Consider the following 144179-nt stretch of genomic DNA (forward strand, 5'->3'; position numbering starts at 1 on the left):
TTGAGAAACCTGTATGCAGGTCAGGAAGCAACAATTAGAACTGGATATGGAACAACAGACTGGTTCCAAATAGGAAAAGGAGTACGTCAAGGCTGTATATTGTCACCCTGCTTATTTAACTTATATGCAGAGTACATCATGAGGAATGCTGGGCTGGAAGAAGCACAAGCTGGAATCAAGATTGCCGGGAGAAATATCAATAACCTCAGATACGCAGATGACACCACCCTGATGGCAGAAAGTGAAGAGGAACTCAAAAGCCTCTTGATGAAAGTGAAAGAGGAGAGTGAAAAGGTTGGCTTGAAGCTCAACATTCAGAAAACAAAGATCATGGCATCTGGTCCCATCACTTCATGGGAAATAGATGGGGGAACAGTGGAAACAGTGTCAGACTTTATTTTTTGGGGCTCCAAAATCACTGCGGATGCCGATTGCAGCCATGAAATTAAAAGACACTTGCTCCTTGGAAGGAAAGTTATGACCAACCTAGAGAGCATATTAAAAAGCAGAGACATTACTTTGCCAACCAAGGTCCGTCTAGGCAAGGCTATGTCTTTTCCAGTGGTCATGTATGGATGTGAGAGTTGGACTGTGAAGAAAGCTGATCGCCAAAGAATCGATGCCTTTGAACTGTGGTGTTGGAGAAGACTCTTGAGAGTCCCTTGTACCGCAAGGAGATCCAACCAGTCCATTCTAAGGGAGATCGATCCTGGGTGTTCATTGGAAGGACTGATGCTAAAGCTGAAACTGCAATACTTTGGCCACCTCATGTGAAGAGTTGACTCACTGAAAAAGACTCTGATGCTGGGAGGGATTGGGGCAGGAGAAGGGGACGAGAGAGGATGAGATGGCTGGATGGCATCACCAGCTCAATGGACATGAGTTTGAGTGAACTCCGGGAGTTGGTGATGGACAGGGAGGCCTGGCGTGCTGTGATTCATGGAGTCGCAAAGAATCGGACACGACTGAGCGACTGAACTGAACTGAACTAGCTAAAAGTTTGAACAGCCCCCTTTCCTTTCCAGGTTGCACTGTCAACACAAATACTCTTTCTAGTTTAGTTCTTAAACTTCCACTTCTCTGTTATGGATGGAATGCTTGTATCCACTCAAAGTTTATAGGTAGGAATCCTCATTTCCAACGTGATGGGGCATGTGGAAGGGACCATTAGTTGTTTTGGCTGCCCAGGTTGGGCCTCATATAGGAGCAGGAGGAGAAGGGCAGCAGTCAGGGGAGAGCATGGTTTCCCAGGAGGATAGATCTGATTCATGGGGGCCACCGGGAAGGCTTGTGCAGTTTTCAGAGCACAAAGGAAATTTTTATTGCACTCGACACACTCCATTTTAGAGGAATAGGTACTGTTCAGGGATGAACAATTTCCCCTTAATTTAAAAACTGATGTGTTATTATCACTTCCTTGAATCACTTAAGTTTATATTAAGGCACTTCCTACCTCCTGTTGTAGATTAATGAGCCCTAATGTAAATCCTGCAATACCAATATAGCCCTGATATTATATTACCATAGAAAGACTCTTCTTGTGGGCTGAATAAAGCACAGAGCCAATGGATTCCTCAATCACAGACACCATAAATGTCTTCAATAATGGCTGCTCTGTCAGCCCTTTCTGCTCTGGCCTCGGGAGTAACTCACGTCTTCTGCTTCCCAAGCCCACAGAGAGTGCTCAGCCAGGACAGGCAAGACTCAGTAGGAGAACATTTTAATATCACTGCCATTTTACATTCTTGCCTGGCGGCTCAGATGGTACAGAGCCCGCCTGCAATGTGGGAGACCTGGGTTCGATCTCTGGGTCAGGAAGATCTCCTGGAGAAAGGAATGGCAACCCGCTCCAGTATTCTTGCCCAGAGGAGCCTGGCAGGCTACAGTCCTTGGGGTCACAAAGAGTCAGACATGATTGAGCAACTAACACTCTCTGGTGGCTCAGACTGTAAAAAATTCTGCCTGCAATGTGGGAGACCAATCCCTGGGTCAGGAAGTTTCCTCAGAGAAGGGAATGGCAACCCACTCCAATATTCTTGCCAGGAGAACTCTATGGATAGATGAGCCAGGTAAGCTACAGTCCATGGGATCACTACTGAGTTGGATACTAAACAGTTGGACACTACTGAGTAACTCTGAGAGAATATTTGTGTTTGTAATTATGTACATGTATATTGTCACCTGCTTATTTAACTTATATGCAGAGTACATCATAAGAAATGCTGGGCTGGAAGAAACACAGGCTGGAATAAAGATTGTTGGGAGAAATATCAATAACCTCAGATATGCAGATGACACCACCCTGATGGCAGAAAGTGAAGAGGAACTAAAAAGCCTCTTGATGAAAGTGAAAGAGGAGAGTGAAAAAGTTGGCTTAAAGCTCAACACTGAGAAAACTAAGATCATGGCATCTGGTCCCATCACTTCATAGGAAATAGATGGGGAAACAGTGGAAACAGTGGCTGACTTTATTTTGGGGGCTCCAAAATCACTGCAGATGGTGATTGCAGCCATGAAATTAAAAGATGCTTACTCCTTGGAAGGAAATTTATGACCAACCTAGAAAGCATATTAAAAAGCAGAGACATTACTTTGCCAACCAAGGTCCGTCTAGTCAAGGCTATGGTTTTTCCCGTGGTCATGTATGGATGTGAGAGTTGGACTGTGAAGAAAGCTGAGCGCCGAAGAATTGATGCTTTTGAACTGTGGTGTTGGAGAAGACTCTTGAGAGTCCCTTGGACTGCAAGGAGATCCAACCAGTCCATTCTAAAGGAGATCAATCCTGGGTGTTCATTGGAAGGACTGATGCTAAAGCTGAAGCTGCAATACTTTGGCCACCTCATGTGAAGAGTTGACACACTGAAAAAGACTCTGATGCTGGTAGGGATTGGGTCAGGAGGAGAAGGGGACGACAGAGGATGAGATGGCTGGATGGCATCACCGACTCGAAGCAAATGAGTTTGAGTGAACTCCGGGAGTTGGTGATGGACAGGGAGGCCCGGCGTGCTGTGATTCATGGGGTCTCAAAGAGTCGGACACGACTGAGCGACTGAACGGAACTGAACTCACCTAGTCAGAAATACACATTTTTAGTGTACTGCTTCTCAATAAACAGCGTTGTTACTCAGTTCATCAAGATTTATAAAATGTCCCTTTGTACAATTATGCAAGAATCCTAGTGGTTTTCCCTTTAAATACCTTAAGTGAAATTTAAACCTGTATCCTACAGAGAATTAACTTTCATGACCATTGTATTCTGCCACGAAGATTTATGACTTTTCCTTCTCTTTATTGAAACCCTTTTTGCAAATGAGACAGATATGAGAGACATGGCACACAAAAAGTCAGTTGTCGCTTTCCTAATGAATTTGGCTGGAACACCCCAGGCATTAACTTCACCCTCAAAACAGCATCCTTCAAAGGCAGGAGCTGAATTCTCAATAATCAACTTGTTTGGTGACTATCTGCTTGGTCTGTCTTGAGGCAGACTCATGGGTCAAGACAGCTGTCTCTTGCCATCTGTACCAGACTCCCAGGTGTTGAGCTCAGTGACATCAAGGGACCAGGAAAGAGCAGAAAAGACAGGGAATCCCAGGCTCCCCATGGGGACCATGGAGTTATTGAGTGCAGATTCTGGGAGACAGTTCCTGCTGCACCAGTGTCCCCATGGGAGAGACAGCAGGCCAGGGAGATGGGCAGGACAAGCAGGAAGGGCACTTCAGAAGGGGCTCCTTTTCTTCAGTTTCCTTGATTGACACCAGGCCTAGAGTCAGGTGTGTCATGACAAACACAGAACACTGCACTGGCAAATGTAGTCTGGTAGTTAAGCAATGAAAGGCCTGCTTTTGTTGTACGGAAAGGGCATACAATAGGCGATGCATTTGATCCCCATGCTGCTGCTGCTGCTAAGTCACTTCAGTTGTGTCCGACTCTGTGTGACCCCATAGACGGAAGCCCACCAGGCTCCCCCATCCCTGGGATTCTCCAGGCAAGAACGCTGGAGTGGGTTGCCATTTCCTTCTCCAATGTGTGAAAGTGGAAAGTGAAAAGTGAAAGTGAAGTGGCTCAGTCGTGTCCAACTCTTAGCGACCCCACAGACTGCAGCCTACCAGGCTCCTCCATCCATGGGATTTTCTAGGCAATAGTACTGGAGTGGCTTGCCATTGCCTTCTCCGTAGATGTTAAAATTCTGTACGTCCCCAAATTCACCAAATAAAGGGCAAATTATTAGGGAAATATTTGCAAATGATTACACCTCATTACTGAGTGGAAAAGAGAGTAAAATTAGTTCTTAGACGATGATCTCAATTTTATTTTTAAAAAATGCGTTTTTTAAAGGAAGAAATATTTAGTCACTTAAAAGAAGCCAATATTACCAGTAATCATATAATAATATTTTTTGTATTTATGCTCTTCTGGAACTCCCATATTTTCCACAGTAAGCACTTATTTATTTTGTAATTTAGAAAAATTTTAATACTAAAATAGAAGACAATTATACTCACTCCTGTTGATTATTTTAGGGAAATAATTTAGCTTATATGCAAATAAAATTCTAGGTTTTAGAATTAAAATCAACTCTAAGCATGAAGATCTTTACTGTAGTTTTGTCTTTTTTATTAAAATGGAAATAATTTAAATATCAGCAGATAGTGAAATAGCTAAACAAATCACTGTTTATTCTATGAAATACTGTGAATTAATTTGAATGATAATTATGATGACTATACAAGTATTATAAGTATACTTATGATGTGAAATTGTTAGTCGCTTAGTCATGTCCGACTCTTTGTGACCCCACGGGCTGTAGTGCAACAGGCTCCTCTGTCCATTGAATTCTCCAGGCAAGTATATTGGAGCGGGTTGCCATTTCCTTCTCTGGGGATATTTGTGATTCAGGGATCAACCCGAGTCTTCCACATTGCAGGCACATTCTTTACAGTCTAAGTCCGACTTAGACTAGGGAATCCCATACTTACGATAGAAGGGTCAAAAAAGATTAATAAAACATATATGTGGAGAAGGCAATGGCACCCCACTCCAGTACTCTTGCCTGGAAAATCCCAAGGATGGAGGAGCCTGGAAGGCTGCAGTCCAATCCATGGGGTCGCAAAGAATCGGACACAACTGAGCGACTTCACTTTCACTTTTCATTTTCATGCATTGGAGAAGGAAATGGCAACCCACTCCAGTGTTCTTGCCTGGAGAATCCCAGGGATGGGGGAGCCTGGTGGGCTGCCGTCTATGGGGTCAGACACGACTGAAGCAACTTAGCAGCTGCAGCAGCAGCAGCATGTGCATTATGAAAGTATGAAATATATCTTTATTTGAACAGGATTGTGAGGAAAATGTAAAATAAATGCAAAAAGGCAAAATGGTTGTCTGGAGTCCTTACAAATAGATGAGAAAAGGAGAGAAGCTAAGGGCAAAGGAGAAAAGGAAAGATACACCCATCTGAATGCAGAGTTCCAAAGAACAGCAAGGAGAGAGAAGAAAGCCTTCCTCAGTGATCAATGCAAAAAATAGAGGAAAACAACAGAAAGGGAAAGACTAGAGATCTCTTCAAGAAAATTAGAGATACCAAGGGAACGTCTCATGCAAAGATGGGCTCGATAAAGGACAGAAATGGTATGGACCTATAAGAAGTAGAAGATATTAAGAAGAGGTGGCAAGAATACACAGAAGAACTGTACAAAAAAGATCTTCACGACCCAGATAACCACGATGGTGTGATCACTCACCTAGAGCCACACATCCTGGAATGCGAAGTCAAGTGGGCCTTAGAAAGCATCACTATGAACAAAGCTAGAGGAGGTGATGGAATTCCAGCTGAGCTATTTCAAGTCCTAAAAGATGATGCTGTGAAAGTGCTGCACCCAATATGCCAGCAAATTTGGAAAACTCAGCAGTGGCCACAGGACTGGAAAACGTCAGTTTTCATTCCAATCCCAAAGAAAGGCAATGCCAAAGAATGCTCAAACTACCACACACTTGCACTCATCTCACACACCAGCAAAGTAAAGCTCGAAATTCACCAAGCCAGGCTTCAACAGTATGTGAACCGAGAACTTCCAGATGTTCAAGCTGGATTTAGAAAAGGCAGAGGAACTAGAGATCAAATTGCCCACATCCACTGGATCATAGAAAAAGCAAGAGAATACCAGAAAAACATCTACTTCTGCTTCATTGACTATTCCAACGTCTTTGACTGTGTGGATCACAACAACTGTGGAAGATTCTGAAAGAGATAGGAATACCAGACCACCTGACCTGCCTCCTGAGGAATCTGTATGCAGGCCAAGAAGAAACAATTAGAACCAGACATGGAACAACAGACTGGTTCCAAATCGGGAAAGGAGTATGTCAAGGCTGTATATTGTCATCCTGCTTATTTAACTTATATGCAGAGTACATCATGAGAAACACTGGACTGGAGAAAGCACAAGCTGGAATCAAGATTGCAGGGAGAAATATAAATAACCTCAGATATGCAGATGACACCACCCTTATGGCAGAAAGTGAGAAGGAACTGAAGAGCATCTTGATGAAAGTGAAAGAGGAGAGTGAAAAAGTTGGCTTAAAGCTCAACATTCAGAAAACTAAGATCATGGCATCTGGTCCCATTACTTCATGGCAAATAGATGGGGAAACAATGGAAACAGTAACAGACTTAATTTTCTTGGACTCCAAAATCACTGCAAACGGTGACTGAAGCCGTGAAATTAAAAGTTGGTTGCTCCTTGGAAGAAAAGCTATGATCAACCTAGACAGCATATTAAAAAGCAGAGATAATACTTTGCCGACAAAGGTCTGTCTTGTCAAAGCTATGGTTTTTCCAGTAGTTATTTATGGATGTGAGAGTTGGACCATAAAGAAAGCTGAGCACTGAATAATTGATGTTTTTGAACTGTGGTGTTGGATAAGACTCTTGAGAGTCCCTTGGACTGCAAGGAGATCCAACCAGTCCATCCTAAAGGAGATCAGTCCTGAATATTCAGTGGAAGGACTGATGCTGAAGCTGAAACTTCAGTATTTTGGTCACCTGAGGTGAAGAACTGACTCATTGGAAAAGACCCTGATGTTGGGAAAGGTTGAAGGCAATAGGAGAAGGGGATGACAGAGGATGAGATGGTTGGATGGTATCACCGACTCAATAGACTTTAGTTTGAGTAAACTCCGGAAGTTGGTGATGGACAGGGAGGCCTGGTGTGCTGCAGTCCATGGGGTCACAAAGACTTGGACACAACTGAGGGACTGAACTGAACTGAACTGAATATAAAATTCACATTAGCAAGTAAATATTACGGACACATTTTTCTTTTTTTAAAAACTGTGATATTGTTCTTAATATTTCAAGAGAGTAAAACTAGATGCTCTTAGATAAACACTTTCAGGATACGTCAGGGGGCTTGCAAGTTCACTTTTTTATCTTATGCTGGCTTCTAGGACTCTGGATTTAGTCTATCGACACTCAAGACTTATTCTAGGGCAGACTTTAAATTACAAGCCAGCCATATACCCTGAGTAGGAACACAAATATGACAAAAATATGACACCTAGAAGTGTCAAATTGGCGTTTGTTTTTAACTGCAACAACTGGAAGATTCTGTGAAAGACCAGACAATGTTGTGAAACCCTTAAGCCTGTTAGAGCGTCTCACAGTCTATTTCTACCAAGATCCAAGCTCGTTAAGAATGTGTAATCAATAGAATTACTTCTTCTCAAGAAAGCATGCTTGTGCACAAGCTATGGCATCACCGACTCTGTGGATATGAGTTGAGTGTACTCCCGGAGTTGGTGATGGACAGGGAGGCCTGGCGTGCTGTGATTCATGGGGTCGCGGAGAGTCGGACACGACTGAGCGACTAAACTGAACTGAACTGAACAAGTTTGTAAAGTTAATCTAATTTATGAAATGCTATTCCATGAGCTCAAGATTAAGACATTGTTTACTTGGACTAATAAAATTCTGATGAATGAATCAAATAAGGATGTCCTCTAGCTTATTCTTCCATTAAAAACAGCCAATAGCTGGATAAACACACACTGACAGAGCCCCAGTGACCCCAGGAATTAATTTTGCCTGCAGGTCAGTTATGTGGGCCAGCTGGAAAGAGAGAAGGGGCCCAAATGGGTGCCCACCTGGCTCCTTGTCCTTAATGCCCAGGACACCCATCACACTGGAGAATCTTACATACAATATTTCAAACCCTAAATTTGCCCAAAGCCACAGAGCTAGGAGGTGGCCGGACCAGAGCAGCACTCCCACCTGTGTCTATCTGTCTCACCACAAAGCTCTTGCCATTTCCAACAACACCTGACTGCCTCTCCTTGTGCTCAGGATGTAAGAAAAACACATCCCTCACACAGCTTCCTCAGGAGAAATCCATTTCACCATGACGGCTTTTGTCAGAAACCTCCTTTACTCTAATAAACCTCAATTACCAAGTCATAAAGTGTAGTGACTGAGCCATTGTACTGTAATAATTACCCATAATATATGCAGACACAAAAGGAGATCAATAACAAGAGTAGTCAGATAATAAATCGGACTGATGATCATCCACAAGGAAGTAAGGGGTGGGTGGAAGGTATTTAAGGGAAAACCCCAAGGAAAGATAAATAGATGCCAAGTTTAGGCTGTCATTCTAGTACTCCCTCCTGTTCATCCAGTCCCCCACTCAGCTGCCGACTGTGCCTCCCATGTTACTGGGTGCCATTCCTTTAAAATATATTGACTGCACAAAGTGTGCACACATGGTCCCAATTTCATCCCCGGCGACAATGCACAACCATACCTAAACCTCACATGAGAGCAGTTCTGTATCCTGGACTGAGCCCTGAGTGGGTGGAAGCTCACCTCTTTTACTGGCCAGAAATGTGATCTTGGGTAAGTCACTTCCCCTTTCTGAGGCTGAGTTTCTTTATCTAGAACTTGGAGTTGGTAATACCTATCACTGATGAAACAGGGTTGGTTTGCAGTTCAAATGCTTTCATTTAAAATAAGACAGGATTGACCAATTTAAAAATAACAGTGTTATAAGAAAAATAATCTAACTAATGTAGTAAATGTCATGGCCCATATTGATGCGAGAGGTAGTGGGAGGCTAAGTGACCAAGTGTAAGGAGAAGGGTTTGAGTAAATACAGCCTGAGAAGGGAAGCTCAGGAGACCCAAGTCTGGAAAAGAAGGGGACATCGTTATTCTGAAGGATACACAAGTTGCAGTCTTTTAAAGCTAACTCCTGAGGCTACAGACTTGAGCTCCAGATTGCATCGTAAGCATGATATGACTGCAGGGTGGTCAGAGGAGCACCGAACAGCAGTTTGAACAGCCTATGTCTTTGGCTATGTGTATGGACAGGCTGGCTTTTTAGAAAGACCTGAGTTAGCCCCCTTCAGGGCCAAGGTCATCATGGTCCAACTGCGATTCCCCAAACCCTATCTGATATGTTCACTGTTGGGATCACTTAAAGCCCTGGTCTTAAAGCAGATCACTGTGGTTTTGGTATTCCCATGAGTGACTCAGCAAATCCAACTCCACTTTTAGTCAAATTCTCATTATTTCTCTTGCAGGATATACCTAAGAGAGGGAAGATCTTTCTTCAAATTGAAGGTAGCTTAGAGGGATTTGGGCCTATGAGTGGTGCCAAGAAATGGGTCTCTAAGACTCCAAGAGTCTTGGAGAGGACTCTTGAGGGTCCCTGGGACTTCAAGGAGATCAAACCAGTCTATCCTAAAGGAAATCAGTCCTGAATATTCATTGGAAGGAATGATGCTGAAACTAAAACTCCACTACTTTGGTCACCTGATGTGAAAGAGAAAACTCATTGGAAAAGACCATGATGTTGGGAAAGATTGAAGGCAGGAGGAGAAGGGGACAACAGAGGATGAGATGGTTGGATAGCATCATGGACTCAATGGACATGAGTTTGAGGAGGCTTCAGGAGTTGGTGATGGACAGGGAAGCCTGGCGTGCTGCATTCCATGGGGTCACAAAGGGTTGGACACGACTGAGTGACTGAACAGACTGAGCTTAGTTGGGGGTGGGGGGCTTCCCTGGTAGCTTAGCTGGTAAAGAATCCACCTGCAATGCAGGAGACTCCTGTTCGATTCCTGGGTTCGGAAGATCCCCTGGAGGAGGGCATGCAACCCCCTCCAGTATTCTTGCCTGGAGAATCCCCATGGACAGAGGAGCCAGGAGCCCAGCGGGCTACAGTCCACGGGGTGGAAAAGCATTGGACACGACTGAGTGACTAAGCACAGCACAGCTTAGAGGGCCAGTGCTTTCCCACCCCCACCCCCCAAAAAGGACCTGTATTTATATTCCAGCTCTGTCACAAAATTATAAGGCACTTAGGAATCTGAGTGCCATGTAGGTTCTTTAATAGATTATCTAACGTAATGCTTTTAATGATCTAAGGATAATTAACCCCTCCCTCTATATAATAGAAGAGAAGGAGACTTAATGAACTCAAGTGATCTGCTCAAAGTCACAATAAATACCCTTCTATTACTGATACTAACTTTTCAAGACACCTAGGACCAAAAGAAGGAAATCCAGTGTGAGGAAGAAAGAAAAGGCTTCGTTCACATGGAAAGTCCTTAGTTTACTGCCTGAAAGAAAGAAAGTGAAGTCAGTCAGTCGCGTCTGACTCTTTGCGACCCCATGGACAGCAGTCCCCCAGGCTCCTCTGTCCATGGGATTCTCCAGGCAAGAATACTGGATGGGTTGCCATTTCCTTCTCCAGGGGATCTTCCCGACCCAAGAATCGAACCCACGTCTTCTGCATTGCAGGCAGACACAGGCAGACGCTTTAACCTCTGAGCCACCAGGAAGCCCAGTTCAGTTCAGTTCAGTTCAGTCGCTCCGTCATGTCCGACTCTTTGCAACCCCATGAATCATAGCACGCCAGGCCTCCCTGTCCATCACCAACTCCCGGAGTTCACTCAAACTCAGGTCCACAGAGTCGGTGATGCCATCCAGCCATCTCATTCTCTGTCGTCCCCTTCTCCTCCCCCCCCCCCGCCCCAGCCTTTCCAAGCATCAGAGTCTTTTCCAGTGAGTCAACCTGTCGCATGAGGTGGCCAAAGTATTGAAGTTTCAGCTTTAGCATCAGTCCTTCCAATGAACATCCAGGATTGATCTCCTTTAGAATGGACTGGTTGGATCTCCTTGCAGTCCAAGGGACTCTCACGAGTCTTCTCCAACACCACAGTTCAAAAGCATCAATTCTTCGGTGATCAGCTTTCTTCACAGTCCAACTCTCACGTCCGTACATGACCACGGGAAAAACCAAAGCCTTGACTAGACAGACCTTTGCTGGCAAAGTAATGTCTCTGCTTTTTAATATACTGTCAAGGTTGGTCATAACTTTCCTTCCAAGGAGTAAGCGTCTTTTAATTTCCTGGCTGCAATCAGCATCTACAGTGATTTTGGAGCCCAAAAAAATTAAGTCTGACACTGTTTCAGTAGCATGTAGTAATTCCCAACAAATGATATCTGGTATTAGTAATAGCAGTTCATTTCAGGAACCATTGACGGATCACATACAGTGCATGGTTGCCACTGAAAAATTTTATAATTCCCGCTCTTCATCTCATTCACTCTCTGCATTCATCCAGTGAATCCTATACATTCACTTACTGTCTCTCTTTTTTTTTTTTCCAGATCATGGAAACTTATTCTTAAGTCCACAATCTCATTTATTCTATAAACTCCATAAGGGCGGAGACTTTGTGTCCTCTTCCTCACTATATCCCCAACACCTACAACAGTGCCTGGCATTGGTTCAGTTTAGTCGTGTCCGACATTTTGCGATCCCATGGACTGCAGCACGCCAGGCCTCCCTGTCCAACTTCCAGAGCTTACTCAAACTCATGTCCATTGCGTCCATGATATCATCCAACCATCTCATCCTCTGTCGACCCTTTTTCCTCCTGCCTTCAATCTTTCCCAGCATCAGGGTCTTTTCTGATGAGTCAGCTCTTCTCATCAGGCGGGCAAAGTATTGGAGTTTCAACTTGAACATCAGTCCTTCCAATGACCATTCAGGACTGATCTCCTTTAGGATGGACTGGTTGGATCTCCTTGCAGTCCCAGGGACTCTCAAGAGTTTTCTCCAACACCACAGTTCAAAAGCATCAATTCTTCCACGCTCAGCTTTCTTTACAGTCCAACTCTCACATCTGTACATGACTACTGGAAAAACCACAGCTTTGACTAGACATTGGTAGTTTTCCTAAGTTAACTGATCGAAGACAGAAGGCTAATTGGGACTTTTAGCTCTTGTTTTTCACCATTTTCATCAGGGCACATAGGCTTACGCAGTCCCAGTCTTAAGAAAACAGATGAGATCCCAGGCAACACCTTTTCCTTCAAGGCACAACCACATCCTATACAGAGCCTCGGAACCCTCACGGTGGCGGAACCCTGAAGCGGGCGGAACACAGGAGTGACGGAACCTGAAGGCAACGGAATCCGGGAGCGGAGGAACCTCGGATTAGGCGGAACCAATCTGCGGCGCCCAAGGAGCCACCCGGACTCTGTTTGGAACGGAAGCCCAGAGGCCGCCGGCTTCCTGGTTGCGCGGCGGCGCTGAGGGCCCACTTTAGCCCTGGCGATGTTGCCCTACACCGTGAATTTTAAGGTGTCGGCGCGCACCCTCACCGGGGCCCTCAATGCCCACAACAAGGCGGCGGTGGACTGGTGAGGGCTCCGGGCTTCGAGGCCGCCAGGCTTGGCCAGGAGCCTGTGAGGGGAAGGGGAAAGAACAAGAGGTTTCATCCCCCTGCTTAGTTTGTTCTCTTCAAGACTGGACGCTGCCTTCACGCTTATAGAGATGTTCACTTTTAAATGCTGGCTTTCTGTTGTTACTATAAAAGCTGTGAATACCCAACTGTGGGAACCCGCCCTGGGTGGAATTATTGGCCCTCGTTCTCCCTTCTCTTGTTTCTCCGCTCTTAACCCTCATCTTCCTCGCCGTCCCCGTTCCCCACTCTTACCCTCTCCTCCCATGTCTCCGGGCTTCTCGCCCCCATGTCAGTTCCGTTCTTCCCCAGTTCTGTCTTTTTCTCTCATCCCCGTTTCTTAACCTGTATCCGTTCAACAATGTGCTGGACGCTGTGCCAGGACCCTGGGCTCTCGCCAACTCTTCATTTCACCTTCATCATTTTACTGTAAAATGACACCGATAATTAATAACCAGGCAAATACAAAGCAGAGTGCTTGTAGCTGTGACTCCGGGGAAGGTTGGCAAGAGTACAGAAACCTCCTGTTCAGTGTTCATCTTTTTATCTGGTTGGAGGGACCAGGGCTTATCACAGAGTGTGGAGTGTGATCCCACGCACTCTGTGGATGCTCGGGATTCAGAGTTGAGTAAGACGAGGGACAAGCTCTCGAAGACAAATAGACGACCAGAGTCGCTTTATATGTCTTTACACCTCTACAGGCATATTTCTCAGAACTTAATTTCTTTTATCCGGAAAAAAGAAAAGAATTTCAACAAGTTTTGTGTTTTAAAGCTTAGCTAGACTGATGCTGGGAAGGACTGGGGGCGGGAGGAGAAGGGGACGGCAGAGAATGAGATGGCTGGATGGCATCACCGACTCAATGTGGGTGAGTGTGAGTGAACTCCGGGAGTTGGTGATGGACAGGGAGGCCTGGCGTGCTGTAATTCATGGGGTCGCAAAGAGTCAGACACGACTGAGCGACTGAACTGAACTGAGACCTTTTCTATTTAAATGGTACAATGTAAAGTGCTAGCCTTTGGGCTTACATAATAATTTTATTAATGGTGGTGCCTATAGGTTAGATTTATCTGTTATTTAGGATGCCTTTTGGCAAGAGAGAAGTTGTTTTGCTTTGCTCTTCACTTAAATGTTAACACTTTTTGTTAGGGGCTGGCAAGGTTTAATTGCTTATGGATGTCATTCGCTTGTGGTAGTGATTGATTCCAATACTGCTCAAACGCTTCAAGTTTTAGAAAAGCATAAAGCCGATGTTGTCAAGGTAAGTCAGATCCTACTTCCACTCTGTCATGAATTGTCTGTTCTAAAGTTTTAAATATCGCTGGAATCTCATTAAAGTCATAAGTAGAAATGTTGGGTAGGTTTTACACGTGATACTCTTATTTGGGGTAGCCTAATATTTCCATATCGGGTTTTCCAAGTGGCTCAGTGGTAAAGAACCCACCTGCCAATGCAGGAGTCTCAGGTTCGATCTCTGGGTCAGAAAGATCCCCTGGGAGAGGAAATGGAACCCACTCCAGTACTGTTGCCTGAAGAAACGCGTGGACAGAGGAGCCTGGCCCGCCACAGTCCATGGGGTCACAAAGAGGCGGACAAGACTGAGCACACACGCACATGCGGTATTTCCGTATATACACTTAATGTTGCGTCACTGTTGAACTACTAAATGCTGCTTCTTAGGTCACTTTAATGCTAGTGGAAGACACTCATTTTGCCCTCTACTGCACCACTCATTTCACTCGTTAGTTTTGAGCATCTAATATGTGCTAAGAGTATAGAGATGAAAGCCCTCCAGCAATTCATTGTCTAGTGAGGAAGAGTGAGAAGAAAACTCACAATATAGTGTGGTAAGTGAGACCTGTTTCATATGCTCTGGGAAGACAAAGGAACTACAGGTCACCTGGTTGTAGGGATCAGAGGAGGGCTCAGGATTCCTTTCATTTTAGGGACTGGTAAACAGTAGCTGGCTGAGTGGAAAATTAGGAAGCAAGCGCACTGCAGGAGAAAAGGAGAATAGACTCAAAAGGAAGCAGTGTGTGTAAAGGATGGCTAACAGATGGAATGACATGTAATCAGTAGGAGTGACGCGAGAAGGCAGCCGGAGAAAGTCACATGCCCTGAAAGGTTTGTAAGAGTATGATGGACTTTGGATTTTTAAGTAGGAGATTGATTTGATCATATCTGCATTTTAGAAAAACTCACTCGCAGTAGTGGAGGATCTGTTGGAAAAAGGCAAGACAACGCAATGGGATCGTTTAGGAGAGTTGTAGTAATTTTGGCAGGAAATCCTTAGGGCCTAAAATAAAGAGGAGACATAAAGGAGTCAGATTTAGGAGCTCTGGGTGAACTTGATAGCGTTTACAGTAAACAGTCTTAATCGACAGAATGACTCCAATGCAGGAGACCCCGGTTTGATTCCTGGGTTGAAAGATCCACTGGAGAAGGGGTAGGCTACCCACTCCAGTATTTTTGGACTTCCCTGGTGGCTCAGAAGGTAAAGAATCCTCCAGTAGTGTGGGAGACCTGGATTCATCCCTGGGTTGGGAAGATCCCCTGGAGAAGGGAACAGCTACCCATTCCAGTATTCTGGTCTGGTGAATTCCATGGACAGAGAAGCCTGGCAGACAACAGTTCATAGGTTCGCAGAGTCGGACGTGACTGAGCAACTTTCACTTTAGAGGTGAACTTTATAGTGAACAGTCTTAAGGGGGAATCAGAATGACTCAAGGTTTCTGTATGAGTAACTGAATGGTAGTATTGTTTTGATGACCTCACTGTGTGAAGTCAGTGTTTAAGGTGCAAAGTCTGAGACTCTTGGGGCAATTGAATTACACTGATCTGAAATTTTAGGAAAGACGTTACTATTGGAGATGGAGATCTGGGGTCTTTTATTAGTTGTTTACTTTTATTGAGATACTCATAACATAAAATTCACCCATTTAAAGCATGTAGTTCCATGGCTTTCAGAATATCCAGAGTTGTGTAGCCATCGCCACTATCAGTTTCATAACCCCCAAAAGAAACCTTGTATGCCTTAGCAGTTGCCACCTACCCCCTTTCCCTTCATCCCTAGGCAGCCACTAATCTGCTTTCTGTTCTGTAGATTTGTCTGTTCTAGACATTTGAAATAAATGAGATGATATAGTATGTGCCTGGCTTCTTTCACCTAGCATAATGTTTTTCAAGATTCTTCCATGTTACATAGCTTGTGTCAGTACTCTGTTCCTTTTTATTGCTGAATAATATTCCACTGATAAAACATTCATTTATTGATGAATATTTGGCATATCTCACTTTTTAGGTATTATGAACAATACTGCCATGAACATTTGTGTACAGTTTGTTTGAGTGAACCTATGTTTTCATTTCTCTTGAGTATATGCCTCAAAGTAGAATTGCTGACTCACATGGTAACTTTATATTTAACTTTTGAGGAACTGCCAAACTGTTTCTCAAAGCGGCTTCAATATTTTACATGCCCATAGCAGTGTATGCGGAGAAGGCAATGGCAAGCCACTCCAGTCCTCTTGCCTAGAAAATCCCATGGATGGAGGAGCCTGGTGGGCTGCAGTCCATGGGGTCGCTAGGGGGCGGACGCGACTGAGCGACTTCACTTTCACTTTCCACTTTCACACATTGGAGAAGGAAATGGCAACCCACTCCAGTGTTCTTGCCTGGAGAATCCCAGGGACGGGGGAGCCTGGTGGGCTTCCATCTATGGGGTCACACAGAGTCGGACACGACTGAAGTGACTTAGCAGCCGCAGCAGCAGTGTATGAGGGCTCTGATTTCTCCTCAAACTCAGCATCTGTTGTTACTTGTCCTTTTGATTATAGCCCTCCGAGTGGGTACGAAGTGGTCTCATTGTGGTTTTGGTTTGCGTTTCTTTAATGGCTAATAGTGTTCAGCATCTTTTCATGTGCTTATTGGCCATTTGTAGATATTCTTTGAAAAATGTGTATTCATTCCTTTGCCCATTTTAAAACTGTATTTTTTGAAATTTTGGAGTTGAAAGAATTCTTTGTGGCTCAGATGCAAGTCCCTTATCAGATGCGCTTGGCAGATACTTTCATTCTGTGTTAGTGCCCTCTGAAGCACAAAAGTTCTAAATTTTGATGTAGGTACGATTTTTTTTTTCTTTTTTTGCTGTATCCAAGAACCATTGCTTTTCCCAGTGTCAAACCATTGCTTTTCCCTTTGTTTTTGTCTAAGGATATTATGATTTTAGCTCTTATATTTAGGTTTCAGATCCATTTTGAGTTAATTTTTGTATGTAATGTGCAATAGGGAAAAATACAGGGAATTTTTTTTATATCTACGTGTATCCTATGATCTTGCTAAACTCATTAGATTTAGTAATTTGAGTGTTATTGTTTTGTTTTTCTTACGTAGACAGTCATGTTGTCTGCAGACAATGACAGCTTGGGTTTTTCACTAGTAATCTGGTGTCTTGTCTCTTTTCCTTGTCCTGTTGTGTTGACCGGGACCTCTACTACAGTGCTTAGGACTGAGGGAGAATGCCCTTGTCTTACCCTGAGCCTAGGAAAAAAACATTCAGTCTTTCACCATCAAGTCTAATGTTAGGTATAGGTTTTGTTTTTTAATTTTTTTGTCTTTGAGGAAGAAATATTATCTCTGCCCCATTTCTGTCTTTTTTGCATTTCTGGAGTTTTCATTTTTTAGTATAGATCTGTGTTTCAGTCTGGTGTCATATTCCTTTTGGCTAAAGAATTTCCTTCAGGTCCTTGAGGCATGTATCTGATATTGGTTGATCCTTTCTGATTTTATTTGTCTGAGAAACTGTTTTACCAGTACTTTTTTTTTCCTTGTAGTACTTTAAGGATCACTCCATTATCTCCCAGAGTAATTTTTGTTGGGAAATTTTTGTATTTGTTTCTCTGTATGCAGTGTATCTTTTCTCATCTCCTTATCTTGATTTTCAGCAGTTTGAGCAGTTTGATTATGATGTGTTTAGGTGATTTTTTAAAAAAATATATACAGAGATGGAATTCAAGTACTTCACACTCACACACACACACACACACACACAGATGGAATTCAAGTACTATACACACACACACACACACACACACAGATGGAATTCAAGTACTACACGCACACACACACAGATGGAATTCAAGTACTACACACACACACACACACACACACACACCTACAATAATTCTTATCTGTGGTAGTTTTATTCTGTAAAGTTGTTGGAAACACTGAATTAGCAAATACTGAAACACTGATTGCTCCTAGGGGAAATAATGCAATTTGGTTCCTAGTGAGCCTCTAGTTAGTTGCAATATTTTCATCAACTGATTGATATATAACCTTGTTTTATATGTGTTTCTGTTAAAAGACATTTATTATATACTGTTGATTTATTGCCACTGAACTCATGGCCAATGGCACCATAGCTCATGCCTGGACAAAGCTTATTTCATGTGTTTTTTCTGTAATGCATAACACAGCTTCTTGTGCTTAGGAGTGCTAGACAGCACTTGAGCACTGTGCCGGGACCATTTTAAACAGTGAAGTCACAACTGGAAGCCCAGAAATTCAAAAACACGGTAGTAAGCAAGCCTCAGAAAAGACATTTGTTTACATTATGAGAACTGACACAACAGCACCTTGTTCAACCGCAGCTGGGATGCTCGCATATGTTGAGTGACTCAGATTTTTCACCACTCTGCAAGTGTCCGTTAATGACTGTAAACACACTGCAAATACTGATTTTACAAATAAAATTACAAATACGTTTTAGCGAGTAGGCAAATTCACAAATACAGGTTCTGTAAACAATGAGGAGGGAGAGTATACATACCTTCACACATGTAAAAAGTAAATATATACATACGTACACACTCAAACATATCCACATGCCTATGTGCAGATGCACATTTTACTTTTAAAAAAACTCTTGCCTGAGGAAAAGATGTGTCTCATTAACACTGAGTTCGGAAAACTTTTTGCCATCTTTTTCATGAATGCTATTGGAATTGATTAGCATGCTTCCCTACCTTAGCATGTTCTCTGAGTGTGTTTACTTTTATGTGTACATACATGTGTGTGTCTGTGTACATAGGTATATGCCTATATATTCAAATATAGGTATATGTTTGAAGAGTCTGTGGTGTTAAATTTGTTTACTAAACACATACTTGAATGTCAGCTGCAGGCACTGTGTTAGGGTCTGGGAATAGAAATGTGTGCAAGGCCTCCATGATCCTGCCATATGGAGCAGGACTGGTGATAGGTCAAAGCAAAGTAAATAAAATAATTACAGAGTATTATGTGGGAAATGATCCAAAGTAAGCAAGTAGGATGCTGAGCTAGAAAAGGGAGATGGTGGCCAGGGAAGACCTTGGCTCAGAGTAAGGACTCTGTTTTATTCCTTATTCTTTCAGTGCTCAGGAGTTAACCTGATTTGTGCTGGGATTCTTGTATTTTTTATTTGAAAAACTATTAATGTTATAAAAAGTATGATGCATAAATTTATTTTTTTAGAGAAAAAACTTACCATTTTTTTCTGATTTTATGAGAGGGATACTCAGATTTTTTGTTTGCTTTTTGTGTTTTCCTTTTGCAGGATTTTGGTAGCTCAAAGTTGTCTCCTTTTAATTAGAAAAATAGAATGCAAGAGAAGATTCTTCTTAACAATTTGGAATTTTACGTGTTCTGTCAGAATTAGATTTTATGGTCTTTACTGTGATTAGATGATATACCAGTGATCATACCATTTTAAGAGATGGTATTCTGGAGTTTTTACCTGAATTCTCCAGATTATTAAGGCTGTGTTTCATTTCCGATATTTTAAAGGCAAGAAAGTTATGATGTTTTCAAAACTATTTTAATTGCGACTTTTAAAAAAATGATAATAAAAATGTCTGACTTTTGAGGAAGCTAATTTCCTATTTTTGTAATATAACTATAGAATGTAGCTTGAGCTCTGGTCAGTGTTTTATGAAAATTATGTATGGTTTACATTCTGTGCAAGTATTTACTTGATTTGGTTTCTTCTTGATACTAGGTTAAATGGGCCAGGGAAAATTACCATCATAACATTGGCTCACCATATTCCTTGCGCTTAGCTTCTGCTGATGTCAATGGAAAGATCATCGTTTGGGATGTAGCAGCAGGAGTAGCGCAGTGTGAGATCCAAGAGCACGCCAAGCCTATTCAGGGTGAGGAAAGCCCGCGCTCTGCCGAGCGTCTATCACTTCCTGTTAGAGCAGTTGGGTTTTGTCCCTCATTTACTTTCATCATTTCTCAGTTAACTCTTGATTGTGTGTAGCCAGTTCTGTGGATCCGAATCTAGCTTTCTTTTCCTTATCAATACGCTCCTGGGCTTATTTTCTCAGATCTCAATTGATTCGTGCTTTGGTAAAATGCATTAATTTCAACCTTGCCTTCAGTTGAGCATGAAGAGAAAAATTAAGCTCCTTATAAATGGTCTTATAATCTAAGCTATAAATAAACTCCCCTGAACTGCTCCTTTGAATTAGCCCTCAATGCTTACTTTCTGTTAATAGAGATAAAATGTTATTCTCATTTTCATATATCAATAGATCATTTGTTTGCTTGCTTACGTTACTGACCTAATCAATACAGTATTCCTGGCTTTGACTGAGTGGCTCTCTTGACTGGGTGAATCTTTTAAATGACTGTTAAAAAAATACTTATTGAGTACTTACTGTACGTATTGAACTAGATCTTTATCTTCTTTATTGTCATGAAAAAACGTGCAATTCTGTAAAGTCCCATTAAGTAACTCCACAAAAACATTAGGAGAGTCTGACATTGATCATGGCTAGGACAAGTCTTTGACATAAAGTTTTAACTAATGATTAGTGTAAATTGCCTTGTATTTTCTTTGAAGTAATATTTCAGATTACTTGGAAATGCTGACCTCTAGATTCTAATGTTCAGGCAGCTCATTTTTATGTAAAATTAGTTTTCCCTGTCAATCTTCACACATAAACTTAGATGCAACATTGAAGAGGAGGGGAAAAGTCAAGACTTTAAGGATTATGAAAGCACATACACACAACTAGATATAAAGGATACATTAACCAAGTGTTTTAAAGTGGGTGATTTCTGAATTTTGCCTTTATTTATCTGGTCTTTGTAGATGTTCAGTGGTTATGGAATCAAGATGCTTCCCGGGATTTATTGCTTGCTATCCATCCGCCAAATTACATTGTGCTCTGGAATGCAGATACTGGCACCAAACTCTGGAAGAAGAGCTATGCAGATAACATTCTTTCTTTTTCTTTTGATCCTTTTGATCCCTCACATTTAACTTGTGAGTACTAGTTTCTTGTGGAAAATGAATTGAGGTATTTGTAATATATATGGTTAATGCTATATACATAAGGTACACATACACAAACACCCATCATACATCATACAGCTTAAAATGAGAAGCACATCTAGTTCATGTCTTTTCAGCTCCTAGTACAGATACTAAATCATAACCCATATTTTTTGCAAGTATTCTGATGATTAGAAATTTAAATCAGCAAGCTGGACCTTCAGTGTGTGGAACTTGTGATCAGAATTAGATTAGTCAGAGAACGACAGAGTTGCTGTGTTATTCTAATTCAGACTTAATTAAATTTTTTTTCTAGGAACATCAAAAGAACCTGAGTCAAGGGTTTCATTTCGTCTGTGGCCAAATTCATTTCTTCCTTTTCAAAATATTGTTCTAATTCATTCCAAGCCTTTTGAGTGCCATAAACAGATGTATGTCAGGAACAGACTAAGCCCAAGGGAGTTTTTTCTTTCAGAGACTATTTTTGCCAATATACTTTAATGTTTTACTGAGCCACTGATCTAAAAATTAGATTCTAGACAGATATTTTTGTGACTAAATTATTTAGAAAATATTTTTTATTCAGTTATCCAACAAATATTTCTTGAACTTTTACTTACTATATGCCAGGAGTGTTCTGGAAGCCTAGAATATATCAGTGAACCAAGACAAGGATTCTTGCCTTTATAAAGTTTGCATTCTAGTGAGCAAGAATTAGGTGGTAATAACCTATGAGCGTAATGAATTAGTACACTGCAATATATTGTTATGAGTGGTATAAAAATAAAACAAGATAAAGGGAGTGGGAATGGGCTTGTTGTATTAGATAAAGTGGCCAAGGTAGGCTTCATTTTGATATTTGATGAACAACTTGAAAGAGGTGAGGGAATCTACTATGGTAAAGAATGTTTTCCCTGGATTTGAATGACTCAGAATTCCAACTTGTATCCTCCAGTATTTATTGAGGGGTGTGTGAGTTGATGGAGGGACAGAAGATCAGACAAGTAGAAATTAAAATGGGAAACACAGCTGTATAACTAACTGCGGTACGGTGTGTTTAGGCTTTGTCTGTGTAAATGTGTGTCCGTGAACATATGTGTGCACTCACTGGGTTGCTGTGGAAGGCAGTGCTGTGGGAGCCTTGAGGAGAGCAGGCTTAGCTGACAGCGTCAGGGAGCGCGGACATCGCAAAAGGAGGGGACAGACTGCGACCTTGAAGGAAGCCTTCTATAATCTGAAACGAGACAAAGCTCGGCTTAATTTACTGCATCTCTGTAATTTAGGTGATGAAAGCACGAGATTTCAAAGCATCAGTTGACCTAACATCTTTGATTTGCTCATTGAATGTGCTGGGGTTGTCATAATTCTTGAATGCTTTGTTCCCTGTCTTTAAAGCATCCTCACTCATTGCCAGGAGCCAGGGTAGATAAGATTTTTATGATCAGTTAAGTGTTAGTTGGCCCCAGTTGTGAGGGGGATTATTTTTTCAGTCATAAAAAGGCATAAAATATTTCTGTTTCCTGTACACTTAGTAAGCCACTGTTATCACTTTTGCTCTAGATATTAAGTGAAAACACTCTTTGCACATCCCAAGCTTCAGTTTGACACTCAAGAAGAAAAAGGAAGTAAATTTAGAGCAACTCACGATAAAAAATTAGTTTCAACAAGTTAAATACTTGAATTTGCCAAGTGTGGTACGCAGAACCTCACATGTGGGTTTTTTTTTCCTCTTCTGGGAATTTTATATTCTGAAATATGTCTTTGGATTTTGAAGTTATGAGATATAATGAGGAAAGGTTTCTAATGAAAGTCCATACACTGAATTTATTTGGAAGAGCAAACATTTGCTCTTTCTACCAGTAACCTTCTGGTATCTTTTTAATATAAAACATTAATTTAGAGTGCTGAGCTTGGAGGCCTCTGATGAATTGTAATGGACCACCTGTTCCCTTTAACTTGGAGAACATTCCCGTTATGTCTGCATAACACTGCCAATTCTTTATTATTAAAATTATCATTACCTTGCTCTCAAAAATGTATTGGAATAAAACTCTATGCTAAACTTGATTAAACTTTAATCAGAGTTTCACTTCTCTCAGTACAGTACTCACCAGCGAGGGCATTGTATTCATCTCAGATTTCTCTCCATCCAAGCCTCCCTCAGGCCCTGGGAAAAAAGTTTACATATCCAGTCCACATTCCAGCCCAGCTCACAACAAGCTGGCTGCAGCCACAGGGGCCAAGAAGGCTCTTAATAAAGTGAAAATCTTAATCACTCAAGAGAAACCTAGGTAAGTTGCAAGTATAAAACTAGCAGCAACATTCTTGTAATTCAATGTTTATCATTTTATTGAAAATACCATTTTTGGAGGTGTATTAAGATTGATTTTCTTCTTCATGTTACCCTTTCTTGTTTCTAATTTTGAATTTATGAGAGGAAAAATATTTTTTGTTTCCTCCTCTAAGAAGAGATTTAGCACTTAGCATGGTTCCTTTGTTTCCAGTAATGCAGTTAACAACCCCCACTAATTTTCAGTGAACATCTTTGACTTCTGAAAATGAGAGAGAAAGATTCTAACATGGGGGCCACTGAACACATTAAAAATTGGGGGGCAAAAGCTGGATTGTGATTTTAAATACATTTTCCTGATTTAAATGCTGTGTAATGTCATTAGCTCAGCTGGTAAAGAATCTGCCCGCAATGCGGGAGACCTGGGTTCGATCCCTGGGTTGGGAAGATCCCCTGGAGAAGGGAAAGGCTACCCACTCCAGTATTCTGGCCTGGAGAATTCCATGGCCTATCCATGGAGTTGCAAAGAGTCGGAAACGACTGAGTCACTTTCATTTCATTTCAATGTCATTAGCAGTAAAATATGGATGTTTTTCTAATGCAGGTAAAGGTGGTTTCCCACAGTGGTTAAGGGCCAAGATTCTAGGGGAACTGTAGCTCTGTGACTTGGAGTATGCTTTAATCTTTTTCAGATTTCACTCTACCAGTAGCCAAGATAGTGTTTTAAAGGGTTTCATAGGGCTATTGTAAAGACTAATAGATACAGAAACTTAAGTCCTTATCATAGTATCTGATACTTAATAAGTATTCTTTTGGTACATGCTATGTTTTTGTTTATTTCAGAAATTTCAACTGAATAAAAGTTTATTTTGAAGAACTAATTTTATGCATTAAAAGTAGATTTCTGTTTTTTTTTCTAGTGCTGTGGTTCTTATATTTTTATTGCTTTGGTAGTTTTTTGGCATTCATTTTAAAAATGCTTTTATTTTTAATATGCTAAGATTATTCTATCTAGACTTTGTGGGTAATTACCTGAAAAAGTGGTAAAATACAAATTGCTCTACAAATTCTGAATTGCTATGTAAATATCAGTTTTATGTATTAAACCATTGGCTGGTTAAATTTATCCCTAATTTATCCCCCACCCTATGCTGAAATGATTGACAATTGCTCTTTAAGTATCTTGAGAACTTATTTCTTTTGCAGTAATTCTGTATCATAAATAATTATTTTTAACCTGCATAGTTTTATAACTTATGACCTACATACTGTATTTTCTCTCATGTGAATCATATGTTCATCTGTGTGAGGAAATTGAGTCTTACATTGTTTTACATTTGTTACTGAAACTTGCCCAACTGGGAAGTGCAGAGCCAGAATTTTAATGCAGTCCACATCCCTCTCCATGGTCCTCTGATTTAACTTTACTTTAAATTTCAAAACCTTAATAAAATTATTATGTAAAACGAAGATGGTACATAATTATGTGCCCATTCCTATTGAAATAAATATGTAAATTTATTATAAATACAAAGTTGTGATTAAGTATATACAACAATTACAAATTACTGAAATGATTTTTGAGACTCTTCAACAATCTTTACAATTCTCATATTGTTTCATCTCTTATTTACACAGAAGAAAATTCTGTGGTAAGTGAATAAAATACCCAAGTTTGTTCCAAAGAATCTTTAAGACAGCTGAAAAGTGAAGGAAGGCAGAGTAGAGGGAGTGACTTGCTCAGGGCCAAACAGATAGTCCATTGACTCCTGATCCAGTTCTCTAGCTCTGATTACTCTAAATGCTTTTGTTTTAATCCCAAGGCTTCTTTTCAGCAGTCCATCTCGTACTTCTGATTACAAAATAAGAATGACAGTACTCCCTTATGAGTGCTATATGGTATTGTCACTTACCATCTCATATCATAGACTTACTAGTTTACTTTAAACTTTCAATAATTTGGAAACATCTCTCTCCAGCCTATCTAGTGTTATTGTCATAATTTGGATTTTGGCACAAAGGAGAGATCTAATATTTAGATGCTAGTTCATGTTGGTTATTTCAGGAGACAGTTGTACATTCTCATTGATGGTTATTATGTGGAAAGTACAAAATTCAATCCTTTTTTAGTTTTTTCTGATATGAATAAAGTCTGATTCATCTTTTTAAAATTGAAGTGTAGTTGATTTACAATGCTGTGTTAGTTCCTGATATATAGCAAAGTGATTCAGTTATACATATTATATTACATGGAGCCTCCCTAGTGGCTCAGACAGGAAAGAATCTGCCTGCAATGCAAGAGATGTGGGTTCTATCCCTAGGTTGGGAAGATCCCCTGAGAAGGGAATGGCAACCCACTCTAGTATTCTTGCCTGGAGAACCCCATGGACTGTAGCCTGCTAGGCTCCTCTGTCTGTGGGATTGTAAAGAGTCAGACACGACTGAGTGACACAGTGTGTGTGTGCACACATGCACATACACACACACAGCAAAGTGATACAGTTACACATATTACTGTTCTTTTTCATATTATTTCCCATTGTGGTTTATTATAGGATATTGAATCTAGTTCCTTGTGCCATATAGTAGGACCTTGTTTATTTTATATAGAGTAGTTTGTACCTGCTAATCCCAAACTCTTATTTTATCCCTCCCTCATAGCCACCCCACCTTTGGTAACCACAAGTTTGTTTTTGTGTCTGTGGATCTGTATCTGTTTTGTACATACGTTCGTGTGTGAGTCTGACTCATTTCTTGATGTCTGAAGTAAATGTTTACTTTTTCCAGTGCAGAATTCATAACTCTCAATGATTGCCTTCAGTTGGCATACCTGCCTTCCAAAAGGAATCACATGTTGCTGCTCTATCCTCGTGAGATTTTAATCCTTGATCTTGAGGTGAATCAGACAGTGGGTGTGATTGCAATAGAGCGAACGGGAGTTCCTTTTCTGCAGGTATCTACAACTTACAAATTATATCACCAAAAGCTGATTATGAATTATATAGAGGAAAATAATCTCTACTTTTGCATAGTCTTGCAAAAGTCCTTAATTTCATTTTTTTTCTATTTATTTAAAGATTGACAATGTTATTTTACATTCCTTATTTTTCTGGACTTCTGATTGGTTTGATTTAACCCTAGAAATTCTTCTTGACAGATCTGGAGATAGATACTGAAGTATTTAAGTTACACAAATAAAGACAAATTTTTTAGGATTGATGGATTAGGGGATTATATATGTGCTTTTGTGTTTTTGTTTTGCTTTTTGCCCGTATTCTGTAAATATGAGTTTATGAGTCTCACTGTATATATAATTTTAAAATCTGTTGTTTTAAAAAATAAAGACATCATCTATTTAAAGGTAATTCCCTGCTTTCAACGTGATGGTTTATTTTGCCTACATGAAAATGGTTGTATAACCTTACGTGTTCGAAGATCTTACAGTAGTATTTTCACCACTTCAAATGAGGAACCAGGTAAGTTTATATCTCACAATAATGTTCACTTATTTTTCCTTAGAATTATTTTTTAAAGCTTTATGTGGCAAATCATAGCCAAAGCATGGAGTTAATTATAATCCTTGTCTTAATAAAATATGATTATAGCATGAAACATAAGAAGGCACAAACCCAAGATAATCTCTGGGTATTGTAACAGTGCCCCTCCTGTACGCGGCAGAAATAGTAGTGTTTTGTAAGCCCTTTTTGACTGTATCCGTGAGCCAAGTGCATGTTCTTTTGTGACTTTCTTTTGCACAAGTCCAACCTTGTATATACCTTTATTATTACACCCCTTTGACTTTTCTTCTGCTATAGCAAGGAATGTCTTAAAACCTGTGTCACTTCCATGGTAAAGTGACATAGGTTAATAAGTCTTCAGGGCATTCAGTTGTCTTTTCCAATCTTATCCTGGAGAATAAAACGGATGTCTTTATGGAATGATGTGCTATATGAAGGTGAAAGTGACTTTCACATCTTTCGTAAAATACAATTATTTTCAGGCTTACTCTTCAGTTTGGTCACTCAGTCATGTCCGACTCTTTGCAGCCCCATGGGCCTGCAGCATGCCAGGCTTCCCTGTCCATCAGCAACTCCTGGAGCTTGCTCAGAGTCATGTCCATAGAGTTGGTGATGCCATCTAGCCATCTCATCGTCTGTCATCCCCTTCTCCTCCCGCTTTCAATCTTTCACAGCATCAGGGTCTTTTCCAGTGAGTCAGTTCTTTGCATCAGGTGGCCAAACTATTGGAGATTCAGTGTCAGCATCAGTCCTTCCAATGAATATTCAGTACTGATTTCCCTTAGCAGTGACTGGTTTGATCTTCCTGCTGTCCAAGGGACTTTCAGGTGTCTTCTCCAACACTACAGTTCAAAAGCATCAATTCTTTAGCGCTAAGACTTCTCTATCGTCCAACTCTCACATCCATACGTGACTACTGGAAAAACCGTAGCTTTGACTAGATGGACCTTTTCGGTAAAGTAATGTCTCTGCTTTTTAATATGTTGTCTAGGTTGGTCATAGGTTTTCTTCGAAGGAGGAAGCGTCTTTTAATTTCATGGTTGCAGTAACCATCTGCAGTGATTTTGGAGCCCCCAAAAATAAAGTCTGTCACTGTTTACTTTGTTTCCCCATCTATTTGCCATGAAGCAATGGGACTGGGTGCCATGATCTTCATTTTTTGAATGCTGAGTTTTAAGCCGTCTTTTTTATTCTCCTCTTTCACTTTCATCAAGAGGTGCTTTAGTTCCTCTTCACTTTCTGCCGTAAGAATGGTATCATATGCATATCTGAGGTTATTGATATTTCTCCCGCCAGTCTTGATTCCAGCTTATGCTTCATCCAGCTCAACATTTCACATGATGTACTCTGCATGTAAGTTAAATAAACAGGGTGACAATATACAGCCTTGATGTTCTCCTTTCCCAATTTGGGACCAGTTTCTTGTTTCATGCCTGATTCTAACTGTTGCTTCTTGGCCTGCATCAGATTTCTCAGGAGGCAGGTAAGGTGGTCTGGTATTCCCATCTCTAAGAATTTTCCACAATTTGTTGTGATCCACTCAGTCAAAGGCTTTGGCATAATCAATGAAGCAGAAGTAGATGCTTTTCTGGAATTCTCTTGCTTTTTCTATGATCCAATGGATGTTGACAATTTGATCTCTGGTTCCTCTGCCTTTTCTAAATCCAGCTTGAACATCTGTAAGTTCTTGGTTCATGTACTATTGAAGCCTGGCCTGGGGAATTTTGAGCATTACTTTGCTAGGGTGTGAGATGAGTACAATTGTGTGGTAGTTTGAGCATTCTTTGGCATTGTCTTTGGGATTGGAATGAAAACTGATCTTTTCCAGTCCTGTGGCCACTGCTGAGTTTTCCAAATTTGCTGGCATATTGAGTGCAGCACTTTCACAGCATGATCTTTTAGAATTTGAAATAGCTCAGCTGGAATTTCATCACCTCCACTAAATTTGTTCATAGTGATCCTTCCTAAGGCCCACTTGACTTCGCATTCTAGGATGTCTGGCTCTAGGTGAGTGATCACACCATCGTGATGCAGAGCATAGTAAATTATGATGGGCTACAGGTGCACTGTTCATTATTTAATCATATATTTGTTGATCTTTTTTTGAAAGATTATCTTCATTTAAAAAATATTAAATAAGCTATTTTGATAATTGCTATTTTGGACATTAAACTTGGTGTGAACAGTCACTAAGTTAATTCTCTTACATCCTGAAGAAATTAGTAATTGTAAACACAGGGAAGCCATTTTTGACAAAATTTGCTTCAGTTGAAGGGATGATGTTCTTTTTAGTTGAGGTATTATTTACATTGAAACAAGTAGCAGTGACATGGTTGATTTCTAATATTTAAAGAAAACAATACTCTTGTTAAGATCCAGATCCTGTCCAGGAGCTTACCTATGACCTACGAAGCCAGTGTGATGCAATCAGGGTGACAAAAACTGTCCGTCCCTTCAGTATGGTGTGTTGTCCTGTCAATGAGAACGCAGCTGCCCTCATAGTGAGTGATGGCAGGGTCATGATATGGGAACTGAAGTCTGCTATTTGTAATCGGAATTCACGGAGCAGGTAAATGAACCAGTAGGATCTCTTTTTTTGTTTTGCTTTGCTTCTCCCCCTTTTTAAGATTGCCAGAATCATATAAAAATAGCAGGACCTTTTTCTGTACAAAATATTTAGACATTAATTATAAGGGGATTATGTAAACCTGCTAGAGATATTTCACCTGTGGTTTAGATTAATTAGTGTGAAAAATGGATAGAGTACTGTGATCTAAAGTTAGTAATTTGAGTTACTAACATATGATACAGACTTTAAATATGTAAGAACTGTCTAATTGTTATATTTTTGCAGTAGTTCTGGCGTGTCACCTTTATATTCACCAGTGTCTTTCTGTGGAATTCCTGTAGGAGTCCTACAGAATAAACTCCCAGACCTCTCCTTAGATAACATGATTGGTAAGCCCCTTTTTTTCCCTTCTGACTTTCATGTCAGGTACACTTTTTGCAGGGCAAAATTAATAATCAGCGATTGTAGTTACTATTAAATAAAAGTTAGTACTTCAGAAAACTAAAATGTGGATTCATTCTTTTCTGATACATCGGACGGGTATAAAACAGATAAAATTTATGTGGTCCCTAATAGTTATCTGCTGATTGTCATTGTGATTTTACTTGTCTGTTTCTTCCCGTAGGTTATACGCAGCACAAGGGTGGGACAGAGCTTAATTCAGCCTTGCATCCCCAGCACTCAGCACAGGGTGTTCCCCATTCTAGATGTACAATAGTTATTGAAGAAATAATTAACTGAGCAGTATTAGAAAAAAATCATCTTCTTGACTTACATTTTCTTATGTTTATATTGGGAATTCTTACTGTCACCAAATATTTATTTGCAAATAAAATATTATTTCAAAGTTATCTGGTTATTATAGAGCCAGAATATAGTCAAGGAAGAATGAGGGTTGGTGATTTCAAGTATTACACAACTAGGAATTATAAATATCCCAAGCAGAGTTGACATGTAAGTCACTTAAAATTGTGGCCAGTGGTTTATAAAGGATTTTCTTTACCATTATTTGTTATTCCATAATGTAATTAAACATGGACATTATTTACTAGGTTTCTTTTTGTTTGTTTAAATGCTATAAAGATAAATGACATACTAGAAAGGAGAGCATTAGCTTATTGATCTTCTTAATCAGAGATGACATTATTGGGGGCTTAATACTATATTAAATGCTGTGCCAAATTCTCTGCGTAATACCTCGACAACCCTGCGGAATAGCTACTGTTATTATTATTCCCATTTTATATATGTGGGAACTAGGACCTGGAGAGATTAAAACACTTGCCCCAAAGTACACAGCCAGTAAGTGGAAATGTGGTCATAATCTTCCCAGTCTGGAGTCTGCTTCTTGGCCATGGCCTCCAGTCCTGGCTGCTTCACTGTGACCGAAGCGAGGCTTGACCTCTCCATACCCTGGTATTCTCATAATTCCTGCCAGTTTTGGACTCTTTGTGCTCACTGATGCTAACGTACATACTTCAATTTTTTTTTTCACCTTTCAGACATAAATCCCTATGAAGAAATTCAGACACATAATTGTTTTGCAAAATTTATTTTATCAGTAACATAATTTTCTGAGTTAATTGACCCTGTCTGCACTTAATATAAACTATTAAAGTGAAAAGAATTATGAACACACATGTACAGAACTAATCAGTAATATGAAGCCCATAGGAGTTTGAAATTTTATGCTGTTTAGGTGTCTAAGTGATATAAATTACATTTTTTAGGGGACAAAATGATACAGATTGTATAGCAGTTCTTGACAACGTTGTTGATTTGAAAGTTTTAAATAATTAAATCTTTGTTACTTGAAAACATTTTAATTAAAACTTTTTAATTAAACTTTTAATTTGAAATTCACTATGTACTTAGTGATAATTGAAAGCAATTCAGTTAAGTACAGAGGTCTGATTTATATTCATTGAGTAAAGGCTGTTGCTTATTAAGGCCCTAATCTGCCCTACTTTGTGAATTACTTCACATGGAAAATGCTGGAAGAGAAATATGCAGTTTCCTAGAATCAGCTCCAAGCTGCCACAAGTTGGTAAACATGGCATCTAATTGTTGCCATTGCTTTAGACCCCATCATTGTTACTAAAAATGAGTATCAGTTATATGGCTTATCCTCAGGGATCGTTTATTCAGATTCAGTTGATCCTGTTTTTTGTATATATCTTACCGATTTTGTAATAACCTTTTACTAAAACAACTTGACGGGTTTAAGAGGTTTATTTAGAATCCCATCACCCACTCTGAATAATTATTTACATTTTCCCTTTCACAATATGTGTATATGTGTGTGTATGTATATGTACATATATACATACACACACATGGGTGCGCACTGATATGTGCTTGTGCTCAGTTGTGTCGAACTCTTTGTGACCCTATGGACTGTAGCCAGCCAGGCTCTTCTGCCCATGGAATTTTCCAGGCGAGAATACTGGAGTGGGATGCCATTTGGTACTCCAGGGAATCTTTCCGACCCAGGGGATTGAACCTGCGTCTCTTGTGTCTTCTGCATGGACAGGTGGATTGTTTTCCAGTAGCACCACCTGTGATAAATACACACACACATACACTCACACATGTTCTTGTGTGATAACTTTATCCCAGTCTTTTGGTGGTGCTAGTGGTAAAGAACCTGCCTGCCAGTGCAGGAGACATAAGGGACACAGGTTCGATCCCTAGATGGGAAGATTCCCCTGGAGGACATGGAAACCCACTCCAGTGTTCTTGACTGGAGAATCCCATGGACAGAGGGGCCTGGTGGGCTATAGTTCATAGTGTCAGAAAGAGTTCGACACGACTGAAGCAACTTAACACACACAAAGGAAGAAAAATTTTAAACCCTATTGGTGAATTAAAGTTTCAACTTTGCTGCATTCTTTTGTACTCACATTTTGTTGTTGTCGTTCAGTTGCAAAGTTGTGTCTGACTGTTTGTGACCCCATGGACTGCAGAAAGCCAGGCTTCCCTGTCCTTCACTATCTCCCTGAGTTTACTCAAACTCATGTCCATTGAGTTGGTGTTCCCATCCAGGTTTCTCATCCTCTGTCGTCCCCTTCTCCTCCTGCCCTCAATCTTTCCCAGCATCCGGGTCTTTTCCAATGAGTCAGCTCTTTGCATCGGGTAGCCAGAGTACTGGAGCTTCAGCTTCAGCATCAGTCTTTGCAGTGAATATTCAGAGTTGATTTCCTTTAGATCTGACTGATTTGAACTCTTTGAACCTATTTGTGGTTACTAATTTTATGTGCACTTTAAAGAGCATCAGATCAAAACATAACCCTTTAGGAAGGCAGTGAGGCAGGAATATGCTATAATATTTCATGTACAGAAACTGTTCTCTAACCCTAGTCCTTCTCGATTTGCCTCTGATGCCCTGAAGCTAGCAACTTTGGCTAAAACAGTGTTTCTTAGAAGACAAAGGCCCCTGAATTATGGATAGCAATACTCCAGAGTAATCTAACCTTTGAGATATTAGATGGTACAAATTAAGTCCCATAGCTAAATAAGACCCAGTGTATAGCTAAGCCCCTAGAGTGCTACGTGACACCTTCTAGATCTGAAGAGTGCTTCCACTGTAAAGTTTCTTTAGATTTTTAAGATCAGCATATGTTGCAATTAATGTATTTTTTGTTTGTTTGTTTTATTACAAACCAGGGCAAAGTGCAATTGCTGGTGAAGAACATCCCAAAGGCTCCATTCTGCAGGAAGTACAGCTCAAGTTCCTGCTAACAGGTCTGCTTTCAGGACTGCCCTCCCCACAGTTCGCTATCCGTATGTGCCCCCCGTTGACCACAAAAAACATCAAGATGTATCAGCCGTTGCTTGCTGTTGGTGAGTTCCTGTTTTAACTCTTAATGTTTATTTTAATATTTTTAAGACATTAAAGTTTCCTGGTTATTAGAATATCCTTTATTCTCCTTTAGAATGCATTAAGTGGAGGAAGGGGCTCCATGAAATTGTGTAAATACTCATCTTGAAGTGCTTTTTTTCCCTGTCCTGTTAATCTTTTTAAATCACAACAATAAATCATTCACTGATGGCAGATGACAGAGATTCCGACACCATGGGTGTGTTTCTGAAAGGTCAGGAGGGTAGTTCCTGTGTGATGCTGAAACCAGACTGCTGATCTTTTCTTGGACCATCTCAAGCTCTTCCTGTACATGTCATTTTGTTTTGAGTTTTTGTTAACTAATAATGTGGTCAAACTTAATATTTAGTAACAGCAAGGATCTATATTTACTAAGAATTGTATGTTAAACCTGGTTTTATTTTGTTCAAAGTGACTCTTGTATTTGTAAACTAAAGATTTGCCTTCTGGGTTGAAATTGCAATTTTTATGTTTTAGATTTTTAAAAAGTTGGTCTGGATTTCAGCTTGCTGTCACAGTAATTTCATGCTAATGTGATTAACCTGGTTTCTTTTACAGAGAAAACCATATTTTAATTTATTTTTAAGTATATAAGGTTAAAAATTCATTTCTCTAAAATTTTGAAAAATAGAATATTCATTTGAAATGTCTTAAGATGCTATTGGTTTGACTTCTGGTTTTTTCCCAGTTCTCTAAACATGTGATTTGTGATTCTTTTTTTTTTCCTAAAAGGAAAATCTGATCACATGTATCTTGCAGCCCTTGTGTCTTAGCTCAGTGGCTGGCTTGTGAGACCTAATGGCTCATTTGAGTATTACTGTTTGGTGAAACTGTTATTTTCCCATTTTTTTCCGTTATCATCTTTTGAAAGTGATTTGAATTTTAAGATTCAGTGATCTGTGCTTATAGGTATCCAGATTTATATAAATGTAGATAGATGTTTAATTTTTGCTCTAGAAACTGTTGATTCATATTAAACATCTTATTGAAATTTAAGTTGGAATTTGTCAGTATACATAGAATGTTATGTCTCTGAATGTCAGTATACCTAATTTTTCAATTAGGATTTTATTAATTTCTTGGTGAAAATTATGTCTTGAGATAGATTATAAGAGTTGATCAGAATCTGAGATTTCCATTGTAGAATAAGCTATATTATAGTGGTATATAGTGAATAGCAAGTCATTTACTGAATTTAGTATAATAGCAAAATAAAATAAAAAAATATATGTGCCTGAAGTCTTGCAGAGTCATTAGGAAACACAAACAGAGCTCAGCTGGATTTACTTCTCCTTCTAGGGCCTGTAGATCATAGTTTCAACATCAAAATATGAAGAATATAGAAATCATATAATTATTTTGAACATTTGCTAATTGAAAAGTTTGAGTAATTTAGATATTTTCTCAGTACTAGAACTAGAAGATATTGTGGAATAGGTAATAAATATAAAGTTGTAATACCATATTTCTCTAGAATAGTTTTGCAAGAAATTTCTGAAGCTTTAATTCAGCAAGTTAGCCAAGATTGGAATTTGCGTAGCATTTTTACTTTTATTATATGATCCCTGGTTTGGGAAGATCCCCTGGAGAAGGGAAAGGCTGCCCACTCCAGTATTCTGGCCTGGAGAATTCCATGGACTGTATAGTCCACGGGGTTGCAAAGAGTCGGACTCGACTGAGCGACTTTCTCTTTTACTGCCACATTATTATTATTTATACAATCTGTTGCTTTGTATGAATCCATTAATTTTTTCAGTCATGTGTAATGAGAAAGTGATTGTGCAACCACTAACATTGTTCACTTTTCTTGCTTCACTTATAAAAACATATTAAGGGCTGAAACATTAATTTCTGAAGAAAGTATTTCTCAAGTGGCCATGTCCCTTCTAATTAATTTTAGACTGATTACCTGAGACTGTGAAAAGCTTTAGGCTAATAATCACTACAAATCATAATACAGTGATAACAGTAATAGTAATAATCACATCCTTACATTGTGCTGAGTGTTATACTAAGTACTTTACACATACGTTTCTCATTTAATCTCCAATGAATAAATAGATTTTCAGTGCAGGCAAGAAAATTGCAAGAGTATAGGGCAGAGCCAGGGCTTAAACTTAGGCTTTTTTAACTGTAAAATCCACAGTTAGCCACTGTCCTTTACCATCTCTTTATGATGTATTTAGTGTTAAAGACAGAGAAAAAAATCTTTGTAATGAAAACTAGAAAAATCTGGTTAAAGTTCTGCTTGGTTGTGTTTTTGAGGACCAGTTATAATAATAAACACTCAAAAAGCTTAAGAAATTGCATCATCAAATTTTGTGTGTATTGAATTAGATTTTGAAGTCTTTCTTTGAAAATCTGTTTCTGGGTTTAGGTAAGATTACAGAGTTCATGGGACTTCCCTGGTAGCTCAGCTGGTAAAGAAGCTGCCTGCAATGCAGGAGGCTCTGGTTCGATTCCTGGGCTGGGAACATACCCTGGAGAAAAGATAGGCTACCTACTTCAGTATTCTTGGGCTTCCCTGGTGGCTCAGATTGTAAAGAATCCTCCTGCAATGTGGGAGACCTGGGTTTGATCCGTTGGACAAGAAGACTCTCTGGAGGAGGGCATGGCAACTCACTCCAGTATTCTTGCCTGGAAAATCCCACAGACAGAAGAGCCTGGAGAGCTCCAGTCCATGGGGTCGCAAAGAGCTGGACACAACTGAGTGACTAAGCAAAACACAGCACAGAGTCCATGAGATTAGACCCATTTTTGAAAAGAGGGAAGACAGAGAAATATACTCTTCCTTCACACCTAGCTTAGGTTCCTTTTATAAAAGATAGATGTTTTAAAATGATTGAAATCTTGAGAGAAGACTTTTGTTAGATATGGAACTTCCACTGGATTAATTCTCCTCTGTCATGTCATTTTGATAGGTACAAGCAATGGTTCCGTCCTGGTGTACCATCTCACTAGTGGGCTGCTGCACAAGGAGTTAAGCATCCATTCCTGTGAAGTCAAGTGAGTCTGTCATTGGGATATTGAGCTCATAAACATATGTAATATCAAAAAAGTTCTTACTGACTTTTCTACATCGAATACTCTGCAGTGATTATTTGACTGAGAGCTTTGAATAATAGGTATTCTTGTCCAGCTAATGGCTGCGTTCATCAAGGATGAGTACTAATTGTTTACTTCATCAGTTCAGTTCAGTCGCTCAGTCGTGTCCGACTCTTTGCGACCCCATGAATCACAGCATGCCAGGCCTCCCTGTCCATCACCAACTCCCAGAGTTCACTCAAACTCACGTCCATCGAGTCGGTGATGCCATCCAGTCATCTCATTCTCTGTCGTCCCCGATCTCCTCCCACCCCCAATCCCTCCTAGCATCAGAGTCTTTTCCAGTGAGTCAAGTCGTCGCATGAGGTGGCCAAAGTATTGGAGTTTCAGCTTTAGCATCAGTCCTTCCAATGAACACCCAGGATTGATCTCCTCTAGAATGGACTGGTTGGATCTCCTTGCAGTCCAAGGGACTCTCAAGAGTCTTTTCCAGCACCACAGTTCAAAAGCATCAATTCTTCGGTGATCAGCTTTCTTTACAGTCCAACTCTCACATCCATACATGACCACGGGAAAAACCATAGCCTTGACTAGACGTCTGGACCTTGGTTGGCAAAGTAATGTCTCTGCTTTTTAATATGCTCTCTAGGTTAGTCATAACTTTCCTTCCAAGGAGTAAGCGTCTTTTAATTTCATGGCTGCAATCACAATCTGCAGTGATTTTGGAGCCCCCCAAAATAAAGTCTGACACTGTTTCCAGTGTTCCCCCATCTATTTCCCATGAAGTGATGGGACCAGATGCCATGATCTTTGTTTTCTGAATGTTGATCTTCAAGCCAACCTTTTCACTCTCCTCTTTCACTTTCATCAAGAGGCTTTTGAGTTCCTCTTCACTTTCTGCCATAAGGGTGGTGTCATATCTGAGGTTATTGATATTTCTCCCAGCAATCTTGATTCCAGCTTGTGCTTCTTCCAGCCCAGCGTTCCTCATGATGTATTCTGCATAGAAGTTAAATAAGCAGGGTGACAATATACAACCCTGACGTAATCCTTTTCCTATTTGGAACCAGTCTGTTGTTCCATGTCTAGTTTACTTCATAGAGGACCTTAATTCAGTGGAGAATTTTTTCTCACTTTATTTCTGCATCTTATTTATTCCTCCTAAGGTCTAAGCTATTTTCTTACTGGATATAACTCTCTTCGTTTGTTCCAGTTTATATAGTTTTTTTCCATTTCTGTAAAGATCTTATAGTAGGACTTCTGATGAAAAATTTGAGTAAAGTTATTTTAACTTTTAATTAATCTCATTTATACTTTCATTTGACATATGACCTGTTTTATGAATTCTCTGAATGCAGAGGTATCCGAAGGAAGGCTAACAGGACAGAAGGAAGCCTCTTGCTTTATGTTTTAAAGTATTATATACCACTCCAATAAAAATTAAAAGTGTATACCTACCTGCTCCATAGCATTATTTTGCTGATCACATGCCTATATTATTTTCTTTGCCCTGGTAATGACGGATTGTAAAGTTACACATGTAAAATATAAATTTATTAATCTTCGGTTATTTTTGGATGATTTTGGAACAAACGTATCAGGCTATTTTCTTACTTCTGTACATTATATAAATTACAGGTCTCATGTGTATGTTAAAATTCTTAGTGAACCCTTAGCGTATACATTATTCTGAATAAATGTATTTTCTAAATGGGGAAGGGTCAGGGCTTGAAGTATCACAACTTCTGATTGTGATGGAAGTTTCTGAGAGTTAATGTTGCCTTAATCTTTCAAATGCATGATTTTTAGTGACTGTTTATCACCACTTTATGCTGTTTCCCCCCACTGCCCCCAGTATCTTCCTAAATACACCTACATGGAGGAATAATGTCTTCAAAAGCATTAGGTGTCTATTTGGAATCCTTTCAGACTGTTGGTCATCTTCTTCTCTCCTTCCAGGAGTCCCTGCTGCCACTGATATCTTCTCTCTCCCTTTCTTTCCCACCTGTATTGACATTTCCTCTCACCCTTGGATTTTGTGTGTAGTGTTCCCTTTTATGGCAAACAGCAGTGAATCAAAACTCATCATTTAATCTATACTTGTTCTCAGGATTATGTTAAATATTAATACTTTGCCTTCATTATTTCACTGACTCCTCACTACAGCTCTGTGCAGTAGGCACTATCATTATTCTCAGTTTACAGAAGAAGAAACAGTATTGTAGAGTCATCTGTGAAAAGGTATATGGAATTCAGTCTAGGCCTTTTAGGCTTCAGAACTGAGCTCGTATCATACGTGTGCTGGGTCTTAGATAAAAAAATTCACATAGATTAATTGGAAATAGTTTGACAGTAAGATAAAAATGTTGACAAAGCCAAGATTAATACCAAGAATTTGGTACATGCTTCCGGGAAATCAAGCACATTTTCATCTTTTTCTGAACACTGAAATCTTATTTGTTTATTTATATTGAGGTGCAATAAGATATATTAGTTTCAGATGTACAGTGTAATAATACTTGTATGTGTGGTGAAATGATCACCACCATATGAAGTCTTTATTAAAGACACAATAGCTAGTTAATCAGCTGTTTGCTGTAAATAAGATGGTTATTCTGGATTGCTCAGGTCGTAGATGTCACTAAGAACATGATTTACACATTATGATAGTATTTGTTATTGACACAAAAATTATTTATAAAGTGTTGCTTGGGGTACCAAATAACTCTCAAGCGTATGCTACTCAGTCTGGCTAGTGTTGTGAATGATCTCATAAATATGCTCATTTTTTAATATAGATTTTCCCTCTTAATTGCTATTTTAAAGATAATTCACATTTTACATCCAGAGATGGTGCTCAAGAGGATGCTAAAATACTGCTGTCTTTGTGTTTCAATTAATGCAATTATAGTATTATAATTAAAAACCATTATGAAAATTTCACAGATGTGTTATAAAAATTGCTGAACTTATTAGCAATAAACCCAGTACATTCTAGATACTCATATGTAAATTAAACGCCAACTTTTAAAAAGTGGCTTTTCTACCTTGTACTAAATGTGTTTTTTAAAACCACTTAATCTTAAGTACTTCAGTCTTATGCGTGGCGTAGGACTGCCTAACTATAGATAGTTTATATCTGTGTGTTTTTCAAAACCATGATGTTTTAAGCAGTTACACTTCATAAATAATGAAATATATATCGAATCTCTTCTCTATGCCTGTAAACAGACAAAATCTTGGAGGCTTATAATCTCGTGGAAGATACCTAGAAGTAAACAATGTGGAGTGGTGTATGCAGGTTTTCTTCGATTATTAGAGTTCTTATATTATTAGCTGGTATCTTTGTCCTGTAGACTAAAATTACAATAATATAGCCCAATATTATGCTCATTGTCAAAAATTGTTAAAATGTGTATGGGTATCAGAACACTGATGGACTCAGTATCGCTTTGAGTACATTGAGTTATTTGTGCAAAGTAAAATGATCTCCATTTTGTTCGTCTGTAAATTTGCAGAAGTTAGTTTCATATCATTGTAGAACTTCAGGGCTTTTCAGAAAGTGGGTGCTTCCCTCGGACCACCCGGTGTTGAGAGGTAGCCAGTGTAGCATCCCCAGTGCAGGTGAATAGGGAACTTGGGGATCTGTAAGAGTCAGAACCTGAACACCTGTTGGTAGATTTTAAGGTTATAGTTGTTCAATAGTGAGGAATGCTGCAAAACCAACTTAGATTATCTGAGTCAGAACACTAGCTACAGTTCTTACAGATTGTTTTAAATAGAGCTCAGTGTATGGTTAAACCTAGATGGACAGTGGTTTTCTAATCCTGGGAGCAGTGTTGTGCTCAGATGTTTAACAAGAGTTTTCATTCTTTTCTGTTGAGACATAATCTCCTTATCTCGTACACTTTGAAGTCCAATGTGATTTTAATTTTTTTTAGTAGATCAGTAGGAGTCAGATATACAAGCTGCTGCTGAACTCTGTGCACGAGCAATATAATTGTGGTGCTCAGTTATATATAAGCAGCCACCCGTGTTCTGTTATATCCTCAACCCTGGGGCAGCATGCAGACAGCGGGAAAAGCCCTTCTCTGGAGATGAACGGCACTTAGAAACATAAGGAGGCATGACAGGCTTTTTTTGGACATCATTCTTTTAATCTAAGAGCATTTGCTGAGTAACTGTCACGTGCTTGGACTGCCAGGGCAGGTGCCTCCCTCCTGAGAGAGTACAGTCTAGAGCAGTGCTTCTCCATCAGTTGCACCGTTTCCTCAGCTTTTCAGGCTCTCAGGCAAAACCCTATTTGTCCTTTGAGTCTCAGCTTTAATGTTTCTCTGGAAGCCCTACGTGGCCTGTGAGACCAGATTTCTGTGTGACTCATGCAAGCTCCTGTTGAACTTGGTGCTGCTCTGTTTTTTTGTGATAGATAACTCCAGATGCACTTGTACAGTGTCTCTTTCCTGCTGGGTCATAGGGCTCTTGAAGCACAGCAGTTAAGTGTGCCTCATTTGTAGCTGTGTTCCCTAGCCTGTCAGGTTGCTCACATGTCCTGGGTACTTAATAGCACAGGCAACAGCATTTATGGGATACTTAACAGATGTATCTTTAAAATAATAATTGAAAAGTGAGAGGCCTGAGAATTTTCTTGTCTAGAGATAGCAGCATTCAGTTCAGTTCAGTCGCTCAGTCGTGTCCGACTCTTTGCGACCCCATGAATCACAGCATGCCAGGCCTCCCTGTCCATCACCAACTCCCAGAGTTCACTCAAACTCATGTCCATTGAGCTGGTGATGCCACCCAGCCATCTCATTCTGTCTCGTCCCCGTCTTCTCCTGCCCCCAATCCCTCCCAGCATCAGACTCTTCCAGTGAGTCAAGTCGTCGCATGAGGTGGCCAAAGTATTGGAGTTTCAGCTTTAGCATCAGTCCTTCCAATGAACACCCAGGATTGATCTCCTCTAGAATGGACTGGTTGGATCTCCTTGCAGTCCAAGGGACTCTCAAGAGTCTTCTCCAGCACCACAGTTCAAAAGCATCAATTCTTTGGCAGTAAGCTTTCTTCACAGTCCAACTCTCACATCCATACATGACCACGGGAAAAACCATTGCCTTGACTAGACGGACCTTGGTTGGCAAAGTAATGTCTCTGCTTTTTAATATGCTCTCTAGGTTGGTCATAACTTTCCTTCCAAGGAGTAAGCGTCTTTTAATTTCATGGCTGCAGTCAGCATCTGCAGTGATTTTGGAGCCCCAAAAAATAAAGTCTGACACTGTTTCCACTGTTTCCCCATCTATTTCCCATGAAGTGATGGGACCAGATGCCATGATCTTTGTTTTCTGAATGTTGAGCTTCAAGCCAACCTTTTCACTCTCCTCTTTCACTTTCATCAAGAGGCTTTTGAGTTCCTCTTCACTTTCTGCCATAAGGGTGGTGTCATCTGTGTATCTGAGGTTATTGATATTTCTCCCAGCAATCTTGATTCCAGCTTGTGCTTCTTCCAGCCCAGCGTTCCTCATGATGTACTCTGCATATAAGTTAAATAAGCAGGGTGACAATATACAACCTTGACGCACTCCTTTTCCTATTTGGAACCAGTCTGTTGTTCCATGTCCAGTTCTAACTTTGCTTCACCTGCATACAGGTTTCTCAAGAGGCAGGTCAGGTGGTCTGGTATTCCCATCTCTTTCAGAATTTTGCACAGTTTATTGTGATCCACATAGTCAAAGGCTTTGGCATAGTCAATGAAGCAGAAATAGATGTTTTTCTGGAACTCTCTTGCTTTCTCCATGATCCAGCGGATGTTGGCAATTTGATCTCTGGTGCCTCTGCCTTTTCTAAAACCTGCTTGAACATCTGGGAGTTCACGGTTCACATATTGCTGAAGCCTGGCTTGGAGAATTTTGAGCATGACTTTACTAACGTGTGAGATGAGTGCAATTGTGTGGTAGTTTGAGCATTCTTTGGCATTGCCTTTCTTTGGGATTGGAATGAAGACTGACCTTTTCCAGTCCTGTGGCCATTGCTGAGTTTTCCAAATTTGCTGGCATATTGAGTGCAGCACTTTCACAGCATCATCTTTCAGGATTTGAAATAGCTCAGTTGGAATTCCATCACCTTCACTAGCTTTGTTCATAGTGATGTTCTCTAAGGCCCACTTGACTTCACATTCCAAGATGTCTGGCTCCAGGTGAGTGATCACGCCATCATGATTATCTTGGTCGTGAAGATCTTTTTTGTACAGTTCTTCTGTGTAGACCAGAAAAATCAGATTTCCATCAGCAAGACTTGAAAAGTATATCTTAAGGTTTCAGGGGGGAAACAGATCTGATTGAAGCTACCAAACTTATCTAGAGAGCAGAAGTTCAAAATGCTTCTTTTCTCATTGTGCTCTGCTGCTGCTAAATCACTTCAGTCGTGTCCAACTCTGTGCGACCCCACAGACGGCAGCTCACCAGGCTCCCTCGTCCCTGGGATTCTCCAGGCAAGAACACTGGAGTGGGTTGCCATTTCCTTCTCCACATTGTGCTCTAAACAGAAAAATTAATGTGTACTTCACGTTAGGGGAAAGAAAGAGAAACAAGAGACAAAGGGACTCTTCCAGTGAATAATTAACCAACTTACATTGTAGTCACTATGGCTGTGGTTTGAGTGTAGTTCATGGAGAGGCTTAATGAAAAAAACACGGCTTGAGTTAGAGGTCTTGAAATAAAGAGTAATTGATGATGGTGATGAGTCCGAACAGCACTGACTCTGTGCCAGGCCTTCTTTATGTGCTCAGTGTTGTGACCCCTGCACAGCAGAGGAGGAAGCTGAGGTGTAGAGGAGCACAGAGGCAGTAAGTGCTGGAGCCGGGACTTGAACTAGGTAGTAGTCGAAGAGAGAGGGAGAAGGGGCCACTCCAGGCATGAAAATTCTGAAGAGTACTCAGTTTTCAGCAATCTAATCGGATTGTTTCAATACAAAATTACATTTAAAGAGGTATAAATTGATAACGACAGGCATGCCCATCTCTTGCAAATGTTATTTCCAGTTCTCTCGGGATTATCTTTGCTCCTCTGAGAAAAGACAAGTAGACAGGTACACAAGGGGTCAGTGAGGAAAAGTGACTCTTATTGAAATAGCACACAGGTTCAGATGATTGAGAGGAGCCTGTGTTGCTGGGTAGCTTTGAAAATCACAGAGAGCAGCTTGGATGTGATGCAGGAGCCATCACACCTTTTCTTGGGCAGGTGAGAGAGGTGGTCAGAGCAATCATGCTCACTGGAGCAATGGCATTCAAATTAGAGTAGACATGGAAAAATTAGATCAGTCAGCAGGCATTTCCCGTAAAGGACAGAAAGCAAATATTTTAAGCTTTGTAGGCCGTAAAATTTCTGGCACAGTTACTCAGCCCTGCCATTGTATTGTGATATTATATTATTGTCTTATAAGTGCTGATAAGCAATTGCATATAGAACAGATGTTTAGATTTGTCTCCCAGCCAGCTCTGTTACCTTGTGTAGTAGAGACTCTTTGTGACCCCATGAACTGTAGCCTGCCATGCCCCTCTGTCCATGGAATTTCCCTGGTAAGAGTATTAGAATGAGTTGTCATTTTCTTCTCTGGGGGGTCTTCGCAAGGCAGGGATCAAACCTGCGTCCCCTGTATTAGCAGGCGGGTTCTTTGCCGCTGAGCCACCAGGGAAACCCCATTACCTTGTAAGCAGTGCAGGGTAATAATAGTGTTTTTCACTTCTTTTTGTGACTACTGTGATGAATTCACATGTCCCGAGTCCCCTCATTTTCCATTGATGGTTAAGCCAGTTATGTCAGTGGAAAAAAAACATGGACTCACCCACTGCCAGTCCCAAGGAAATGGGACTTGAAGGGCATTAGGTTGATAGGTTAGTGTCTTGTCATACGTGTTTATTTTTTTCTTTTGTGCTGTTCTTTCTGAAGAAAGAACATTCTTTGGCCACCTCATGCGACGAGTTGACTGACTGGAAAAGACTCTGATACGGGGTTGGGGGCGGGAGGAGAAGGGGATGACCGAGAATGAGATGGCTGAATGGCATCACCGACTCTGTGGACATGAGTTTGAGTGAACTCTGGGAGTTGGTGATGGACAGGGAGGCCTGGCGTGCTGTGGTTCATGGGGTCGCGGAGAGTCAGACACGACTGAGCGACTGAACTGAACTGAACTGAAAGGAGATCGATCCTGGGTATTCATTGGAAGGACTGATGCGAAAGCTGAAACTCCAGTACTTTGGCTACCTCATGCGATGAGTTGACTCACTGGAAAAGACTCTGATGCTGGGAAGGATTGGGGGCGGGAGGAGAAGGGGACGACAGAGAATGAGATGGCTGGATGGCATCACCAACTCGATGGACATGAGTTTGAGTGAACTCCAGGAGTTGGTGATGGACAGGGAGGCCTGGCATGCTGTGATTCATGGGGTTGCAAAGAGTCGGTCAGGACTGAGCAACTGAACTGAACTATGCTATTCTTTAATTGATACACTGTTTGGAGCTTTCATCCACTTCCGATCTAACTGTTCAGTCTGTATTTCTTCAGGAAGTTTGGTTTCCTAACCAGCTAGGAATTTTGATAAAATTTGATAAAGTTCCTTCATGTACTTAACTTTAAGCAGTCTGCTCAGAATATTTCTGTACCACTTGTTTTAAACAGTGGAGTTCTTGGCAATGGTCTGGTGCTCTTCTTTGCCAGATTTTAATAGTCATTTTAATGCCATGACTTTTGATAACTGAGTTATCTTTGGAGATAAAATTTTAATTAGAAATAATTTTTTATATGTTGGAAATATATAATTTATTCTCAACTGTTGTATTAATATTATTCTTTAACTTGTATAATAAAATTTAGGACATAGAAAAAACTTGATTTTCAAATAAATTTTTCAAACAAAGAATTTTAATCTTTGTTTAATTTCTTTATATAGGGGTATTGAATGGACAAGTTTAACTGGTTTTCTTTCTTTTGCTACCTCAACACCAAACAACATGGGATTAGTGAGAAATGAACTTCAACTGGTTGATCTTCCAACAGGTTTGTGTATTTAGACTATTAAAATATTTAAAACGGTACATCATGTTGATCAAAGATGCTGCTATTTAGAAGATGTGTTCAAAGTTCTTTCTTTAACCTTGGAATTTTCTTCTTATTTATGTATTCATTTTTATATATTTTATGTTTGTGTATTCATTTTTTGGTTGCTCTGTAATAATTGCCTTAGAAAAGACTCATCATTGTTTGTATGCAAATTGTGTTAGCACAAGTTCATGGAGTACCATTAGCCCAAATGGACAGATTCACAAATGGGATATCAGTTCTACTTCCAAGTACATTGTTCCGGGTAACCAGAAGTACAATTTTAAAATAAATCTTTGTAGTTACACTTTTTTAGAATCTTTTAAAAATTTTTTGACCTCTTCAGGAAACCCTTAAAAATCTTTCAAGAATTGTTGTAAAATGCTCAGCTTTGAAACCTGATATTCTCTGGCTGACTAGTATGAAAACTTAATTTAGAAGTTTAAAGGCATTACAATAGGAAATATTCCCAATAAAGTAACTTGTTCACAATTGTTAAAAACCTACAACCCAGTGAGTTTCAAAATAAGAACTTAAAAGCAGAGTAAGGTGACGCTTTTATATTATTTTTTATATAGCACATGGAATGATTTCAAGTATTTTTTTTAACAAAATTATGGGGAGGTTTTTTTAATGGCTTTGCAATATAAATGTATGTAGTTTCAACCAATAAGTTATATGTGTGTGTAGTAAATCATGTTTATGGTTGCTTCCTTGTGTTGTCAATACATATTTCCAATTTATAGTTCTTACTTATCAGATTATGTTACTAAGCCTCAAAGAATTAGCTCCTGTTAGTCCAGTGTTGCTCTAGTCTAGTTGGAAATGACCTGCCTGGTGACCCATATCCCTGCATTCCTGATTTGTTGATAAACTGACACTGGTCACTGCAGTCACATGGTAGCCCAGGGATGAAATGCTGTCCTGTAGTATCATTCACTAAAAACATGCCTGTGCATTTTTCCCATCAGCTCAGGTGCAGAACTCTTAGATCACTCAAAATCTGTCTTTCACAGATTTCTTCATGAAGTACAGATTTCTAAGTAAAAGATACTGACTCTTTTTAGGTAGGACATTTAAGTTCATAAATTATAGATTTTTACAGCCTTGTCTTCTAAGGAGACCAGCAGACTAGCAGAGCCAGGAAAGGGTGTAGGGTGTTTGGCGAATAGTAACAGTGAGATTCGATGTGATGACCTTGAAGAGCAGGGAGACATGTAGGTATTCATTTGTCTTTGAATTGAGTCTCTTCTCTCTTTTGTTTAATGTAGATGGAAATCTAGGAGATGCTATTAAAATATTTTTTCAAACATAAGGTAGAACTTTTTTTTCTTTTAGTTGTAGAAAACTGTTTAACTTCTTTGGGTGTTAACTCATTCTTAATATTCCCCAATTCAGTTTATAGAGACCTTTGGAGGAACATGTCAAAATATTGTAGTTGAGTATTTTGCACATGGGACAAGAAATCTTCAATACCTATTCAAAGAGTGTTTTCCCCATTAGTTAATATTTGTAAACATGGAAATGTTTATAATACTTTGAATGCACCAGTAGTTTTTATAGTAGATAACTGCTTTACTGTAGATGCATTAAAACTTTAGAAATTGATGTTTCTAAATTTCTAAAATTAAATTATTTGAAAGGTACCACAGAAGGGCATTAAGAAATTCTATAAAAAGTAGATATTTGAATGTAAGTAATACATTGTTGGTCTTATACTACTTTTGATTTAGTTTTGAATTTAGATGATTAGAAACAGCTTAAAGCAAACGGAAGAGTGAGGAGGAGACTAGAAGTTACCACTGATCAAATTACATTGGTACAGCTTTTAGTCTCTTATGCGTTTCATGTGCTGTTTTTACATTTTGTTTAATATTTACAATTAAAGGCAGGAGCATTGCTTTCCGTGGTGAACGAGGTAATGATGAGTCGCCCATCGAAATGATTAAAGTATCTCATTTGAAGTAAGTGTCAACCATAAAAAAAAAAATCTGGTGTTATCACAAGGGAATCTCAAGCATTTTTTTTTCATTTTTAAGGAAATGAGAACATGCATGCATGTGCATAGCATTTCTTAGTGGTAGCAAATTGTGATGTGCAGCTGTATCACAGAAAATATTTTAATTGCAAAATTAAGTTGCTATTGCTTTTAATTCTCCGTTTCTGTAAAGACAAGGTGACTTATCTGAATCTTAACATTTCATCAGATTGGTAAAATGAGTAACCCCATTTTGTTCAACTATAGCTGTATTGATAGAAGTACCTGTTACTCACTAAGAAATGTTATTTGTTATTTGGTGAAGTTCTTTGTTGAGCTTCTACCTCAGTATGTGCTTATTGAGTGAAATAATTAATTTTCCTTGTTTATAACCTGGATCTAATTCTAGTAAGTTTTTTGTTCCAAGGAAAGATATATGTAAAGCAGAATCATTGACAACAGAGATTGACTGAAAACTAATCAAAAGAACAAAGAAAGAAGGAGTAAGCACAATGAAATTGTTTTCAACATTGCTTTAGCTTTTTGAGGATCTCTGCATTTCCATATAAATTTTAGAATCAACGTAACCAGTTTTATCATAAAAGCTTACTGGGATTTTGATTGTGATTCCATTGAATCCGTGAATCAACATGGGGAAGAACTGACATCTTACAAAGTTTTGTGATTCATGAGCATGGTATATCTCTCCATTTATTTAGTTCTTTAATTTCGTTCAGTAATATTGTATAGTTTCCAGTATACAGGTCCTGTGCATCATTTGTGAATTATTTTTTGCTTTTTCTTTGATGATATTATAAATTATATTTTTTCTTCTGTTAATTTCCATTTTCAATTATTCATATACTGAAATAGTTTGACACAATAATATTATTTATAACAGTATATAAGCTTTATGTGTACAACACTATATTTCCACTTCTATTATATATACTCCACAACATGCTCACCACCCAAATTTTATTTTGTCTGTCACCATACATTTGATCTCCTTTACCCATTTTACCCTCTCCCCCACGTCCTTCCCTATGGTAATCACTACTTTGTTCTCTGTATATCAGTAAATTATATCAATCAGTTTTATTAATTGTTTCAAAGAAAATCCTTTGGGCTTCTTTCATTTTTCTTAGTGGTTTTCTGTTTTCTGTTCCGCTGACTGCCCATGCTTATATCTTGAGTTACTGACTTCTTTATCACTGAAATAACCTGTTTGTCTTTTCTCAGAAGTTTAATCTGATTAGTATAGGCACTCTCGCTTTCTTTCGATTAGTATTTGCATGGTATCTCTTTTTCCTTCCTCCTATTTGTAACTTATCTCTGTCTTTGTATTTAAAGTTGATTTCTGAAAGAGAACATATAATTGGGCTTATTTTACTATTTGATAATCTCTGCTTCTAATTACAGTGTCTATATTATTCATATTTAATGCAATTACAACATGGCTTATGTTTTCATCTGCCATTTTGGTAGTTATTTTCTCTTTTCTCATTTTAAGTAAATTAATATAGTTTATAATTATGTTAGGTTCAATTTCTCATAGGCAAAATATCAGTAAAATCCACATAAACAAAAGTTCTTTGGGGAAGATTCTCAGTAATTTTTTCAAATGTAAGGGAGTCCTGCCACAAAAAGGTCTGATAATTGCTCAAACTATTTGGACACCAGATTTTTCTATTTCTCCTCAGTCTTGACTCTACACAAGCCTACTAAATTAATACATCCTAAACGTCTGGTCACATCATCACCACTGCCTCAAAACTCAAGGATCCCTGTTCTCTACAGAATGAATCTCTGTTCATGATAGTATTGCATTTTAGGGTGTCTTGGGCTTTTGTTGTGAATCTAGAATTCACATGTTAATCTTCTTTCTCACGATGATTGTTCTCATCTCACATGCTCTGCATTTCAGGTAGCATATTCCCCCCGCACACTCTGTCTCCTTTTCTGTCTTTTGCCGTTTATCACACTTGTAACTCTGCCTAGAATGCTGTTTCCCTATTGTCACAGCTAATGTCAGCTTTCACAGTGAATCTTTATAGCGTTTACCAGATTCTCTGTTATTTGTCTTAGTTATCTACATACGTGTCTCTGCTTGTTTTTATATTGGATATAATAAAAGTGTGACATATTTCATTTACATAATCCATTGTGATTTATAAGATCCTTTCGTGTGTGCCATCCCTTTTTCTTTATCCTTGTAGTATTTAGTGAGGTCGATGAGGCAGGCATTATTAACACCATTTAAAGGTAAGTAGACTAAAACTCAAAAGGTCACATGGTTTATCTGAGGTCATATAATTATCGAGTGGGAGAATCTTAAGTCTTGTGATGCACTGAGCTACAAGTCACATTTCCTATCTGTCACAGTTCCCCACAGTCAGCATGATAGAAACTTCACTCACTTTTTCATTTAGTTTTTCCCATAACCTGCATACTGATCAGCCCATTGATGCAAATAGTGGTATTTTCATGTCTCGATGAGAAAACTGAGCCTCAGGAGGGTTATTTTAAGATTTGAATGTGAACTCATGCCTTTTCTCATTCTTCATTCTGAGGTAGGCTCCTTGCCCTGATGGTGTGTGTGACTCTCACAGGTCATCTTAGAGCTTTACCTTCTTAGGACTACTAATCAAGAGGGCTAAAAGTTAGTTTAAATTCTCTTCGTTTAGAATGTGTCATCTGAGCTTCATGAACTTTTTATTTGTACTACTTATGGTGAAAATACTGCAAAAAGAGCTTCATTTAGTAATTTTGTTTATTTTAGGCAGTATTTGGCAGTTGTATTTAAAGATAAACCCCTGGAGTTATGGGATGTTAGGACTTGTACCATTCTTAGAGAAATGTCAAAAAACTTCCCTGCAATAACTGCTTTGGTAAGTTACAGTTTTAAAGAAGTAAACAGTTTATTTGGGTATGTATATACATGGTGAATATTTTTCTTTAACTCAGATTAAAATCATTACTGTTATATGTTTTATTACCAAAAAAAAAGTATATTCAGAGAAGATCTAAACAAATGGAGATGATTCTTATTTTCTTGGATGGGTTAAACTAATATTATGTTAAAGTCCAATTAAAATTTAATTTAGATATTTTGAGGAGCATGGTAAACACATTCTAAAATGTTTATGGAAAAATAAAAGTCCTCGTAGCTAAGTTAACCTTGGAAAAAACAGAGTAATATAGGCGGTATGGGTGGAGGTAGGTCCCATCCCGCTCCATACAGTACATATAAAACCATAGAAATAAAGTAATGTCATATATTGACCCAAGTAAGAGAAATGTATCAGTATAATAAAGAGCTCATTAATAGCCCATAAATATTTGTTAACTTAATGTACAGCAAAGTAACTTACAAACCCAAGGGGAGGGACAGTCTGTTTAGTAGAAAATGTTGGGGAACCTCTTACTTCATAGAGGGAAATACTGGATTTATGCATGATACCATATTCAGAGGTAGGCTCTGCAAGATTAATGACCTAAATGTGAAAGTAAGTACAGCTATAAAATTAATATAATCAAATACAGAAGAATATTTTTCTGTTCTGGGGACAAAAGAGGATATCGGAAGCACAAACCAAAAGGCAGAAAAGTAATTATGAATTTGATGACATCAAGATTGGTGCTTTCTATTTCAATGAATCATACCACTGTCAAAGTTAAATATGGAAGACAATTTTTAAAAAAGAAATTGTCCAGTGTCTTAAGATGGACAGAGGACTAACTAATCCCTCTAAGGAATTAGTATTGTGGGAACTCCTGCAGTGAAGCAGTAGTAGCCCCAGTGGAAAGATGGACAAGATGAAAGATGTGACTGGTTAATGAATGTCAGAGATACCTTAAAGGCCAACAAGCATGTGAAAAATATTCAGAATCCTGGGTTTTGAGATGTGCAAAGTAAAATGGCCATGATAAACCTTTTAGACAAAAATTGGAATGCCAGTAGCATCCCGTGTAGGTGAGGTATGGGCTGTAAGAATTCTTAAGCACTGCTGGTAGGGATGTAGACAAGTGAAGCCATTCTGCAGAGCAAACTGGCAGCACTTAGTCAAACACAGACATCCTCTTTGCCCCCGCTGGTCAGCTTCTGGTCATACAGGAACTTCTGTGTGGACATCGAAATTTCAGTGCAGTGTAATTTCCCATGATGAGAATATAGAGACAGTCTAGGTGTCCTTTCCTGGGAAAACTAAAAACTAGACTAAAAATTGGCAGGTGTACCCATGAAGTGCTATGTAACATACAGAAACAACAGAGGTGGGACTTGAATACATTGTGCCGAGTAAAAAGAGCAATGGGATGAGACACATAACCCACTACTATTCATGCAGACCACAAATACGGGCATGTAAAAAGCTACATGTTTAAGCATTTATACATGTGAGAGGACACTAGATTAAATGCTTTAGAATAAACAGGAGGAAATAAAAGGAGAGGTTTGGGGTGGGCCTACAGGTGATAATGGGCAATGATGGAGGAGTGTGTGATCAGGTCACCTAAGGGGGAGGTGGGTGGGTGAGGAGTGGGAAGTACCATAGCTAAATGTATTATTTTGATTTTGAAAAATGAAAGCATCAAAAGTTTAAGCCTTTTGGAGTTTGCCATTAAGCTCTTTTCCCTTAAGCTCTAATTGAAGATTAGAGGTGGAAGGAAATAGAGATAGCTTATAAGCCTCTGTCATAAGCTCTAATAAAAATACATGCCTTCAGCCTTTCTAAAAATAAAGAAAATAGTAAAACTTAACAAATTGTGAGTTCTGGGGTAGTAACAAGAAGTGATGCTGGGCAGTGGTGAGTATGGCCCGCTTTTCTGGAAGAAAGAGGGACTGAGCACTTGTGGGTGTGTCTGTCTTTGATTCACAGGAATGGTCACCTTCTCACAACTTGAAGAGCTTGAGGAAGAAACAGCTGGCCACCCGAGAGGCCATGGCCCGCCAGACCGTGGTCTCAGATACAGAGCTGAGTGTTGTTGAGTCATCTGTGATCAGGTGCCCTGCTTCCGCCACTGTCATTTGTAATAACCTGGTTATTACAGATAACCAGGAATTTATTATTTCCTAGTTGGGAAATTTGTTAAGTCCTGGTTGGGAATTTGATGGGTGGCATCCTAAGGCATCTCTAGTCTGCTTTGGAACAGACTTTGATGGTTCAGTACACGCTCATATGACTGAAGAGCGTGTCAGCACCTGTTAGTGAGCATGACTGATTCTCGGTGCTTTTTGGCTCCATAGACTTCAGCTTCTGAAGTTCAAATGAACGTAGCCTGAACACCCAGGTGAATCCTGTTGTCATTTATGTTCACCACAGAAAATGTATTAGGAATTCTAACTTTTGTACTGCCCCGTCCCCACCAGATTTACAAATAAAAAACTTCAGAGAATGATGGGCCAAGGTAAGGCCTCTGTTTTGCAGCAGAAACAGCGAAGAGGCTTCTTTCCCATGTGAAGTCTAGATCACTACATTCTTCTGTACAGGGTAAACAGTCAGTCGTGGTATGAAGAATAATTTGTGTTTTCCTATTACTGCTGGGCAAAGATTAGTTTCAGGCTTTTTTTTTTTTTTTTTAGTGATTTGACCTCCTGTTAATCCATCTGTATTTTGGGTGAGTTAATTCATTATGTCACTCTAGGGAAAAAAAAAAAATCTTCATCTTCTTTTCCTCTATGCCAAAGCTTGTTGCAGGAGGCTGAAAGTAAATCTGAACTCAGTCAGAACATCTCTGCCCGGGAGCATTTTGTGTTCACCGATAATGACGGCCAAGTTTATCATCTCACTGTTGAAGGAAACTCAGTGAAAGACAGTGCTCGGATCCCACCAGACGTGAGTCCAAACTGTGGTTAAATCTACATGAAAATTTCTTACCATAGACCTCATTAGTTCTATATCCAGTGAAGCCACAGTTAAGGTGGAAAACTATTTCAGAAAAGTTTAAATAAACTTTACTAAGGAGATATTACCATTGATTAAATCTGTCCCATAACTATTTTGATGACATACCATGTGCTGCTCATTTTTGTCATTATAATAATTCATGAGGAACTATTTCCATTTTATCTGTGATAGGATTGAGGGAAAATGAGTAACTTTCTCCAGGTTGCCCAGCCTTGTGATGTGCCAGAGCAGCGATTAAACCCAGGTCTATGTGTCTGACTCTAGTCTCTCCTCTTTCCATTTCAGGTGTTACCCTGAAGGATTTTATTTAAAATCTAGTATTATTTTTAGGTAACAGTAATTAGGCTGTAGGTGTAAAGGTATTTATTAATCTTTACTAACATATATGACCCCCATGGCCTTGTGGAATTCTCTAAGGATTTATAGTTAATAATTTGTGTCAGTATATATCTCAGGGTTTTTTTTACTGAGTGGATGAAGAAAATGTTTTTGCTAATATTACTATAACTGTTACGTAGAGGATGAGATTTTATATATATATATGTATATATAACTTACTATATATAACAAGCATGTGAAAGTGCTTTTCAAGCTATAATTCCAGTTTTACTGTTACATAGAATGAGTCATATCTGAGATTTAGTAATGTCTATTTTAAACTCTTAATAGTGCCAAAAGTTTTCACTAGTTTGAAAGGATAAAAATAATGCAAATGTGAAAGATTGATATTTGGCATTATAATAGGAGCAGTAACCTAATTTTAAGGGCATAGAAAGAAAAACTGCAGTTCAAGAGCATGGCCTTAAGAGTTGCAGTGTAAAGAGCTCTACTCTGGAAAATCAGTTTGCTTTCAGAGCTCCTCCTTTAGATCTCAGAGAAGGCCCCACCTTACCTCCTCTAGTGCCACTTGCAAATAGCTCATTCTCTTTGTTTTCTAATTACATCACCTTTGAGATTAGAATAGAAATAATCCAATAATTTCTAAGATTCTAGCTTCCCCCACTCTAAAAAAGTTTAAAACTTTTGAACACTAGACACATGAATTTTCCTTTTTGTAAGGAAGAAAGGGAGAAAGAAAAGTCCTGCTGCTTTCAGGATTATTGCACAACACAGCTTTTAAAATTCTGCTGCTGCTTATGGAGGTCTGGTCAGGATATAGCAAGTCTTAATTCTGCCTGCCAGATCCTTTTATTCCACAGCTGGAAGCAGTTTCTTCAAAGAATGATCCAGCCTCCAGTGAAATTAGTGCATATTTTAGAGCAGATTATTTTAGGAAAAGAGAGTTATGTATCTACTGTATAAAACATGAATGATTGATTTGGGTTCATTATTTTTATTTTCAGTAATCAAAATATTTTTCAATGACCAGTGTGTAGAATTCAGGCAGAGGTTTTGTTTATTTTAATCTTTTTCTTTACCTTCCTTCCAAATATAAAGTACTAAGCCACTAAGCCATTTATTTTGAGTTGGAACTTTACCTTTAAATTTTGGCCCCAGAACTATAGAGCATATAAAAATGGTAAAAAGAAGAAGCTTGATATATTTTAAATTACATTCCCATGGAGAGTTTATTCAGAAAACTGTGGGAGAGAATGATTATCTGTTTGCTACCAGCTTTACTTTGATCCTTTGAACATCATGTTTTACATGTAGGCAACATATCAGTGCCAACTAATAATACTCCACTGAGTTTTAAATCTTTCATTGGTTCTCTTGGGATTATTTGGAGTCAGAAAGCGAGTTTGTCCCACATTTCTCCGAAAGCACCTTAGAATCTTCATATGGCTTGTATCCCATCAACAGACTCTTAGGTAGAAAGTTCTAATACATCACTTGTAATTCTAAGCTGGTAACAGATTTCTGGACTGAATTTTTAATATTCTAATTTTTAGAAGTTAGAAAGTAATGTAAAAATGTTAAAAAAAATTCTCAGGACTAAAAAAGTTGAATTTAAAGGCAAACTCTTAAACATTCTGTTAATATGGTCAGAAGAACAGAAATAAGATCTTGGATTATTGCTTTACACTGTACTGAATTCTATTTATTTAACATAGCTTTCTAAGTTTTTTACTAATCGAATCATTAAAATAATAATTTTTAATCCAATTTTATCTTTTGTTTCTTGACTACCACTAGGATTTATGCAGTATTTGGTGTATGTGCAAGTCTTTTAACAGCCAATTTAGCAAAACTCTGGAGCATTCCTACTTCTTACTAGCAATACCATGAGAACCAAACGTGAATTTTTAATATTGTTCTATAAATGATGAAACAAGATTTCTTTGAATATAAGAATATAAGTAGAAAAGTAATTGAGCAATATTATTGAATAGCTAGCATTATATTGACTCTGTGGCAAACAATTGTCATAAGGCCTTTACCTGTAAAAATTTATTAATACTAATAGGAACTCCTCAAATTTTATGAGCTTGCCCTACTTTATATAAATCCAGACATATAAAGATTAAGTAAGCATGCCCCACATCACACAGCAAATTCGGTGATGCAGCTGGGATTGAGGTCCACACAGCTTTCCTGAGAGCCCCAGCGCCGCATCCCTCCATCACAGTACCTCTGTGCGTGTGTTAGAGCTAGCTGCATGCTCCTTCCAGCCCACTTTGATTTATTACAGAAGTGTCTCGTTCTTGTATTTGTGTTTCCCTGTGTAACTTCTCTGCAGAACTTTTGTGAATTCAGATTTTACAGATGCCTTCAGTATACAGTATCTCTTCTTCATTATTCATAAAGGTATCAGTGAAGCTGTGAATCTTTTTTTCTTTTTTAATTAAAATATAGTCGATATACAGTATTATGTTAGTTTCAGGTGCACTGCATAGTGATGGATCCTCAGTAGAAGAATTGCTGAACAGTTAGTTGTGAGACAGCTCTGAGTTCCCCCAGAATAAATGTGTTCATCGTTTAGCAGTGAGGGATAACTTGGAGACAGGAGCTCCTGAAAGGATGTCCTTTCCTTCTCTTTTTTCTTCTTTTAATTTTCTTTTCTCTGAAGTAGTTCTTCCTCAAAAGGCATCCCTTCTCTATAAATATAGTTCAGATAATAATGTCTATTGAATTGAAATCTTCTGTTTCTTCTTAGTTGAAATTGAAATGCTAGCTCTTAGTGACTAAACTCTGTTAGTGGTTGATGATGTTCATACTATAATTAGGTTTTATTAAGATATCTTTGGGGCTTCCCTGGTGGCTCAGTCTGTAGAGAATCCACCTGCAATACAGGAGACCCAAGTTCGATCCCTGGGTTGGGAAGATCCCCTGGAGAATGAGATAACACTCACTGCAGTATTCTTGCTTGGGAGATCCCATGGACAGAGGAGCCTGGTGGGCTACGGTCTATGGGGTTGTAAAGAGTTGGACACGACTTAGCAACTAAACCACCAGCAAGATATCTTTATTATTTCATCACAGTTGTTAAATAAAAGTATTTCTCTGTTGTGACTGCTTATAAGTGGCGAAATTGATATGTGTTTGTTGCTGTTCTTTTCTAGGGGAGTATGGGTAGCATTACTTGCATTGCTTGGAAAGGTGATACATTAGTTCTTGGAGATATGGATGGAAATTTAAATTTTTGGGATTTGAAAGGCAGAGTATCCAGGTATGTGTCAAGAATTCAAGGGTATTATTTGGCAGAAACAAAAATCTTGATATAGTTCCATTGGAGGCTTGTCACTTGGCAGCAGCGTCATTAAATATAGTCATGTGCAGGTTGGACCCTTGGGTCTCTTGTTATAGAACTTGGGAGGAATGGCCTTGAGCTAAACTCTGATTGCCTTCTCTGAGGAATATTCATAGATGACCCTTACCTAAAGGTGGCCCACACAGAAGTGCTGGGGCACTATTCCAACTGTTGTTAAAAAGCAGACCATGTCTGTCATATGTGTGACCCCTGTCCCAGAAAGCAGAGTGGTTCTCCTGTCAGGTCACTCAGTTCAGTTCAGTCGCTCAGTCGTGTCCGACTCTTTGCGACCCCATGAATCACAGCACGCCAGGCCTCCCTGTCCATCACCAACTCCCGGAGTTCACTCAAACTCAGGTCCATCGAGTCGGTGATGCCATCCAGCCATCTCATTCTCTGTCGTCCCCTTCTCCTCCCGCCCCCAATCCTTCCCAGCATCAGAGTCTTTTCCAGTGAGTCAAGTCGTCGCATGAGGTGGCCAAAGTATTGGAGTTTCAGCTTTAGCATCAGTCCCTCCAATGAACACCCAGGACTGATCTCCTCTAGAATGGACTGGTTGGATCTCCTTGCAGTCCAAGGGACTCTCAAGAGTCTTCTACAACACCACAGTTCAAAAGCATCAATTCTTCGGCGCTCAGCTTTCTTCACAGTCCAACTCTCACATCCATACATGACCACTGGAAAAACCATAACCTTGACGAGACCTTTTCAAAAGCAGAAATAGAAAGAGACATTGGACATACCTCTCAGTGACGAGATATTACTCTACTTCATATTGGTGTTTTGGTTTCTCTTTGTCCTCAGAGGAATACCTACACACCGAAGCTGGGTGAAGAAGATTCGTTTCGCCCCTGGTAAAGGAAACCAAAAATTAATAGCAATGTACAATGATGGAGCTGAAGTATGGGATTCTAAAGAGGTAAGCCCAGCTTCACTGGGTTCACTGCAAATGAAGCTGCTGGTCACGGGAACTATGTACTTTTTTTCCTTCCTTCTGATTTATAAATGGGTTTGTCAAGCTTCTTAGAACAGTTTTCTTCCTTGTAAAATTTTTCTTTTATAGTATTTCTGTCCTAAAGGTGACAGCTCAACAGATTGTTAATGTTATCACTATCTCTGGGACCTTCAAAATGCAGTCTGCATGTGAAAGATAGATTGCCCAAGACTGCTCAGTTTTAAACATGAACTGGACCTTCGCCACAGGCACTGTCTTTCTTGCTCGTTTAGTCTGGAATGATAAACATCTTCCTTTTCTTTCTGAAAGTGACAACCAAATTCACTCTTGAAGGTTCAGATGGTGAGCAGTTTAAGAAGTGGAAGAAATGTAACCTTTCGGATATTGGACGTGGACTGGTGCACGTCAGATAAAGTGATCCTGGCTTCCGATGACGGGTGTATCAGGGTCCTGGAGATGTCCATGAAGTCCACGTGCTTTAGGATGGACGAGCAGGAGTTGACCGGTACGGAGTTCTAAGGGAAGGATGCTTGGAAGTGTCTTTATGTTGCACCAGCTGTTCTTTTCAGGGGAGAGAGCTGCTTCTGTTTCATTTCATTCTTTCTAGGAATCTACGTTTAAGAATGTATATTAACTTATAAAGCTTGCCTGTTTTTACTGCTGAGATGCTAGACTCTATAATTAGATGTCAGTCATTCCCCAACGCTGGTTTACTCAGCGCCCCTTCCTTGACCCCTTTCTGAGTGCTCTGTCAAAAGATCAAAGATGTTTACATGAATAAAAATGACTTCCTCAGACTTTAGGAGAGCTCATCAGAGGACATGAATCTAGTGATAAAGTGATGCTGGTTTTTTAATAGTGAGTCTTGTGTCTTTTGCAACCATATATCATGGAAAAATAACTTTGGAAAGTATCATGAATTGTGATGCCTGTCTTATGACTTGTTAAAGGGCAGTACTACCCTGCCCTTTTTTATATTTTGATTTTGAGATTTTTTTTTCTGAGAATGAAAGCTGTTTTAGTAAAAAGTAGCTATGAATGAGAAGTTTGTGAGTGCACTCATCAATCTATTTGAAAATGAGATGTCCCTACATTAAATTTTCTCCAGGCATACCTTTGGTATATACAATGGGCTATCTGATCTGTAAAAAAATGTCATAAGAGAATTGTTTAGTCATTTACAGAGTTTCATCATAGAAACTGTCGGCTCTGGGAATTGTTTGTACCTTCACAGAGTCAGTCTTTGGCACATTCAGAGACAGTAGGGTTTTAAAAACATGACCCTTCATGTTATGTTTGTGCTTGAGGCCCTACCGAGTTGCTGTGTATGTTGACTGGGCTGCCTTTAGCTTAGATTAAATGTGCTTTTGTTTGTGTCACTGCCCGACCCCTGCCACTGTATTTGGGAACCATCACTTCTTACTCAGTAACCGTGACTGCCGTATGGTGAGCTGCAGTTGAGCACTGCATTCCCACATCTGTCCTCAAGATTCCTGCCAGCTCTGCAGAAGTAGCAGGACCTCCCTCCAGGGAAGGACAAGCATAGATACTAACTTTAAACATAAAGTTATTGAGGAAATTAAGGGAATTTCAAGAATGATTTTTTCTTTTAATTTAGTTATTAGTTCTAGGTAAAGAAGTATGCAAATATAATCTAGATGTTTGAGAAGCTATTCTTTGACCTTTATCTTAAAATCTGAGTCTAAAAGTCTCCAAAGCCAAGGTACTTGTTTTTAAATTAAACTATGTATATAATTAATGAGAGCCCATTGTTAGCTTAATGGGCTACCATGTTTAATACCATGACTGTTTAATACTATGATTGTTTAATACCATGAATGAACAGGTGACTACCAACCAGATTTTAGGTTACATTTTTTTTTAAAATTTTCCTAAAAAAAATCCTATCGACTCTCTAGTGGTACAACCTCAGCCAAAACGGGCAAGTTTTAAAATAATAATGGGGAAAGTCAATGAAATTGTGCATATATTCCCCAAATTGAACTTTAAACTCAGAGCAACACTCAGTAAATGTTGAAGACTGGTGAGAGTGTAAACATGGAGTTAGGAAAAGTTTTCTGTATGTTTGCTGCCAGACATGTGCTGATTTGAGCTTGGAAAATATGTTTGATGTAGTATATTTCCATTCTAAGGAATTAGAAATGTATTTTGGACCTTGTTGATATAGGATAATAAAATCGTTTGAGGTCACATGCTTTGATATAATATTTAGTATATTTGCTTCATTTCTCCTTTATGACAAGTAGAGAAGATCGTAATATGTTGATTCAAATATGTTTTCTTTGAATAGCTTGGTCTTCTTCCTCCACCCCTGCCCCTTATTTACATTTTTCTGACACTGCCTCTTCTCCCGGTAAAAGTGGAAATCAGACAAATGTAGAAAATTGGAATCCCTGTTTTTAAGTTGGACCTGCTGCCTACATCAGGGGCATAAAATGGCATAAAATACTCTTTTTAGCAGTGTCTAAAAGGAATCTAGAACTGTGAGACTTGTTTAATAACATTTCGTATGATGCTGTTTCCAAGAAGTTTCAGTACTATCTCTGTGGGGTCAGAGACTTCAGTCTAGCTTTCTGCCCCTGTGTCTTAAGCAGTGATTACACTAATATACTCTCTGAGTTGGCACCACCAGACTTATACATCGTTCTCTGCTGACTTCTCTGTGAACTGTCTACAGCGGAATCTTTATATTTCTAACAATTCTACTTGTTAAAAGCAAAATCTGTGTTTTTGTCTAGAGCCTGTGTGGTGCCCATATCTCCTTGTTCCCAGGGCTGCTCTCGCCTTGAAAGCTTTCTTATTACATCAGCCTTGGAATGGACAGTATTCTTTGGACATTTCTCATGTGTAAGTTTTTTTGCTTTTTTGTTTTCCTTTCTTAATACATTTAAGATTGAAAGACACCCCATGAAAATTAGCAGTGGCTGGTCTCCAGGGCTTACAGGGATTGGAACCTTAAAACTGAGTTGAGGCAGTGATGGCAGAGACCCTGAAAGAGTCACTGACCTGCCTCTTGTCTTTCCCACTCTGGGGACCTGGGTGCAGCTGAGGGGACACACGGGGCTCTCAGGGCTGTGTGGTCATCCTATGTTCTGAGCCCAGGCGTGGCAAACTGACTGTGAAGAGGGCCAGTTGGGGACAAGATGCAGTTCAGTCACTCCAGCTGTGTCTGACTCTCCGCGACCCCATGGACTGCAGCACGCCAGGCCTCCCTGTCCATCACCAACTCCTGGAGCTTACTCAAACTCATGTCCATTGAGTTGGTGATGCCATCCAACCATCCCATCCTCTGTCGTCCCCTTCTCCTCCTGCCTTCAATCTTTCCCAGCATCAGGGTCAGGGGACAAGATTAAATCTTTTTAAAAGCAGCATAAAGGAATCTACTTCAGAAGTGTTTTATGTTCTATAGCCTGCCTCGTTGCTAAAAATAGCCACAGAAACTGTTATTGGTGGTGGTTAGTTAAACTACCACAAGCGTTGTGGGACCTTTGCTGTATGGACTGCGCAGATAGGCAGGGGTTGTGTGTGTGCTCAATCACTTAGTCGTGTCTGACTCTGTGACCCCACGGACTGCAGCCCGCCAGGCTCCTCTGTCTGTGGAATTTTCTAGGCAAGAATACTGAAGCGGGTTGCCATTTCCTTCTCCAGTGGATCTTCCCGACCCAGGGATCAAACCCACATCTCCCGCATTGGCAGGCGGATTCTTTACCACTGAGCCACCAGTGAAGCCCTGGGTTAGGAGAATTAAAAAACTAAATGTGATGAGATGTTCTTTCTCCAAGAAGTATCTACTCAGTTCTAGAAATTGAATGTTAATTTTGCAGAGCAGAACAAGAAGATTCCTGTAGTCATTGCTAAGTTCCTTATTAACGTGAATCTAAACCTGATAGTTTAGAGCTCACTAATAAATTTTCTGGTTTCTCGAAAGCCAGAGAAGCTTTCTGTGCTCATTTCTCAGTTTTGACTCAATAAGATTAAAACGGACATTAACGATGATTGGTAGGTTCCTGAGTAGTCTTGCTATTTCGGTCTACATGCAGGTTTTTAACCAAGGACTATGAAGAAGTTACTTCTGTATTAACACAACTTTTTTCCTGGTGAAATAAATGGTGGTAAATAAATAGAAAATGCACTCATTTAAAATCTTCTCTTGGTACAGTGATTATCCAGAAAATGAAGAAATAAAGAATCTCCTTCAAGAGCAGTTGAACTCATTGTCTAAGTAAGCACTCTGACTATGTTTTATTAGAGCATAAGACTATGAAAAAGAAAAACGTAATGATTTAGACTTTTTAAAATTAAAATAAGCTTTGTTTTGGAAAATATTAGTGGCCCACGGAGAGACCCTTCTCTTCGCCTTGGTTTGTTTCCCTTTAGAGTCTGTGTTTTGTGGAAGTAAGTTTCAGATTGCTGTGGTCTCATGTCAGGGCAGGAGAAGAAGCCGTGGGGTAAGCCGCCTTGTAGCTAGCCTGCCTCCAGCACAAATGCCCTGCAAAGCCTCACGTTAGAGGATGGATGTACACAGGGCAATTCTTGTGTGTCAGCTTCTCTCTGCTAAGATAAGTTCTCTGTGTCAGGTGCTGTGTGTGCACAATTCTGGCTAAGAAATTAATATGCTCCCTAGAGTCAAGAGCATTTACAAATAGGTACTGTGAATACACTGGAAAGGAAGTAGAAAAATTTGACTCCACAAGGAGTTTTTGGGGAAACATATCTTGGCAATCTAGAATCCATCGCATATATTTTAATACTTAATAAATTAATGCTAAGGGAATATTATATTGATGTTGAATTCAAAGTAATTACTTTTTTCGCTTCTCTGTCCCAAGGTTAGCATTTATGTTTAAATGGAAAAGAATAGATTTAAAGACTATCTCCCCTTCCTCCTGATTTATAAATGGTCTATAATGGGCTATTGTAGAAATAGCAATTTATGAAACACTAGCCTTTCTTCCTTATATATTTTAATTTTTCAGTACTTTGAAGAATAAATTCTGAATGCATCTTCTCTGAAGTATAGAGTGTTCCTGATGATCATTTAGTAAAATCGTTTTATCAACAATGACCTTATTCCTGTAGTTAGGTAGCTGTTCATAGTTTTTAGAATGGGATTTGAGCTGCTTCAAGAAGGTAAATCAGAATTAGAACTTTAAGCTGTGGTGGTTGATGGGTTCCACTTCTCCAAGCCTAGATACTGTCTAAGTGCTGTAAGCTTTTGCAGTTTCAGGGCTGTGGCAAAGTGACTTCCTTTGTAGATTCTTATCATATCTTTGGGGTAGAATTTTCCATTTTAAGAGTGTATTGATTTATCTCCTTTATTGTTGGATTAAAAAATTTTGTCTTGCCTTTGTCTGGATTCCTGCCTATAGTGACATAAAGAAACTCTTGCTCGATCCAGAGTTTACTCTCCTGCAGAGATGTCTGCTTGTTTCAAGGTAACACTATTTGAAGTGTTCTGTGTAAGAGACAGGGAATTTCAGGTTAACTCACTCCTTTCATCAAGAGTTGTTAGTTAAAACCAAACTCTTTGGAATTTTAGAAAATATATCAGTTCATCCTTTATAGTTGGCTTACAGATCGTTTAGAAAGTAGTATTACAAACAGGAAAAAGAAAAAGACATGAGATCTAGGCCTTCTCTATTGAAAAGACTCCATTCTACAGACAGCTTTTAAAAATATCAGCTACAAGGGGCATGTCCTAAGTATACCCATAAGTTATATTTAGATTATATTTAGAAGTAGTAACATATATATTCTTACTTAGAGTAGAGCCATCCCTTATAAGAAAGACGTTTCCCTCCATTCCCTGAAGAATAAAGAGCATATTATTTCCACACGTTATCTAGTCAGTGATCCCAGAGGAACTTCTTCCTTAACTGGTGCAGATTGAAAGATGTACTGATGGCAAACCAGGTAAATAACAGCACAGGCTACAGCACCACAGTGTTGCTCTTAACACAGAACAAAGGGAGGCTTGGGTTGGAAGGGGCCCCATGCCGTTAGGGCCCTGTGCTGTTTGAAACCCAGTAACAGACTTGCAGCTTCAGCTCTTACACCAGCCGGCACATGGTCTCTCATGGGCCAGGACCATGCTCCTGGCACTTCAGGCCACCATGGGGAGCCCCCGTCCAGGCCCCACGCTGCTGCGTGAGGTCAGTGGAGTCTGTGGTCTTACCCTGGCCAGGCTTTACGGTGATGAATCAGAGCTGCACTTCTGGACTGTCGCTGCCCACTATCTGCACAGCCTGTCCCAGGGAAAGGCCTCAAGCACACCAGTAGCTAAAGAAGCCGCTCCTCGGGACAGAGTGAACAACCCACTGGATATATGTTACGACGTCCTCTGTGAAAATGCCTATTTTCAGGTATCACGTTTCATATATTAAAAACCTTTAAAGCTATGTCTTTCTTTGTAAGTATCTTAAAGTTGGGAAACTTTGTATTAAATAATGGTCCACATAACAGAATGAATCCCTTGGCACAGTCACATAAAATAGGCCTGATTCAGGACTTGAAAAGCTCATAAACGCTTACTGAGTTTTTAGTAGACATTAAAATTTTATTATTACCAACCTTTTAATTTTGGGGGGATCTTAAAAATTTTTAACTTGGTTAATTTTAATTTTCTCATGTTATTAATTTTCTATAAATAATAAATACTTAATTTACTTGGTTTTAATTTGGTGTTCTATATATATGTAAAGGTAGTTTCATAATTTGTTTAACCTCCAGTAGTGTACTGAATTACACATAGGGATTTTTCTTCCAGCTCTACTAAAGTGCCAGTTTCTGTAAGCAGGCACACTTGCATACAGATTATAGTACATTTCAGCATTTTTTTTTCTTCTCAAATTCTTATTAAATTGTTGGACTTCTTCTTTGACTCATAAGTCAAAGTAATGTTTATTAATAGTTAAATAATTCAAAAGTTTTAAAATCCAGGCTCAATTTTCTTTCTTTTATGCTCTAGAAATTTCAGTTGGAAAGGGTTAATCTCCAGGAAGTAAAACGGTCAACTTATGATCATACAAGGAAATGTACAGACCAGCTGCTTCTCTTGGGTCAAGTATGTCAGTTTTTATAACTCTTTTCATGTTTCAGGGAATTGCTAGTTGATTAATATTTTACAGCATCATTTATATCGCACACAAACACCGTGCACACTCTCTATAGCATTTCCCTGAAAGTATAAGTGTAAGTATATGCTTTCTTTCAAAATAAGACCAACAGACGTTCTGAGAAAGCAAAAATATATGGTAAACCAACTTGTAATTTTGGCTTCCATAATGTCACATGAGGCCTGCCTAGTTCTGTTTTGCTTTGGTTTTGTCTCTGACTAGTACAGAAGTTAAATAAGAACCTGTGTAAACCTGTGTACCTGTGGTTTTACATTTGTCCTAAAGAAGCAGTGTTGCACTTTTGTTCAACTTGTATACATGTAAACAATGTGTTTATGGATAATTTTTGACAATGAAAATCTTCTTTAAACTGAAAGCTTCAGTGTTCCAAATTATGAATCTTGAAAGGTTATGTTGGAGGAAAATGGCCTCATAACTAGAAGAACTGTTTCCCTTATTAGACAGACAGAGCCGTGCAGTTGCTTTTGGAAACGAGCGCAGACAACCAGCATTATTACTGTGATTCACTGAAAGCCTGCCTGGTCACCACCGTCACCTCGTCAGGTCCCTCCCAGAGCACCATCAAGCTCGTGGCAACTAATATGATCGCCAATGGAAAACTGGCAGGTTAGGCATGCTTTAGGGGTATATGTGTCAGTACTCTGAAAAATCAGACCCATTCCTAGGAAAGTATTTGGTTATTAGGAATATTTCTTTCCTTTTGATATACGCTGGAGAAAAATAAATTATTGCTAGCAGTTTATATTATATTAGTCGCTCAGTTGTGTCCAGTTCTTCGTAACCCCATGGACTGTAGCCTGTGAGGCTCCTCAGTCCATGGAATTGTCCAGGCAAGGATACTAGAGTGGGTTTCCATTCCCTTCTCCAGGGGATCTTCCTGATCCAGGGATCAAACCTGGGTCTCCTGCATTGCAGGCAGATTCTCTACCATCTGAGCCACCAGCGAAGCCCTCATATTATAAGTTGACCATACAATTTAGTCATCTAGACCAGTGCATTTTTAAAGAGCAAAGGGGTGTTATTAATAATTGCCGAAATAATAGACATAAATTGGACACATGTGGGCACCCTAAACGTTAAAACCAGTGAGTGAGATAGTATTGACTTGCTTGTCTTCTGGACTGTATTTGTACCGCCAACCCAGGTTACTTGAGTGATAACACTGTAAAACCCTATTTTAATACTTCGTTTTAAAATTTAAGTCACTTGTGTCTCCAGTAGATATAAAATGTCCAAGACCAGGTGAAATCAAATGGTGGTTTGACCCTTCAGTGGCTGGCCAGAGAGAGAGCTCCAGCGTCACTCACGGGCTGCTGTCTTGTCTTCTAGAGGGCGTCCAGCTGCTCTGCCTGATCGACAAAGCGGCGGATGCCTGCCGCTATCTGCAGACCTACGGCGAGTGGACCCGGGCCGCGTGGCTTGCCAAAGTAGGTGATTCGTTAGGCGCCTGGACCTCGGGCGAGAAAGTTCAGTCTTAAATTTTTGACTCATTATTTGGAGGTATTTTGGAGGGCTGCAAAGCGGCTTTACAGATATTTTCTTAGCAACTTTCATCTTTGTGTATAAATTACATTTCTTCTTACTGCAAAGTGGAGGTTGCATTGGTAGCAGTTAAGTGAAAGCAGCTGCCTCCTGTCCCTGCTGGAGTGTGACTCCAGACTACGTACAGCCCAGAGGTGGTCCCGGCCCATTGATCCTGAGGTGTAGATCCCTGCTACCTCTGGTAATGGTGCTGCAGCAGCAGGGGCTGTGTCGTAAAGCAGAGATGAGCTCTGTTTCATGGTAATAGATCCCATTTCAACTGAATTCTTTTTTCCTTCTGTGTAGTGCAGGGTGTCCTTTTTAACATGGGCATCTTCCTCAGGTCCGTTTAAATTCTGAAGAATGTGCTGACGTTTTGAAACGGTGGGTCGACCACCTTTGCTCCCCTCAAGTGAACCAGAAATCCAAGGCCCTCCTGGTTCTCCTTTCCCTGGGCTGCTTTTCCAGCGTGGCCGAGACGCTTCACAGGTACACTGTCAGTGGCTGGTCAGAACCACCCAGGATTTACCACTGCCCATGAGGCTCTGCCAGGAGGCTGGTAGTCCTTGATGTTGGGAGTGAAGGGAGAAGCATATATTTTAGGTTTATTTTTTAGAAAAAACCTAAAGGGAGTAGAACAGTCCACGCTTGTTCATTCTTCTTTTGGTCTAGGAACTTTCTACGTCTCTGCCAATATGCTAGTCAAACCTAATAGTTACCTGTTTAAAAAGAATATTTAAAAAGAATTCAGGTCAATTTAGCTTTGAGTAGACAACTGAGACAAAGCCAGAAAAGCAGTAGGAAGGGGGAAGAAAGTGTGGCAAGTTGGAGGTGTCCCCTCTGAGAACCTTGAAGGGTAATTAATGCTTATCACTTACCATAGGACATTTTATTTATTTAAAACGAAGGGAGGTGGGTTGAGGCAGATTTAACAGAAAGTTACTTGTGAAATCTGGACCTGGGTATGTGGATTTTTGTCCTGTCTCTGTAGATAGCACAAGACGGGATTCTTGTCCTGTCTCTATTTCAGTGATTTCACAAGTTTTTTTTAAGAGTTAATAGAAAAGAGCAAAGGGTTGGGGCATGAGAATTCTGCTTTCCTCTAAGCCGGGGCAGAGAACAGTGCTGCTGTGCCTCACACAGCGCTCGGGCTTCTGTGGAGAGTGTGTACAAGTCCTCATACAGAAACACTCCCTGGGATGGTCCTACCCCCCAGAGGATGAGAGTCACAGCTCCTGACGCGCTTTATGTTCTCTTGAGCAGCATGAGGTACTTCGACAGAGCGGCCTTGTTTGTGGAAGCTTGTCTGAAGTACGGAGCCATCGAAGTCAGCGAGGACACAGATATCCTTTGCTGGGACGTGTTTGCTGAGGGGGAACCAGATTCCGTGAGTGGGTTTTAAGCATCCCCATTGGCTGCGCTGCCTGGGAGGAAACTGTTGTATGGAGAAAGATCCGTGTTCTGACTGCCCAGAGCCAGGAAAAGGGGAGATATGGGAGGGGACAAATCAGAAAGTAGGTTGTTGCCCCACCGGCATCAGCTGTGAGATAAATGGAGAGCCAGCAAGGGCTGTGAAGTGGAGGGAGCCCAGATTTTGTAATGTTTTGTTTGAACTTACAAGGACGGTAGAGGAACTAGTATGGGAAAGATATAGGAGGCTTTGCTGGAATAAATGCATACCAGAATAGATTAAAAAGAAAGACTGGCTGTTACCCACAGGGATGGGCTAATGTGGAACAAGACACAGCTGCACTTCAGAGACACGTGTCATGTAGGCAGGTCATGGTGGCCCCCGTGTGACCAGGAGCGTTTCAGTTCTGCCACCTGTCACTTGAGTCACATGTTTTTCTTTGAAAAGAAAGAGCTTGAGAATCCTACTCTCGGGTCCTTGTGTTTGCAAAGGCTTTGTTGTTCTTTTTGCACTTTTTCTTGAATTGTTACATTGTGGCCTCATATCTACATGTCATGTTTTTTATTTTTCTGTATATATTTTTTAACAGAAAATTGAATTCAGTGTCAGTATCTCGGCACTGGTAAAGTTGGCTCTGATTCAGTGGAGCTGTTTTGGATATCATAACACAGAGGAACAGGGCTGTCTAACATCCCCAAAGTGAAAGTCACTCGGTCGTGTCTGACTCTTTGCGACCCCATGGACTGTAGTCCGCTAGGCTCCTCTGTCCATGGAATTCTCCAGGCAAGCTACTGGAGTGGGTTGCTATGCCCTCCTCCAGGGGATCTTCCCAACCCAGGGATTGAACCCAGGTCTTCTGCATGGCAGGTGGATTCTTTACCGCCTGAGCCACTCAGTGAGGCTGGATCTGCCCCTTAAACACCAACCTCTCAGACTTGCAAACAGCTCAAGTTTTTGCACATGTATTTCTCTTCTGTCATCCTTCCCTCTCCACTCCTTAAGTGCATTTAGACCTCGAGGGGATGTTAGTTGGGTCTTGCAGGAGGTTGGACTTTGGGCTCAGCTGGTACCAGTGCACGGACATTGCAGACTGAAACCTTGCCCCCCTCCCCGGGAGCTGCTCTCCCCCAGAAGAGCTCCCTGTGCTTATCCCGCGCTGCCCTCCCCTGGACACTTGGCAGAGCTGGTCCTTGTTTCCGGCCTGTGGGAACCTGCTGGAGCCCCCTCTGCCCTTCTCTTCCTTAACTGCAGTTTACAGAAGCTCATCTCTGCTATATATGCAGATTATGCCCGAAGTTTAAAGAACCTCGGTTTTAAACAGGGATCGGTTCTTTTTGCTTCAAAGGCTGGAGCAGCTGGCAGAGATTTATTGAACGAACTGGAATCCCCTAAGCAAGAACTGACTGGCTGAAGAGTGACCAGTCTCCATGCCCCAAGGCCCCCGGCCTCAAGAGCAGCAGCCGGGGTGTTGGTCTGGCTGTGGACAGTCACAGCCCAGACTCACAAGGGTACCATCCTCTCCAGGGCCCTCGTGTGCTGTTTCACCATGTATGCACAATAGTATGTGAGCATTTACACTGTAAGAAGCCAGTCCTAGGACCTGTATTCATCTCAGAGAAAGACAGGAACACTTCAGATATTGAAAGTATAACATTTTATACTTTTGGAGACAGCTTTAAGAGTCCCTAGAAATGCTTTTCATTTTTTTAAAATTTAAGATCCAAGCAATTGAATTGCTTTTCTCATGGACTAGATTTAAATCTGTAGTAAAAGCAGTTTGTGAGAGCTATACTGAAATATGTGCTGTGCCTGTGTGTAACAGTCATTCCAGGATTAAACAGAGCAGAAACATTTAAACACTAAAGGTGACTTTACCACGGCATTCCATGTTTTCTCACCTTGAAAACAGAGCTGTTCATTTCTTGGTTTAGGCAGTTGCTGAATTTTGTAATTTCAAGTACATAGGCTTTTAGAGAAATTGTAAGCTTTAGGCTTTGTCTGTGGAGTCTTGGATATTTGGGGTTTTAGCTCCTGCTGTGATGTGTTACAGTAACCTCCTCTTTGAAGGCTCTGTGCTCTAATAAGTTTCTTTCTTTGTGTTCTTCTTCCAATGACTGAACTATATGAGATGTGACTTATAAATTATTGCTAAAAATTTAAATGTGTGTAACTTACAGAAATGATAAATAAAAAGGGACTTAATCCCAGCCAGGCCTTTGTGTCCTCTGAGCTGCTGTGCACCACGTCGGTGCTGTGCTGGCACCTCAGGAGTTGGTCCAGCTGCCCACCCTCCAGCGCTGCTTTGCTGAATCCGGAACCGGGCTGCAGGAACTCGGGGCCGCGGCACAGAACAGGGTGGAACACCTGCCACCAGGGTTCCTGGGTGGGCAGGGCTCAGCTTGTGGCTCTGAGAGGTGACGAAATGGCCTTCCTGTCTTTCCCCTGGACATCCAGGGTGACATATGTACTAACACCCACTGGGAGGTGTTTTTAGATAGAATAATAGTCTCTGCCCTTAGATATCAACACCCCCTCAAACAAGGAACTGAGGTCCATGGAAAGGAAGGGCCTGTCCCAGGAATGCTTGTTCCCAGCCCAGTGCTTTTGCTAAACGTCCTAGAAGAAACCCAGAATCCGTTCATTGGTCCTCACTGGTCACCTTGCCCTTTCTTTGCCTGGGTAGGTTCCACCAAATTTTTAAAGGCCACAGGCAAGCCCAGCTCTCTTTATATTGTTTAGAAGTTAAATGATTGTCAGGATGGACTTTATTAATTCAACCATCAACTAGCTAAGGGAGAAAAGAATGCTGGCCTTAGTAAGCAAAGAGAAAGAAGTAGAAATTCCAGCAGAGAGCATTTGAGTTCAGTGTGCTTGGGATTGGAGGCCGGCAAATAGGGGTGGCCCGTGGCTGGACTGTGGGAGCGCGAAGAGGACAGGCAGAGCAGCTCACTGGAGGGCCGCCCACCGTTGCCGTTTGCCTGTCCTGTTGCTGATTGTTGTGCAGATGGTGACCAGCCCTGGGCCTCCCCGCTCTTGCTTTAGGTCTTTCCATCGCTTTGAAAGTGGGAGCAGGACATTTTTGTTCTCCTAAAACCAACAGTGGAGCAGTGTCAGTACCAGCCTCCCGCCCCTCCCGGATGCACCGGATCAGAAGTTCTCTACAGAGTAGCCCTCACCTCGATAGAATGGTGCCTCTCAGCTCTTGATTGCCTGGAGATTCCATCTTGCATAAGGACAGTCTTAGGTGTCTGTGATTCCTGAGCTCGTGATCACCCAGAGTATTTCATTCTCCTCAGCAGCACTTCGTGATTGAAGTATAGTATTCAGGTACACACTGGCAATTTAGAATAAAAGAATTCTGCATGGCAGAAATAAATGACAGACAAGTGAAAATATTCTCTGAGCCAGTAGGGCTTTATTTCTTTGGGATCTTGCTTACAGTTGATTTGACTGACTCAGAATGACTGATTCTCATTGTGTGAATGAAAGAAGTCCCTCAGTTAAAATGTAAAGGCATTTTAAATTGGCCCTATCAATACTTGAATGTGCTGGTGTTTTAAAAAGAAGAAAAGCAAAGGAGCTAGGCTTTAGGAATGCAGTTCTCCTGAGAACTGCTGGAATCCAGTTAGATGGACAGGTCCAGTGGGCACTTGGATGAGCGGATTGCCCCGCTGTCTTTCCTGTCCTTAAAGGCTCCTTGCATGTGTCTGCTCCGTCTGCCGCATTAAGACCCACACGAAATAACACCACGAAAGTCCCACCTCTCTCCCACTGAGATTTTCTGTGACCGTGGCTCTCAGATGAGTCTCTGCGGGCATCTTGCTTCAGTATTTGGCTCTTTTACCTAAAAAGGCCGACTAACAGTACCGACCCTCCTTATTTTTTCTCCGGGAAATGGAGAAATAGGACTTAGTCAAGGTGAAAGTAACTGTTCCAGGTACAAGAGAAGGAAAGATATTCTAGGTTCCATAGGTGATTTGGGTTTATTTTTAGCAAAGCCAAGTGCAGTTAGGCAAGAAGGCTGTTAAAAACCCTGTGATGTACAGCTTCAGAAGGACTGAACAAATAGTTAAGAATTTAAGATCAGATAAAAGGATATTCTCCAGTCACTGCCTTAAAAATGTAGCTTGGACCAGTTTTCCCTTGTGTTTATGGCCTTTTTGAAACTGAAGTAGGGTGGGCTGGTGTGGGCGGATGGTGGGGGGCTGCACAGGTAGAGACCTCTCATCGAGACCCTTGGGGTGAAGGACTGCAAACTGCAACTTGCAGAGCTGATCCCACTCCTTGCCTGTTACGTAAATAAAAGTTTTACTGGAACAACCATGCCCATTTGTTCCTTGTCCGTGGCTGCTTTCCTTTGACAGATTTGAGTACTTGGGACAGAGACTGTATGTCCTAAAAAGCCTAAAATATTTTACTGTCTGGCCTTTTATAGGAAAAGATTCACCCACTGCTACTCTAGGTCCATAAGCCAACTTGAGGTGAAATTTCAGCTGCACACAGTTGTCCTTGAGGGTGCAGATCAGTGGTCCTCTGATTAGGTACACTAGAAAGTGAAAGTGTTAGCCTCTTGGTCGTGTCCAGCTCTTTGTGATCCCACTGACTGTAGCCTCTGTCCACAGAATTCTCCAGGCAAGAATACTAGAGTGGGTAGCTATTCCCTTCTCCAGGGGATCTTCCCAATCCAGGGATTGAACCCAGGTCTCCCACACTGCAGGCAGATTCTTTATAGACTGAGCCACCAGGGAAGCCCTGGTACACTATAACTTAGCTCTTTTCAGAAAGATGTTATTAGCATCATCCCAGGGCTTCCCCTATAACTCAGTTGGTTAAGAATCCGCCTACAATGCAGGAGATCCCAGTTCAATTCCTGGGTCGGGAAGATCCCCCAGAGAAGGGATAGGCTACCCACTCCAGTATTCTTGGGCTTCCCTTGTGGTTCAGCTGGTTAAGAGTCTGCCTGCAATGCAGGAGACCTGGGTTCAGTTCCTGGGTTGGGAACATCCCCTGGAGAAGGGAAAGGATACCCACTCCAGTATTCTCGCCTGGAGAATTCCGTTAACTGTGTAGTCCTTGGAGTTGCAAAGAGCTGGACACGACTGAGTGACTTTCACTTTCATCTGACTCATGGACCCTAGTTCCCAGGGCATTGGGTCTGGGAAACTACATACAACATGCATCACTCAGGCTGACCTAGTCTTTTTTTTGACAGTTCTGAGTAAACAGATGGTAGTTGATGATAGCTGACATCAACAGGTGATAGAAAATTTTAAATCCAAGAGCAGTTTCATTATCAGCATTTTAAAATAAATCTGTTTTACTCCAGGCACCTCCTAATGTGTTCTGCTATAGTAAGAGCTCACTTTATTCCGATATTTTGGCGGTCTACCATCTAGAGCCTTAGTGCTTCAGGCAGGGTGAAAGTGAAAGTGTTAGTTACTCAATCATGTCCGACTCTTCGTGACTCCATGGACTTTAGCCCTCCAGGCTCCTCTGTCACGGGATTCTCCAGACAAGGATACTGGAGTGGGTTGCCATTTCCTACTCCAGGGGATCTTCCTGACCCAGGAATCGAAGCCGGGTCTCCTGATTTGGAGGGAAATCACTCAGATTGTTTACTTAAAGAACCAGCTGTCCATGGACAAAATATAGTTCTACAGATTAAGTTCACTGCCCTGTGGTCTAGAGCTCACATCAGCTGGGGATGTAATTGAACAATAGGCCCCTGCTAAAGTTGCTAATGTTTGTCAAGAATAGGCCAAGGAAAATAGACTGTGTCCCATAAAGAGCTTGACAGCTGTCCTGGAGGATACTATTCTAGCAAAAGTGTTTAGTTCAGTCGCTCAGTTGTGTCCGACTCTTTGCGACCCCATGAATCACAGCGTGCCAGGCCTCCCTGTCCATCACCAACTCCCGGAGTTCACTCAAACTCATGTCCATCGAGTCGGTGATGCCATCCAGCCATCTCATTCTCTGTCATCCCCTTCTCTTCCCACCCACAATCCCTCCCAGCATCAGAGTCTTTTCCAGTGAGTCAACTCGTCACATGAGGTGGCCAAAGTATTGGAGTTTCAGCTTTAGCATCAGTCCTTCCAGTGAACACCCAGGATTGATATCCTTTAGAATGGACTGGTTGGATCTCCTTGCAGTCCAAGGGACTCTCAAGAGTCTTCTCCAGCACCACAGTTCAAAGCATCAATTCTTTGGCGCTCAGCTTTCTTCACAGTCCAACTCTCACATCCATACATGACCACGGGAAAAACCATAGCCTTGCCTAGACGGACCTTGGTTGGCAAAGTAATGTCTCTGCTTTTTAATATGCTCTCTAGGTTGGTCATAACTTTCCTTCCAAGGAGTAAGCGGCTCCAGGCGGTGCAGACGCGAGAGACGCCGGCTCTGGTGGCGCAACCGACCACGCGCAGAAGCGTGGCCAAGAGGAGCTACCCCACATCCAAGGTAAACTACAGAGGTTGTGCTTTGTGGGAGCAGCTGTGAAGAGATATTCCACGACCAAGTAAGAGAAACCCAAATAAGACGGTAGGTATTGCAAGGGAGCATCAGAGGGCAGACACACTGAAATCATAATCACAGAAAACTAGTTGATCTGATCACATGGACCACAGCCCTGTCTAACTCAATGAAACTAAGCCATGCCGTGTGGGGCCATCCAAGATGGACGGGTCATGGTGGAGAGGTCTGACAGATTGTGGTCCACTGGAGAAGGGAATGGCAAACCACTTCAGTATACTTGCCTTGAGAACCCCATGAACAGTATCAAAGGACAAAATGATAGGATACTGAATGAGGAATTCCCCAGGTCGGTAGGTGCCCAGTATGCTACTGGAGATCAGTGGAGAAATAACTCCAGAAAGAAAGAAGGGATGGAGCCAAAGCAAAACAAATACCCAGTTGTGGATGTGACCGGTGAGAAGCAAGGTCCAATGCTGTAAAGAGCAATATTGCATAGGAACCTGGAATGTTAGGTCCATAAATCAAGGCACATTGGAAGTGGTCAAACAGGAGATGGCAAGAGTGAATGTAGACATTCTAGGAATCAGTGAACTAAAATGGACTGGAATGGGTGAATTTAACTCAGATGAGCATTATATCTACTACTGTGGGCAGGAATCCCTTAGAAGAAATGGAGTAGCCATCATGGTCAACAAAAGAGTCCGAAATGCAGTACTTGGATGCAATCTTAAAAACGACAGAGTGATTTCTGTTCATTTCCAAGGCAAACCATTCAATATTACAGTAATCCAAGCTTATGCCCCAACCAGTAATGCTGAAGAAGCCGAAGTTGAACAGTTCTATGAAGACCTACAAGACCTTTTAGAACTAACACCCAAAAAAGATGTCCTTTTCATTATAGGGGACTGGAATGAAAAAGTAGGAAGTCAAGAAGCAAAAATGTAACAGTAGTTAATTCAGGATGTTAAGAATCTGATCTGTTTGTGTTCTTGGAAATGCCATGGCACATTGCAGAGGGCCGACTGGAGCCACCCTCTGGCCAGCAGAATAACTGTCAGTCGAGCCCTGGGTTTTGCTTTTTGCCTCTGCACACTTGTTCAGCTGTGCTTCTGAACACCATGCCCACAATGTGGAACAGAGGAAAGTGTGGCCTGGGGATGGCGTGTCCCTGCCATCTAACTGACTGACCTTGGACAAGCTGTCACCTGAGCCTCGTTTGTAAGAGGGGGATGGTACTGCCTGCCCCCCAAGATGGTTGAGCGAAGATGACAGGTGACAGATGTGAGGGCCCGCCAGTCTAGAGGCTGCTCCTGTTTGTTCTTCAGGAACGTGTGTGGTCTGCCTGCGTCACTGTTTGTGAGAAGACGGATGAGACTGTCAGCTTGCACTCAGGACTGAGGGTCTTGCTTGTGTGACACAGACGAGGAGCAGAGATCAGAATGGGACAGGGAGGAAGAGAGAGAAAAGGAAGAAGGGAAGTGACTCTGGGCATCCCTCACGTCGCCCACTGGCATCGTGGAAAACTTGAGCAGAAGGGACTTGGTCTGGAGCCAGGGTGGACCTCCTCTCCGTGGGGCATCTCCAGAAACCTGCTCCATCTGCTTCCAGTGGTTCCTCTCTGACCGTCTCCTGGACACTCAGCAAGCCTCTTCCTGCCGGAGACTCACCTCCCCTTCCTGCATCCCAGCCCTTTGATGCCTCCCCATCTCCCACCCCATCCCTACCTATGGGAACCACCAAATTCCAAGTACCGACTGAGCCACCACCTTCTGCCAGGAACTCAACACTCCTGGTCAGGGGATGGGGGCCCTTCCCTAAACTGGGGAGGCTGGGATGGAGCGGGGAGGTGAAGAGCAGCCCCAGGCCCAAGAGGGAAGGACACCCCCAATCAGAGAAGGATGGAGCAGAGTCCACTGCGAGTGGCCTTGACACACAGCAAGCAGTGGACACCAGGGCCGGAGAGGCCCACAGCAGGTGCGCTGGGGTTCAGAAGGGACAGGGAGCAGGTGACTCACTGGGGGCTCCTGGGAGTGGGTGTCAGCATGGCCCTGGAAGATGAGCAAGGATGAGCCCAGGGCCTCCAGGCAGATAAAAAGCGCAAGGAGAGATGTGGTCAGGACAACAGGCTTACAACTGACACAAGCAAATGGTTCCATTTTTCAGGAATGTGGGACTTCTCCCCCAGGGCCGGGTGGGAGGAATGTGTGGAGCAGCTGCTTGGATGCCCATGAGGGCCCAGCTGGGGGCCAGTTCACCAGAGAGCCAGGCAGCAGCTCCCACCAGCTGTTCCAGGTGGCAGCTGACATCTGCTTCTCTGACAGAGGGGTGAAGAGGAAAGAGCAGAAGCGCCTGACCTGCTGGCCAGTGAGGCTGCGGGTCTGTCTGACCACTGTGGCGGGGCCAGCCCGTTGCCCCTGAGAGGGGAGTTTAGAACTGCTAGAGAGAACAGCAGCTCAGCCAGCTCCCTGCTTCCATGTTAGTCCTGCGGCCTCGTCACAGAGCGTGTGTGTCTGCGTGCCAAGTCGCTTCAGTCGTGTCCAGCTCTGTGGCCCTATGGACTGTAGCCGGCCAGGCTCCTCTGTCCATGGGGTTCTCCAGGCAAAAATGCTGGAGTGGGTTGTCCCGCCTTTCTCCAGGGGATCTTCCCTTCCTAGGGATTGAGCCTGTGTCTCTCATGTCTCCTGCACTGGCAGGAAGGTCCTTTACCGCCCTGAGAGCAGCCAGAGGGATGTTTTAGACACAAGATTCTCGTCAAGTGCTGCCCTGGCCACATCTCTCCAGTGGCTCCCGCCACATGCTTGTCTGTAAGGGAGGCCCTGCGCTAAGGGCTTCCCAGGTGGTGCAGAGGTCGAGAATCCGCCTGCCAATGTAGGAGGCACAAGAGACGCACATTCGATCCCTGGGTCAGGAAGATGCCCCGGAAGTGGGCATGGCAACCCACTCCAGTATTCTTGCCTGGAGAGTCCCGTGGACAGAGGAGCCTGGCGGGGTGTAGGCCATAGGGTCACAGAAGAGTCAGGACATTACTGAGTGACCGAGCAGTAGCAGCAGCTGTGTTATCTAGCCCTGCCCACTTAGCTCTGACCTTGAACGTAATCCATTCCACTTCAGCACCTTTGCACTCGCTGTGCCCTTTGCCCAGAGCTCTCTTCCCCTGCTGCTCACGGGGCTCCCTATTCCCTCCCCAAGACCTCTGCTTAAACGTCACCTCAACCTCAGCTGGGCCACTCTGATCTACTCTTACAAGCAGGGTCCCATACTCCACTAGCCCTGATCCTGCTTGCCTTTTTCCAGAACTCCTGGCTTCCCCATGAGATTGTAGGCTCCACGAGAGCAGGGCTAGGTCTGTCTTGTGCTTTCCTGAACCCTCAGATCCCAGCAGAGGGCTGAGCACACAGAAAGCCCTTGATAAATAAGTGAGGAGGGAAAGGATGCATGAAGGGGGCTGCGGAGCTGGAAGAGAAGCAGAGGGCTGGGCTGTCTCTGTGAGAGCCGGCAGGGAGCGTCTCCTCTGAGGGGCCTGGCAGCCCCTGAGACCTGCTTATTGTCCTCCTCCCCCCAACCCCCATCATCTAAGATACTCCCTGGATCTCTGTCCCAGGTCCCTTGTCTAGGAGCCCACGCTTCTTAGTGGCACCTGAGCCATGTCCAGAAAGGGCCTCGAGAGGTCTACAGAATCATCTCATTGTCAGGTCCACGACTCCCCTTCCAGGCAGGGGCTGGCCTGCCTGCTTCCAACAAAAGCAGGTGGAGGCTCGGTGCCCTTGCAGGAAACCCACGCCCATCAAAGTCTCCTTTCCTGTGAATGAGCCTTTGCTCAGTATGAACATGTGCCAAACCTCCATCGTTGTTGTTGTTTTCATCCCGGAGGAAAGGATGTGGAGGCCCCAGCCTCAGTCTTCCAGGAGCCTGAGAAATGACAGAGCCACAGAGGGCAGAGTGGGCCACTGAGGGAGAAAGGTCAGGATACCCGAGGGGAGGGTCCTGGGAGCCCCTGCCTTCGCAGAGGAAGCCAGTCTGGATGGCTTATTTATCACCATCCCTGCCTCGGGGCAGTAGTCATGTATGGATGTGAGAGTTGGACTGTAAAGAAATCTGAGCACCAAAGAATTGAGGCTTTTGAACTCTGGTGTTGGAGAAGACTCTTTAGAGTCCCTTGGACTGCAAGGAGATCCAGCCAGGCCATCCTAAAGGAAATCAGTCCTGAATATTCATTGGAAGGACTGATGCAGAAGCTGAAGCTCCAGTACTTTGGCCACCTGATGCAAAGAACCAACTCATTGGAAAAGACCGTGATGCTGGGAAAGATTGAAGGCGGGAGAAGGGGATGACAGAGGATAAGATGATTGGATGGTATCACCAACTCGATGGACATGAGTTTGAGTAAGCTCCACGTGTTGGTGATGGACAGGGAGTCCATGGGGTCACAAAGAGTCAGACACGACTGAGCAACTAAACTGAACCATCTCGGGGCAGGAGGCGAGGTGGGCGGGGACGATGAAGAGGGCTGCTTTCTGGAGGCAGAGGCAGAGGCAGGCCAGCCTCGCTGCTCTTCCAGGAGCACAGCAGCTCTGCTTACCCCAGCCTTGTCTGGAGCCCCATTTGCAGTGCTGTCATCAAGATGCTCTGGGAGAAGACACGTGAAATGGGGATTTTTCTCAGAAATGCCATGTGCAATGTGCTCTCTCCTGCGACTCCACAAATCTTTAATAAAAGTAGGAGATTCACCTTGTGGTTGATGCGACTAGGCTTTTGGGAAAAGTCAGGGAGGAGGCTGGATTTGAGTGGAGGCTGGTAGAGGACTGAGGCAGCCTTGGCCCACAAGACGGGGACAGGCTAACACTAAAGTCCCCAGGGAAGGTCTGGACTGGGGAGGGCTCGGCCACACCGGTTGCCCAGAGGTGGACTTTCCAGAGGGCTTGGACCGCCTTCTGAGACCAGCCTGGTCCTCACCCCTAGGACACCAGAGGCCTGTGCCCTCCTGGGGTGGCCCCCACATTCTCCAGTGTTCCAGAAAGGTTACCGACAGGTGTTGGGGTAATCATGTTCCAAAAGTTTCCATTTTTCCCTGGCATCTGCAGCAGGACAAGCCTCCTCACACATCTTTTTCTCATATTTCATTTCCTTTAGCAAATGCACACAGTATCTTATTTGAATGCGGTTATCTGAAAACTTGCTAACTGAAGGGTAGTTACTAACTGAACAGTGTCTCTACTGTGGTTGCTGAATCCAGAAAAAAAGCACTTTTGAGAGAGGAAAATGATGTTCATTGCTTTTTCTTCTCTGGTAACCAAGATGCAGTCTGTCCAGGAAAGCTGGTACCTAACTCTGGTGGGGAGCGGGGGAAGCGGGGAGGGAGTGCAGGCAGAGCAGGCGGAGTGACCCTGAGTGCTGTCACCTGCCACCTTGGTATCCTGGCTCTGCCCACTCTGTCCCTCTCAGCAGCTCTTTTATCTCCCCTGAGCTGCTCCTCCGTGGACTCTTGGCCCTGTCCCCCAACTCCCCACCCCACGTCTGACTCCTGGTTCTGCCTTCGCTAGTTCTGTTATCCCTGACCAGTGAATCTAGCATCCCCACGCCTCAGTTTCCTCATCTGTACAATGGGTTCAATGATAGTCCTTCCCTCGTTAAGTTGAAAAGCTCTTGGGACACGGCTTGGCAGGATGAATACTGATGAATATTGGCTCTCATTTCTGGTGCCATCTTGGGGGAGATGGTTGTTGGTAAGAGACTGGAGGCCCCTCTGCTCCAGAGGGATGCTGCGTGCTTTCCTGGGGGTTCTGAGAAGACTCACCTCCTCCCCTCTGCGTTCTCCCCACAAAGAGCCCAGCGAGGATCAGAACATCCCTAATGTTCTGATTAATGAGCCTCCAAGTGTCCCTGGAAACTTCCTCTTCTTCTCCATCAGCGGAGCCCAGGGATGTGTCCTGTGTTTTGTGAGCAGGAGTAACCCTGCCTGTGTAGCCCCAGGAACCTCAGGTTCTCAGTGGCCTCATGAATCATCAGGAAGGAGCTGGGAAAGAACCAACATGCTCATTCCACTCCCCCCACAACCGGCAGAGAGTCAGGGTTCCCCCATAACAGGCACTGGTCTGCGGTGAGAGCCACACAGCCCCAGCCTTCAGACCCAGTTCTGCCCTCAGGGGTCTCCTCTCCCCACAGCCCTGCAGCTCCCTACCCACCACTGGGGTGGTGCCTGCCAGGGCCATCCCCACAGCCAGAGCCCTGTCTCATCACCCCATCTGGCTCGGAGCGCCCCGTGGCACTGAGCCCTGAAAACAGTTTCCCAGCCCTGGGGAGGTGTTGGAGGCCTGGACGCTTGGGCATGAAGTGGAGTCGGGAGGAGACGGAAGACACAGGGAGGAGGCCAAGGAGGAGGGAGGGGACCTTTAAAGGGCCCTCCTTCGCTGGGTCTAGCCTGGAGCGCCACATTTTGCCCCTGTGGAAGGAGGGAAGGGGTGCCCCTCCTTGAGCAAAGAGGCTCATGAGAAGCCCTAGCCTTGAGTTCTGAACAGAACTCAGAAAACCACAGGAGAGATGAATCCTTCCCTGAGATGTTCCCAGAGCAACTGTGGTCCTTGCTGGCTCACTGTAGGGAGTCCATAAATATTTGTGGAGAGAAAAGGTCCTAATACAGAGATGATAGTCTAAGGTTATTTCCTCCAAAAGGCGATGCCAAGGAACATGTGCAAGAGATAGTCCCGTGATACATCCCTCAGGAAAAAACTCAGCGGGGGATGGGGGCCCCAAATAATAAAGTCTATTAAAAAGGACGCAGAAATTAAATAATTCAGGAAAACAAGATAGTCTAAAGTCTCCTTGTCACAACGCACATAAACACCTAAAGGCTCTGAGAAGTCCTTTAATAAAGAATCCTGCATAACTGTGTTTCAACCAGCAACAGCGAAACGCACTTAACCAGGAGCGCCTGTCACCCCTCTTTGCTCGCCCTTCTTTCTCCTCTGCTGTCTCCAAGCATCACGTGGAGTCTGTGCTGGGGACTGGGGTGGACACGGTCACCCGAGGTACATGGAGACCTGCAGCCTATGGGATGTCATTCTCAGGGGTCAGAGCAATGACTCCACACTCTCAGCAGGATTTCCAATGTGAAGGGACCAAGGGTGACCCAGGGACTTGCAGGAGGCTGGCCCTTGAGCCACACAGATGGAGCCTTCCCAGAACCAGCCTCAGGGCTCCCCTTGAACTGATTTGCCCTCAGTTGAAGCAAAAGGATTTAATGTCTTTTCCCAGAGAGAAACTAACTCTTTTATACACACAAAGCGGGGATTGAGATCATCAAACAATTTCCTCCAGGTCTAAAAGTTTCATGAGAAGGAAAGAAAACAAAAACACTTCAACCAAAAAACAAAGAACAAACCCTGAGAACAGAACACACTTAATGAGACTGCTTAGCCCTTGGAGTTTCTGAATAATTCATGCCACCGCAGCTTTCTTTCCACTTTGCTTCTCAGGCTCCCCGGGGGTGGGAAGCCAGCCTTGCTGTGGTCTCTTCCAAGCGGCCATCCTGCCTCTGCTCACAGGCCTCCTGGGACGGGTGCTCACTACCTCCCAGGCTGTGCCCTGAGTCAGTCTTGAGTTCTGCCACTAGAGTGGGCATTGGGTGACAGCAGGATGACTCCAGAGGCCCCTCACGTGGCAGCAGCAGTGCAATATAGCAGGTGAGAACCTGAACTCTGAATCCAACCAGCTAGTCAGAATCCCAGCTCCATCGTAGCTGTGTGCCAACCGGCACAAGCTATGCCTCTCTGAGCCTCAGTTTAGTCCCCTGCCAAATAGGGATGGTGACATACTTCCCCCCTAGTGCTGTTGACTGGTTTGATCTCCTTGCAGTCCAGGGACCCTCCAGTCGATCCTAAAGGAAATCATCTCTGAATATTCATGGCAAGGACCAATGCTGAAGCTAAAGCTCCAATACTTTGGCCACCTGAGGCAGTCCCCTGATGCTGACTCATTAGAAAAGACTGTGATGCTGGGAAAGACTGAGGGCAGGAAAAGAAGGGGGAGACAGGATGAGATGGTTATGCAGCATCACTGATTCAATGGACATGAACATGAGCAGACTTCAGGAGACAGTGAAGGACAGGGAAGCCTGGTGTGCTAGTCCATGGGGTTGCAGAGTTGGACATGAGCCTCCCCATCTCTCGGGACCCTATGCGCATTTGTAGCTGTCAATGATGGGGAACCTCTCCCAACTTCTCCCCCAATCTGCTTCCAAGCCTCGCCTAACTTCTCCCCCTGAGCTTCCAAGCTCAGGGCCTGGGGAAGGAACAGTGTGCCCCAAATGGCTCCCTAGGATCCTTGGAGCCACTTTGTCCAGCAATAAAGAAAGTCCATCCCCACGGTGATTATGGAGTTTCCAACCACTTCTAGAAACAGAGCCAGCTCACAACTTCAAGAACACAATGGCAGGTTAAAAAAGGAAAAAGACAAAGAAAAACCTCTAAGCTCCATCACTACGCTAAGTTCCCGCCCACTCAAGTTTTTGAGCCAAACTTGACTCCCCGTGAGATTTCAGTCACTCGTGCCTCAGCTGGCTGGTGGGGGTGTGAGTGACGTTGCTGTGTCTGAGAGATGGTTCTGCCTTTTCACAGAGTAACAGGTTTGGTGAATTTCAGGGTTGCAGCCCAACCTCCAAGCTCCCAGACCTTCAGGCCATGATCCAATCCAATTCAACACAGAAAGAGAGACCCACAGGCACACATGTCAGCCTCTGCCAAGGGGGAGGCCACGGGAACACCTGCTGGAGACTGCTGGGGAATTGCTGGCTCCCTGTAGGGGCTTGAATGGTGTCCCCCTCCCACCAAATTCATGTACCCTTGGAACCTCAGAACTTGACTTTATTTGAAAATAGGGTCTTTGCAGAAGTGATTAGACCTTGAGATGACATCATCAGACAGTGATGGTGTCTTTATAGGAAGAGGAGAGGACACAGGGATGAAGGCCTTGTGAAGACGTGGAGATCGGAGTGATGTAGCAGCCAGCCACGGACGCTGAGGCTCACTGGAAGGACAGAAGCCGGGATGTGGCAAGAAGGATTCTTCCCTGGAACCTGCAGAGAAAGCATGGCCCTACCAACTTTGATTACAGACATCTGGCTTCCAGAACCCCGGGAGAACAAATTTCTCTTGTTTCAAACCACTAATTTTGTGCTTTTTTTTTTTTTTTTTTAATGGCAATCCTGGCCAACTAAGACACCTCCTCTGAGCAAAAAGGAGGACTAGGAATTCCTCAGAGACCTCAAGCTGTAGGACCAATGCCCCCTTCATCACCCAGAACGGTAAGAATTCTGCTTCCATTCCTCTGTTCTCGTCTTCTAGCCAAGCTGGAGGAGGTTTTCTGCCTGTGTTTGTTTTACTGAATCTACTTTGTCAGGAAAGAGCCCACAGTTCCAGAAACAGAGGAATGGTTTTCAGTTGCACTTCTGGACTAGAAATTTCACTGTCAACCATGTTGACATAACCAGGTTCCCCGCGTTCTGTTTCCATCTTTCCAGAAGCCCTTATGATGCTTTGCTGGCATTTCTCTCCGAGGCCTTCTGTGGATCAGGGAAAACCATGGACAGCAACAGTTCCAGCACCCACAGCCCAGGGAAGCCCTGGGTAGTCAAAGCCATCCAGGCTCATGATTCTGGCTTGGGGAAGATTCCAGAGTCCGGGATTCTCTGTGGTTTTAGATTTCCAGGCTTCTGGAACCGAAAATCCATTTTGCCAGTTTTCCCCAGTATGTGTTCCTTAAAACTGTAATGTCCTGCAAAAATGTTAATAAATATGTTTTAAACATCATAGTCAAATAAGTTTGGGAACCGCCAGAATAAACATAGTTAAGCAAATTACTGTACTGCAGACCTTCTCGGGACTTTTAATATGTCAGATACAAGCTGAGTCCCTTCAAGCAAAGGACAGTGTTCATGGTTCCCAAACCTGCCTGATCACAGGTTCTCTCTGCATGCTGCTTGCTTTTTAGCCAGTTCCGCTTTGTTGAATTGCAGCAATGAAGATGTCCCTCCCTTCCTTCTCTGCTACCAGAGTTCTCTCTTCCAAGTTTAGAAAACTACTTTGCTCCTCCAGTCTTCCCCATAAATCAGTGTAACTATGTCACAGAACCCCCTGGGCTCGAGTTAAATGACATGAAATGCCCTCCATCATCCAAGGTCAGGCCACGCCTCTTGCTCAGCGTCCGTTCTCTGCACCTTACAACGTGATCAACCCAAGACACTTGTGATTCCTGATCACGTGACATAGTGACAGCTTGGTCCTTGCTCTCTGGAACACCTTTCCTGCCTCATGTGCCTGGAGAACATCTACCCATCGTCACATCCTCAAGGCTGGGCATCGTCTCCCACCTCACGCCTCCCACTCCCCCACCACCCTGATCAGGTGCCCCACAAGTTATATCACGTTCCCAAGCCTCGCAGGTCCCTCAGTCCCCTTTTGTCTGCTGAAGGCTTCACTTTGGTTCTCAGCCTCTCTGTCATCAGGTTCAGTCGCTCAGTCATGTCCTACTTGTTGCGACCCCATGGACTGCAGCATGCCAGGTTTTCCTGTCCATCACCAACTCCCGTAGTTCACTCAAACTCATGTCCATTGAGTCAGTGATGCCGTCCAACCATCTCATCCTCTGTCGTCCCCTTCTGCCTTCAATCTTTCCCAGCATCAGGGTCTTTTCAAATGAGTCAGCTCTTTGCATCAGATGGCCAAGGTATTGGAGTTTCAGCTTCCACATCTGTCCTTCCAGGTGTAAACCCAGAATAAAACCATTCTGGCCACTTGAAGAAAACGATAAGATTCGGCAGCCCTATTTCCTCACAGGCCGCACTGTGCTCTGTAAATGCCACATGAGGCACCCTCCCCATGCCCCCCCCAGTCAGCCAGAGAAAGCAGGTCATTGTTGAATCTTCTGTTGGCTTTGATAACGCTTACCTTGCATTAGTAAGCAAAGGAGCAGACACAGTGTACAACAGGGAACTTGGAAATGACCAACAACGTCAAAGTCAGCAGGTTTTTTTTCCCCTAGATATGTTTGTGGTTATGATATTTTAAAAATGAAAACAGACTGTGTTGCTGTAATTTTGACTAGTTGGCTAGTGTTGTTTGGTTGGTTCCTGGGGCAAAATGAAGTGTACACACTCTTCTGGTTTGGAAAGAACCGTGAGCAGCTCACTTTGTGCTGCTTAATTATAGCACAGGTTAGGTTCTGATGGACCAAGTTTTTTTCTGTTACTGATGACTGGGATCCACAGGCTCAAAACAAATCAGAAAGTCAACCATAAGTGCCAGTAAGACTGTTGGGGTACAGTGCCAAAGCCCACCCTGTATTAGGGGGTCCCAGGGCAACAGGCTCAGAGAAGTAAGCCATAGCCCCCACTCAGTACCTGCTGTCTGTTGGCACAGAGATAGTGCCATTGGGGCACCAAGTGTCAGATGCTTTTGATCTTTCAAAAGAAGCGGCAAGTCCAAATAACTCCATGAAATATCCAGATTTTTAAAGGTTGGCTCAAGTTTAAAAAAAAAAATCCAGTGCATGCCAAACAAAATATATCTCTGGGCCAAAATCAGCTTTTGTGCCAACAGTTTGTGACTTCCATAATCATAAAAATAAGAAAGTATTAGCACCCACACTTCATCTCTTAGCTTTACTATGTTAAAAGGCAAAAAAAAAAAAAAAGCTATGCTACGCAAAAGATATGCAGCTCTTTGGAGTACCCTGGTCTCCCTGAGCTACTGAGGCCCCTCCCTGATGCACTTGGGCTCTGAGAGTAGGGTCCCAGGCAGTTCTGCCTCACTCCTGGCTACCAGGTATGTGTGTGTAAACTCCTTTTTAAAAAATCATATAACCACACAGCCTTGTTCAGTTGGAGTCTCAAGAGTTGGGGTCTGAGCGTCTGAGGTTTGCATAGTGCCCCCAAGTGACTTCCATGTGCGGCCAGGATTGAGTTTATTTGCTTATCCCTCTGTTCCCCTCCCATCACAGTGAAGGCAACTTAGAGTTGAAGTGCCTGCCAGGCTACCCCTTCAGAAAAGACCCCGATGGCTTACAAAGGACCGTCTTCTCAGCACAGGGGTGTGTCCACCTCTTCCCCTTGGCCGACTCTCTGGACCCTTCAGAGGTGGGTGAAGACCCAGGTAGGGCCTTCCTCTGTCGCTGGCTGGCTGGCTGGAGCGCTTTGCTGTGTGATCTGGGTTTCCCTAGTTAAGCGCAGTCGTCATTCTGGTCCTGATACAGAGTTCTTTGAGCAGCTGGTCAGCTGTGAACACAGCACACGTGCACACATGGTTTTCTGGGCTTTCTCCTGTCTCTAGTCCTCTCTTTGTGTCCGAGTTCTTCACCTGCCGCCTGCACGAACACCCCCGTGCTGCTTCGGGCAGATGCGTGCGCTGGGAGCTATTCCGCCCTCCACCCTGGCTCCTGCCTGTGGTCCCCAGAGCCTTGTGGAAGGCGCTGTCACCCTCAGATGCTGAGTCTCGGGGCCATGTCTGGTCCAGGGCACCGTGAGGGCACGTGGCTCCACTGTGGGGTGGCAGTCTGTGGCGAGGAGACTTTGCTCCTCGTTCCTGATGTTGGTCCCTTCAGAGTCCACCCAGAGAAGCAAGTGGGCGGTGAGCGCCTCAGCCCCAAGCGGGCTCTGCCTTTCCCAGTGTGACCCCCACGCCCCCCCACCCCCAGACCCACACCGCTGTCTCCCTTCTCCTCCCTCCCAGTCTCCGCCTGGGCAGGAACCCCTCCACCTCTTGCTTGGAGCTTCTGGTCCAATTTTTGCTCTTCTGGCCCTTGGGGGATTATTATCTCTGTGAGCGTGTGACGATTTTTCCCACAGTGAGCCCCAGAACACCGCCACTGCAATCGTCAAGTTATCACATTTTTATTTTTGAGCTTTTTGTTTGTTTTTAGGTTTGTTTGTTTGTTTTACCACAACTGGCCTTAGTTGCAGCCTGAAGGATCTAGTTACCCTGACCAGGGAACGGACTCCAACTCCCTGCATGGGAGCACAGAATCTTAGCCACTGGCTCACTAGGGAAGTCCCAAAGCTAGCACATTTTTCATAAGAAAAATCCCTCCCAGTGGTCTGACGTGTTCAGGGTACACTTAGGGGTGCGGGGGACAACTTGACAGGTATTAAAATGAAAGAAGCATCGGATGTACTTGAAACAGCCTGGTACTAGCAGAGAGGTATTCACACATGAAGAGCAGGCAGGAAGAAAGAATGCCCATGTCCGTTGTTCATTTAAAAAGAAATCACCAAACAATACATAGTATGGTGGCTAGTGGTGGTTCAGACAATAAAGAATCTGCCTGAAACACAAGAAACCTGGGTTAGATCCCTGGGTCAGGAAGACCCCCTGGAGAAGGAAATGACAACCCACTCCAGTATTCTTGCCTGGAGAATCCCACGGACAGAGGAGTTTGGTGGGCTACAACCCATGGGGGTCACAAAAGAATCCGACATGGCTGAGTGACTAACACTTTCACATAGTATAACACAGTATCACACAGATTGACATAAAATATTCAGAAGTCTCTAGAGCAAACTCTTGTCAGTGGTTATGTCTACACAGTGGGATTATCTGCGGTTTAAGACATTTACTGTATTATCTATATTCAAAACATTTTTAAGAATAAAATGTTGTCTCATAATAAAAGTCAAGTTTAAATTCTAATAGTAAAAAGACTCAGTCCACCAACCCTCAACCTCCATAAGGTCTTTTCTCTGGGTTCCCCTTGCAGCTCCCATGGGAAGAGGGCATCCCTTCCCCTCCCACAGCCCTCGGGACCACCTTCTTCATAAGACATATCGTCACCCTGTTTTATAATCCTCTCCCTAGGCTGTGCCCTCCTGACTATCAGGACACCCAGAAAGTCCTCTTCAGGGAGCTCATTACCATTATGACTAATTAATTTCAGTGGAATTCATTTTTCTGTGTAATTTTTGGTCTCCTGTCTGTGTTTCCCACTGGACTGTATCAGTAAGGGTAGAGACCAGTTCAGCACAGTGTGCAGAATTCAGAGTTGGCGCCTGATAAACAGTTGCTGTGTAAACGAGGGGGTGGATGTATAGGTGAATGGATTCAAATCAGGACTGTCTTGGAAAGTCCAAAGCCTTTCCCCTGATGCTGCCGATCATCAGCTGCGTCTCTCCAGACTTCAGAAATCCTGCTTGATAGCAGAGCTCTCTGTCACTCACTGGAGTGGCACACACATCACCCAGATCAGAGAAAACTTTCTATGTGTCCCCAAGGAGTCTCAGCAAAAGCTTGAACGGAACCCACCTGTGTGCTACGGGAATCCAACATTCTCACAGCGCTGAACTTAAGGATGAAATAAAAACCAAACAGTTGAACTTTTGCATTTTCATGTATCATTTTCATTTTAAAGATGTGTGTGTGTGTGCACGCTCAGTCACTCAGTTGTGTCTGACTCTTTGCTACCCCAAGGACTGTAGCCCGCCAGGCTCCTCTGATGCACAATATGATTTTTTTTTAAGTCTATTCCTCCTCTGAAATTCCAGGTCCAGAGCAATAGCAAAGGTTCTCATCTGGAGTAGGCTTGAGAACCGGGTGGAGGGTTTATGAAGATGCTGAAAGCTGAGCGGCAGCCACCCATTTCAGAGTCAGGTCTGGAACGAGGCCCGAGAAGCTGCCCTTCTGGAAGGTGGTCCAGGCCCCAGGAGGGACCATGGGGCAGAGGACCCTCTGCCCTGCTGAGCTGGTGTGTGGCCTAGAGGAAGACGCTGTCCATTCTGAGCCTCAGGTCTCCTGCAAGTAAAAAGAGAAGCCTTTAGAAAGGGGTCCTGGGCTCCACGCCTGCTGATTGCGTCGGCCTGGCCCAGCCTTCTCTGGGCAGCAGAGGGCAGCAGAGACCGGGAAACAGAGAAGAGTCGGGCAGCTGGATGAGCCCACTGAACAGTGTGCGGGCACTGAGTCTTCTGTTTGAACATCTGTTCCCTGGTGGCTCAGACCATAAGGCATCTGCCCGCAACATGGGAGACCCGGGTTCGATCCCTGGGTTGGGAAGATCCCCTGGAGAAGGAAATGGCAACCCACTCATGTTGGGAAAAGCCCATGGGTGGAGGAGCCTGATAGGCTACAGCCCAAAGGGTCGCAAAGAGTCGGACAAGACTGAGTGACTTCACTTCCTCCGGCAACTCAGTGCTCCAAAAACCGCGAAACCAAAGGACAGAAAACTTTCTAATCCATTTGCCCTCTCTTGTGACCAGGAGAGGTGAATTCATGCCTTATGTGGAAGGTTTTTTTGTTTTTTTTTTTCTGAAATCACCTTTATAACCCTGGGAAACAGGCCTGGAGAGGGGGAAAAAAGGCCCACGGTCACATGTTGGTGGCAGGTCAGAATAATACACAGGCCATTCACTGCCTCCTGTTCTAACTTTTGCATCCCCTCCTGGAGGAGAATCAGGCCAGGTGGGGCTCTGGGGGCCTCCAGACAGGGTATAGGACAGACATGAGTGGTGTAAGTCAGGTGCCGTGAGTCTAGAGCCCCCTCCATGTGCAGCTGGAAAAGGGGGCTCCCTACAAGGATCTGGCCCCAGGGCCCCCAAACATCTATTCAGAGACAGCAGGCAAGTCCCAGTCTGCAGTCCCCCTGCTGGGCTTTAAACAGAGAAGTCCTGTCCCCTCCCCACAAAGGGCTCACACTTCTGAGTCACTTGATGGAGGAAGGGGAACGGGGGCAAAAGACAAGCTTCCCAAGACCCTCCCCCGAGACCCTGTTCATCAGATCTGGGGTTGGCCCTGGGACCTCATGTTAAACCCAGGCTGGCCCTCACCTGGGATCTGGGTGCAGAGGTTCCTTCAGGGAAGATGCAAGAAAGGGGACACGGACTCAGCTGTCCCCATGAGGAGGATTCCTTGGTTCTGGTAAATTCCTCCAAGAGTCTCCTAACTTCCTGACGTTTTGGAGGCCAGGACAAGCGTAAACATGGAAGCCCCATGCCATGCGTCCATTCCTAATCAAGATAAGAAGCTCTGAGATAAAATGTGTTGTTTTTCTACCTTGATAAACATCTTCCTCCAGGTCTGAATTTAAGGAGCACAGGAGTGGCTGACAGGACACAGTTGTGCGGGGAGCAGGCTGTGGCCCATCCCTTGGAGGTCCACCCCCAGCTCTTTGTGGGCCCACTGAAGGGGTCTTGTGCATGGGTGCGAGGGCACACGGGTGTGTGCCCACCAGCCTCACGTGTCCAAGTTCTGTCTGCTCCGACCCCCCGACCCCCAGCTGCTGTGTCACCCAGAGGAGAACATGGAGGGGTCGGGCACAGACAGACCCGGGGCCAGTTCAGGGCTCCGCAGACTCGAGATAACCTTGACCAGACAGGACGCAGGTCCCGCCCCCAGCTCGCAGAGTCCGCCCACAGAGGGGCGTGGCCCCAGGAGGCGGCGCAGATGCCCCTTCCCCCTGGGGTCTTCGACAGGGCAGCCTCAAGGCGGCAAACCAGCTCCTCCTTCTGTGGGAGACGGACTGTGCAATGACCGCTGTGCTTTGCTCCTCAAAGTGCGGGACGCACCTCTGGGCTCCCGGGATCACCCTGGGTGCAGATGTCCATCGGACCCCAGGCTCCCATCTGCCATCAGAGCAGAATGTAAACCTTCAGCTGATTCCTGCAGGCAGGATTCTCAGTTCTGTCCAAGAGAAAGTACATACGGGTTCAGGAGGCTGCTGGGGGACCCGTGGAGCTTTGGGGAGTCTAATAAGATGGTTGACAAAGTCATCGAGTGCCATCATCCGTGCCCAGCCCCAGGAGGCTTTCAGAGGCCCGGGAAAGAGAAGGCCAGCTCATCTGCCACGCCAAGGAGACATCTGGGCCTTGGCGCCGCCATGTGATCAGCCGCCCCCAGCACGCACAGCCTGGGGCCTGGGCTTCCCCCTAGGCCCACCTGGGCTCTGACAAGCTACCGGGACTGGCTTGTTGAAGTTCCATGAGCTTTGGGTGTCCATAACCTGACTATGGGGGCTTCCATGGTAGCTCAACTGGTAAGGAATCCACCTGCAATGCAGGAGACCCTGGTTCGATTCCTGGGTTGGGAAGATCCCTTGGAGGAGGGCATGGCAACCCACTCCAGTATTCTTGCCTGGAGAATCCCTATGGACAGAGGAGCCTGGCAGGCTACAGTCCATGGTGTTGCAAAGCGTTGGACATGACTGAGCAATTAAGCCCAGCACAGCACAGCCTGATGGTGAGGGCTTTCCAGAACCTCAGGGAAACCTGACAGGTCTGATGGGGCTGCAAGTCCCCAGAAGGTTCTAATTCATATTAAAATGTTAGAAACATTTTTTAATTCATTCAGTCAATAGGTATTTACAGAGAGTCCCTTCCCTTGGCACCACCGGACTCTTGCCCCCTGTAGCTGAGAGAATGCCACCTCTCCCCTACATCTGCCCTCCCTCCTCAGATCTCAACTGCAATTTCACCTCCTTGGGACACCCTTGCCAAAAATGGCTGCCACCTCCAAGCCCTCTCCACCACATCCCCTCACTTTGCTCAGTCTGGACCTTTACCACAGGCGCCTGTGTGTGTTTATCCTACTCACTGCTGGGTCTCTCCTTCCAGAATATAAGCCTCTGCCCCCAAAGCAAGGGGACATATCATGATCGCCCCTTCCTCCCCAGTGCTGTTGGCACATAAGAGGCTCAAGGAATAGTTATCGGGTGATGAATGAGGCCATGACGAGTTACTGATTCATTGTCTCTTCCAATAATAGGACAGTGGGGCAGGCTCCTGTTGGGAGAAAGAGGGCGTTTGAAAAGAGGGAAGGTGTAGGTGGCGGAAGCCCCCAAGCTCTGCAGACCTGGTGTGGCTGGCTGCCAGCCCCTCTCCAGGGACACTCTCCCATGAAAGGGAGAGAGGAAGCAAGATCAAGAGAGCTCATCAGCGGGGCATCCTCCCTTATGAGGAGGGATTCAGGGCTCAACATGCTTCCTGGGGCCGGGTCTGTACAGGCAGAAGGAAGAGGCCAGGTCGCTCCCAGGCGGGGCCAGCCCGAGGCCTGGCGGTTTGCAGGAATCCTTCCTCTCCAGTCCCTGCTTGTAGGTACTTGCTCTCTGGCACACCATGAATTGTTTTCTGGCTGCCTTTTGAGGAGGTTAGGCTTTCATTTTAAAAGATGAACAAAAAACGTCTCTTGCAAAGGCTTGAGTAGAGCTGACCCCGAGGAGAGGCGGTAATAGCTGATGGGCACTATGTTTGTCTAATTAATCTTCTTGTCAACAAAGTTGTTCTTCCCTGCTGCCAACCCTGACATCACCCCACAAGCCTGCCGCAGTGGTTCATACCCAGTCACAGAGGCCGCTTCTGACCCACCCTGAGCTCACCGACTCTCCCCCCGCCCCAAATGCTGCCCCCACTGCCCCCGTGCTGCTTCTGGACTGGGAACCCATGGATGAGACCCAAGGTGTCCCACATCCACTAGCTTGAGGGGAGAGGACCCTGGGGCATCAGTCTGAATGAAAGATGGTAGAGACCTCGAAGGTTCAGGAGTTCTCCAAGACTTAAGGAGGCTGGTTCCCAATTAGGACTATTCAGAGATTCTGAGCTTTTTCTTTAAACTTTGAGGGGTTCGGTTTTGCAGGGCGGATCACTGCTGTTTGGCTGGTTCGCCCCAAACAAGCAAAGTTGCAAAATCAAATGCCTTTAGGACCTAGATGCTGTTGTTTAGTCTCTGAGTCGTGTTGACTGTTTTGGGACCCCATAGACTGTAGCCCACCAGGCTTCCCTGTCCATGGGGATTCTCCAGGCAGGAATACTGGAGTGGGTTGCCATTTCCTCCTCCAGAGGATCTTCCTGACCCAGGGATTGAACTCCGGTCTCCTGCATTGGCAGGCGGATTCTTTACCACTGAGCCACAGGATGTAAATGAGTCCAGGTTTTAGGACCAGGGGGTAACACAGTGGTCAGAAAGTAAAAACAGGTCTTCCACTGGAGAGTCGGATTTTCCACTGTGCAGGGTTTAGGCCACATGGGGCCCCTGGTGGCCATTTTCTGCATTTGTAGGAGGCTTTGTAACATCAAATGTCTTCCAGGCTTTTTGTGACATCCCACCGGAGTCAGGCCCTCTCTTCTGTTTTTATTGTCAAAATCACCCTGCTGATTTCCTCCAGGGCCTTCAGCACCATCGTTACTCGCCCCGTTTACTCACTCACTGTCTGCTCACCTACCAGGCTTCTTAACTAAGTGTTCTGTGGATAGAACCCAGAAGGTTCTTGAACTTGGCTAGGGAAGCATTTACATCACTAGTCTGAGTAACATGGAACAGAAATGTCGCATTTTTTCAATCATGAATGATGTGCAATATGTCAGTGTATTAGCAGGAACTGTGGCTTCCTAACCAAGAAATCTCAGCTATTTTCATATCACCTTGCAATTGGTAGTTATCCTGAAATACCATTTGTACTCCTTGCTATTTTGAAAAACTGGTAGTTAACATAAAGGTCTGTAGTTCTTCTGACATCATGTATTAACACAGAACACAACCATTCCACAATTAAAAGGATCCCAGGGGCTTTATGTGACCAACAAAGGCACCCACTCCGCTCTAAGCTACCACTTTTAGTCTTTTCTGTATCAAGAGTGGAGTCCCGGTGGCAATAGTAGGAATTCATGACATTTTTGTGAACTGATTTACTGGATGAACCATACAACAAATCAATGAATGCTAGCAGGAGCCTTAATATAACCTTGCCCGGCTTCCTGCCCAGAGTCTGGTGCATCCTCGAAGGAGCAGAAGGCTCCCAGCAGCCTTTGTCCCCAGTGCTCCTTTCTCTGGGATAAACCTGGTCCCCCACGGGGAGAGGCTGGGTGGCTTGCTTGCTCCCCACACCGAGGGTCCAGGTCCGACCAAAGAGTCCACACCCAGCAGGACTCTCCCGGGCCATTCCCTTTGCTGCTGCAGCCACACAGTCCGCCCACGCCCAGAGCTGGAGCCCGGGTGATGTTCCTCTAGGACGCGGCGGTCTTTCCCCATCCGCAGGAATCGCCTAGCCCACTCCGGTCCTGGAGAAGGTGGGAGCGGACGGCCCCAGCCGTGCTGCCCTTCCAGACCACACGGTGGCGCTGTGGGCCCGGCCTCGGAGCCGCCGCTCCTCCAACCACGCGCGCGCTCACGGCGGGGTCCGCGCAGGGAAATGCGGGTTCCTCTCCTGGTTCCGACAGACCGCGGGGCTCCGGGCCTGGGAAGGGGGCTCGCGGGTCTCTTCCAGCGTCTTAGAAGCCTCACTCAGGTTAATCATTTACCCATCAGTTACCCATCAGTTGCCCATCAGTTACCCATCAGTTGCCCATCAGTTACCCATCATTTCCAGGGGCCTGGAAATCGTCTCCAGGGCAGGTTGTAGGCGTGGGAACTCCGGGGTCCGGGCCTCGAGCTGAGCATGGGGGGCGGGGGTGTGGGAGAAGCAAGAGGGACAGGATTCTCGCCGCCCTGGAAGTGAAACCCCCGGTGCCAGACATTGAGAACCTCTAATTCGCTGTACACACAGTGTCCACCGAGGGGCCGTGGCCTAAAAGTCAACTGCTTTATTGGTGGTGGTGGTGGTGGTGGTGGTTTAGTCGCTAAGTCGTGTCCGACTCTTGCGACCCTGTGGACTGTAGCCTGCCAGGCTCCTCTGTCCATGGGATTCTCCAGGCAAGAACACTGGAGTGTATTGCCATTTCCTTCTCTACATTTGCCTTGTTAGGAGTGCCCAAAGGACTTGAGTTCCAAATACTGTCCCTGACTTTCCACCTCCCTTTTCTGTTTTGCAAAGTGGGGTTAATATTAGTCCCAACAGGTTGGTAGGATTGAAGGAGACGATGCAGGAAAGACCTAGCACAGCGCCCTGCGCTCCAGCGCACTGAAGAGTCACTGACCATGGTCATCCCTTGACTCGGGCCAGGCTGCTCTCGGGTCACCGTCCGTAGAAGACGGCCAGTGTCCACTCTGGCTTGTTCTGGGTTTGAATGAAAGGCATACAGAGCTCACATTCGCCAGGCACAGTCCAAATAGCCAAGGCCGTTAACCTTGCCACTGTTCTAGGAGGCGTACTGCGGATCAAGGCATTCTGTCACCTCTCTAACCACAGTCACCCCACATCCTGGGGGTGTTTGCAGGGAGTGTGGGAGGCCTCCCTGCGCTAAGGTCTCCCGTGTTCTGGAGAGATCTTGGGCGGTGGGGTTAGGACTCTTAGAAGGAAGGTAGTGAAGGCGCATCCCATATCCTTTTGGATCAGGAAGATTCACGCCTGGGAAACGGGTTTCAGGTCAGAAGGAAGGTGTTAGGAGAAGCAAGGGTATTGGCTGAAACCCAGCCGAGGAGTTTCAGGAAAGTTATGAGACTTGGTTTTTCCTCTGTTGTGCTAGATCCCTGCGCCGCCCTGGCGACAGCTCTTGGGGCCTGTCCCTATGTGCATGGTCACTGGGGCGTGCAAGCCCGAGCCTGGCTTTCTGTGACTCAGGGACTCTGGTGTCCATAATTAAGAGACACACGTCAAGAATGTAAATTCCTGCGGTTTCCAGCCTGAGAAGGGTTCATTCGGAGCCTCAGGACAATTACAGGCTGAGGGAGTCTGAAAGAGGCAGTGTTACCGTTTAAAGTGTTATCAGTTTAATGAACTGCTTATGAAGTGTTAAATGCATGCAAGTGTGAACACAGCATCTGGGCTTGGATTTTATTTGTAGACTTCAAATTGGGTGCGGGTTGTTTTGAAAATGCCAATTAATGGTGTAAAATCAGAATTTTTAATGGGGAGGAAGGTGGCTGCTTTGTGCTGTCTCCCTAAACTATCTCAAAAGGCATCTAAAACATTGCCCCCTGCCCCCACCCCCACCCCGGATTTACATGCAAACAAAGCAACCACTAAGGCTTAAAAGATTTTTTTTTAATTAAAGAAGCAGGAATTTGCTCTGTTCTGCCTTGTTGCAAGATTTGATGTGTTTTTACTAAAAGAAAGAATGAAGATTTTAAAATCCAGGGTACCATCAACACAAGTTTCCCAGAGTTGTTCTAGGAAATTTGTCATCTCTAGCCATTTCTTCCAGGTCAGAAAATAGACAGTCTACAGGAATATTTACTGCGCTTAAAGGAGAAAAATTTCCAAGCTACCCCCTGAAGCAATGAAGTTGGATATGGAGCAAATGGAAACATTGTGAAATTGCTTATTTTCTTCCAAAATTTGTATTTTTCTCCCTTATTTCCTGTTAAATCAGTGCCACTCATTAGCAACCATATTTTTGCATTATATACTCAGCAGAATTTTCTCTCCATGACTGGATTCCAAATTCAACTTTTAAGTTTCCAGGAAAAGTGTAACAAATGTTTAAATCGGTCAGAAGTTAAACTAATGAGAGGGAGGGGAAAAAGCCCACAAATTTCTTCTTCTCTTGTACTGCTGTTGCTTTTTATCTGCTTCACGCTTTGGGGACAGCTTTATTCTTGGGATCTTGAAAGGATCATTCACAAAGCACGAAAGCTCAGGAAAAACAGGAAGATGGCTACACTTTGAGCTACTGAAAAGTTCAGACAGATGCTGGTTTCCAGAAAATAAAGGCAGTTGGAGGATTTCATTGTAAGGTTTGGGCACTGCTGTTCACAACCAGTGGCATTGCGTTAGAGCTGGAGCCTGTCCAGTCTGGAAGACTCATTTTATAGCTGGTGTGGTGGAATGCCAGAGAGGAGCAACAGCACACTCAAGATAATTTTATGAAGTTACAAATAAAGGGGCTTCCCAGGTGGCGCTAGTGGAAAGGAACCCACCTGCTAATACAGGAGACATGAGACATGGGTTCAATCCCTGGGGAGGAAAGATCCCCTGGAGAAGGAAATGGCAACCCACTCCAATAGTCTTGTGTCCATGGAGAATCCTATGGACAGAGGAGCCTGCAGGCTACAGCTTCATGGGGTCACAAAGAGTCGAAAACGACTGAAATGGCTTAGCACAAATAGAGCTCCTCCCTCTGGCTAAGTGTTCTTTAATGAGCAGCTACTAGTTTATTTTGTGGGTGTCTCTCTACTAAGTCTCAATGAAAACATAGCTAAATAGAAGCTGTTGCTTTCTAGCAACAATAGGCACATGGCACTCAAAAAAAAAAAAGGTGGCCACATATATGAGTTTTCCATCACGGTGGCCCAGCAGAGCCCAAGCTCTGTATTCCTCCTGCCTTTGTTTGCTTTTCCATTCCAAAACAAAACACTGGGATGAGCAGGGAAAAAAAATTCAGAAGAGTAGGTTCCTGGGTGAAAGTTGTAAAGTTGATTATTATCACAAGAAGACAACAGCTACTCAGATCAACAAGGGTTATATTCAGACAAGACTTGCAATAGCCTGGATTGCTCCTTCTCAAGAAATTTTGGTAGCTTGATCCAGCCCAGATTATTTTGAGAACGAAGTCTATTAAAAATATTATACCATTGAGGGAAAAGAAGAAACACAAAGATATTGTAAAACTTCAATAGTCAAATCAAACCATCAACAGATGGATGGTTATAACAGAATGTCTCAAGCACAGACCCTAGTAGAGATAAAAAATTAGTACGTGGTAAAGATCCGTGAAGAAAGGGAGATTAGTCAATAAACGATGTTAGGACCAACCATGTGGGAAATATTAGACATAATCCCTAGCTCTCCCCATATAGCAAAATAAATTCCACATGCACTTAGCAGTTATATGCAAAAATAACATAAAAACAGAAGACATGGGGACATTTCAGATCTTGAGAGGAGAATTTTATAGATATTAAAGCTTAAGACATAGGTTAAAAAGGAAAAGATTATTGTGTTTGACCACCGAAACCTTAAAACTTCTAGACATCTGTAACCCTGGAAAGGTGTTTGTGATGAATATTGCAAAGAATCTTATTATGTGAAAGGCTATTGCAAAACAGTGAGAAAAGTGCTAAGGTAACTATATTAAAATGGACCAAGAACACAAGTAAGGTACAGAAATATAAATGTTTAACAAATATGTAAAATACTCAAATGCGTTAATCAAAAATGTAAATCAAACCAACAATGAAAATTCATCTTGTGCATTAATTTACTGTAGGACAGACTCTCTTTCACATTCCTCGTGGGTGTTCACACTAGTAGACACTTTCTTAAAACAATAATGTTAATCAAGAGTGTTAAAAGTGGTCATATTCTTTCTTGTATTTTCCTGTTGCTACAAATGCTCTACAGTCAGATTAAAACATAAAGACTTAATCACAAGGGTTTCCATGTTTGGAGAGGCTTAAAAGTTTTGGGAGGTGGCCTCTACTGTTAATCAGAATTGTTAGCGTCCAAATGATGGAATATTATATAGCCATTATCATCATTTTTTCAAAATGAATCTTTTTTTAAAGCATCTCACCAGGCATAAGATCTGTTGGTACATTTAAAAAAAATAATTTTTATTACATTTTGGCCGCACCGCACCACAAGCAGGATGTTACTTCCCTGATGAGGGATTGAACCTGCACTCCCTATGGTGCAAGCATGGAGTCTTAGCCACTGGACTTCCAGGGAAGTCCCTATAATCATTATTTTTTAAGGAGATGACCATGATGTAACTCTAAGAGAACAGCTTCAGATAAAACCTGTGTATACTATTTATATAAAAGACTAAAAACAAAACCCCAACGTTTTCTGTTGGGGTAGTGGGTTTGGGTGTGACTTATTTTCTCCTTTCGTGTGTGTGCTTTTTTTTTCCCCCAGTGTAGAATATATTAATTTATAATTTAGAAAAATAGTTCTTGAAATAGCATGGCTTTCTAGTTCTGACCCCCCAAGTAGACTTGGATGGTGATGAGTGGGGATAGATTTTTTTCCTAGGTGATGGTGGGAGTGGTCTGTGCAGACACATTGTCTCTCTAGAAATGTGGCCATGGCTCATGAAGCAGGCCCAGCACTCCCGAAGTTTCTTGTGTACAAGTTTGTTCTGCACTTGTCAAGTCCCTCGGGACAGGTTTTCCCAGCCTAGTTGTGGAAGCAGAGTCTTCAGAACCCCAAAGAGCTATGGCTTCACTTGCCCACCCCTTAAAATATCTATCCCTTAGAAAGTGAAGGGCTTCCTCCACTACATTTTTCAGTGTCAGGAGAAGGTGCTGTCAAATGAGGGGTCCTTATATGACCCCTTAACCCCTTAACACAGTTAAGCATCACAGATTTGAGTACCACATGGCTCTGGGCTCGATCACATAAACTGCGGAAGGAACTTTAAAACACATCTGGGGCTCCATTTGGGACTGCAGAGGGTCTGTCTTTGGCACTGGATACAGCTTGATACACTGGAGCCAGCTCATGCAGTTGGCTGAGCGTTTTGTGTGCATCTCCTCCCAGCTCAACAGTCACCACAGTGGTAGCTGAAGGTTGGCCATTGTGGAAGTATTTATACCATGGAGATAGTAAGTACAAATCTGGATTTTTTTTTTTTTCCTGGAGAGCCTAGAATTATCTTTTTAAAAAATCTACCAACACATCCCTGGCTGTGCTTAATACAGCAATGATTTTATTATCTCACCGTTTCTGTGGGACAGGAAATGAAGGATTTGTTTGGATGTTTTTGGATCTCTTGTGCATTTTGCAGTTGGATGATGGCTGGAGCTGGGCGAGGAGAGAGCAGCTGGTGGCTGGCTGGAAATCTCCAGCTCCTCACAGTCACGCAGTTTCCCCATGTTGGGGAGTTTGGGCTTCTTCAGAGCATCACGGCTTCGGAGTCATCGGAGTGCTTACAGGGTGGGTCACAACTCCGGGGAGAGTGTTCAGCTCACAAGGCAGAACTCAGCTGCTTTTTATGACCTCACCCTGAAGCCAGACAGCATCACTTCTGCCCATTCTGTTGGTTACAAGTGAGTCAGACGCCCCCCTAGCTTCAAGGGGAGGGGAATTAGAGCCCACGTCTTAACGAGTGGGTGTCCGGTTTCTCAAAAAGCATATAGAATGAGAAATATCATTAGAGATATTGGTTTTGGAAAGCATAATCTGCCACAAAGTTTTAAAATGCACTTTGGAGTTTGCTTTCAGCGGCTACAGCACATTTTTCTAGATACGGATTCGCTGGGCGTTGCTTCTCTTCTATTGCTAAGTAGTCTCTTAAAGGGACTACTTCAAAGGACAAATTCTTTAGGGTTAAATATTACAAAAATGGCATGTTTTACTACAAAACCGGTCTCATTGCCATATAGCACACTGTACTTTTCATCAAAGTATTTAGCATCGCACCAGGCACATGAGAGGGACAAAGCAAATTCCTGAGTGATTTACATTTCAGAGCAAAACTGAGACAGCCTCTGGTTCCACAAGGTCCTTAAGCGCTCCTTGGAACTGGCTAACTGTAAAAAAAGAGAAGCTAACCCTTGCTTTTTGAAACCTCTTAAATAAAATCTTTTCATACTGTTCATGGCGAAGAAGTGACTCATTTGAAAAGACCCTGATGCTGGGAAAGATTGAAGGTGGGAGAAGAAGGAGACAACAGAGGATGAGATGGTTGGATGCCATCACTGACTCAATGGACATGAGTTTGAGTAAACTCCGGGAGTTGGTGATGGACAGGGAAGCCTGGCGTGCTGCAGTCCATGGGATCACAAAGAGTTGGATACAACTGACTGACTGAACTGAACTGAAACAAGATCTAATGTGTTTAGACTGGAAGACTCAGGGTGTAAATAAAAATGTATATTTCTCTAGATATATATTCCTAAGTTTATCTGTTTTCAAAGCCCGCAGATCTGTGTATCTGTCTGCTCTCATCCTTTTAGGAGGGGATCAGGGAAGGTGGAGAAATAGACGGTGCTCCAGGTACTGGCCCAGATGTCTTCATGGTCTGTAAGGCAGACACCAATGGAAAAATTGGCTTATTGCTCCTCAGGCCACCAAGTGTCCTCTTTTAGTTCCCAGGCTCTGCTTGAGTAATCACTCTTGAAAGTGAAAATGTCTCTCAGTCATGTCTGACTTTTTTCGACCCCATGGAGCCTGTCTGGAATTCTTCAGGCAAGAATACTGAAGTGAGTAGCCATTCCCTTCTCCAGGGGATCTTCCCAACCCAGGGTCTGAACCTGGGTCTCCTGCATTGCAGACAGTTTCTTTACCATCTGAACCACCGGGGAAGTCCTCTTTAGCCATCAGTCACTCCTTAGCCATCAAATATTTCTTCAGATCCTCACCTGTTCTGTCACTAGGACAGAGATACCAGGAAAGTTCTTATGCATCCGTGCTTCCCCCCAATTCAAGCCTAGAATATCTCACCTGTCCCCACTAAAGACTAAGGAAAGGCCTGGCCTCCCAGGTGGCTCAGTGGTAAAGAATCTGTGTGCTAATACAGGAGACACAGGACATGTGGGTTTGATCTCTGGATCAGGATGATCCCCTGGAGGAGGAAATGGTAACCCACGCCCATATTCTTGCTTAGAAAATTCCACGGACAGAGGAGCCATAGACAGCCCATGGGGTTGCTCGGATTAAGCCTGCATGCTTGAGAATGTTTTTCAGTAGGACCTGATTGTAGACATGTGGGTGCTTACATGGGAGGGCAGAGACATTTCCTGCCCACCACATATGGTGTTCAGTTCCCATGTTTCCCAGTCCCCTTGCAGATAGGTGGGCCCGTGTGACTAGTTCTGGCCAATGAGCTGTGAGAGGAAGTGAGCTATTACTTCTGGGTTAAAATATAAGACACAAGGAGTGGGCTATCGCAGGGACACTCTCTTCCCCTTCCAAGGTAATCGTGGAGGACACCTGTTCTTGAGAGTGTAACTCCAAGATGCAGGAGCTGTCATTAGCCTGGGTCTTTAAGGGACTACGTGGAGAACGAGTTCCTTGACTCCCTTCCAGCCTCTCCCCAAGCCACACTGGGTGAGGAATAAGCCTTTGTTATGTTAGGCACTAAAGTTTGGGAGTTAATTAGTTATTGTAGTATAGTGAGCCTAACCTGACTAATGCAATGATGTACAACAAAAGAACCAGCTCACGAGCTGGCTCAAAAAAGCCTGGCCCAGTGGTTTCGTTTCAGCAGGAATCCTCACCTGGCCCCAGGCAGGAAAAGCTAGGCTGCTGGTGGGAAGATGAATGGAGTTAATTTAAACAAACTAATACATAAATGCTTTAAATGTCTCACAGTTTCAATGTCAAGTATGGCAAATGTCAATAGATGCAACTCACAGCCAACAAAAGCTCTCTGGGGTCTTCAATGATTTTCTTTTTTGTTTCTTTATAAGTTTATTTATTTATTTTGGCTGTGCTGGGTCCTCACTGCGGCACTGGCTTTTCTATAGCTGTGGTGATCAGGGGCTACTCTCAAGTTTCGGCCCCAGTTCTTCTCATTATAGTGGCTTCCTTTTTGAGGAGCACAGGTTCTAGGCTCATGGGCTTCAATAGTTGCAGCCTGAGGGCTCAGTGGTTGCATCTCCCAGGCTCTAGAGCTGAGGAACGCTGGGCTGGAAGAAGCACAAGCTGGAATCAAGATTGCCGGGAGAAATATCAATAACCTCAGATATGCAGATGACACCACCCTTATGGCAGAAAGTGAAGAGGAACTCAAAAGCCTCTTGATGAAAGTGAAAGAGGAGAGTGAAAAGGTTGGCTTGAAGCTCAACATTCAGAAAACAAAGATCATGGCATCTGGTCCCATCACTTCACAGGAAATAGATGGGGAAACAGTGGAAACAGTGTCAGACTTTATTTTTTGGGGCTCCAAAATCACTGTGGATGCTGACTGCAGCCATGAAATTAAAAGACGCTTACTCCTTGGAAGGAAAGTTATGACCAACCTAGATAGCATATTAAAAAGCAGAAACATTACTTTGCCAACCAAGGTCCGTCTAGTCAAGGCTATGGTTTTTCCCGTGGTATGTATGGATGTGAGAGTTGGACTGTGAAGAAAGCTGATCGCCGAAGAATTGATGCTTTTGAACTGTGGTGTTGGAGAAGACTCTTGAGAGTCCCTTGGACTGCAAGGAGATCCAACCAGTCCATCCTAAAGGAGATCAGTCCTGGGTGTTCATTGGAAGGACTGATGCTAAAGCTGAAACTGCAATACTTTGGCCACCTCATGTGATGAGTTGACTCACTGGAAAAGACTCTGGGAGGGATTGGGGGCAGGAGGAGAAGGGGACAACAGAGGATGAGATGGCTGGATGGCATCACCGACTCGATAGACATGAGTTTGAGTGAACTCCAGGAGTTGGTGATGGACAGGGAGGCCTGGCGTGCTGTGATTCGTGGGGTCGCAAAGAGTCGGACACAATTGAGCGACTGAACTGAACTGAACTGAGAGCTGGGGCTCAGGAGTTGTGGTGCATGGGCTTAGTTGCTCTGCAGCATATGGAATCTTCCTGGACCAGGGATTGAACCCGTGTCTCTTGCCCTGGCAGACAGATTCTTTACCACTGAACCCCCAGGGAAGCCCTTCAGTGATCTCCAGTGTTAAAGAGGGTTCCAAGGCCAAGGAGTTTGAGAATCATGGCTTTCAACGTTTGCCCTGTGAGTGTGTCTGTGATACTTAGTTCATTGTGACTGAATATCCTTTCCTACCTCCAGGCCAGTGGTTGGCAGACTTCTCTGTAAAGTGCCAGAGAGTAAATATTTTAGGCTTTGTGGGCTGTACAGTCTCTGCTGTAACTACTCCACGCGACCGCAGGGTCACAAAATCAGCCAACAACGGTCAGGAACAAATGGGTGTGGCTAGGTTCCAATGATATTATTTATGGACACTGAAATTTGAGTGCTGTATAATCTTCACATGTCAGAAAATATTATTTTTCTGCAAGTGTTTTTCTTCTTCCCATAAGTAGATTATAAATCAGATAACATCCTTGTTTCTGACTTTTTTGTTTGGGACATCGGATCATCCATGCTACACTCCCACTGTGCTTGGTGAGTCAGGGGGTAATGAAGGGTCAAGGGTGTGATCTGGACCTTGCTTTGCAAGGGGACGTGTAAGGTGGGTGCTTGCGTCTCAGAGAAATGCCCATAGAGAGCCACCCAAACACGGTGGGGTAGAGGAGCACCCCGGTTCCAAAGGAGGAAGCAGAAGAGTTCATTATGCTGCGTTGTGGTCCAAATTGTATAACCACTTCTGACTATTCCCCCCCACTCATTCAACACATGCCATGTTTACTGAATGCTTATTATGTATACCAGGGGCATTAAAAGTTTAATATCCAACATTTGAATCCTGTTTTCCATAGAGACTTCTTTAACACTTTGGGGAATGTTTGTTGAGAATTTGCAAACACAGAATCCATGAATAATGAGGAGAGATTCTTGTCAATGCATTGTTAGTACCTGAAAGGATCTCAGGATAAAAACTGGTCCACTCATTCTAGAGAGGAGCTATGTCATCTGGCCCTAAGCTCTTTAACTTCTCAGAATTATCCAGAAGCGAGTGAATCTCTGTGTGCAAAGATGCTCACTGAAGAGTTGTTTATGATATAATGGAATACTGTGTGGTTCTGAATAATAATTAAATGAATATTTGTTAATATTAATATGAAAAGAAGCTCATGAAATGCTTAAAGTAAAAATATAGTCAAACAATACATATAACCATGTTTATGAATAAAATTTTTTTGTGAATACAAACATTCCATTTATGCTGTTTGAGACCTATCCAGTTTATTTGTTGTTGTCGGTCAGTCACCGAGTTTTGTCCAATTCTTTGTGACCCCATGGACTGCAGCACACCAGGCTTCCCTGTCCTTCACTATCTCCTGGAGTTTGCTCGAACTCATGCCCGTTGAATCGGTGACGCCATCCAGCCATCTCATCCTCTGTCACCCTCTTCTCCTGCCCTCAGTCTTTCCCAGCATCAGGGTCTTTTCCAATGGGTCGACCCTTCGCATATTTCTTCGCATGTACTAGGTGGCCAAGATATTGGAGTTTCAGCTTCAGCATCAGTCCTTCCAGTAAATATGCAGGGTTGACTTCCTCTAGGATTGACTGGTTTGATCTCCTTGCAGTCCAAGGGACTCTCAAGCATCTCAAGCACCAGAGTTATACAACTTTGTCATACTCCTTTCCCAATTTTGAACAAGTCAGTTTTTCCATGTAAGGTCCTAACTATTGCTTCTTAACCTGCATACATGTTTCTCAGGAGACAGGTAAGGTGGTCTGGTATTTCCATCTCTTTAAGAATTTTCCACGGTTTGTTATGATACAGAGTCAAAGGCTTTCTCATAGTCAGTGAAGCAGAAGTTGATGTTTTTCTGGAATTCCCTTGCTTTCTCTAAGATCCAGCGAATGTTGGCAATTTGACCTCTAGTTCCTCTGCCTTTTCTAAACCCAGCTTTATAATATAGTTTATTATATTATAATCCAGTTTGTAATACAGATATATTGAGTTTATGAAAAAACTCTGGAAGGATATATATCCATAAGGTCCCGTGTATGTGAGTTTGGATTGTAAATAAATTTCATTTTGTTCTTCATGCATCTCAGTATTTTCTAAATTTGTTTATAATGAGACAGCTACCTTTATCACTAGAAATGTATTATTTTCATAATGACCATTTTGGGGGTGCTTACTCTCTGCCTGGTACTGGGCTTAGTTCCTTAACTCTGTAGTCTTTATTAAAACTCTATGAAACAAGTTTTGTTTACAATTTGTAACAAAAATAGAAAAAGTCTCGAGATCCCCTAGCTTCATTCCACAGATCTGGAAGGCTCTGAAAGGCCAGCTCCCTCTGACATGCCTTGCTGACACTCTGGGAACCAGAGTCAGGGGTGGAGACTCTGGCCCAGGTCCCCAAGTCTGTTTAGAAAAGTGCTGAGGCTGGAGTCTTTCCCGCCAGGGCAGAATTCCTGGGGCTTGGCCACAGGGCCAGGGCAAACGGATTCAGGCAGGAATTTTGTCTGTCGCCTTCTTTGTTTTTAAAAGAAATAGCCACTGCCTAAACTAGGCTGAGCCCACTGTTATCTGACTTTCTTCAAAGGCACACGAAGATGAGCGGTTGCTGTTTGGTTCTGTGGGGCTGTCTGGGGAGCAGCAGGGTCTGGGGGAGACTGTGCTCAGGGGCCCAGACCCGAGTCAGCTGTCAGCAGGACCCATTAGCACACGGGATGAGCTTAACAGATGGAGGTGCATCAGCTCGAGAGCTTCTGCTTGCAATTTATTCTTTGGAGCATGGCTGTGTTCTCAACCTGGATTTTGCTAACAGTCAACAAATCAAAAAGTAACCAAAGGTGATAACGGGGACCAAGGGCAGGCTCCAGCCCTTTCTGCAGGCTCCCTTCCCCAGTCAATACCAGCCTCCACGGTGATGCTCGGTCAGTCGTTAGTTTTCTAGCTTGTTCTTCGTACTGCACTTCTTATGAACTGCCTATTCCGCTTGACTGAAGGCCAGAGGACTCGGGTACAGGTCCCGCTCTGCTGCATTCTGCCTCTTTGGTCTTTAAGTAAGTCATTAGCTCTTTCTGGTCCTCAGTTTACGCATTCGAAAAATTGGGTCTAAAAATTAGATCGTGTTTTGATTTGCTGACAGTTTACGAAAAATACGGGTTGAGGGACACAACAGTCAGGTCCTGTCATGGAGACGAGGTGCACCTCCTGCCACTGAAGTCAGCATCTGCAAGAGCAAGCACAACGTTTGGATTTTTGCGATGCCAAAGCACTAGAATGCTTGAACGACTCGATTGCCAGCCTCAGTGAGCTGAACTGGGGTATTTCTGTGGGCAGGAGCAAGGCGGGGGGCTTCCAAAATTACACCACACAGGGGTCCCCTGACCTACATAAAACAAGTCAGCACCCCCTGGGGCTGGCTGATGGGAGCTCCTCAGATCACGTGGCAGAATTAGGCACGGTTTTTGGTTCTTTTCAGGGAGCTGGAGTCTCTGAGAAGGGTGTACATGTCAGTTTCAAGAAAATCCGTTCTAAAAGGCCTGATCAACTTCTCAATCGTCCGCTTCCCCTTCTCCACGTCGCCCTCCCAGAGAGCCCAAGGCTGCTTCTGAGATCAGAGAGCATAATTACAAATGAATGGGGACTCTGGGGGGCTGGCTTACAGCTTAATTAGCTCCTGTCCCCTGCACTGTCTCTGCTTCTGGGCCTCCTGCTTGGGGCATCCTGACTGGTGAAGAATTCAGAGCAGGAGCTTGTTCGTTCACCTGTTCTGGTTGGTCCCTCCTGACGCTCGCATCCAGGCTTCACTGCAATTAGGCCCAGCCACAGAGCGGGAACGGCCTCTGTGGGTGCATCCGGAGCTGGGGAGGGGTGCTTGTCTGAGCCAGCCCGGAGGCGAGGCGCAGCGTGGAGTGGAATGTGGAGAGCACACCTGCCTGGCCCAGCCCAGGTCAGGAGGCTTCGGGCTGCAGGTGTGTTTCTGCGGGGTGGGGGGGTGGTGTCTGGCAGGGAGGGCAGTGAAAACACCTGGGGTTAAAGGGACTCATATTCAGAAAAAATGTAGAGAAGGGAGGGGAGGGAGGGCCAGAGATGAACGCCGCCATGGCCCTTGGGCTGCAGAAGTGCTTTTTCAGCAGGAGTCAGGCCACAAGAAAGGGCCCTGGGCTGGGCAACATCAAAGAAAAGTAACTGTGCAATCATACATGGAGATTGTACCTCTCAAAGAAATAAAGAAACCCATAAGTTGACTTTTGGGTCCTCATGACTTAGGTGGCTTAAGGAGTGGGCTGTCACTGAGTTCCTGGCTCAAGGTAAATTACTCTATTCGACAGAGTAGACACTATTCGACACTCCCCTCGCTCCTGCAAAGGAGAGAACTTGAAGGAAGAATCCCGCTTAAAGGCAGAAAAGAGACGCCATGAGCTGGACACTGATGCTTGTCCAGGAAGATAATGGGAGAAGAGAAAAGTGATGCCTCTCTGCCTCCTACTCCCCTCTCCCAAGGCCCACGGCCCAGCCAGGCAAATCTGCCAGGGCCCCAGAGGTATGGGGCTTGCTTAGGACCCAGACTGTACAGAAGGGTTTAAGCCATGTCCCCTCCCTCAAAGAGAGGGAGTGAAAAACATAACTAAAATGTAATGTCTACAAAACATAATGCTTTATCTAAAAGTCAACTGCCACTCTAATTGTTAAATGAAACCATGTTTGAATATTAGCCAGGGATGTATTTTAGTCTGTTTGATATAATAAGAAATGTGTGTGTGTGTGCGTGCGCTTGCGTCTGACTCTTTGCAAACCCATGGAATTTTCCAGGCAAGAATACTGGCGTGGGTTGCCATTATTTCCTACTCCAGGGGATCTTCCCGACCCAGGGATCGAACCCATGTCTCTTTCATCTCCTGTATTTTCCTGGAATAGCTTTCCCTAAAACAAGTTCCCTGGGAGTTCTACAAAGCTCTTAACAAAGACCGACCCCTCCCCGGAAAGAAAGAAGAGATGGAAAAGCTGTGAGCTTGCATGTGTGCGTGCTCAGTCATGTCCAACCCTTTGAGACCCTGTGGACTGCAGCCTGCCAGGCTCCTCTTGTCTTTGGGATTCTCCAGGCAAGAATACTGGACTGGGTTGCCATCTGAGTCTATCTCATCACTGAAAGGCTGAGGCCTCAGAGATAACAGCCCCCTGGGCTTGGCGGGTGCCTTGGACCGGAACCCTCCCCTTCCCTCGTGGGGGATGAACTCCTTTGTCAAAGGGATCCTCAGAGCTCACACCACGAGGTTTCCATACACCTGCTGGTTCCGAGGAGGCCCGTGTTGCAGACCTGGGGCTTTTTCTTTAGGAAAGAAGATTAAGGGGGAGTGTCAGAGCGAGAGATGACTTTTCATCTATCTCCTCTTATCTCAGTGCAGTCCTTCTCTGCCCAGCTTGTGATCATGTACTGAGAATGCTCTTTCTGCCACCTGGGCTCTGAACTGGGCTGCATTTTTGTTATATTGTTAGGGAAAGATTTCTTCTGTGCACAGAGGGGAGCCAGCTCGCCCTATTTATATTTTAAACAGGCATTGACTGCCTGCGACTGACCCGCAAGCCTGGCAGGTGCTATTTTTAAGGTGCTCAGAGGCCGGCAGGGGAGACAATTATAGAACACAAGGAAAGCTGCAGAGGAGGGGTCTGAACAAGGTGTTTCAAGGCCTGGGGACACGGGGACCATTCTAGCGGAAGGTGTGGAGACACACAGGGGAGGTGGCTCCAAGCTCAGCCTCCAACCAGGATGGGCTGTCCTGGGTGCCGGCCTGAGAGAGGATAGGGGTCAGGGGTCAGGGTCAGGGATGTGGGGAGCAGGCTCAGGTTGGAGAGGTGGGTTGAGACCCGAGGGAGAGACCCAATGTGCTGCCCCAGACTTTGGGGAGGTCTCGCCTAGTCTAAGGGAGCTAAAGAAGGGATCTGACAAGGGGATACTGTCTCAGCTTCTGGGCTGTGGGGTACAGGCTGGAAGGGAGGGAGATGGGTCACCCTGCTGTGCTGACCTTCAAGAGTCCCCCATGGCTCCCTCTGGGGCTTGCCTGCCTATAAGCAAGTGATGTTTCTGTTAAAGCTCCAGCTGGGTTTGGTCCTAAATGCAAAGCCCTTTGGAAACACCCAGGCCTTTCTACTCGAGGTGTGGTCCCAGGTACCAGCCTCATCAGCCTCCTCTGGGAACTTGTGAGAAATACAGCACCTTGGGCCCGCACCAGACCCACTGGATCCGGCTTCTCCAGTTCACCAGGGCCCTGCGTCTTTCCAAGGGCTCCCAGACCAAGTGCTCACTGCCTGGGGCCGCGTGACCTCAAGGATGGTCCCTCCAGTCCCAGGCTAAGGCCAGGGAGGCTGAGCAGGACCAGGACTGCCCTCCAGGTGCTAAGCAAGGCTTCAGTCTCGGGTTTTCAGGTTTTCAAGGCTCCAGGCAGGAGGCCAGCCAGAGGGGCTTAGTCAGTCTCAGGCACAAGGTGTCGGGCGGGTGCAGAGTCAAGAAACAAAACAACCCGGGAATGTAGGTGAGCTCACGCCAACAAGGAGTCGCGGCGAGTCGTGCTGGGGCACGTTTGTGGGTCTCAGTGAGGAGGCAGCCCGAACAGGTGGAGCCGTGCGCCCAGACCTGTCAGCACTTACATTATCCACGATTATCTGGATTTTCTTTCCATTTGGCCCCAGAGAAGGAGCCGCCACACAAAGAGTTTAGCAGAGCGAAGTCAGTGGTCTCGCACTTGGATAGAACAGTATCCACAGATGCAAAGAATAACCAGTTTAACATGTGAGCATGCGTGCGTCTGTGTGTGTGTGTGTGTGTGTGTGTGTGTGTGTACAGGGGGTGGGGCTGCTGAAATACGACGCATCTTGTCAAAGGGAAACTTGCAGAGAAGTTCTCTGCTTTTCTGCAGGTTTCAGCGTGAGAAAAGTTTTTCATCTCGTGTAGGTCCTTGAGCCTTTGAAAATAATAAAAAGGAAAAGTTTTGAATTAAAATTTATGGTTAAGCCTGCCTGTCTGGGAGGAGCTGGCTTAGTGGGCAAAGCTGACGCCAGGCAGGCTACGGGGGCTGGGAGAAATTGGACACCAGCGTCCCTGTGAGTGAGGGGGGACCACTCTCCTGCGGACCTGCGCGGTGGCCCCTCTTGGCTAGCCGCTCCCAGCTCCGGCTGCACACCGTACGCTTCTATGGGAGTGTTTCAAAAATGCTGAGGCCTGAGCCACGCTGCAGGCCGAGCCCATCTGATCCTCTGAAGGTGGACACCATTCTCAAGAATATTTTCAAAGCTCTCCAAGAGATTTTAGTGTGACACCAGGGTTGAGAACCGTCAGAGATTCCAGAACTGGTGGAAAGGGAAAGGGGGGCTCCTAGTTTCTGCCGGGGGTGGGGTGCCTTCAGTAGTACATGCCTCTGTGGGTGCAGGAAGGATGATGTTTGGGAATTTTATCTGCCTAGAGAGGGCCAGAATCAATAAGGAGGGTGAGTCTGACCAATCCAGAGGCCAGTTCTGCCCCTCCATGTCTCCCGGCTGCCCAAACATTTCCGATTTTCATGTAGGAAGCCCTTTTCCAAGAACTGGAACATCCATGATTTTAACACATGTACTGGTTTTCTATTGTTGGTGTAACCAATCAACACAAATGTAGTGAATGTGCCTGAAACAACACAACCTCTTACCTTACCATCCCGGAGGTCAGTCATCCACCACCAGCTTGTGGGGCTAAAACCAAAGGGGTTCCGGGGCTATGTTCCTTCTATAGGCTTTGCTGGGAATCCATTCTTTCCTTTTTGAATTCTTGAGGCGCCCACCTTTCTTGGCTTGTGGTCCCTTCCTCGAATCCTCTCATCTCTGTTCGTCTCATGTCTCCTGCTCTGACTCTTTCTGCTTTCTCTCCCTCATCTAAGAACCCTGTGGTTATGTTGGACTCATCAGGAGAATCTTCCCAGTTGAAGATCCTTAACTTAATCTTTGGTCAGGGACTGTAAAGAAAGCTGAGCACTGAAGAATTGATGCTTTTGAACTGAGTTGTTGAGGAAGACTCTTGAGAGTCCCTTGGACTGCAAGGAGATCCAAGCAGTCAATCTTGAAGGAAATCAGTGCTAAATATTTATTGGAAGGACTGATGCTGAAGCTGAAACTCCAATACTTAGGCCACCTGATTCGAAGAACTGACTCATTTGAAAGACCCTAATGCTGGTGCTGGAGAAGACTCTTGAGAGTCCCTTGGACTGCAGGGAGATCCAACCAGTCCATTCTAAAGGAGATGAATCCTGGGTGTTCATTGGAAGGACTGATGCTAAAGCTGAAACTCCAATATTTTGGCCACCTCATGCAACGTGTTGACTCACTGGAAAAGACTCTGATGCTGGGAGGGATTGGGGGCAGGAGGAGAAGGGAACGACAGAGAATGAGATGACTGGATGGCATCACTGACTCGATGGACATGAATTTGAGTGAACTCCGGGAGTTGGTGATGGACGGGGAGGCCTGGCGTGCTGCGGTCCCTGGGGTCACAAAGAGTTGGACCCGACTGAGCGACTGAACTGAACTGGGGAGAACCTTTACTCCATCTCCAATCACAGTCACGTGAGTCTGAAGGGCATTATTACCCCCACAGATGAGAAAGCTGGCGCCCACCCAGGCACGGGCAGCTCCTAGATGGTGAAGGTGAACCTGCATTCTTGTAACTGCCTGTCTCGTCACTGCTGCCTCTTAGCAGCCTCCTCTTGGGATAATCGCCAATCTTGACCCTCTAGCCACGGGCCTCATTCTTTCTTTCTGTAAAGTCCAAGGTCCCTCCTGTCCTCCTGTGGGGTTGGTTAGTCCCACATTCTTGTAGCAGCTTCATGGGCCCCCTGTAACTGATAGGAAGTGCTGTCAGAGGGGAACACATTTCTACACCAGGTCGGCACGCATCACAACGGAGCCAAGGCAGTCAGGTTCTCTCTGTGGGTCGGCACACATGGTCCTGGGTTCTTGGATCCCCTGACTCGGTCTATATACACACCCACCACATCCCTCTCCTCTATGACATTTGTCAGAATTCCATCATGATTTATGTACTTCTATAGTTAATTTTTTTGGGCTCCAAAATCACTGCAGATGCTGATTGCAGCCATGAAATTAAAAGACGCTTGCTCCTTGGAAGGAAAGTTATGACCAACCTTGATAGTATATTAAAAAGCAGAGACATTACTTTGCCAACCAAGGTCCGTCTAGTCAAGGCAATGGTTTTTCCAGTGGTCATGTATGGATGTGAGAGTTGGACTGTGAAGAAAGCTGATCGCCGAAGAATCGATGCTTTTGAACTGTGGTGTTGGAGAAGACTCTTGAGAGTCCCTTATACTGCAAGGAGATCCAACCAGTCCATTCTAAAGGAGATCAATCCTGGATGTTCATTGGAGGGACTGATGCTAAAGCTGAAGCTGCAATACTTTGGCCACCTCATGCGACGAGTTGACTCACTGGAAAAGACTCTGATGCTGGGAAAGGTTGGGGGCAGGAGGAGAAGGGGACGACGGAGAATGAGATGGCTGGATGGCATCACCGACTCTGTGGACATGAGTTAGAGTGAACTCCGGGAGTTGGTGATGGACAGGGAGGCCTGGCGTGCTGTGATTCATGGGGTCGCGGAGAGTCGGACACGACTGAGCGACTGATCTGATCTGATCTGATAGTTAATTTAGGTTTTTCTCTTTCAATTGTAAACTCCATGAGGACAGAAAACATTTTTTTTCTTTTTTGCTCCCTAGTTCCTGGGCATTTAGGGGATGTTTAGTAGAAACCTGTTAAATGAAGGAATGGTTGCCAGTAGTCCAAGGCTTACAGATTGTAAGTAACTACTTTGCCTTCTGGAAGCTATGGTTGATGATATTAATGTTCCTATCTACTGCCTTCCCTGCAGGAGAACCAAACATTCCCATTCATTGACTTGTGACCGACTGCAGGGGATTCTTCCCTGCCCTGCTTCCAGGTTTGGCTGTGTGACCTGCTTTGGCCAATGGAATGTGAATGGGTGTGACAGAAGCCGCATCTCAGCAGCATTAAGGGTAGTTCAGTGGCTTGTCTTGGGCTCATGTTCTTTTCCCTTTGCCAAAAGAACACAATATCCCAAGTATGGTTGTTCGCTCTCAGGACATGTCCCAGAATGAAAGGCACATGGAGTAGAACCAGAGTGGCCACCCTGCAGCTCTCAACACGAGTGAGATTGAAGCTCTTGTTGCCATAAGCCAGTAAGGTTTGAAGATCTTTGTTGTTGCAGAGTTTAACAGACTCTGACAAATATAGACATCTTTACTGGATGTCTCAGGACACATCCATCTTTCCTTCCTCCCAAATGGAGTTCATGTTTCTGCCACCTACAAGCTGTGTGATCTTAAGGAAGTCAAAAGTGAAGAAGTGAAGTCACTCAGTTATTCTGACTCTTTGTGACCCCATGGACTGTAGTCTACCAGGCTCCTCAGTCCATGGAATTTTTCAGGCAAGAGTACTGGAGTGGGTTGCCATTTCCTTCCCCAGGGGATCTTGCCAACCCAGGGATCAAACCCGAGTCTCCCGCACTGCAGGCAGACGCTTTACCGTCTGAGCCACAAGGAAGCCCCTGGTGTTAAGAAAGTCAGTTCAGTTCAGTTGCTCAGTCGTGTCCAACTCTTTGGGACCCCATGAACTGCAACACACCAGGCCTCCCTGTCCATCACCAACTCCTGGAGTTTACCCAAATTTATGTCCATTGAGTCGGTGATGCCATTCAACCATCTCATCCTCTGTCGTCCCCTTCTCCTCTCACCCCCAATCCCTCCCAGCATCAGGGCCTTTTCAAACAAGTCAGCTCTTCTCATCAGGTGGCCAAAGTATTGAAGTTTCCGCTTCAATAACAGTCCTTCCAATTAACACCCAGGACTGATTTCCTTTAGGATGGACTGGTTGGATCTCTTTACAGTCCAAGGGACTCTCAAGAGTCTTCAACACCACAGTTCAAAAGCATCAGTTCTTCGGCGCTCAGCTTTCTTTATAGTCCAACTCTCACATCCATACATGACTACTGGAAAAACCGTAGCCTTGACTAGATGGACCTTTGTCAACAAAGGTTAAGAAAGTTACAAAACATCAAAATTTTACAGCAACATATAAAGTTTTTTTCCCACCTTTATGATCAGTGATCATGAAGAATGAGCCCATCATTTGAAACTTGACCCCGCCCATTATCAGTTGCCTTTGCAAATGGTAGTATGATGCCAGAGAGAGATATGGTACTATATCTCTTTTGTTTTCTACTGGTGCCATATGCTCAAGCAAGCGGAAAATTCTCCTGTTGCTTAGCTCAAAGGGAATGATTGCGATTTTTCAAAGATAACTTTACTAAAAAATTTAAAAGGAGTAGAGTAGGGAATAAAAATATAAATGCTTAAAGTATGAAGGAGTTAAAGATGGAAGAGTTCTGGAGTTGAGATTCCTTGCTGTGTAACAGCCAGAAGTACAAGCCAACTCCTGGATCTGGAGTCTTTCCCACCCACTCGGCTGCATCTGAGAAAACCAACCCTGAAGCCCCTTTAGAAGCTCTGGACAGTCTCGTCCATCCCTCCTTCCCTTTCATGTTAGGACTGAGCACCAGCTGGTCACAGTGTGATGGGAATGGTGGCAGTGAACTTGTTAGTCCTCTCAGTATAGATTGCCACCTTCTTTCCCTCCAAACCCAGAGACCACTGGAGGGTTGTGGGAGAGAGCGTGTATAGAGACCCCCAGCTCTTCTTCCAACCTCACCCGATAGACAGAGAGGAGAGGGCTGTTTGCTCACCTGCTGGACCTGTCACTCAGAGCCCAGAAAATGATAACTACTTCCCAGGAGAGTGTAGGTCCTTTGCCCCATCTTCAATCCATAGGTTCAAAGATGACCAAGTCAATTGTTAGAATATCCTTGCAAATGAAAGAAACAAAGAAAGTGAAGTCGCTCAGTCGTGTCTGACTCTTTGCGACCCCGTGGACTGTAGCCTACCAGGTTCCTCCATCCGTGGGATTTTCCAGGCAAGAGTACTGGAGTGGGTTGCCATTTCCTTCTCCAGGAGATCTTCCTGACCCAGGGATTGAACCCAGGTCTCCCGCATTGTAGGCAGACACTTTACTATCTGAGCCCCCAGGGAAGTCCCTCCGGTTTTTGCTTGTGTATTTTCAGACTGAATCGTAGAGTACCCCGCCTAATCATCGGGTGTATTTGGGATTGGTCTGAGTTCTGTTGACTCCTATAGGTCAACATGCACCAACTGGGAGGAAGCAAACCACACATGGAAGAGACTGAACTCCAGCGGCAATCGCCCTATCACTGGGGTCGGGGAGCCTCCCCATCCTTGCCAGGCTCCCTTGCCTCTGCGGGGGCGCAGGCGTTATCTAGAGAGAGTGTAGAATATGGGGACATGACTCGTCTCTTTCCTCAGAAGTTTAGAAGCTATTTACAAAGCCCTCCAGTTCCTGGGTCAAAAGTGCTCACCACAAGACCTAAGATATTCCCCCAAATGAGTCAATATTTATCATCTGGGGCCTCAACTCAGGTGGCTTTCTGAGACTATTTGAGCTCCACTTAACTACTGTACATTGATCATTTGCAGGAGACCTTTCGCCTGCTGGCCCCCTTGCTCTTTATTCTACTGAGCAATTGGGAATACACTTGACTTTCAAAGGCTCAACTTGCGCCATTCAAAGGAAAAATGTCCACCTCATTTTTAAGCCCTATCTTGTTCCCCTGCAGTCTGAGTAAACATTACTCACTAGTTGAAGTTACTTAGGCATCAATCATTTCCACTTCAAGGCAGAGGTAAAGAGAGACGTAAGCGCACAAAAAGATTGAAATTTAACCTCCACTGCTGGGTGCTTTCCAAACGTGTTCAGATTAGTTCTTCAAAAAGAAGCCCCAGAGAACTGACGTTACCTCAGGTTCACTGAAATTCTCTTTCTCTCAAGGATTATACTTGAATTTGAAGCCAGTCTCCTGAAAGCCTCAGGCAGGTGGTCAACTCAGCTAGTGTGTGAGTATTTGCTTTCTCTCTCCTCTTTAGAGTAATTTCCACATGCTGTTGACATTCCTTTCTTCTCTGGTATGCCTTCCCTCAGATGGGTTCCTGACCAAGTGCACACGTGTGTGCTAAATCGTTTCACTTGTGTCTGACTCTTTGCGACCCCATGAGTTGGAGCCCACCAGGCTTCTCTGTCCATGGGATTCTCCGGGCAAGAATACTGGAGTGGGTTGCCATGCCCGCCTCCAGGGAATCTTCCTGACCCAGGGATCGAACCTGCATCTCTTATGTCTCCTGCATCAGCAGGTGGGTTCTTTACCACTAGCACCCCCTGGGAAGCCCTCTGACTCAGTATCTTCTTCCAATACAATCTCCTGGTCTACGAGCGTCCGTGTCCCTCTCTTTTTCCTTCCCTCCTATACGTCTACCCAGCCTCTGGAAAACAAAACAAACAACAAAGAACCACTAAAAAACCTGACCTCTGCGAGTTCCAGCTCCTCTAATCCTATTGACTATGGGGAGCCATGTTTGGTTCTGAGATGCCGACACCCTCACTATTTCGAGCAGGGGATACCAGTTTCTCAGACCACCTGCACTCAACTCACGCGGATCGTGTAGAGCACAAAGATTCCCTGAACCTCGCCGCCTTTACTGAACTGGACTCTGGGAAGGAGACCAGGGAATCTGTATGTTTCACAAACTCATCATGTGATTCTTCTACCTTGTGAGGTTGGGGATCTGCTAATACTAAGGAGGGAGATGGCTTTGGAGTCAAAAAATAAATCCTAGCAGGAGCATGTGCCTTACTCTTTACCAGTGGCAGGCTTTTTTAGCAGCTTTATTGGAATGTAATACACATATCATGCAATGTGATCATATACTTTGTCCCCACAGTTGAGTGGTTTCTGGTACGTTCACAGAGTTGGGCAATCATCACTACAGTAATTTTAGCACACTGTTATTACACCAAAAGAGAAACTCTAGGTCCATTAGCAGTCGCTCTCCCTTTATTGTTAACCCTTTAGCCCTAAGAAGGGCTTCCCCAGAGGCTCAGTGGTAAAGAATTCTGCTGCCATGCAGGAGACACAGGAGACCTGGGTTTGATCCCTGGGTTAGGAAGATCCCCTGGAGGAGGGCATGGCAACCCACTCCAGTATTCTTGCCTGGGAAATCCCATGGACAGAGGGGCCTGGTAGGTTATTGTCCATGGGTTTGCAAGAGTTGGACACGACTGAAGTGTCTGAGCAGCAGCAGCAGCTCTAAGAAATCTCTAATCTGCTTTCTCTCTATGCATTTGCCTATTTTAAATTTTCATATCAATGGAATCATACAATAGGAGACTGGTTCCTTCATTTACAATAATGTTTTCAAGGTTCATCCACGTTGTAGTATGTCAGTACTTTATTCTTTTTTATGCCTGAGTAGTATTCCAGTGTATGGATGAGCTGCCACTGTTCCCTAGACTGAGCTTCCGAGCATGAAACAGCTACTACAAAGCTTAGGTGGTGCAGTAGCCATTTCAGGCTCTGAAGGTCAGTCTAGGGAGCGCTGGCAGCCCATGTCTGTGGCACTGCTTCACTGACTCACTTTGTTGACACTCACAGCAGCACGTGTACCAGTAGCTTCAGCAGCTCTGCTGGGTCTCCTGCTTCAACTTCTCCAAGTCCTGGGCCAGGTGCCTCTGACTTCTATGGCACAGGACACGGTTTCTCCGGCAGGTCACCTACGTCATCAAGGCTGCACGGGAGATAGGTTTGGGTTCCAGTTTCCAGGCGGATCCCAGCTGACCCTTGCTCTCCTCTGCTTCACAACAGCCTTCTTTTCGAACCTGCTGTTCTGCAAACCTAATCAACCTCAGACTCGACACCAGAGGCAACAGCCTTTCAGAGAATGTCCTACCTATTTCCACTATTTGGTAGCACTCGGTTCTTACAATTAATCCCTGATTCTACTTCTCTGAGTGAATCCTGGACAGTAAATCACAAGGCAATTATACTACCTCCCCATCTAGAGAAACCTGGGATTTCTGAAAGGTGGTCTTCCTAGAGAGAGCAAATGTGGTCACACAAAGTTCTTCTCAGATCTGTAACTCCAGATTTACCCATGCAGAGGGAGGTAGGGGGATCTTCCACCTGCTCCTCCTGTGTTAGGTTCCTGTTAGGATTGTAATTGGGCTTCCCCAGGTGGCGCTAGTAGTAAAGAAGCCATCTGCTGATGCAGGAGGCATAAGAGCTGCGGGTTCTATCCCTGGGTCAGGAAGATCCCCTGCAGAAGGAAATGGCAACCCCTTCCAGTAGTTTTGCCTGGAGAATCCCATGGACAGAGGAGCCTGGTGGACTACAGTCCATGGGGTCAAAAAGAGTTGGACAGGACTGAAGCAGCTTAGCACACACACAATGCTGTAATAAATTTCCATGGCTTAAATCCTAACACAAATTTATTATCTTACAGTTCGAGAGGTCATAAGTCCAAAACAGGTCTCATTAGGTTAAAATAATGAAGTCCTTTGGGCTGTGTTCCTTCCACTGGCTCTAGGGGAGAATCTGTTTCATTGCCTCTTCCAGTTTCTAGAAGCCTCCTGTATTCTTTGGCTCATGGTCTCTTCCTCCATCTTCAAGGCGGTAGCATCTTCAAGTCTTTCTCTGTCTCTCTCTCACATACACTATATATATATATATATATATATGTATGTATGTATAAATAAAGAATGTATGTGATATATGCATGCTGCTGCTGCTGCTGCTAAGTCGCTTCAGTCGTGTCCGACTCTGTGCGATCCCATAGACGGCAGCTGACCAGGCTCCGCCGTCCCTGGGATTCTCCAGGCAAGAACACTGGAGTGGGTTGCCATTTTTTTCTCCAATGTGTGAAAATGAAAAGTGAAAGTGAAGTCGCTCAGTCGTGTCTGACTAGTAGCCACCCCATGGACTGTAGCCCACCAGGCTCCTCTGTCCATGCGATTTTCTAGGCAAGAGTATTGGAATGGCTTGCCATTGCCTTCTCCGATATATGCATACAACTCAATAATAAAGGCAAACAACCCAATTAATAAATAATTTATAAATGGGCAAAGGGCTTGAACAGACATTTCTCCAAAGAAGACATACAAATAACCAACAAGCACATGAAAAGATACTTAACCTTAGTCAATAGGGAGATGGAAATGAAAACACGAGATCCCCCTCACACACACTAGGATGACAATAAACAAAACAAAAGGAAAATAACAGGTACTGGTGAGGATGCAGAGAAAGTGGCACCCTCATAAACTACCAGTGGAAATGTAAAACGGTGTAGCCATTGCATAAAACATTTTGGCGGTCCCTTAGTAAGTTAAACATAGAATTACTATACAACCCAGCAATTCTATTCTTAGGTATAGACCAGAAAGAAAACAGGTGCTCAAATAAACCCTTGCACGTGAATGTTCACAAGCAGCGTCCTTCACAGTGACCAAATGTGCATCAGTGGGTAGGCGGATGAACCAAGTAGGACACAGGCATACAGTGGGCATTGTCTGCAATAAAAGGAATGAAGTCCTGCTACAAGCTACGACGTGGATGAACCTTGAAAAATTATACTAAGTGAAAGAAGTCCAATGAGATGGCCACATACTGTAAGATTTCATTTATATAAAATATCCAGAAGAGACAAATCCACAGAGACAGAAAACAGATGAGTGGTTGCGAGGGGCTCAGGGGAGGTGAGATTGGGGAGAACTGCTGAATGGACACATGGTTTCCTTTTGGGAGATAAAAATATTCAAGAATTTGATAGTGATCACAGTCACACAGCACTGTGGATGCACTGAATGCCACCGAGTCACACGCATCAAAATGGCTTAAATGTTGTTTCACACCATATGCACAAGAGCTTATTTTAAAATCACCTTAAATGTGCCGTAAGACTCCCGCCAGGACTAAGCACCCAGACTCTCACAATTCCACCAAGGCGTCGCCATTTCTACATCTGGACCCTAAGTCTCGACAGATCCTACACGTTACGAGAGCAACTGGGTTTACCCGTGGGAGGATCCTTCCTGTAAGAGCATGCCTGCTTCTAGAAATGCAAATAAATTCTCTGCGAACGAGGGTCAGTTCATCTCAGCAGCCTCTGCTGACCGGAGCATGGCACGGAGACCACAGCAGGGGGCACGAGGCACAGATTCCAGCTTTTTGAGCAGAGCTGGGGACCACCTGAGGCCACCGTCAGCACTTGTGACAGCGCCACTGGGGAGCTGAGGACCTTCTGTTCTGCGTTGGCCTTCAGGAGTGGCAGGAGGTGGGTGGCGAGTGTTCCAGTGTTCCCAAACTACCCCGGAAACTCTGCCCAGAGAAATGACTATATTGCTGGAGACGTAGCTTGGCAGAGGTTAGGAAGCCGCCACTGGCCCAGAGTCCAGCTCCGTATTGTCTTCTAGTCCCGTGGGACCCCTGAACTCCCCTCAGTCTCTCCCTACCCTGCCAGAGGCCCTTCCTGGATGGTTGTCCAGGTGGAGGTCCCGGCCGCAGGCTGGCATGGCCCCTCGGTCACCCCTCCTTCCTTATCTTCACATTCGTGATCTCCAGAAACACTCTCCTTTCACGAACGCTCAAATCCAGCCAGTCTCTCCCAGTTTAGAATGTTCAGTTCCTGCGTATCACTCCATCCTGGCCATCATTCTTCTCCCTCACTGTCATCTCTGACCTTGGTCAGTTACATTTCTGTTTCCTTGCTCTCAGGCTATGAGGCCAATGCCTTGTTTCATGACACAAGGATCCTCCCAGCCAGCTCCAATGTGTGAGCTGAAAACACCTGCTTTTTTACGCTCTCTCAGCAAATAATTTGTGTCCAGGGATGGCAGAAGAGCCAAGGCGAGGGAAGGGAAGGGCAGTTCATTGTCCAGGATCGTCCATCACAATGCGATACAAAGTTCAAGGCTGCTGCCAGCCAGGCTGTTTCCCGAGTTGCTGGTGGAGGGGGGTAGGGCGCGGTGCATGTCTAGAGAGGCCCCCGATTTATGGGGCTTTAAGATCAAAACAAGGTCAGGGGAAAAACTGGCAGACGCACTGTGAGTCCAAAGTGATTTTAACTAAAATAGGTAGAGAAGATAGAGATCGTAGAAGAGGGAATTTCAGATTTAGTGTCTGATGTACCAGCTCCTAAAAATAGGCAACCTTCCAGGCTGCAATTTTGGCTTTCTCTCTGCGTTGTCTCTTTTGGAACTCGCTGTGCAGATGTTTCTGTGCTACATTTCTACCTGATGGCTGCAAACCCTCTATTTGGAGTCAGCAGCACACTTCAAATGCAGTATATCTCTGACTGAGCTCATTTCTTGATTCATTCCTGTGCCATGCTTCTCTTATCATTTCTAAACTTCTCGGCATCCTGGCTCCCCTATCCGTTCCATTTCCCACCCCTAGCAGACCGTACCCCCAGGTGCCTCCCAATTCTCAGGATCCCTGCCTACTGGTTCTGTGGATTCCAGTCTACCCTAGACCCCAGATCCAAAGTCTCTGAAGCCTGCCTCCAAGCTGTCCGTCCTTGCTACAAGCTTTTACTTTATTTTTGTGAAAACTGTTATCTCATTTATTTTGCATCCAGTGTTTCTTAACTATCTATTTATTATGTGTTGGGCATTGTGTTAGAGGCTGGGATTGCAAGAGTGAACAAGACTCTTGGGGCTCACGACCTGATGGTGGAGATAATCATGAAGCTAAATCGCAAGGGTGAAAAAGTGCTGTAGTATGAAGGGAGGTTGTGTGTGCCTTGGGCCACAAAAGGACCACAGACCTCAGACGTGGTGGGTCAGGGAGGGCCACCTTGAAGGATCAATCTAGATTCCTTAGTAAGGGTTCAAGATTGCCCATATCAGGCCTATACTCTCTCGTCACATGTGCCATGAAGCATCCACAAAAGGCTCCTGCCTCTTTCCACACAGGCCAACACACTCCTAAACATTTTTTTTTCATTTTTCTTTCTTCCTGGATTATCCCTGTTCCTTATCTCTATATGTCAAATTACTACTGAGTCTTCAAGAGCCACAGAAACACCACCTCCTCCCTGAAGCCTTCCTTGATTTCTCTCCTGCCCTAGTCCCTGTATATATGGCACATTGGAGCCATCTGTATAGTTCTCTGTGCCATTGAACTCTGGGGGCAGAGACCACATTCTGTTCATTTTTGAAAGCCCCCAAAGACCTTCTTATCATCATACCCTGCACTGAGGTGAAGGTGATGATGAATTAAGGAAGATGCCCATGTACTAGTCTGGGAAAAGGTCAAGAGCCAATCATATTTATCTGTCTGTCCGGGGGACCTCAGCTTGCACCTGGTAGATCCACAGCAAACCTCTCCTGATTGACGCTTTCACTCCCATGCACAATCTCAGACTGTGTTGAGACAGAATTAAAGCTCTTGCAAACATAGCCAAGTCTTTCTCATATTTGGTGAAGAAGAACTCACTTTCATGCTGGGTTCATTGCTCTCTGCTATACTTTTCAATCCATCCTTCTCTGCTTCTTACCAGCTGGCAAACCTTCCCCTCCTAACCCAGTTTTATTTGAATTGACCACCAGCCCAGTCCATAGGACCTTTTCCCCCCACCCTCCTTGAACTTCGGCCCCTCACCTTGACTTTGTCTTGGAGAAAGTTTAAAAGTTTAGTTTTCTCCGACCCCTTTAATCATACTCGATTATCTTGATCAGCACTTTTACTTTGCCTTGTTAAGACATTCTGCCTTGAATTCTGACTTCATCGGGGAAGCGGGGAGAGTTGAAAGGCGGACTGTTGATGATGGCTATATTTTACCACGTGTGATGGTCATGGGTTAGACATGCAGCTTGTTGGGGGCCGGCGGTTGGGAGGGGGAGAAGGACACTAAATACCATAAGTCACAGTGCAAAATATTTTTCAAGGAAACATCAAAGTCTTTTTCCACGGTGTCTTGCCTTGACCCCATTTCACACTGGCAGAACACAAACGCAAATTAAAATAAAAATACCAGGCTGGCTCCATGTAGCCAGTTGAGCTGTTGGACTAAGTGACCGATTTTATTGAAGTCACCAAATGCAAACATTCCAAGATTTATTTTCGTTGCTTATAATTTTTTTTCTGCCTTCCCACTGGTGGGCTGTTTATTTCTAATACTTTGGTAGGAAAAAACATTCGCTCATACCAGTGGAGGTCTTATATGCCAAGCTGCAAACCAGAGCGCCTTTTATTGAGGAATAAAAACCCTGGAAAACAGGCTCTAGGGGGCCCCAAGGACGGCAAATTTACAAGCATAGTACAATTGACGCCATTATAATTAGTTCCCCCCAAAAGTCTTATTTTAAGGGCAGAGATCTGAATCTTTCTTTTTGCGCATGAATATCTCCGGACTAGAGCAAAAACATTACCAAGGGTGAGTCATAGACCAGCTTTGGGCTTTAAAGACTAACGCAGATCCTATAAATCTAACCCACATTCTTTTACTGGGAATGACTGACTTTTATGAAAACCAAGGATTGTAAATCAGAAACCTAAATAGCTTACTTTGCAGCAGATAAACACAGATTTATGTAGTGGCCGAGCCCTAACTTAACCCTTTCATGGTGCCACAGAGGACCTGGGGCTATGTGTTCAGTGGCGGTTGCTTATCTCCAGCTCCAGTATTTCTTCCCAAAAGCTGGAGGATGGGGGCTAGACGTGTCAGGTTATCTCCAGCAGATGGAGGTGGGTGACAGGAGAAGCCCATCAAGTGCTTACTACTAGCCCATCTCAGCTGGGTGCACAAGCCACCAGGAGGAGTTGGCCCCTGGTTATTCCGAAGGACAGTCCCCAGCCTGTTGCATGCCTACACACCAAAGCTAACCTAGAAGGTGCTTGTATGTGAAGCTGATTCCACCTGGGCTTCTAATCCCTACACGTGTGACATCTGGCAAGGCACCAGTATCTCCCTGGACCTCAGCCTTTTCATCTGCAAAATGGTACACCTGGCAGGTTGTAAGAGTTAAACAGGACAGTGGTGTCAGGTGCTTGAAACCATGCTGGATCATGATAAGCACTCAGTACACATTAGCCAAGATTGTTACCATTATTACCAGAGCTACTGGTTATGGAGACCAGACTTCTCAAACTCTAATGCGCAGGTAAGTCACCAATCGAAGTGCATGTTCTGACCCAGTGCGCCTGGGAGTCCGCATTTCTAACCAGTTCCCGGGTGAGGCGGATGCTTCTGGTCCAGGCACCCGGCTATGGGTAGGGGAGGCGACAGAATTTGGAATTTACAAGCCACGCCCACATCCCTTCTCATTCAAGTCTCATTGGCAAGCTTTGCCCTGTGCACACGTCGAAGCATCCTTCTTGCCGTTGATGCCATTAACTCCGTCCATGTGATCCTCGCCAAAAGTCCTTCCAAATCCTCCCCTGCCCTCAGAGCACTGGGCCGACCAGAGGGGGTCGGTGGCCCCCTGCGCCCCTCGCCTCGTCCCATCCCCGTGCCCCAGAGACGCGCGCTTATCTCCTGGGACAGCAGCCCGCAGCAGCCCAGGCCAGCCGCTGGCTCACGAGTTTAAGCGGGGCGCGCCCTGTGCGGCCCACGTAGACTTTAAAGGGAAACAGGACCCGTCGATCCGATCGAGGGAGGAAAGGGCATCTATCATTTTTATGTGGCATTTCAAAAGAGGAGGCTCCGAGGCGGCTGGAGACAAAGGCCGGCAGCGAGGTTAATGGAGAACCCGGATTTAATCATTAACGCTTAATACTAAAGCAGCCCGGGGAGGCCCGCCTAGATGCCTGTGGAGGCGCCCGCGAAGCTCTGGCTCAGCCTTTGGGGGTGGGGGTGGGGGATTGGGAGGTCTTCCTGGGCTCGAATGTGTGGGTCAGTTTCTGCGGGTGAGGTTGGGGTCCTGGGCTCACCCTTGAAGACCAAGCTTTGGGTGGAAGAATAAGCAGATACATCCTGTCGGTTCCCAGGGGCCCCTGAAAATCTAGGAAGAATGGGGGATGCCTAGGTGGTCCCAAATTAAGGACCTGGATCTTTTCCCCAGGATCACCTTGAGCCGGAAAGGTAAAGGCATTGGCTTCCATTCTAGACTAGACCTGAGGTCTGGATGGGTACATAGCCCAGAGCCTGACACCGGCAGTGAGGGCCCTGCCAGTTTAGTGCCCTCTGTGTGTCTCCTCCTCCTGCCACTGATTGGCACTTGGGCATCCCCAGACTCTTCCCAGCACCCACCTGGCTCATCCTCAGCACGGAGGCCTTAGACTGGGACTTCTACTGGTCCCCCATTGCCCATCCTCTTGCCCGCCCACCTGTCCCAGCCCACAACTGTCTCTGCCCCCTGCCCCAACCCCCAACTCTCTACGCTTAGCTTATTTTAATCATTTACCTGGGGCTGGGAATGAGTCACCTCCTTCAAGTTTTCCCAAGTGCTTGGACAAGCTTGAAATCACACAATGAGAAAGTCATTCTCCCCCAAAACTTCTGATGAAGAGGAACAGGACTTTGACCCCTCTTGGGCACCTATGACACCTTCTTGACTACCCCAGTAGTAGCCCTAGCAGACCCTGGCTTCTCCCCAGGATTTAATAGACAGCATCTTATGGTTCTTCCAGGAGTCATGTATGGATGTGAGAGCTGGACCATAAAGAAAGCTGAGCGTCCAAGAATTGATGCTTTTGAACTGTGGTGTTGGAGAAGACTCTTGAGAGTCCCTTGGACTGCAAGGAGATCCAACCAGTCCATCCTAAAGGAGATCAGTCCTGGTCGTTCATTGGAGGGACTGATGCTGAAGCTGAAACTCCAATATTTTGGCCTGATGCGGAGAGCTGACTCATTTGAAAAGACCCTGATGCTGGGAAAGATTGAGGGCAGGAGGAGAAGGGGACGACAGAGCATGAGATGGTTGGATGGTATCACCGACTCGATGGACATGAGTTTGAGTAAGCTCTGGGAGTTGATGGACAGGGAAGCCTGGAGTGCTGCAGTCCATGGGGTCGCAGAGTTGGACATGACTGAGCGACTGAACTGAACTGATCTTATCTTCACTGTGTTTCTACTTATTTTTAACATTTTTAAAAATACTGATGTTTAGTACTACAACAGACTTTATGTTGGATGTTAAACTAGATAAATTAGATCATACTGAAAAGTCTGTAAGGCCAGCAGTCAGATCGAAAACCAGAATCTGGTAATTCTGAATTCAAAAACAGAATTTCCTGTGCTCCCAGACCCTGATGCTGGGAAAGATTGGGGGCAGGAGGAGAAGGGGACAACAGAGGATGAGATGGTTGGATGGCATCACTGACTCCATGGATATGAGTTTGAGCAAACTCTGCGAAGGATAGGGATGCCTGGAGTGCTGCAGTTCATTGGATCACAAAGAGTTGGACACAACTTAGCAACTGAACAGCAACAGAAACCCCCTCTGCCTGTCCCTCTCTAATCACTAACCCCTTCCCAAAGTGTGGCTACTCTCCTGATTTTTGATCACGCGTGTTAGATTTGCCTGTTTTTTCCATCTGTCAAATAAATGAAATTCCCCGGGCCCACCTTCTTTTACTCAGTGTTCTGTCTGTGAGATTCATTGATGGAGTTTCTGACCCTTTGCCCCATGCCCAGATAGGGTCAGTTTTAAACCCTGTAATATGGGAGCTTATTATAACCTGCCAATGCATTTGACTTTCAGCTGTCTTGAAGGCCAGGCATCATGGTCCCTACTCAGAGCTCCTTACTGTGTCTTAGAAGGACACTGGGACCTGTGGAGCACCTGTGTGTGTGGATTCTGCGACCTCTGCCATGGCCCCTCTACAGCAGAAGGGACTGAGCCTGCTCCAGGACTCCCAGGACACACTGCTGACCTTTCCCGCCTCCCTGTGGGAAAATTCCGAAGGAAGAGATAAGATCAGTGTAGTTAGGGCCTTGCAGGGGGCCCACATGCCTGGGGAGCAGGATAGAGGGAAATAGTGCAGACCTGGCTTAAGCCGACTGCTCCCCGCAAGGCTCTCTATCTGGAGTTTCTGTGACTTCTGCTCTAGTTTCTCTGCTGAAGGGGAGACCCTCCTAGAAACAGTGCCCGACCAGTATCTCCAGGGGACTGGCAGCAAAGGCTCCCTGCCTGAGAGAAACCTGAGCCCCTGCCCTGGGCTGGATTAGGTATAGATTTCCACCTTTGTCTCTGCAGAGGGAAAATGTCACTTGCAAACCCTCTGCAGGAGGTGATGCTGACGTGTTTACCTTCAGATAGCAGCTTGAGAGCCTGTTGACTTGTTAATCTTGGAGATCTGATCGCCTAGCAGTTGACGGTTCATACTTAGGAGGCTGAGAAGAAAGGCCTCTGGGTTCTCTTGACAAACCCAGGCTGGAATCCCAGCCCCCTGTCCTTTCATGGCTGAACAACCTCCCTTAACCCCTCCCAACCTTAATTTCCGGCTGTGCATGGTGGAGGCAGTAATACATCCCTCAGAGGGCAGTGGTGGGAAGGTGTGGGAGGAGCCAGCTCAGCATTTAGCATCAAAGATCAGTAAGTGGTGGGGAGGGGGAAAGAGGGGAGTCCTAACTTTGAACCCAGTTGCTTGATTTTTAACCCCTTTTCTGGGCATTTCTCCATTCAGGTTAAGTTTTTATTTTTCCTTTGAACAGGAGAGAGGTATGAGAGCAAGAGGTGGAGCTTTGCTCGTTACTCCAAGGGTGCCTCTGATTGGTGTAGGATCTCGGGTTCCCTGGCAGCTTGATCCTCTGGGGGCTTCTCTCTTCCCAGTTCAGGGGTCTCTGAGAGGAGCTGGGCTGCTTCCAAAGGGCCATCTTAGCATCCTCAGCAGAGGCTGCAAAGCGGGATGCTGGCAAAGGTTCTGAAGGATAGAGCCTTTGCCACTTTGGAAGCCTTACTCCCTACCCGCTAAGGGGCCCCCATTCTACTTTGCAACATTGTTCAACACTTTAGGTGCTTAAGGATGTCCATGTTGATGGCAGTATTATTCATAACAGCCGAGAGGTAGAAGCAGCCCAAGTGTTCATCAAGGGATGAAGGGATAAACAAAAATGGTATATTCATACAATGGAATATTACTAAGTCCCGAAAAGGAGTGGAATTCTGACATAGGCAGATGGTATGTGGATGAAGTTTGAGGTTTGTTGTTGTTTAGTTGCTAAGTCATGTCTGACTTTTTGCAACCCCATGGACTGTAGCCAGCCAGGCTCCTCTGTCCTTGAGATTTCCTAGGCAAGAATACTGGAGTGGGTTGCCATTTCCTTCTCCAGGGGATCTTCCTGACGCAGGGATGGAACTCACGTCTCCTGCACTGGCAGGCAAATTCTTAAACACTCAGACACCAGGGAACCCGGAAGCTTGAAGACGTGATGCTAAGTCTCAAAACTACAAAGCTAAATAATTCCACTTACATGAAGAACCATGAAAAGTGAAATTCATAGAAACAGAAGGTAGAATGTCAATTAATTACCAGGGGCTGGGGGGAGGGTGGGAGTGGAAGTTGTTTGAGTGATAAAACTGAAAATTCCACATCTCTGAAACATCCTCAGTCTTTGACCAATGGGAGCAACTGCTCATCTTATTCAAATTGCTTTCTCATCTGCAGCTCTGGTTATTTCCCACCTCATTCAAACTAATGACTGAGCAGAGGCTGTGCTACACACATTTGCTACATAACTTCCCCAACGATCCCATGAGGTAAGTATTGCTGTTATTGAAACCGACACACTGTATTGTTGCTATCCTAAACAATACAGAGACAAAGCATGCTGAAAGAGAGCTGTGACTGTGCAAAATGATCTAACTCCTGGCTCCAGGAGATACTTGCCCAAGTCCATAAAGACCCAAAGGAACCATGACCATGCAGTTCTGTACCCAGCCTATGACCACTGACATAGCTGTGGTCCAGCAGCCTCATGTAAGCCCCGCCCTGAGGGGAGGAGGGTACGCCAGGCACAGTCCCACCCCCTCTGTCTTCCATGTCTCTCCCACGGTCTGAGATGGAGGTGCCATGTCTGCCTTGACGAAGAGAACTGGGCTGAATGGGAGGGGCTGGGTTAGGAGCGCCATGCTACCAATCCTGAGATTGGTCATTGAGCCTCTATTTTGTTTCCAATCTATAAAGTGAAGCAGTTCTGCTCAGTGCCCTGACTGACAGCGTTCTAGAAGATCAAAAAAAGAGTGCATAGGAAAGGCTTGGCAAACTGTCAAGCACTACAGTTTGACGGGAGCTGATGTCAACCTTACATTCTTAACAGCTCAACTGGCTTTGCAAGCTTGGTTTTTTAACTGCGACATTCTTTTCATTCACTTAAAAAATTTACAAACAATTAAATGCATCTTTATGGTGTAGTCATGTGTTACTTTCATAATCAAGATACAGAATGGGTGTAACATCTTAAAATATTTTCTCGGGTTTCTCTTTTGTAACCAACCCCTCTCCCCATCCCCAACTTCTGGCAACCACTGGTCTGTCCTATTTCTTTAATTTTGCCTTTTCTTCAATGTTACATAAGTGGAAGCACATAGTGTGATTATATGTTACATAAATGAATGTTACGTGAATGGAATCTCATGTTATGTGCGGCCTTTAAAGTCGGGCTCCTTCGTCTTGTTCAGTTGCTCAGATGTGTACGACTCTTTCTGACCCTGTGGACTGCAGCACACCAGGCTTCCCTGTCCTTCACTACCTCCCGGAGTTTTCTCAAGTTCATGTCCATTGAGTCGCTGATGCCATCCAACTGCCTCATCCTCTGCTGTCCCCTTCTCCTTCCGTTCGTTCCGTTCTGTCGCTCAGTCAGTCCATGCGACCCCGTGGACTGTAGCCTACCAGGCTTCTCCGTCCACGGGATTCTCCAGGCAAGAAAACTGGAGTGGGTTACCGTTTCCTTCTCCAGGGGATCTTCCTGACCCAGGGATCGAACCCGGGTCTCCCGCATTGGGGGCAGACGCTTTAACCTCTGAGCCACCAGTCCCCTTCTCCTTAGCATCATGCATTTGAGATCCATCAAAGACGTCATGAACCAGTCACCCCCTCCTTTTTATTATCGCATTGCCTTCAATAGTATGGATGTCCCAGAGACTGGGACAGAATTTTAACCAGGTGGAAGACATTTGGGTTATTTCCATTTGGGGGTAATGGTGAATCAAACTGCTATAAACATTTATGTTCAAGGTTTTATGTGGATGTAAGTTTTGCTTAACTTGGGTAAATGCCTAAGAGTAGAATGGATGGGTCACGTGGGTATATTTAACATTATAAGAAATGGCCAAACACTGTTTTACAAAGTGGCTGCACCATTGTGCTTTCCCCCCAGGACTGCATGAGAATTCCATTTGCCCTGCATCCTTCCCAACACTTGTAATTGTCTGCTTATTTTCCTTCTTTCTTTTTTCTTCTGAGTCATTCTAATAGGTGTGCATGGCCTTACAGTTTACTCTTTAGGTAGTGTATACACCTGCCAATGAAGGAGACACAGGTTTGATCCTTGGGTTGGGGAGATTCCCTAAAGGAGGAAATGGCAACTCACTCCAGTATTTTTGCCTGGAAAATCCATAGACAGAGGAGCCTGGCGAGCTACAGTCCATGGGGTCACAGAATCAGACACAACTGAACAACAAGATGACAACAACAATCAGTTTCATAGGGCTGCCATAACAAAACACGACAGTGTTCAGTTCAGTCACTCAGTCATGTCCGACTCTCTTCAACCCCATGAACTGCAGCACACCAGGCTTCCCTGTCCATCACCAACTCCTGGAGTTTACTCAGACTCATGTCCATTGAGTCGGTGATGCCGTCCAGCCATCTCATCTTCTGTCGTCTCCTTCTCCTCCTGCCTTCAGTCTTTCTCAGCATCACGGTCTTTTCCAATGAGTCAGTTCTTTGCGTCAGGTGGCCAAAGTATTGGAGTTTCAGCTTCAGCATCAGTCCTTCCAATGAATATTTAGGGCTGATTTCTTTCAGGATTGACTGGTTAGATCTCCTTGCAGTCCAAGGGACTCTCAAGAGTCTTCTCCAGCACCACAGGTCAAAAGCATCAATTCTTTGGCGTTCAGCTTTTGTTATGGTCCAACTCTCACATCTATACATGACTACTGGAAAAACCATAGCTTTGACTAGACGGACTTTTGTTGGCAAAGTAATGTCTCTGCTTTTTAGTATGTTGTCTGGGTTGGTCATAACTTTTCTTCCGAGGTGTTCAGTTCAGTTCAGTCGCTCAGTTGTATCTGACTCTCCGCGACCCCATGAATCACAGCATGCCAGGCCTCCCTGTCCATCACCAACTCCCGCAGTTCACTCAAACTCATGTCCACAGAGTCGGTGATGCCATCTAGCCATCTCATTCTCGGTCATCCCCTTCTCCTCCCACCCGAGGTGTAAGCATCTTTTAATTTCATGGCTGCAGTCACCATCTGCAGTGATCTTGGAACCCCCAAAATAAACTCTCTTGCTGTTTTCATCTTTTCCCCATCTATTTGCCATGAAGTGATGGGACCAGATGCCATGATCTTAGATTTCTCAATGTTGAGTTTTAAGCCAACTTTTTCACTCTCCTCTTTCACTTTCATCAAGAGGCTCTTTAGTTCTTCACTTTCTGCCATAAGGGTGGTGTCATCTGCATATCTGAAGCTTTTGATCTTGATTCCAGCCTGTGCTTCATCCAGCCCAGCATTTCCCATGATGTACTCTGCATAAATATTTAGTAAGCAAAATGACAATCTACAGCCTTGACGTACTCCTTTCCCAACTTGGAACCAGTCCGTTGTTCCATGTCCAGTTCTAACTGTTATTCTAACCTGCACACAGGTTTCCCAGGAGGCAGGGCAGGTGGTCTGGTATGCGCCGCTCTTGAAGAATTTTTCACAGGTTGTTGTGATCCACACAGTCAAAGGCTTTGATGTAGTCAATGAAGCAGAAGTTTTTCTGGAACTCCCTTGCTTTTTCAGTGATAAAACAGACCTTGGCAATTTGATCACACTCACGACACACACTCACAACAGTATAAGTGGCTTAAATAATAGAGATTTAGTATCCCATGGGTCTGGAGGCTGGAAGTCTGAAGTCAAGGAGTTTGGTTTCTCCTGGGGCTTCTCTCGGCTTGCTGCTCTGTCTGTGCACATCTCTGGTATCTCTCCGTGTACCCTCATTTTCTCTTCTTACAAGGACCTCATTCGTTGGTTCAGTGTGTGTGTGTGTGTGTGTGTGTGTGTGCTCAGTAGTGTCTGACTCTTTACGACTCCATGGCCTGGAGCCCTCCAGGCTCCTCTGCCCATGGGATTTTCCAGGTAAGAATACTGGATTGGGTTGCCATTCCTTTCTGATCCAGGGATCAAACCGGGGGCTCCTGCTTTGCAAATTCTTTACCACTGAGTCACCTGGGAAAGGGGCCCCTCTCAAACAACCTCATTTTAATGTAATTGCTTCCTTTAAGATCTTATCTTGAAATCTGATTACATTCTAAAGTACTGGGATTAAGAATTCAATACATGGGGCACAATTCAGCCCGTGACGGGTGGTCTGGATAGATCTCAGCACAGGCACACAGATGGGGACACAAGTGGACCTGATGTGGGGAAGGTGGAGAAAACCCTTTAAGTCCATATGGCTCAGGGTGGGATCAATCACTCTGCAACAAAATGCTGGACTCATCCTTTCCTCGGACGTGTGGGAAAAGCACAGGTTGTGGAATCAACCCCCAGTTCCAGTCCCAGCTCTGCTGTTTCCTGGCCACGTGACCTTGAGGGGGTCGACCCCGTCTAAGCCACACTTTCATCAGCTGTAACAGAAGGGAAATTGCGATCATCTCCCCACCTGGTGGCGAGGAGCCGAGAGGATAATTCACGCGTAGCAGTTCCGCCAGCTGCGACGTGTGAGAACTACAACTTCCTTTATGACTTCTTTCGCATTCATTTTTGCTTCTCTTTAGCTGCGCTGTAGGGAAACTTTTGGCATTTTCCCCTACCTCCTGGGGTTTGTGTTAAGGTCCAAGTCCTTAGTAAATGTCAGCAGCTGGATTTAAAGATTCTCGGTAAAACATTCTACCGGAGACTCGAATGTGCTTGTAGATTTGTATATGATTAGAAAACTGTCAAGTGCTGGAGAAAGTTAGCCACTGGGATTATATGCCAAAGGTCTCAGATGTCTCCACCTCCCTGCCTTTCTCCACCGGCTACCAAGTGCTCCCTCTCCATCTGCATTTCTCAAGGAAAGGTGTGTACATTCAGTAAAGATGAGCAAGACCCATCCCTGCTGTGCAGGAGTTAGCATGGACCTGGGGAGACAAGATGGACAGGGCAGTAAGCAAATGACAAGACAGAAGGGGGTATTCTCACCCCTGAGAAAGCCAAGTCAGGCAGTGAGCAATCTTAGAGGGGAGTGATTTGGGATATTATTCCCAAAGCAGCAGGGACTTGAAAGAAGAGGGTCTACTTGAGCGTCCTTGGACTGGGAGAGTATTCAAGGCGATGGAGGCGACACAGGCAAAGCTGGTGATGGGGAGGACAGGGCACCGACAGGGAGCCTGTGGCTGACGCGCGACAGGAAGAGAAGTGGTAGAGAGGAAGGCCAAGGAGGAAGCTGTTGGTGGCCTTGGATGTCAGATGCAGGCATCTGGATCCACGTCCTTAGGCAACAGGACACTCAAAACAATTTTTAGATGGGAATTCTCCTTACCTAAACTGAGTTTCTGGATAACTCCAGCATCTAGATGCAAGGACTGAAAGGGAAATAGCTTTAGGCAGGTGGCCGAGGTGGAGTGGATGCCAAGAGATCTAAGAAGGGGAAAGGAGGAAGGTGGTCTGGTGGGGAAGGTGGGGATGGAGCAGGAGAGAAGGGACCTGGGGAAGCAGGAGGTGGGGCAGGTTGGCCAGGTGGGAGCCTGGGTGGAGAGAAAGGGTGGAGTTTAGGAAGATCTTTTGTCATGACACTGGCTTTCTATCGCTGTTGTCGCTAATAACCATGAACATGTTATTCGCTCAGTTGTGTCCATCTCTTTGTGGCCCCATAGACTGTAGCCCATCAGGCTCCTCTGTCCATGGAATTCTCCAGGCAAGAATACTGGAGTGGGTAGCCATTCCCTTCCCCAGGGGATCTTCCTGATCCAGGGACCAAACCCAGGTCTCCTGAATTGCAGGCAATTCTTTACTTTCTGAGCTACCAGAGAAGCCCAATGACCATGAACATGGTGGTTTAAAACAGCACAAGCTTATCTTTAGTTCTGTAGAAGTCCAACACAGTCTTCCTGGGCTACAATCAAGGTGTTACAGTAACCTGCTCTAGGGAAAAATTTATTTCCTTGTTTTTTCCAGCTTATAGAGCTTACCCACAATCCATGGCTTATAGCTCTTTCATCCATCTTCAAAGTTAGCATCTCTCTAACCCTTCTTTCAGAGAAGGCAACGGCAAGCCACTCCAGTACTCTTGCCTAGAAAATCCCATGGATGGAAGAGCCTAGTGGGCTGCAGTCCGTGGGATCGCTAAGGGTCGGACACTAATGAGCAACTTCACTTTCACTTTTCACTTTCACACATTGGAGAAGGAATTGGCAACCCACTCCATTGTTCTTGCCTGGAGAATCCCAGGGAAGGGGAGCCTGGTGGGCTTCCGTCTATGGGGTCGCACAGAGTCGGACACGACTGAAGTGACTTAGCAGCAGCAGCAGCAGCAGCCCTTCCTTAGTCACATTCAGCTCAAGGATTCCAATGATTAGACCAGACCCACCTGGATAATCTAGGCTAGTCTCCCTATCTCAAGTCCTTAGTTTAATCACATCTGCAAAGTCCCTTTTGCCCGCCGTGTAAGGTGACAAACCTGTAGGCACAGGTTCCAGGGATTAGGATGTAAACATCTTTGTGTGTGTGTGTGTGTGTGTGTGTGTGCATATGTGCTCAGTCGCCCAGTCGTGTCCGACTCTGTGCGACCCCTTGGACTGTAGCCCACCAGGCTCTTCTGTCCATGGGATTCTCCAGGCAAGAATACTGTGTGGGTTGCCATTTTCCTTCTCTAGGGGATCTTCCTGACCCAGGGATTGAACCCTGGTCTCCTGCTTTGGTAGGCCAACTCTTTACCACTTGAGCTGCCCGGGAAGCCTTTTGGGGGTTGTTATTCTGCCCGCCACACTCATGGACCCACAGGACCTCCTCTCCCCCCTCTCCTGCTGTGGATGCCTCCTTGTCGGTCCTTTGTCTTTTCCGAGTATCAGACTGAATTTTCGGAGCTGTCTGCCCCTGTCTCTCCAGCTCCTCCTCCTCTTAAGAAACTTAGCTAAGAAACGGACATCCGCCAGTGCCCTCTCCAGACCCCTCTGTCTTTGCGCCCATCTCCTGCGCCCCAGCTGCTCCGCAAGCCCCCGGCCCTCTGTGATTATCCCTCAGGTGTCCGGAATGAAGCATGGGCTTTCTTCAAGGAGCTCTGGGAACAACTGTGAGGGGACCATCTCCCTGCTCCCCAGCCGGGCAGGGGAGAGAACTTCCGGGTCAATATCTCCTCTTCCTGCAGGGCAGGTCAGCAGTTTGCACTCAGGGTCCGGCCATTGTGGAAAAGAGCACCCCCCCCCCCATCCCCACGTGGTTGCTGCTGCCTCCCCCAGGCTTGGACGACTCAGCCTCAGCCCCAGAACACTCACGCTGGTGAGGAGCTGATAACTAAGGAGAAAGGAGCTTCTGCCCAAGTATGCCACATGTGAGGATGTTATAATTCTCAATGCTTCAGGAGCAAGAAATGTGGAATTAAAGCCAAAAGCTCAGCCCTGATCACTTCATCAGACCATGTACCCAGCGCTCCCTTACCTCTCACACTAGGGCTGCACCTGATGCTCTTGCAGTCAGCTCAGCCCGAGAGGGCAAAGCAAAGGACACAGTGATTCTGCAGAGAAGGGATGCCTGGGGCATTTGGGCTCAGATTTTATTTGAATGGATGTGGGAGAAGCCATGGCACTTTCCCCGGGATTCCTACAACCGCAGCATTGGCAACCGTGAGGACCGGGGCAGGGGAGAAAGCTGCCTCTCCAGGGCCACCTGCCACCTTGCTGCTCTAGGAGCCCGCAGCCCCAAGCAAAGCAGGGCCTGCCACCACCCACAAGCCTGGCTATCCCCCTCCTCCCTGGTTCTGCTTACCTCCCCCACCCCGCCCCTGCATGCAGCTCAACAAAGCTCCCCAAACCCTTTGACCTTCTTGACCCAGGCTGGGCAAAGGGGACCCAGAGGAGGAAGATGGGGCAACCGCATCCCCTATGGCACAACCCAAGGGAGGAGGCAGGGTCTTATGTGACTCAGCACATTAAGGGCCAAGATGGCAGGAACACAGGGTCTGTGTGAGAGCCACGCCCAGCCCAGCCTGGAGGGGGAGGCAATCAGAGGAGGCTTCCTGAAGGAGGAGAGCTTTGTGCAGAACGGGAGGTTGGCCAAGCAGAGGGAGCTGAAGATACTATAGGCAGAAGGAATGGCTGGAATGGATGGACTTTGAAGAGACCATTCTTCCCCAGATCTTCTGATCCTCAGTCCACTCAAGCCTTTCTTAGTATCCATTGCTCTCCTTAGTTCTGTGATCATCCAGACTGTGTGTGTGTGTGTCTGATGAGAGAGACAGAGAGAGATCTACGGTCCCCTTTACCCTCTGTGTCACCCGAGTCATCCTCTGTGATTCTCCATTAAAGCTCGTGGAGTGAATATAAATGGCCATGTTTGCAGCACAGCTGGCAAAGCCTCGCACTTTGTCTCTGGCCTGGGATCCCTGAGGCTCTGCCCTGCCCTGCCTGGCTGTTTCAACTGTATTCAGGGCATCTGCCTCTAGGGGTCTTGGGGCGACCGTGACTATTCTTGGTGGTGTTCTGGAGTTCCTAGTTGCCAAGGCACTGGCTGGCCCTCGGGAAGCCCCAGGACACAGTGAGAGTAGCTCGCATTTGAGAACCAGGTCCCGGGGGTGTCTCACCTTAGCTATGCCACCACAGGCTGGTGCCCAGGACTCAGGGCTTCCACGACAGCTTGCTTTCGCAGGATCATGATCTGTGTCCCAGCTGCCTTCCTCCCCCTGGACCAGCACAGTTCCCAAATCCTTGATCAGTGCCCTGTTTTGGAGTCACAGACTCTGGGCCTGGTGAGGCTGGCTGTGGGCCCCAAAGCTGCTTCTTCACTGGCCAGGAGCCTTTCTGTCTCTTTCCAGGCACCCTCCTCCAGCATGTCAGTGGCAGCTGCAGGGTTTCCAGGCTATTTCCCGTCTGGCCTCTCCCCTCCAGGGTTGGGGATGAGCCTGGCCATGCTGTGGTCAGAGCTACTTTGTGGGAAGTTCTCGGCTACCTCCCACTTTACTACTAAGCGTCTTCATAAAGGGGCTTCTCTGGTGGCTCAGACGGTAAAGAATCTGCCTGCAATGCAAGAGACCCAGGTTCGACCCCTGGATCAGAAAGATCCCTTGGAGAAAGGAATGGCTACCCACTCCAGTATTCTTGCCTGGAGAATCCCACAGACAGAGGAGCCTGGCAGGCTATCAGCTGAGGAGCTGCTGAGTCCTGCAGGAGAGCCTGCAGCTGGTGGTTCCCAGGGAGGCAGTGTGGTGTGGTGGTTAGGCACACGCTTTTGGAATCAGGCAGCCCTGGGTACATGTCCCAGCATTGCCCTTCCAAATCATGAGCCTTGGGCATGTTAGCTTCTCAGAGCCTCAGTTTCCCATCTGTAAAACTGGGAAAATAATGGTGCTCACCGCCCCCCAGGATGGTGAGAACTGCATGGTGTTTGCCCTGAGCCCAGTCTGACCTATGTCTGGGAGCAATAAATGTGTCCTTTAAAAGGACCATGAGTTTAGACCAAAACCACCATTCAAGTGCCAGGAGCAAAGAGCACTCAGGACAGGCCATCTCCTGAGTCAGGACACGTGGCTGTCCTTACCGCTTGGCTTGGGGAATCAGGAAGGTGGAAGCAACAGACCAGAGAAGACATGAGTGGAGCCATGGGAGGAAAGAGGTGTGCAAATGTGGAGTGCAGGCCCCAAGGCTTCCAGGGAGAGGAAAGGGAGGACAGCCATGCGAGAGCTGGCAGGCACCTCGGAGCACACTCAGCCTGGAGGAAGGGCCGGGCTGGGGGTCTCCATCCGGTGTGGGGCATCCCCGGCATTCAGCCCAGCAGCTGTGCAGAGCAGAGGTGGCTGGGGGAAGGCAGAAGACGTCTTACCTGAATGCCAAGGTCAGGGGCAAAACTGAGGCAGGGAAAAGGTAAGGAACCACTTCCAGAGCCAAATTCATATTGCAAGTGCTGGGAGTCTGTGTTCCTGCATTTGGGGTCCCCAGGGGTGGGGAGGGGGAGCGAGACGGAGCAGAGGTAGGGAGGCTCTGTGTTTGTCATCTAGGCAGGGAGTTGAGGGCACAGGGCTTTAATGCAGGATGATATGGGAGCCCGAGGGCAGTGCTGGCCAGCACCTCTGGGCTCTGGGGGAGTGAGCGAGCTCTCCTACTCCAGCCCTGGAAGCAATTCTGAGGGGACGTGGGGAGCCTGGGCTGTCGAGCTGGGAGTCAGGTGGTGCAGACACAGGTGTGAACAGATCGGCTTACCCCATGTGTCACCTCCCTGTCTGGGGCCCCCAGCCTTGGGGGGTGGGCTGCTCTATTCTTTCCTCTCTGCTGGGATTTCTTTGGAGGGACCCTGCCATCTGCCTTGACCGGATGGCCAAGGAAGAACAGGGGTGCTTGAGGGTGAGAGAGACAAGGAAGCTTCAGTCCTCAGGGTCTTGGTCTAAACTCCTGGGGGTGGGGAGGGGCACCTACGCAAGCCCCTGGGGGCCCAGGATTGTGGGCCGTGAGCTGGCCGGGCTCAGGGGTCTCACATCGACTGCTGCCAATCTGCTTCCACCACAGACATGCTTCAGAGCGAAACAGATCCTCTTGGTGACAGAGGAGGCAGAGATGAAGTTCTGGAAGCTGGGGAGCTTTGAGGACGAGACAGCATCTGCCTGTTCCTGCTTCGGATCACTGCTGAAATGCCACCTTTTCAGGAAGGCCTTGTTGAAGGCCCAGTCTTCTCTATCGCCGAGTGCTGTCAGCTTCTTCCAAGACACAGATCACCATTTGTAATTACACATTTGTTTAGTCATTTGTTGTCTAGAACAGAAACTCTCTGAAGGCAGGGCCAGGCGGGCTCATTCTCGGCTGTATTCCCAGATGCACCACTAGAGGGCGCAGAGGATGCTGCTGTTCAGTCGCTCAGTCGTGACCCACTCTGCAAACCCATGGACTGCCGCATGTCAGGCCTCCCTATCCATCACCAACTCCTGGAGCTTACTCAAACTCACCTCCATTGAGTCGGTGATGCCATCCAACCGTCTCATCCTCTGTCGTCCCCTTCTCCTCCTGCCTTCAACCTTTCCCAGCATCAGGGTCTTTTCCAATGAATTAGCTCTTCTTATCAGGTGGCCAAAGTATTGGAGTTTCAGCATCAGTCCTTCCAATGAACACCCAGGACTGATCTCCTTTAGGATGGACTGGTTTGATCTCCTTGCTGTCCAAGGGACTCTCGAGTCTTCTCCTACACCACAGTTCAAAATCATCAATTCTTTGGTCAGCTTTCTTTATAGTTCAACTCTTACATCCGTACATGACTACTGGAAAAACCATAGCTTTGACTAGACAGACCTTTGTCGGCAAAGTGATGTCTTTGCTTTTTAATATGCTGTCTAGGTTGGTTACAGCTTTTCTTCCAAGGAGCAGAGGATGATGGGCTTTGAAGCAAAGCCCAGATCTGCTGCAGGCAACAAATCTGACACCAGGGAGAGGAGGAAGCAACGTTTTCCCTGCAGAAGGGCTGTGTGGACTGAGTCGGGTTCTGTGAAGCTGAGTCTGGCAGCAGAGCAGGGGAGACAGCTCTTAGGTGAGGTGTCCCTGTGAACCGGGGCACGGCCACTCAATGGACAGGACCAGAGACTCTTCTACCTCACAGATTCCAACGTGGAAGCATGTGTTTGGTGCCTGTGTGTGTGTGTTCGTGTGTGTGTGTGTGCTGAGAGAGAGGGGCCCATTGATGGGAGGGGGCTACTGGTTCTCACTCATTGGCGGGGTGGTGCCATCACCCATCGCACAAGATGGTGGGGAAGGCTGGGTGCTCAGACACACGGAGGACACTTACCAGGACCGGAAATGCTAAGGAGAACGAGAGAGACAGATCTCCACTGCCGAGCTTCATCCTGAGACTCTTCTGGCTTGGCAGCGTGCTTGCAAGCTGCTGGGCTTCTCCCGATGCAGGAGGGTGAGGAGAGGGGTGGCTCACCCGACGCCGTCTCGCCTTTGGAAGGGGCACTTCATGCCCCCCTCAGGTGGTTTTGCATTTGCTACCAGCAGAGCAGCCCCGCGCCCCGTCCCCTGCTGCTGTGAGGCAAGTCCCTGAAGATGCTCTGAAAGCTGAAAGCTGTTCATCTCAGGTGAACCACCAGCTCCTCCATGAAAGCCCTCCAAGGGTCCCCACCCTTGTTCCCCGTCCTCCCTGTGTGACGTCAAAGTGGGTCGTGGGCCCGCCCCCTAAAGTCCCAAGAGTGATGAGGCAGCAGAGAAAGGAGAAGAAGGGGGAGAGGAGACGGAGCCGTGGGGACAGCAGGGCATGCTGAACGCCCTCAGGCCGCGCCCCTTCCAGATCTAAAATGCGACTCCCTGGGGGCCGAGCCCCTCCTCTGTCTGGAATCCCCTGGACGCACCCGTCACTGTTCCGCCAGGCGGCCCTTCTCAGCCGCAGTGGGTCATAGCCGCTTTTGTAGCTTGAAATGGCCAAAACCTTGGTGTGTTCCAGGTAGAATGCCAAGGAGCCCGGGTCTTAACCCAGTCCCCCTTGCCCTTCACTGGCCACTGGCGCGTCCGCCTCTGCTTGAACCTCCCGGGCTGGCCTGCAGCCGCCAGCTCTGCATTACAGGCCCCCCATGGCCTCACCCGCCTCCTCTCTCCCGCCCCTTCCACCGAAAATACAAACCTTCTGTGTTTGGTGCAGGCCCGTCAGTGAGTGTAACAGGCAGACAGAAAACCATCTCTGTGGGTGGCTTCGGGGCTGTGTGGCAGCCAGAGCCCAGGGAGAGGGGCAGGCTGCTGCAGCGCTCTGTTCTGGAACATTCGCCGAGCACCTACCGTCTGAGTCTGTCTTCTGGGTGGGCTTTGAGCATGCTGTCTCTTCCACTGGTTCCTCCCCGCAGTCCTTAGGGGTGGGCTCTGCTACCCTCACTGACCGATGAGCACACGAAGGTGTTTGAGTTTTCCGGTGCTGCCCTTGGTAAAGGGGCCGGCGCCAGGATCTAAATGTGAATTTCAACCTTGGATCTAGAAAGTTCTCATTAGTGTCAGCGGGGTACATAATCTAATAAGGGGACAGAACCTTCTTAACCAGGACTGATCCAGAGAAGGTCACTGTCAAGATACCACCTGTGGGGCTTGGTCAGGTCTGGACCGACCCATGTAACGCCTGGCATCTGGAGCATGCTGCCATCCCTGGGCTAAGGTAGATGTCCACCCTCAGGCTCTGGTGTGGTCCCTTTGCTTCTACCTGGCCCCAATACCTCTATCTGGCAACTCCACCATCCCCGTTTCCCCTACCGTACTCACACTTACTCCTGCCAACATATTTCATCTCCTGCTCCCTCTCCTCCAGGCACCTTGCTGAGCACACAGGTGTTTCTGGACCCTTTTGCGAGTCTGGTTTTTCTGCAAGCCGAGTCTAGATCTTTGGCACCAATGGTGGCTGCCTCAGGCCCCCTCGGAGGTGGTGAGTATCAAGTGCAGGTGTTCCCGCCTCAGGAAAGTGTCTGCTGGGCCTCGAGAGGTCTGATGCTATCAAACTACCTCAGAGCCCAGGAATGTGCGTCTTAACAGGTTCCCCAGCTGACTGATGCTGGTGGTCTCTGCACTCCTCAGAGAAGCTCTGAATAATCCCGATGCAAGCTTTCCAAATGGCTTAACACTGGAGAAGAGAAGATGCTTTGAAAAAGGGGGTGGAACATATCACTTAGAGACATGGTGGAGCTGATTGGGGTACGAGGTATGCTTGGAATTAACCCATGTAGAGCTCCCATGGGTCATTTTATCTATTCATCTTCTTTGGACCCCATCACAGCCCTGAAAGATAAATGTGATTAGCACTTTTCATGAAGGAGGGAAGTTGAGGTTCTCGGAGGCTTAGAAACATACCCCAGGCTTCTTGGGCTGTCAGTAAAGACCCAGACTTTGAAGCCATGTCCGGCTGACTCTTAAAGAGTTCTTTGCAAATATCGTCCTGCCAAAGACTGAGCTGCTACCAGATAATTTCATCCTGGGCAAGGCACTGAGTCAGTGTTCAAAGCACACCTGGTAAATGAGCGAGAAGTGAATAAGCAAATGAGAGAACTAAATGGTTTCAGGATTATGGAAGGGAGCCCAAGAAGTTCCCTTTATGACCTCAACACCCAAGCTTCTCCTCCCATAGTTTCTGTCATCTGAAAGGTGACCCGGCTAAGTTTGCCCAGTTGATAAGGCTGTGCAACTCACCAGCACCTTTTATCTGCAACCCAAGTACAAACAGGAAGCAGGGGCTGAGACGAAGGCAGGGGAAGGCAATGCCTGGAATCCTCACAAGCCTGGAATGAGTCATTTAGTTTCATGTTCCAAATATCTACTGAGCACCTCCCAAGTGCCAAGCTCTGTGCATGGTCCTGAGGATCGAGTAGGAAACCAGACAGTACCTGCCCTTGTATGGCTTGAAATCACTGGGAATCTTGTCTTAAGGAGGCTCTCTGTGCCTGCTCCCCGCCTCTTTCTGGGCTCTGCCTGCAGGAGACATGGCCCAGCCCCGCCTTCCCCTCCCTGGTCAGCTGGGGTGTGTTGACGCCTCCTTGTACTAGCCAGCTCAGTTCAGTTCAGTCGCTCAGTCGTGTCCGACTCTTTGCGACCCCATGAATCGCAGCACGCCAGGCCTCCCTGTCCATCACCAACTCCCGGAGTTCACCCAGACTCATGTCCATCGAGTCGGTGATGCCATCCAGCCATCTCATCCTCTGTCATCCCCTTCTTCTCCTGCCCCCAATCCCTCCCAGCATCAGGGTCTTTTCCAATGAGTCAACTCTTTGCATGAGGTGGCCAAAGTATTGGAGTTTCAGCTTTAGCATCAGTCCTTCCAGTGAACACCCAGGACTGATCTCCTTTAGGATGGACTGGTTGGATCTCCTTGCAGTCCAAGGGACTTTCAAGAGTCTTCTCCAGCACCACAGTTCAAAAGCATCAATTCTTCGGCGCTCAGCTTTCTTCACAGTCCAACTCTCACATGCATACATGACCACTAGTAAAACCAGTGACTAGACAGACTTTTGTTGGCAAGCTGCTGCTGCTGCTAAGTCGCTTCAGTTGTGTCCAACTCTGTGCGACC

The 144179-nt window shown here is 44.8% G+C and overlaps 1 protein-coding gene across 5 annotated transcripts; it reads left to right on the forward strand.

Annotated features, from left to right (window-relative positions):
* The first annotated feature begins 12559 nt into the window (after window positions 1–12559).
* WDR11 (WD repeat domain 11) lies at window positions 12560–80167 on the forward strand. 5 transcript variants are annotated; one of them, XM_055424521.2, is made up of 29 exons: window positions 12560–12708; window positions 13899–14010; window positions 19786–19939; window positions 20887–21060; window positions 23174–23360; window positions 26147–26312; window positions 26721–26835; window positions 29251–29446; window positions 29732–29835; window positions 33113–33289; window positions 36248–36332; window positions 45310–45416; window positions 47347–47422; window positions 50219–50327; window positions 52317–52441; window positions 53126–53273; window positions 56849–56955; window positions 57841–57955; window positions 58325–58496; window positions 60751–60859; window positions 62172–62234; window positions 63382–63447; window positions 64197–64374; window positions 64980–65075; window positions 65589–65754; window positions 66478–66575; window positions 67013–67158; window positions 67933–68056; window positions 74410–80167. In XM_055424521.2, exons 1-29 carry the CDS (start codon window positions 12623–12625, stop codon window positions 74437–74439), a joined length of 3591 nt encoding a protein of 1196 aa, XP_055280496.1. In that variant the 5' UTR covers window positions 12560–12622; the 3' UTR covers window positions 74440–80167. The 5 variants fall into 5 exon arrangements, with proteins under 5 accessions (XP_055280496.1, XP_055280497.1, XP_088698504.1 ...); XM_055424522.2 differs by lacking the exon at window positions 74410–80167 and adding an exon at window positions 71123–72751; XM_088842378.1 differs by lacking the exon at window positions 74410–80167 and adding an exon at window positions 69337–72750 and having other exon boundaries at window positions 29735–29835; window positions 67933–68012.
* The last annotated feature ends 64012 nt before the right edge of the window (window positions 80168–144179 follow it).

This window comes from Moschus berezovskii, chromosome 12, assembly GCF_049115385.1.
Source record: "Moschus berezovskii isolate FMDL1 chromosome 12, NW_MosBer_1.0, whole genome shotgun sequence".
NCBI classification, from domain to species: domain Eukaryota; kingdom Metazoa; phylum Chordata; class Mammalia; order Artiodactyla; family Moschidae; genus Moschus; species Moschus berezovskii.

Bases quoted from the DNA above. Each gene is read 5' to 3' on its own strand.
- WDR11 (XM_088842377.1), top strand. From the start codon at position 12,623: ATGTTGCCCTACACCGTGAATTTTAAGGTGTCGGCGCGCACCCTCACC. The intron at 50,328-52,316 runs GTAAGTTACAGT...TTTGATTCACAG, and splicing joins TCCCTGCAATAACTGCTTTG to GAATGGTCACCTTCTCACAA. The intron at 53,274-56,848 runs GTGAGTCCAAAC...GTTCTTTTCTAG, and splicing joins GTGCTCGGATCCCACCAGAC to GGGAGTATGGGTAGCATTAC.